Source organism: Juglans microcarpa x Juglans regia, chromosome 6S, assembly GCF_004785595.1.
Source record: "Juglans microcarpa x Juglans regia isolate MS1-56 chromosome 6S, Jm3101_v1.0, whole genome shotgun sequence".
NCBI lineage: Eukaryota > Viridiplantae > Streptophyta > Magnoliopsida > Fagales > Juglandaceae > Juglans > Juglans microcarpa x Juglans regia.
Window position 1 is genome coordinate 10,543,943 of NC_054605.1, and position 144,179 is coordinate 10,688,121.

Below are 144,179 nucleotides of genomic sequence, written 5' to 3' on the forward strand. Positions count from 1 at the left end.
ATGCGAGGCCGTGTGAACTATTTGAGATGAGAGGAATTATATGTAGCTACATTCTTGCAATTTTCGCGGCAAGGGATGTCCAAGTGTTGTCAGAAAAGTACATTATGGATAGGTGGATGAAGGACATTAAACATAGATATGCTCTCATTCGATGCAGTTACGATGACTTGAGTGGTAAATCAGCGGCTGGTAGGTACTCTAGCTTGATAAAAAAATATGTTACGAAGTAGCTACAAATGCAGTAGAAAGTGAAGATAATTCCTTAGACATGACACAGAAGTTACAAGCAATAAATTTGATTTACACTAAATCAAAATCACAGGCCACAGTTGCAAGTACTCATACATCCATGGATGCCGAAACTAGAAGTTCAAAAAAAGTGTTGAGTCCTCGCATTCTTAGAGGCAAAGGGAGGTCCCAATCGAAGAGGAGACAGCCTACAATAAAGAAGTTGCAAACCAAAAACAAAAAGCCCAGTGGCAAGCAACAGAGGAAAATTAAAATTGTGAAAAGATTTAAATAATGTGATTTTGATATATGCAAACATTTATTTTTAAGTTATTTAATTTGTTTATTCATTCAAATGTAGGCAACCGCACCTCCGAAAGATGTATTAAACCTAATAGATTCGGTAATACTATCTGGCACACAATAAAATGTTGTTTCGCAAGTGCCTGGTACACAACAAAGTGTTATTTTGTAGGTAAATTTTGTTACTATTCCCCTTGCTTCTATGTTGAACAAGTAATTAGCAGTTTTGCATGATTTGTACACAATGTTTCAAACTACTTGCAAGTAGACTTCCAATATCATGGCACTCTCGAGGATTGATGAGAAGATATTATAGACTGTTGCATTTTGACTATTTTAAGAGATGAGAAGACGTTGTAGACTGTTGCATTTTAACTATATTAAAAAGAATTGGTTCATGTATTTCATAACTTCATTCGTGTAATTCTATTTTGGCATGATGGGACATTCAGTGTATTCTTGTAACTCGGTGTATTGTTGATGACGTTGGATATTTTAACCATTTTATGAGTATGAATTTGTATAAATTTTGGTGGACATGAGATTTGCATCATATTTTCAAATTATTATAGGATTGATCATGTTCATGAGTTTGGTGGAGATGCGATTGGTCGTTATAATTTTCTAACTCCTGGTGGTATATGCTGCCATTTTCCTCATGTTCAATTTTCCATCATTGATATTTTGAGTATTGAAAACATAGCAATCCAAATTGTCTGAAACATAACAATACTTATAATATATTTTAAATATCACAAGTTCTAAGAGTTTCATACACAACTGTTAGGTTTGAATATTACAATAATGATAAAGTGTCTAAACCTATTACAACCTATCCAACAACATTACACAATTTGGTAAAGTCAACAACATTACACAATTTGGTAAACAATTACTTAATCTGTAATTATTCTTGATCCTATCCAACAACATGATATTAGAATTAAAAGTCTCCAATACACGCAAAGTAGCATTGATGCATGGCTACTATCTTTCATTTGACCATGAAGCTCATCCCAATCATTTTGGATGTCCTCCTCCCTTTTTTGAATATCTTCCCTTGCACATTGGAGTTCTTCCTCTGACTTTCGGAGTTCTTCCTCTCTCTTTTAGAGGTGACATTCTCTTTTTTAGACAACTTTTCCTTCATTTCCTACTTGAATATCTGCTCTTAAAAAGTACTCGTAATATGGCCTTCCCTGCAGCAAATAGCTTGTACAAATCATTGTGGGAAATTACAATTAATACAACAATATCTGAAAATAAAAGTACACAGACAAGAGTAATTAGTGTTGGCCTCCTTATTAAAATTTCTACAGGAATAAAAAGGTCGCCTTGGATTTCTTGGGGTGTTTGAGAATTTTAGACGTACCATTTCTCAGCATAAACATTTTGGAGCATAAATCGAAGAATGATCAACCAAACAAGATGAAGAATGTGATGAAGACATTGCTGATATGGAACACAAACACCTTTGAAACAAGTAGAGAGGTTGCTGCAACATAAAAAGGAATTGTTGGATTATATAATTCATGAATTCATGGATTATATAGTGACAAAGGGTATCAACTTTGAAGTGGAAATGTTTATGCTAATTTTTGAAGTGGAAAGAATTTTCACTATTTTGAGAGAACTAATTTTGACCTGAGCCTTTCAAACCTATTCAGTCCCAATTCCAATACCTTTATGCATCAAAGTCTAATGTTATAGACATGAGTAAGCCTAATCCTTTTTCTATAAGTAATGTGATTAAGCCTAATTTTGACCTGAGCCTTTCCCCTAGATTACTTGATAGGGGGTCCAAGGGACCAAGAGACTACCTTGGTGAGATTCCACATCAACCAAAAAAAAAAAAAAATCTTAAGAATATTTGGATCAAGACCTGATCATCAAGGGGAATAACTCTTATTCGTGAATTTTCCACAGCACCTAAATGCTTCTGGAGACATCCACAAAAGAAAATCATCAAGCCATGAAGCAGCTAGCTTAGCAATGTAATTTGAGTCTAGTGTTAAGGATTCTCTAGCAATCTACAGAAGCAAAAAGACAAATAGTCCAAATTAAGATAATGAACTAAGTGGATAACTAAAGATAAACACATTGAACAATAATACATTAATCCCATACTTTCATGGTCCTAGCAGATAATGAATGAATTAAAATGAGTAATATACAACCGTATTAACATGTTATATCCAATACCATAGGCCCTTAATATCATTTTCTAAAAAATGGCTATCAAACTTTTGTTAATTAGCTAGATAAATATAATATATACTCACATATATTTTTTGTAGGCAAACTTTAATATATATTTAATACGACCTAATTAGCTAGATAAACTATATGTGTGTGTTGTCTTCATCACTCAATAAGTCTGCAATGTGGAGAACAAAAACAATGAAAGTATAGCTGCCAAAGAAGCGCCCCATAGCAGCACAATAAAATTGCTTTACTTCATTCATAATTCTTTTGGTTCCAAGTAAGGTTTTGGTGATATTCAGTTTTGGAGGTTGTTATAAAGCCTAGATCTAGACAAGCTCATAAAGCCAAAGAAGGCTGCTTCATTTGTAATTTATCCAAACAAAATTGCAGTATCACCAAAAAGCAAACAATGTCGCTGCTACCAAAAAGAAAATTGAAGTATCCAAACAATGTCACTACTTCATTTATGCAATTTATCTTTATTTATTTGGGGTGGGGGGAGCAGAACAGCAAATGAAAAAAAGGGAAGCAAAATAGCAAATGAAAGGGAAAAAATAATCAATGCAAAAGGTGCAAGAAATTACCTCAGTAACTTTATTCAACTTCTCCCTCACATTCGGCAATAGTTGAGAAAGGTCACCATCCCATTTGTACAAATTCAATTCCTTCTTGTTCAGAATCATTTCTGCTACCTGAATCATATTCTCGGTATTCAAAGAACATCAAGATGAGCCATATTACCATAACAAAGAAAACATAAATCGTGAGAGTGGTGTTTTACCTTGTTGAATTAGGGCTGAGGCAGGGAACGACTTCCTCGAGACGACGAAGGGAACGACGAACACTAGCTAATGAAGGGGACGACAAACTCAAGCAGGGGACAAAGGTTAGGGCTGAGGAAGGGGATGGACTCTAGGGCAGAGATGTTAGACTGGGTTTGGCGATAACAAACTATATCTGACTCCGGGACAGTGGATCCTCTCTTAAGGAATGGGACGGCTACGACGACGACGGTGATAGCAATGCTGAACTTGATTTGAGAAGGCGACAGCGACTAAGGAAGGGGTCGGATGTTCTAAGGAAATGAATGAAAACACTCGAGGACTCATTCTTGAGGTTGGGGCTTTTTCACTTAAATAAAACGATTCGTTTAATTTAAATGAACAAGCCACCTAAAATAATATCCATAAGTGACGTCAATATCACATTAAAAAATATTACAAACTATATGTGTGTTCATCGCCTAACTCAAACGAGCATCAGAATACTCCAATACAATAGTAACTTAGATCAAGGATAGACCCACATACTAGTCCTCGGGCTACACTGGTTCCTTTTGTTTTCTACATCTACAACAAAATTTTAGTGGGAATACGATAGTGAGATTTCGAGGAAACTTCAGTAAGTTATAACACAAGACAACAACTAATAATGCAAGTAATGATGATGAGTAAAATAATATGAACTTCAAAGGAAATAGAAGGAAGATCAAACATATCAAGGCGCTAGCCTCCAAGCAAATAAAGTATTCATAAACCATATAAATGTTACCAAGCATCCAATGCCCAAGTTGTCACATAATATATTTAATAGTATGAAAAGCATCTTACCAACCACTTTTGTTTACCAAGCATCTTACGACCGCGCGTATAACTTCGTAACTAGTAGCGTCTGGCTTTGCACCTCATCCTTGACCACTGTGTCCACTAGCCTCTGTCAGTCGAGAGGTCACGGCTTCGACCCGAGAGAGTTTCTATCTCGTTGAAGCCCATTTTAACCCAACGACAACCCAGGAGCCATCACTCAATTCTTAGACGCTCTCAAGTAACCAGAAAAGTTCCACCAAGATAATGGTCCATCTTGGCTTAGGGCCGTGATTCACTCACCCAACCATATACTCCTCCCAAAACAGAAAAGAATGTACTTTTTACGAAATAACATCAACCCTTTATCAAAGACAAACAATAAATCATAGTGGGGTATTATGCATGCAAAAAATCTCAAAAGAATGGGAACGAAGATGTAGTATATTGCAACACAACATACTTAAATTCATTAACCAACATTGCTAGTGTTGTCGTAAAGAAGAACCTACCTTAGCAATGAATTCTCACTAAGTCGATCATAGATGGTTTTAGCCTCCCTTGGTTCATTGAAGACTTCGATGTCTGAGTCCATGAATGTGTGAGCTCTATTAGGGAGTTATGGTCTCGCCTTTTCTTTTGAGACTGGAACGCGCGAGAGAGAGAGAGAGAGAGTTTGCTAGATTTTCAAAGATCTCAATGTGCAAGAATGAAGATTGAGATATATGTTGTCCATACAAAGAGTTCCGTCTCTCACGAGCCTCACAGTTCTCGACATAGGTTGGTTGATGCCTCCATTGTCTAGGTGTACGTTAGATGGAATGTGTGATAGAGATGGAAGTGATGTTCTCTGCACGTTTCAGAAATTTCGCCAAGGAAATGGTAAAATTAACCTGCCTTTTGTGAATGTCACCCGCGTGGTGGAAAGCTTCTGGCTTGGTCGGGTATATTGAGTCTATGATCCTCTTTTCCCACTCATGCTTCTTGTAGAAGCGTCGTCATTTGAGTATGATCTTTTGTTGGTTTAGCCACTACTCTCTGAGCACTTTTATGTTGTCTTTGGGCACTCCAGTTTTCTAGACGCCCGACTAACCTCACACTGCGTTGTCTATTGCTCACCTGCGTATCGCCCGTCTATTCTTGATTCACCCAGTGTTAATTTCACATACCCTTTGGTTGCCTCACCTTTTGCTCGCCCAATGTGACGCTTTACTTCATTCGTTTGTTACTCCTTTTCCTGATCCATTGCCCACCTAGGGTCGTACTTGCATGGGTCTCTCTTGCATTAGGCTTTTTGCTTGCCTTGCTCACTCAACAAGGCCTTCCCTTGCTCCCATGATGATGAATCTTTCACTTAGTCTCGTCTTGCCCACACGTGGGGAATTTCTTCATTTGAAGGGCGCGGTCCTCACATCCTCCCCCTTTAAGAGGAAATTTCATCCGCGAAATTGGGTGTTGCTACTTATTGTTGTAAATTCTATACTATAGTGATTCAAAATCATACCTTAGATGTTTGCTCCATCGTTGTTGTTGGCCAGTTTGGCAAACCAAAGTGGGTGAACATTTGATCCCTCAGACGTGGTTCATTGTGAGTAGTAATGAAACTGCTTGTCATCAAAATCAAAATAGACACTAACAAATGCATCCAAATTCAATATTTCATCTGATGGGTTCGGAGGCCCTTCTACCAAAGTTTTTCTCCTTGTATTCTCCACCTCCTATTAGCTCATCCCATTTTGGCTTTGGCTGCTCTACTAGATTCTACTTCCTATTAATTAGCCTCTCATACATGCCTTAACTTACAAGTCTTAGCTCATGTGGCCTGGCTGGTTGGGTAAACACGACTTCATTGTATTAGTCTAGAGCTTTACAGTGTTGTCTTGTAATCCTGGCCATGGCTCATTGATGTTCTTCCTCAACTTATTGTCGTTCCTTCCATAGCCTTGCCCCTTCACACCTTTCCTGGATTAATTGGTTGATCCCCTCTAGTGGGGGACAAATTTATGTGCAGTTTGCTTGGCTCTCGCCATGATGACTGCAATTCTTCAATGGCTTTACCACTTAGAATTCTTAAATAGGCGTATCACAAGAATAGACAAATTCATCAAGAATAAAAGATCGCATTTACCAATGAATCAAAATTGCAATAATGATCTTATTTATTACATAATGACCATTTGAGTTATTGGAATCCAAACAAGTAAGGAAATTGTTTCCTTATAACATTTTCGCTTTCCCAAGTGATCTCTTGGGCTTTCGGATTTCCCCACAACACCTTTACTAAGGGTATTGTCTTGGACCTTAACTTCTGCTCCTTCCAATCCAGAGTTTTTACCAACATTTCTTCATACATAAGATTTGGCTGAACTTGAATCTTGCCCAGTTTGACCATTCAATGCTTCTCGAAACTCTTCCTCAAGGTGGAGATGTGGAATATGTCGTGCACATCTCTAAATTCAAATGGTAGTGAAACTCTATAGGCCATTAGGCCTATCTTTTCCCCCACTTGGTAAGGCCTGACATACCTTGGACTCAACTTCCCCTTCTTTCCAAATCATCTTATGTCCTTCAAGAGTGACACCTTGATGTACACCCAATCTCTTTCCTTGAAGGTTAAGTTTCTTCTTCGCATGTCAACATACCTCTTCTGCCGACTTTGTGTAGCCATCTTTTCTAGTATGATCTTGACTTGATCTTTCATTTCTTGGATTTGCTCTAGCCTAATGAGCCTGCCTTCTCTAACTTCATCCCAACACAAGGGCGACCTACACTTTCTTCCTACAGGGCGTCATATGGTTCCATTTGTATAGTCTCCTGGTAACTATTGTTGTAGGTGAACTCAATGAAGGGTATGTGATTATTGTAAGTACCACTGAATTCTAGAGCACATGCCCTTAACATGTCTTCCAATGTTTGAATGGTCCATTCGACCATCAGTTTGTGGGTTATAGGCGCTACTAAACCTCAATTGGGTGTCCATAGCTGCTTGCAAACTCTTATAGAAATGGAAAGTGAAACTTAGCTCCCAATCTAACACGATAGTCATAGACACCCTATGTAGTCTGGCTATCTCCTCAACATATAATCGAGTTAACTTCCCTAGAATATCAGTGTTAAGTAACTGGAAGACAATTGGCACTCTTGTTCAATCTATCCATGATCATCCACTTGGAGCCCTTGGCAACCAGACCATAAAGCCCATTGTTATATCGTCCAATTTTCATTCTAGGATCAATAAGGACTGCAAGTTCCCGACAGGTCTTTGGTGTTCTGTTTTAACTTGTCTACACGTGGGACACCTCTCAACAAAATGAGTTATGTCCCACTTCATACCTTTCCACCAAAAGTCTTTCTTTAGATCTCGGTAGATCTTCATGCTCCCAAGATGTACGGAGTAAGGTGTTACATGGGCTTTGATGAGTATCTTCTCTTTGATGCCTTTATTCGTAGGGTTACTCTTTGGTCCTTATATAGCAAGTTACCGTCCTTGCTAAGGCTGAAATGCGTGGGCCTTTTCTCTTTTCTAACCCTTCTAGGTAAATCCAATAAACTTGGATTCCTTCTCTATTGCACCTTCAACTCATCATAGTATACCGCCTTTGTCTCCTGCATTGAGGCGATGACTTCTTCTTGCCGAGAGCATTCCAACAGTAGTCTCCTCATTCCACTAAGGAGGGAATCTATCTCTAAAGACTCTACTATATCTTCTATCCGAGATTTACGACTCAGTGCATCGACAACCAAGTTGGCCATTCGTAAATGATACTTCGTCTCGCACTAGTAGTCGCTAGTTCTTTCCAACTTCCTCCTCCTCTGCCTCATGTTGAAGTTCTTCTGGGTGAAGAGACATTTCAAACTCTTGTGCTTCGTATATATCTCACAGGCCTTACCATAGAGATAACGTCGCCAATTTCTTAAAACAAGCACCACAGCTATTAAGTCCAAATCGAGGGTGGAGTAGTTCTTTATGTGGTCCTTCAATTGACACAATGCATATGCCACTAATCGTCCCTCTTGCATCAAAATGCATACAAGGCCATATTTGGATGCATCATTGAAAAGCATCATTGGCTTGTGAGGCTCTATTAAGGCTAGTACATAAGTCGTGGTTAATGTGGCGCCCCCAATCCCCCTTATATAAATACACAGGGATCGAGACGCCAGGATGGTGACAACACGGTCACACATCCCAACGAAGTGCCAGTGTGTGTACATGCAACAGTGTACAAATAAAATAACGCAGCGGATAGTCAACTAAGTACCAGAATTTATTTACAATCAAACATCAGTAAAGATTTAAATAGCAGTTATACAGTCATCCATAAAATAATTTACAATAGTTTTAGATATACAAACGAGTGATCCTAGATCACTCCTCAGGCGGAGCCGTCTCCTCAGGCTCGCCCTCCTCCTCCTCATCAGCATCAAAATCTGCGTTACCACAAATTGGTATCGCAGGTAAGTATAACCCAAACAACAACGTAATATAAAATGCATTAAATGTAACTAACATGCATGCACATGAAAAATATGCATTTTCCACAAAACATCATTTTCCCCGAAAATGATAATTTTCCAACACACACCAAAATCCCATTTTGGCCCAAAATTATCCGTAAAACATTTTCCCAGAAAATGATTTATCCAAAAATCAACTCGCACTATTTTCCCAGAAAATAGTGCATTAATTCCAAATGCACCATGCATTATTTCCATATGCACCATGGCCTCCCCTATGGACCATCCGCACGTCCTGGCTTCGCAGCGGTGCTCAGTTCCGCGCCCAGCGTGTACATGGCCAAGCACCCACACTACGCAACGAGCGATGCCCAGTTCTGCGCCCAGCGCGTACGTGGCCAGACATCCTCTAGTCCCCGCCAGCAGAAGGACCACGGAGTCGGCACGAGACCGTCTCGTCCGATCCCATTGTCGCCCGGCGACAATCCAGGAGACGTTACTCAGTATATTCCGCTCCCGAGTAACCAGAGGAGCTCCACCGAGTTAATACCCCATCTCGGCTTGGGGTCGTGATACACACGCACCAAAAATATTATCACATAAAAATCATAGCTTTTTAAATCACATGAACATGAATGCAATACACGAAAACCCAATTTTCTTTTAAAAACATGATCATGCATGAAATAATGAAATGCACATGTACCAACACAATATCTAAACCAACAATGACCAATCCAATCAAATCCAACCAACCCATCAACAACCAATATCCAATTCAACCAAATCAACCAAACAACTCCAATCACAAATCCATCCGACCCCCGAACTCCTCGGACTCAGTCCGGCATGCCAAAAACACAGTGAAATGGGTTAGTACAAAAATACATTTAAATTACGAAAGTTCTTTGGAGAAATACTTACAGTGCAATATAATAATTTTCCGAGGACCACGAAGTTGAAAAATGCGACGTTTGAGCAACACCACAGTGTAAAATACACTGTGGCCGTGGGTCACAAATACCAACTTTTCAACGAGGACAAACGAAGACCCAAGATTGATAGGGTAGGGCCTAGGGAGGTCGGTGAAGCTAGTGGTGGTGGTGGTTTGCCGTGGGTGGCGGCGCAAGGGGTGGTTTTAGGCCAAAAATGCGCAAATCGGAGATGGACTTGGTGGGGCTTCACCGGTGACGGATCGGAACTGGGGTTGGGTCCAATGGGTTGCCAAGAGGTCGGGGATGAAGTGGTAGGAAGATGGTGGCCAATGGCGGTGCGACGGCGGCGCAACGGCGGAAAGTGTGCCGCGGCTTCGTGGGTTTCGTGGGCTTCGTGGGGGCTAACGGCGGCACGAATGGAGGTGATATTGGTGGGGTGAGGTCGCCGGCGGCTGGGGAATCTAGTGGGCTGGGCGGTGTCGACCACCTCCGACGGACGGCGGCGCTGCTGGTGGGGAAGAAACGGACGCGGGGAGAGAGAGAAGGAGAGAGAGATCGTGTGCACGGGGGAGAAAAAAATAAGGAAGAAGAAAAAGAAAAGAAAGAAAAGAAAAGAAGAAAAGGAAAAGAAAAGGAAAAGAAAAATAGAGGGAAAAGAAATGAGGTCCAATCCTCATAACTTGGGTCACAAAATGATCCAACGGAAACGATTTCAAAACCTCAAGTTAAATAAAATAATTTAAACGTAATGGTAAAGTCAAATTGAAATAATTAAAAATCCCACGGTAATTAATTTAAATATCAAAAGCAATTTAAATGCATAACAATAAATAAATATTAAGAAAGCACATAAAAATAATTTTCACCAAGTTAAAATCATAGAAATAATCTCACTAAAAATTCAACCAATTTTAAAATAAGAGAATAAATTTTGATCACATAAAAATAATTCCTTCAGTAAAAATACACTAAAATACGGGGTGTTACAGTTAACCTCTGTAACACCCTGCCAAAAAAACTCCTTAGGCCTTGGCCTTAGTAGCGTTAATCCTAGTTAATTAGGAGTTGAACTATTTGAGAATAAGAACAAGTTTGGATATTTGATTTGGTTAGAGACCATATACTTTGAGTTTAGAAGAATTATTAGAAAATTCTAGTGCAATATTGATTTTTGAGGAAAAATGAAATTTTTGAAACTTGATTGGCTAGTAATATTATTTTGGAGAATTTTTAGTGCTTTATTAATTTTGAGAATAAGAAGCCAAGAGACCCATAAGGGAATGACATATGGCATATTGATGGTTATCACATTAATGGGATAAGCAATTTGGGTTAAATATTTTATGGAATTGGAGAAGATCCAAAGAGTGGTTTACGAAGAGTCCAAGCCTTTTGGGTATAAAGGCTTAAGAGGGGCAATAAGACTTTTGGGCCTTAATGCACTAAGGATGTGATAGGCTAAGGTTAAGATGGTAAAAAAGCCTTAGGCCAAATTTGGGAGATATTAAGCTTTAAACCTTTCATGGAGGACACTAGAAAATAGGCCCAATGAAAAGGATATAAGGCCATTGGGCCTAATTTAGTAAGAGTGAAGGTCTTAGGCCTAACTTGGAAGACATAAGAATTTATGCCTCACTTATTGGACACAAGACTATGGGCCTAACTATTTAGACCCAAGGTATTAGGCTCAACTTAGTAAGCATAAGGCCTTTTAGGCCAAACATGGTATAGGTTTGACCAATAGCCCAATTAGGGCAAGGTAAGCCTTTCAAGCCCCATTCTTGTGGATCTTGAGGTCTCTCTTAATCCTTCAAAATCTGGAAACAAGGCCCCCATTCACTCAAGCCCAAAAGCCCATGAACCTAAACCCACACTCATGGCTCTTTTAAGCCCACAAGTCCCAAAGCCTTGTTTTGCTTCTATTTCACTCTTCAATTTGAAAGCCCACACCATATCATGGGTTTCCTCAAGCCCATGTCATACCCTAAGTACCCAAATTAAGTTTTGAAATTTAGTTAAAACCATTAATAAACTTACCCAAGATTAGTGATCTTTAAACCATGTTTTAGAACTTAATTTTCTTTCTTAATCTTTTTAGCCTTTTGGATCTAAAATTTTCTTTTTTTATTATTCAATTACATCATTCTTAGATCATATTAGGACCCTAGATAAACCTCCACACATGTCATTAGAAGAAATGACATATCAAACCCCAAACTACGTGCCCTTTGTGTGCAACAGACTGTTTTACCCTTAAGCCCAATCTTTTTGTGCCTTTTTCTCATGGGCACTATGGTCTTTAGACACCTCTTATGATCCCTTTAAACCAAGACCAAGTCTTGGGCAAAATTGGTTTAAAAAACCAAACTAAAACCCTAAACTGATTGCACCAAAAAGGCTAGTTGGATGGGACCAAATTGGTTGAGCTTCAACCACCCATCTGCCCATGGCTGAGCCACCACCCCACGCCACCTCCAACACCACCCAATCCCCAAGAGGCCCTCATGGTCATCATAACCCTTTGACCAGATTTTTCCACCCAAAGAAGGCACCAAACCGAATGGCTTTTGTGCACCACTCTAATTCAGCAACCACCCACCCTTGCATCATCTTCTCTGAGCTGCACCTTCATGATCACTTGGCAGCCAACCTTCACCATCTAACACCTGAAAAAGTTTTCAAGAAGTGACCTTGCACCTACACAAATCAGCCATGATAATGAGTCAAGATAATGAACAAAATTGTCCAAAGAAACCACTTTGAACCCATCAACCCCATGGATGGTTTTTCATGATTTTCTCCTCTTCCTTCTACACCACGACTTGACCAACCCCCTAGGTTCATTGTAGCATCTGAAGTGATGAAATCATGGTGATTTAGGGCACTATTTCGTTCTGCACAAGTGACACAAGGTGATGGAATGTAATTTGAAAATTCAGCCCCTTACGCCACCACCTATCTCATCCAATCACCATGGACTTAGCGTCTCCACCCTTTTGGCTACCTATAAAAGGCCCTTTCGCCCCCTCATTTCCTCCACACCTCATCTCCAGCTCCCCCTTAGTTTTGAGAGAAACCGAAAAGGTGTGAGAGTTTTAGTATTCTTGGAAGTTCTTGTGAGTTCTTGTGCTAGGAGCTTAAGTGGGTTACGAAATTTGTTAGTATTATTTCCCTAGATCTTAGTTCACATGTCAAGTCGTGATTCTAAGTGTTAGAGCGATTTTTGGATGAATTTAGAAAAGGTTACTATGCTTGATTCAAAATCGGGTTCCTTAAGGATGTTTAAAAGTGTTTAAATTGTTTTAAGTGGAAATTTTAGTTATGGAATGCCTTAGCATAATTTGATATGATTTATTAATGTCTTAGAATGATCATGGAAGATTTGATTTTTGATTAGAAGCATGCCATGATAAGTTTTGATTCTATCTTGTTTTGATCATCAAAATATGCATAGGTTTTAAGTAAATTTCTGATTAAGGCATGAAGTTTGATTTATTCCACCTAAGCTTGATGATTAAGCATTTAGAAACCTTCTGATTGGGATAAGAACAAAGATACATATTTTGGGTGAATTTTGAAAGCATGCCTTTGTGATTTACACTAGGAACACTAAGCTTGATTAATGAATATTAAGATTTTTTAGCCTTGATTAAGTGTTGGGATGAACTTGCTTATCAAATAATTAACATTTATCATATCATTAAGGACTATAGTTATTTTTTGTGACTAAAGTGAATTTCATATGCATGCATTCATAGGAATTAATAGTTGAAAACGCACTAAAACATCAACTAGAGTGCACGCCACGGGTTTGGAGTGTTTGAGCTAATTCCACTTTGAATTTTACAATTCTAAGAGTATAGATGGTTTTATAATATCAAAAATATGAGGGACATGAAGTTTGGTTGAATTTTAGATTTGTTTGCAAATAGTGAAAATTTAGGGCCTTAGTGGCAATTTTTGAAAGTTTAGGGGTATTTTTTGTTAATACCCATTTTTGAAGCCTTGGATTTTAAACATCTTCCATAGAGGTTCAATTCCTAACTTAGTATGAATTTGATTTCAGACGCTATGACTTTTTCAAACTCAAGAAGTTTGTAAGTTGGCCTCTAACTTACACCTTGATAAGTTATTCATGATTTATTGATAAATGCCACATTTATGTTTTAATTGTCATTTTGAGCATAAAATATCATGTTATATGATAAATTGAGTGCATACTTATATGACATGTGAAAATTTTACCATTTTTAGCATATTGCATCTACAAATGTCATTTTCACATGAAAACTTGCTACATATGCACATATCATGAAATACTTTTTTCAACATAGCATGAAATTAATTTTTGTCACGACCACAAAGGCTAGGCTGGGGAATTATCCTAGTGAAACTTCTATGTCCACTCTAAAGTGTTTAAAAATAGAGTGGTAACCCCCTAGGTTGATGAAAAATAATCAACGGACTTCGAATAGGTTCTTTTTAAAGAACGCCGGAGCAAAATCAAATGTTATGACATCTAATGTTGGTGGGTGTATATGTTATAATGATGTTATGTTATATTACCAATGCATTGAGAACGAGTCTGCAGACAACGTAGTTTCAACGTGAGTTGTACTATGGTCACTGGCAGGTACTCATAGTGCATATGGGGAACTATGACGATACCACACATTATGATGTTATGATTAAATATAAATTGCTAATAATGATGAAATGTTATGATGAAATTATGTTTTCAACGATGGAAGTGAAAAATGTTCTCTGAAAAAAAAAACGTGTCTCTATTTTTCTAAAAATATTAAGGAATTTGGATGGGAGACACACACACTGATTTTCTGCATTCCATGCATTTCATATTTATCATTTTTTATGCTTAATTTATCTTTGTGCACGTTGGTTATTTAACTTACTGAGATTTCAAGTAAATCTCACCACTTGTGGACCCACTATCATTCCACTCGGAAAGATAGAAGTTGTGTCAGGATTCGAGGAGGACGAGCTAGATGGAGCACTGGATCTCATCCTTATGCTTATAGCACTAGTCCTTCATGGTCTAGAATGCATGAAGTGGTTGATTTAACTTGGCAGACTTTTATGTTTAGCTTATGGTCTTGAAACTATGATGGTCATTAATGGATTGGGATATTTTTAGTCATTTTGGCATAAGTTATATTTTCACCCTTAATTTGCTGCGAATATTGCATTCTACTAGTTGCACTTATAGGATGCATTGTATATTAACTGTCATGTACGGGGGTATGTAACCTTGTGTTACATGTTCTGACGCTTTAAGTCTTTGTTCCATTCCAAGCAGAGGTTGGGGCGTCACAACCTCCACATCAACTCCTGAAAACTCCGCTCACATTTCTCCTTACACACAAACTTAGCATTCTTCTTGGTCAAGTTGTGAGTGGACTTGGGAGTTTGGAGAAACCTTCTACGAATCTCATTGTGGTATTCTACAAGCCCCAGGAAACTTCTAACGTCGTGAACTATCGTGGGACTCTGCCAATCTACCACTACTTCAATAGTGCTAGGGTCCACTACAACTCCATCCTTGGAAATCACATGCCCCAAGTGTGACCAACCGCTCATTTTCCTCTCAGGCTAATCGTTTTAAATCTCAAATTTTTATTTTAAATATAGAGAATGATTTTTAAATCGAGCCAAGCGTTTTAAAATCTTCTAAATATTTTAAAACCCAAAATTATTTTAAAAGAGATATTTTTAGTGTTATTGAACCAAATATAATTTTAAAGCTAACCTTTTTATATTTGAACCCCGAAAATAATGTAATTTGATTGATTGCATGTATTGGACAGCTTTGTATACCTTGAATGTATTATGGATGGATGGAGCTTGTAAGAACAAGTGGATACTTAAATGGATTGTATGTTCATCTTAGGTGATAAAGGGGCATGGTACATGTGTGTGTTTGGTGGATTGTATATGGACACTTGTTTTAGATTGTGTTATATGTTTGTATGTGAGAAAGTGAATGAGAACTTGAGTTGATGTTGGATTGGATTGTATGTGTATGGAGGATGGGTATTGTGTTTGTAGTTTGGATCTCATAGTGAAGTGGGACTACTTTGTAAGGCATGTTGAGTGATGGTTTGGAGATTTAAGTGAAGCATAGGAGCTCACTTTATTAGTTAGAAATGAAGTTAGGTTTTTAGGTTCATACTTTAGGTGTAGGATTTATGAAAATAGTTATGCTTCAAGGATTAAATGGTGACTCATTCAAGTGTAATGAAGAGGATGTTATGAAGACCTAGAGGTGTAAGTTTGCACAATTAGGAATATTATGAGGAAGTATGCAAGTAAATAATTTAAAGAGGTTAATTGGATAATGATATGTAAGTGTAGGAAGTTTGAGTAAATGATAGTTGTATGCAGTTCTAAGTTAAGTTTCATATGTAAATGAAAAGAAAATGACATAAGGTTGTGTATGAATGTAGGTTGCCATTTGACACGCACATTAATAGAATGTCTGAAATGAAAATAGCAACCTACATTCATATATGTGAGTGTGGTTAAATGACATTAAAATAGTAACTCCAAACCATCATTTTCATACTCTTCTAGAGTTTTCTAAATGCTATGAAAATGAAAATGAAATGTTTTTCTTTAGAAAATTGAAATGAAATGCTTTTATAAGAAAAATGTTCTCTTTATGCAATGAAAGAAAAAGAAAATATTTTCTTAGAAATTAAACAATGCTTTATAAAAATATGCTAATGTATTAATGTTCTAACGTATATATATGTAATGACCTTTTTTGGCAATCCCTTTTCATAAATCCCAAGAATAGTTGTATGCATGTGAATATATGTTATATTTAGTACTTATTGTCTTTATGTTCCATGAAATGAAATGATGATGTTTATGTTTTATGTTATAAAATGATGTTTTATGAAATGAAATGAAATGGACTAATGAATGAAAAAAATGAAAATGAAAGGATTGAAAGGAATGAATGAAAGGAAAGGAAACGAATGAATGTTTTAATGTATGAAGCTATGTAACGACCATGACTGAATGAATGATGTTACCAAATGAGAGGCAGATTGCAAAGCAGGGTAATTAGTACTGGTAGTGCACCCAATGCTATCCCTTGACTGAGGGATTCCCAACCCGCAGCCACAAGCAGAATTGGGTTCAAAAGATCGCTAATTTCAATTCACAAGGTGTAACAGTGTGTACCGGCTAGAGGGAATATGATAAGAGTACTTGGATGCATGTAACAGTTTAGTTCTTTATGAAGGAATGTACAAGGTGGGAAATTTTTCTTTGAAAAATGAAAACCTTTTTAAAGAAAAATCCACATTGTAATGTTTTAAAAAAAGTTTATATAAAGTATGTTGATGAATGATAAACGCATGAATGAAAACCTATGTTAGTATATTTTTACAGTTGAAGTAATGTTTCCTGAGTATTCGATTCATTTTCACCTAAGAATGAAATGAGAACAAAGAAGAGTCAGAACGGACATGGCCCAAGGAGAATGTGGCAGAAGCCTAGGCATTTTATGTCATATATGAAATCATTTTGTAAAATGACTTTGTGATTTAATTAAATGAATTCAAAAGGAATTTGTAATTTAATTAAATGAATTCTGCTGCAAAACTCTCTTTTAGCTTTGTAAATGCAAGTTTTAAATTTTAACTATAAAATCTTTTATATCCTGGGAAGGGAATGAAAAGTTTTAAAGAGTTCAGTAATTCCCGTCTCGTTTTCGTAAAACTATTTTTTAAAGTCTCACCACAAGCGTTATAGGGACTTCACTTCCTCTAAACAAAACTCATACATACTGAGCTTTGCGTATAGTTGATGCTCCTGCAGTTTCCCTAATAATATTAGGAGGTGGTTCATATGGTCTCCAAAATCTTGTGAGCAGACCAAAACATCGTCAATGGAAACCACCTTGAAAACGTCCAAGAAAGGTCTAAACATCCGGTTCATGATATCCATGAACGTAGGGCCATTGGCCAATTCGAAAGGCATCATCATGAACTTGTAGTGCTCGTACCTTATCCTAAAAACAATCTTAGGCACGTCATTCTTCTTGATCCTTAGCTGGTGGTACCCCGACCTAAGGTCAACTTTGGAGAATACTGCTACTCCTTGTAGTTGATCGAGCAAGTCGTCGATCCTAGGCAAATGGTACTTATTCTTTATTGTCATTTTATTCAACTCCCGGTAATGTATGCACATTAGAAGGATTCCATCCTTCTTCTTGACAAACAGTACTGGTACTCCCCATAGTTAAGAGCTTGGTCCATTAAGCCTATTATCCAGAAGTTCTTGCAAATGTGACTTCAATTCTTTCAGCTTCAGTGGTGCCATTCTTTATACGGTGCCTTATGCACTGGACCTACTAACGGTTCCAAATCAATTGGAAACTCAAATCTCTCGGATTAGAGGCAATCCATGGAGATCATTGGTGAATACCTCTGGGACTTCCTAGACAACAGGAATCCCTCTTACCGGTTCCTTCTCTGTTGGTTTAACCACTATTTGAACCAGATATGTTTGTGCTCCATTGGCCAAATCTCTCTTTAGTTTGCAGGGTCAACATCATCTTCGGCAGCGTCCTAAGCCTGCTACCCATGAACTCCATTACTTCTCCTCTGGGTAGTTGAAAGCTTACTAGCGGACTACAATTTATATTGGCATAGTGCTAAAACAACCAGTCCATTCCTAAAATGATTTCAAACCCCAACGAGTTGACCACTATGAGGTCTGCTTCCAACACTTTTCCCTCGAACTCCAAAGGATATCCCAAAGCAATGCTCATGCATACTACCTCCCCTATTGGCAAAGCCACTACCACACTATATTGCACGATGTCCGTTCATAAACTACACATCCTAGTGAAGGCTGTAGATACAAATCACTAGGATGAGATTGAGTCAAATAAGGTACACTCATAGTATCCAAACAACTTGACTCTTCCTGATACAATCAAACCCTCTAACTTTTATGACCAAAATTCACCATCTAATACATACTTAACATTAATCGAGAAGGTCCATACCTGTAATGATGCCAACCTCTTGGGCCTCTAGGGCTTCCTCATCGATCTCCTAAGGTGTCAAGGTATACACCTGTGCCTACATTGACTATCTCTGACCCTTCATTCCTCCAGCTGGGCCGGTCCTACCTCACTAGGCTTCTCTGGGGCACTCCATAGTGAAATGTCTGGTCTGACCGCTTCTGAAACACATGCTAGCAGTTTGATATTTCATGGAAATCACCTTCATACGACCTCTTGCACCAACTGCACACAGGTTTTTGGCCTCCCATGCGCACTCCCAGAATTGCTTGCAGACATGTCCCTGATCTAGACACAAACATTTGAAGGAATCGAATATGCTTCCTTCCCCAACATGTGTCCTTCGCTTCTTGCCTATTATTATGGTTGTTAATTTGAGATTCTCTCATTCAACAATTGAGGCTACTTCCATTAGCCTAGAAGTCTTGAATCCATAGACAAACCACTTAGGAATGTATTTGCGACTGCAACCCATCTTGAAAAAGCTTCAAGCCATTTCCTCCAAGGAGATGTGGGGCGAACCTACCCAGCTCCATGAATTTAATGGCACCTTGTTCAACTATCATACGACCCTGAATCAAGCTGGCAAATTCTCTAACTTTCTACTACCTTACAATGGTAGGGAAGAAATGATCGTCAAACTCCTTGAGTCTTTGCCAAGTTACAGCCTCCATCGATGCCAACTCCATGATTAACAGTTGCCTCTTTGTATCCCACCAGACAGAAGCCTCTCCTTGCAATAAATAATTGGTGTAAAGTACCTTCTGGTCTTTCGTGCACCCACATATCTCGAAAGTCGTTTCAGATCCTTGATCCACTTCCCTTTTTTCATGGGCCCTTCATTGTCAAAAAAATCCTGAATATTGGTAAGCTAAAAATAACTTTTAAGAGCAGCCTCTCTACTCAACATGTTAGTGGTGAACTTATTGTTGTTGTAGTTGTTGTTGGAAAAGCTCCAGTTTTCGTTGCAACATCTTCGCCATGCGAATAATCGCCTGGACCATAGCGTAATTCCCATCGTTACGAGCCTGATCCTCCTCAGGTACATCTTCTACTCGCTCGTTGCGAGAAAGTCTTGGTCGCACCATAATGCCTTTTCTGCAACAAATCTAAGCCTCATCACTTCTACCCATTCTCAAAACCACCAAGATTCAAATCTACCATACTAAAGTTAAAACCTAGCTTAGGTACTATACCTAGGTGACTTATGGATTTACCTAGAGCCATAAAAGCTCTGATACTACTCCAATCTACGACACCCCACCCCCCATTTGGGATTTGACAGAAGGCTGCAATGTCAGGATGCACACGACACAAGCGACACCCCTGATGTTCCATGGAACATTGTGTGCTCTTATGCCCAACATACGTGTATATAAATGCAGAGAAAGGTTTAGAATACAAATTGAAACTAAAGAAAGCATCAATACCAGAGAAATGTACTTAATTCTCCAAAAATAATATCCATGTTAAAAAATAATATTACAGACCATATGTGTGTTCATCACCCAACTCAAGCGAACATTATACTACTGCAATACAATAGTAACTTAAATCGGGGACAAGGCCCCATACTAGTCCTCAGGCTACACTTGTTCCTCTTCCTCGTAACCTACCTTATTTCCTACATCTACATCAAAACTTAGGGTTTTAAAGCAAAATCGTAATGGGACTACCATAGTGAGATTTTGAGAAAATCTCAGTAAGTTATAAAATCAAGATAGCAACTAATAATACAAGTAATGGAGATGAATTTAATAATATGAACTTCAAAGTAAATAAAAGGAAGATCAAACTTGTCGAGGCGCTAGGCTCCGATCAAATAAAGTATTCATATACCACAGAAAGCTCACCGAGCATCCAATGCCCAAATCATCATATAATATGTTTATCCCAGACCCCAGGTCCATTCAACAACATGACAACCATCTTACCAACCACTTATGTTTATTAATGTGTGCACCATAGTCTCCTCTTTGAGTGGTCGTGCACACATCCTAACTCCCTTTGCCACTATGTGGGTAACAACCGTGCATACGACTTTGTAACGAGCGACGCTTGGATTTGCTCCCCCATCCTTGACCATGACGTCCTCTAGCCTTTGTCATCTGAGAGGCCATGGCTTCAACCCAAGAGCGTTACCATCTTAACCGAGTCCATTGTCGCTCAGTGACAACCCATGAGGCACCACTCAATTCTTAGATGCACCCTATTAACAAAAGGACACCAAGATAATGCCTCACCCCAGCTTAAGGTCTTGATCCACTCATACACCCATTTACTCCTCTGAAAATAAGAAAGTATGTACTTTTTACATAATAACATCAACCTTTTTAATGAAGACAACCAGTAAACCATGGTGAGGTATTATGCATGTAGAAAATATCAAAAGAATGGGAACAAAGTAGTAGATCGTAACACGACATACTCATAGTCATTAATAAACATTGCTAGCCTACCTTAGCAGTGAGTTCATTAAAAAGAATAACCTACCTTAGCAGTGAGTTCTCACTAAGTCAACCGTAGATGGTTCTAGCCTCCCATGGTTCAATGAAAACTTCAACAGCCAAGTTCATGTTCTAACTCTACTACAGAGAGAGTGAATGAATGAGACAAGAGCGAGAGAGAGAGAGAGAGAGAGAGAGAGAGAGTTTACTAGATTTTTGGAGATCTCAATGAGCAAGAATAAAGATTGATGATAGATGCTACTTATACAGAGATTTTTACCTCTCACGGGCCTCACAGTTTTCAACGTAGGTTGGTTGGTAAATCGATGATCCTCCATTGTCCAAGCGTACATCGGATGGAAGGGGTGACAGAGACGGAAGGGATGTTCTTTGCGTGTTTGAGAAATTCGGCCAAAGAAATGGTAACTTAGTATCCCGCTTGTGAATGTCACCCAAGTGGTGGAAAGCTCCTGCGCATGGTCAAGCGTATTCGAGTTCATGAACTTCCTTTAAGAATAGACGTGCATTTTGTAGAAACATCTTCGTTTGAGTCTGATCTTTTGTGAGGTTACCCGCTACTCTTTGAGCACTCTTATGTTGTCTATGGGCACTCCAGTTTTCTAGACAACCGACTAACCTTGCACCACGTTGTCTATTGCTCGCCTTGAAATGCGTTCACGCTACATGTTGCTCACACATTGCATTCCGATTGCCCATATAGTATTGTGCTCATTTATCTTGCACACCTGCATATCGCCCATCCAATCTTTAATCTCTTGGTGTTAATTTTGCATATCCTTTGGTTGCCTAGCCTTTTGCTCGCCCAATGTGATGCTTTACTTCATTCACTTGTTACTCCTTTCCTAGTCCATTGCCTGCCGAGGGCCTTGCTTGACTAGGTCTCACTCGCATTAGGTTTTTTGCTCTCCCTTCCAGCTCAATAGAGCCTTCCCTTGCTCTCGAGACAAATCTTTTACTTAGCCTCGCTTTGCCCTCACATGGAGAGTTTCTTCCTTCGAAAGGTGCGGTCCTCGTAATAATTAACAGTAAAAATTCTCAGTAGTTCTAGTTTTCTTCATGAAATGGGTTGTATTGTACTAATCATTTCTCAATCAGTTGTATGCCCTTCTAATCCGTGCCATAACTAGAGGCCAATGTTTGGATCCTTTGCAAACCTGAGTTGCTTGTACTTTAAGTGTTGGCCACTCACTTCAAACTGTCAGCTGATAAGAGAAACTATGAACATCTTTGAGAAAAAAATATATATGTTTCAGGGTGTGACATATCTGCTTACATCCACTATTAGAAACCAATAATATGTCAATTTGGTTTATATATAATGAAGTTTCACTATTGTGCAAAATATTCAGAGCGTAGTAACCATATATCTCATCCAGTTAAAAACACAAAATGTATTATATTCTTTGCATTGGAAGTTGAAGTTTCTCCATCTTTGTGCTCAAATAGCCAATAATTAAAAGAAGCCCTTGAATATGACTTTCAAGTCATTTTTGGCTCACATAGGGGTGCGGGGGCACCCTCTCCCCACCCTGCACCATGTGGGGGGAGGGTTTCCAACCCCGCCCCATTACTAGGGGTGGGGTTGAAACTGCACCCCGCCCCGCCCCCTACTCAACCCAATGACCCATTGGGTCTATAAATTTTTTAGGTCTAAAAATTTTTTTAGACCCAAATTATAATATAATCTAAATTATAAATTAAAATTTATACATTCAAAATGAATATAAATTCAATAGAGTTGTATTTTGGATTGTCTTGGTCTCCTAGACCAACCTTTATATATCTATATACAATATATTTATATAAATTTTTTATATAAATATTAAAAATATATTTTTTATATTAAATATGATACGGGTGTGGGGCGGGGCCCCGCTGGGGTCAGCCCGCCCCCGCTAGGGGTCCTCCATACTGGGCGGCGTAGCGGGGGGCGGGCCCCAGCTGCCCACCCCTAGTCTCACAAAGTCATCCTTTTGAGCAACTTTTTTAAGGAGAAAACATATAAACACTCCTTAAACTATACTAATAGTTAGTTTGTGAGCAACTTTATGATCTATTGATCTTTAATCTTCATGCATGCATCTGAACAATTGTCTCTCAAGGTTTGGATCGAGCTCTTGAATTATTCTATTCCCATTCAGTGTGTAGAGCACACCGTTTACATCTAATATTTGATTTGTATGATTCAAATTTTAAAATTTATTTTCAAAATCAAATTATGTCACATAAAAAGTGTTTGGTATTTCAGGTTTAGAATAATAATAGTCTCAAAGTCTTACTACATATTACCTAGCTATTTTCTTTCTTTTTGCATGTGGATCATGTGCAATCGAGTACCAACCTATCGTGATCATAGCGTGCAGTTGTTGTAGTTCTTTGTGCTGATAATATAGGCAAGCCCTTGCACGTTTAGAGTACTGTCTCGTTTCCATCTCTAAATTTGGCTGAAGGTGAGGAAAAAGTTTGCTTTTCAACAATAATGGAAGCTCAAAACCTACGATGTCCAATATTATTATAGAAAACGACTCACAGCTAGTGCGATTGAGACTACTTATGGGATCTATTAGGACTTCGTTTTATAATCATGGCAATAAAAAGTACTGATATGATGTAATGGCAATCAAAGTTCTCATTCTCTGGATGGATGTAATTGCTCTCTCCAAATGAGTTTCCTCCTCCCCTATGTAGCTTTCATCACCGACCCTCACTGAAACTGACTCTCAAAAAACCCTAACCCTACCACCTAACTTTCAAACATCCAAAATATAACCTTCACCTACCTGAACTTTTAACCCTTTCACTTTACTCCATTTCATCCGTAACCTTATCCCACTTTGACTTCCTTTCAACATACTTGCACACCTACCCCACCATACCAACCCCACAACCATGAAAGAACCAACTCCAAACATTGATTGCCTCATCACGCAAACAGAAGCCTTATCCTGGGACCATATAATCCTTATACCAGCAACAGAAGTAGTTGAAGACATCACAAATCACATATTGGTGGGAAAGCTTATCTCCTCAAAACCTCTAAACAAGTACACTTTCCACACCACCATCAAAGCAATATGGAGTTTTATCTCCGGAGTTGGGGTAGAGGATCTTGAACAAAATAACTTCCTCTTCACTTTCCCTACCTTGCAAGACAAAAACAAAATCTTCAATCAAAGACCATGGAACTTCAAAGGGTATCAAATGCTACTAAAGGAATGGCTACCAAGTCAAAGTCTGCAAGAGGTTGATCCAAGGTTCTCTACTTTTTGGATTCAAATTCACTGACTGCCCTTAGAACTAATGACCCAAGAAAATGCTGAAAATTTTGGGAAAGTTCTAGGCAATTTCCATGGGAGAAATGCAGACTTTTAGTACGGGCCAGGTTTGTGGGCGGAAGGACAAGATCAGAAAAGGCCCGCCAGGACTGAAGAACCAGTGACTGAAGCTCTCCCCCCGGAACTACAAGCTCCCATCATACATCTAGCGCCGTTCAAAATTAAGGAGCCAACTAGTAGCATCAGTATTTCGATGAACAACCAACCTGTCATCAAGCAATTTCAACACCAACCGAGTTTTGAAGGGAAGGCAAACAAACTCTGGATAATAAAGAAGAGGCAACAAAAAATTCAAAAATCCACCAGAGAACAATTTTCAAGGGTAATAGTAGTGCTTTTTCTGAGTTTGGCACCGTTCTTCTTCTTCCTCCGAACCAACAATACGGTGAACTGGAAAACCCATGCAAAATCTCGTCCTTGACACGTGGAGCCATCCCAGACTAGCAGATAGGATTTTCGAAAGGAATTAAAGAATGATGCGGAAGTCAGACGCAGATTCAGTCCACCTCAGCTACAAGCCAATCTGTCACCCTACAGTTTGGTCATCTCAAATTGCCTTTCCCAGGTGAATACATAAATTTCTCTAACCACGTGGCCTCATTTGATTCACAAATAGAACCCACATATACAGTCAACCCGCTGGCAAATACAAAAAAAAAAAAAAAAAAAAAAAAAAAAAAAAAAAAAAAAAAAAAACAACCTAGTCTTTATTCCAACCAATTGACTTTCTGAACCAAAACATAAACCCAAAACCATCGGTTTTTCAGCAGGTAATTGCACAATTTCAAAACACACAAAGCCTGCATGCAAATAAAGCCCAAAAATATCACTATTGCTCAGTCCCTCAGGCCGTGCATGTCTCGCCTTCAACCCACAACAAGCCAACCCAAATTCCTTTCCAACCCAGGCCCTCCCATGATCCAGTAGCTCCACAATTAACCAGATTTTTACCCCAATGGTCCAACACACCTTTAATGGCCCAACAGCCTTTCGAATAGACCAACAATGGTCAAGTGGAACCAACTTTGCTAACACAACCCAACGTTCATTCACCTTCACCGAATTCCCAAACAAAAAAACCCTAGCCAACCCTCACCTCACCAAGCCAAAAGCTCCAAAGAAGAGGAAGGAAACCCCATCAGGCACCAGAGCACGTCCTCTTCCATCCAAACAAAGTAGCATTCAACCGACCACTCAAGCGGACACCGTTGGAGAAGATGAAATTTCAAGTAATAGCCCAACTCTCCCAAACTCTGGAAATCAGCTACTGGGTGATGGCACTGAAGCCTCCTTGGTTTCAGCCAAGCAAGAAAATTGGTGCAAACATGTGGGTATCTCAAATGGTCTCAAAGAAGCACAGATTCTCCCCTTACAAGCTAAAAGACGTGGAATAGTAGGGTAACTTCTTCAACTCTCCAGTCATGAATCTCCTCCCTTTAAATCTAATGATCGAAGAGGCAGGGTCAAAACTACCCTCAGAACAAACATGAGGATTTTCACTTGGAATTGCAGGGGTATTGGTTGACCCTATGCAATTAGAAATCTAAAGGCCAATATCAAGACCCATAACTTGATGCAATATTTCTGTCTAAAACCCTTTTGCATGATGTAAATACTACTGATGTTGTTAATAGATTAGGATTTTCCCATTTTGTTTATAATCCCCCTACTGGGAAATGTGGTGGGCTTTTGTTTATATGGCATGATGGTGTGGATGTTGAAACTGTTTTTATTTCCAATAATGTAATAGCTATGTTAGTCTACTTTGACCCTTCTCATAGTCCATGGTTACTCTAGTTTACTGCCCAGCTCAAAAAAGCATAAACCAAACTTCTAGAACATCTTGAATACTCTCTCTAGAAACTATCCTAGACCTTTGCTTTCCATTGGAGATTTTAACTCAATCCTCAAACAATCTGAAAAGTCTAGAGGAAGGCCTTTCACAACAACTTCGTCTCTCAATGATCTGGCTTTATACATAGAACAACAAGGCATGGTTGACTTAGGTCACACAGGTCCCCTTTACTCTTGGACCAATAATAGACATGGCCTTAATAACATTAGAGAAAGACTTGATCGTGGTGTTGCTAATATTCTTTGGAATAATCTCTTCCCTGGTGCAAACATCAAAACTCTTCCTAGGATTTCCTCTGATCATTCCCCTATTTTACTGGACACATCAAATAGCCATCAAGGGAAAAAATCTTTCGAATTTGAAGAGTTTTGGATTAGAGACCATTCCAATTTTGAAGTGGTAAAATCAGCTTGGTCGACACATGTGACTAGTTCTCCTACTTTCATTCTTACCAAAAAAACTCAAAGCCACGAAACTTGCACTGAAAAATTGGAACACTAATTGCTTTGGTCACATCCAAACTGCCAACAAGATTCTCACATTAAAACTTAATGATCTTCAAAATGTGCAACCAACTCTTGATAATATCATCATGGAAGAGGTTACCAAAGAGAACCTTAATGAGCAACTTAGAAGAGAAGAATCCCTTTGGCGCCAAAAATAAGAAACACTTGGTTAACAACTTCTGACCTCAACACCAAGTATTTCCATGATTCCACTATAATTTGGCGAAGAAAGAATAATATCAATTTTCTGAAAATAGAAGACATTCATTGGACCTCAGACCCCGGCGAAGAAAGAATAATATCAATTGTTTGAAAATAGAAGTCAATCATTCGACCTCAGACCCCTCCATTATTAGGGAAAAATCCTGCAATCATTTTCAAGGAATTTATAGCCACACTATCCTAATATTTTGGATGACCTTGAAATCCTCTTCCCTAGCAAAATCACTGAAACAAAAAATGAATTTCTTTGCAAAATACCTACTGACAAGGAAATTTTAACCACAATCAAACAAATTGCTTCCACAAAGGCCCCTGGTCCCGATGGTTTTACTGGTCTCTTCTATAAGCATTATTGGACCATTATAAAGGATGATCTTCAAGATGTCATTAAGAACTTCTTCATTCATGGTAAAATTCTAAAAGAAATGAACCACACGAATAATGCTCTTGTTCCCAAAATTGAAAATCCGAATGCGGTTCATCACTTTTGACCCATCAGTCTTTCTAATGTTAGCTATAAGATCATTGCACATATCACCTTACCAAACGGATTTCGTCCCTGGTAGGCTCATTCAGGAAAATACCATTCTAGCTCAAGAAATCTTCCACCATTTGAAAAAAAAAAAAAGGCAAAATGGGTAATATGGCAATAAAGATTGATATGGAAAAAGCCTTTGACTTTATGGAGTGGTCTTTCATACTCTATATTTTTAAATCTCTAGGCTTTAGTCAAACATGGATCATGTGGATTAAGGAGTGCATCTCTACCGTTTCCTATTCAATCATCCTCAATGGTACTCCAACTAGTTTAATCCATCCTGGTAAAGGTCTTAGGCAAGGAGATCCCCTATCTCCTTTTCTGTTTATTTTAGGTAGTGAGGTGCTCTCAGGATTGATTCTCAGAGAATAAACCAACCAAAACTTGAAAGGGATCAATATCTCAAGAAGAGGTCCCACCCTCTCCCATCTTCTTTTTGCTGATGACCCAATACTTTTTGGTGTTACTACTGTTAAATCTGCTCAAGCATTTGCAAGATGTCTTGAAATCTACTCTTCTTGGTCTGGTCAAAAAATAACTTTTGGAAAATCATCCATTCATTTAAGTAACAATACTCATAATAGAATCAAATGAGAGATCAAAGAAATCCTTAACTTCAAATCCTCTCCACCAAAGTTACGATACGTTGGCCTTCCCCTTCTCATCCAAGCCTCAAAAGAAGGTTTTTTCAAAGATATTCAATAAAAGATCCAAAGCAAGCTGCAAGGTTGGAAAACAAAGATTCTATCTCAAGCTGGTAGAACAACTCTCATTATGACTGTTGCCAGTACCATTCCCTCATATTTCATGTCTACTATGTGAGTATCAAAGTCTTCCACTAAAAAAAAATGGATGCTTCCTTCAGAAGATTCTGGTGGGAAACTGAAAATAAAAAAGCTTACACACGCAAATCTTGGAAATCCATTTGTCAACCCAAATCTTTAGGAGGATTAGGCCTTCAAAACATCTCTCTTTTCAATAGAGCCCTAATTTCAAAATTTGCTTGGAACCTTATCAACAACTCTAGTGGTCTCTAGAAAACTTTTTTGGTTAACAAATATATGAGAAATACTCCTTTTTTTTTAAGTGAACTCCAAACCTACTAACTCTTGGTTTTGGAAAGGACTCCTAAAACAAAGAGACTTCATCAAATCAAGTTGTTGCTTCCAAATTAATAATGGCATCACAGCCAGAGCATGGTTTGACTAGTGGATCCCTTCTTCGCAAAATTTCTTACCACAACCGAACCAAAACATCCCTCCCATTGACCCCACTCTAAAAGTCTCGGAACTAATGTTGGAAGAACCAAAGAGATGGAACATTATTCTCCTCCAAGCCCTCTTTATTGCTGATACTGTCAATGAAATTCAGAAAATCCCTCTTTCTCAATACAACTACTCATCTATGGAGAATAAATGGGTTCATCATTCATCTAGGAATTTCTCAATCAAATTAGCTTATGCAACTTTGATAAATACTTTTCATAATGATCTCAGTTCTCAACCTAATGAAATCTGGAAAAAACTTTGGAAGTTAAAGATGCAAGATAGACTAAAACTCCTTCTCTGGAAAATACTTCATAAAATGTTTCCAACTAGATCTCTTCTAGAAAGAATTTTTTCTTTGGAAGATGAACAAATTCTCTGTCCTCTGTGCAATGTAGGGGAGGAAAGCCTCACACATCTCTTTCTGAGTTGCCCTTTCTCTATGATTCTTTTGAGAAACTCAAAATGGACCATAAACATTGTCCAAATTGCTACATCTGAAATCTCTTGTTGGATCAAAATAATTCTCAACCCAGAAACAGAACTAGCCATTCCAGAAAATGAAGTTCAAGAATTCTAACTCTTTGTTATATTGGGCATGGACATCCTTTGGTTCACCAGGAACCAAGTCATTCATAACTCCTTTTCCCCAACCATTGATCAATACATTTCAAATGTCTTAAAGTCCTATAAAGAACACAAGCAAGCATGGATTTTGAAACAACAACATGAAGAGACAATCTCCCTACATGGATGGCCTCCCGAAGGTTTCTTTTTGCTGTCCTTTGATGCTGCAGTCAAAAGCTATGGTAGTGTTGCAGTAGCAATCTGCCAAACTGAAACAAGAACCCCCACTATTTGTAAACACTACATTTCTGCACAACACAAACCCAAATGTAGGTGACGCCGCAACAGCCCTGTTAGCAATTTAAGAAGCACATGACAGAGATCTAGGGAAAATCTTCATTCAAGGAGACTCAAAGCAGGTTGTTCAAGCCACAAACAATGAAAAGGAACCTACAGATTGGAAAATGCAATCCATTATCAGGGACATCAAGCACCTTCTGAGCAGTTTTGAAGATTGGAAAATAGTGAAAATACATCAATTTCAAAATCGATGTACGCATAACATTGCGCAATGGGCTGCTTCCAACCATCTGTATGGAAGTATACCCCTTATTTGTATTCCTTAATGTCTTTTAAGTTTTCATAGTGAAAATGACCCTCATTCCTTATTTGTCTAATTACCAAGAACCTATTGTATTTCAGGTTGTTATAATATCAATGAATGAATCTTGCTTAGCAGGAAACAAAAAAAAAAAAAAAGCCATGTCCAATGATCTTTAGGGCCAAAGCCTAAGATAGGGGCCACCTTGAGTAATGGTTGGGCCAATAGACCAAGAAATGGACTGCTTGGAATAGTGGTGCGTCTGTCTTACATTCATTGCCATTGGCAAGTTGAAAACATCCACCAGTAATATAGTGTTGTGATAGAGTTATAGAGAAATTATATTTTCAAGTCGTTGTGTAGAGTATTATTAGTAGAATATTTATATGACATAATTTGATTTGAAAAATAAATTTTAAAATTTAAATCTTACAAATTAAATCTTACAAATTAAATCTTACCATTTAAGTGATGTAGGTAGTGTTCTGATCTACATACCGACTTAATAATAAAATAATTTATTGTTATAACAATGTTGTTATATATTGCCAAAGGTGGATCGATCGTGGTGTTCTTCCACTCCCTTGGATGGTACTGAAGTATGAGAACTCTTGGTTTTAGGAAAAACAAATAATATAAAAGAATAGATCATAGCAAAAGATTCAAGCTATTTTGGGCAAAAGTGGTGTGCATGCGCATGGCTTTACCAATACATAATAAGATCCGCGTGCGGCTTTAAATGCAGATTTTGAAGCAGGGACTGATAACAAGTCTAAGAGAATGGCATGGTGGCTGGAATGAAAAATTTTGGAAGAGGGGGATTCAAAGGGAGAGAGAGAGAGAGAGAGAGAGAGATTGGGGAGAGGGAGAGATTGTTTCTGTTATATATATGAGGAGTTTGAGGGCATGGGAGCTTGATTCTGAATATCCAACATGAGAGTGTGGCAAATGCCGAGAGAGAGAGAGAGAGAGAGAGCTACATTCTGAAAACGACATTGTTGGTAATCAATAGGCTTAATTTGCAACCTCTCGAGCAACCAAAAGTTGCAGGGAAATGTACAACTTGGAGGGCATTCGGGGAGTTCCAATATTGAAGAATGGATTAGAGATGGACATGGGAAAACGATGATGCTGGAGTGGACAACTGGGGTCGGTGTAAGACGGGCTAATCATCCTTGTTTTTTCCAAGCTTTGACTATTTTCTTTGGTTTTTTCTAAATCAAATATTTTTTTTTATTTAATTTTAAAAAGATAAATATTTAGTCTATAAATAGATATTATAAAAATAAGCTTACAAATAAATATAGTTTGATGTAATACAATAGATTGTAAATCACCTAATGATATAAAGAAGTTTCACATCAAATAACGTCAATTAGTGAGTCCATTTTTTTAAAATCTCTTTATAGACCTAATATTTTTAGTATATAAATTGATATTTGCCAAAAAAGAAAAAAGCTTCATTGAATAAACTTTTAACAAAAAATGTTGTGTATCATCTTTTAAATTAATTTTTTATAATTTTTTTATATAATATTAAGGGTAATGTTACACATACTCAGTGGTTGAACCACTTATCGCTTGGGGAGCATGGACCCCCCAAAAATCTCTATTTTTTCATCAAAATTTTATTATATAAAAATGACCCCCCAAAAAAAGTTATAAACCTTACATACTCTAGAATTTTCTAAAATCTGTATATACATAGAAATATCTCTTTAATTTTGTTATATGCCCAAAATTTTATTTAATTTCTATATATCATGTACTAATTATTATGTGGTCTCTTCAAAATTAATTTCTCTGCCCTTAACAATTCTTTCAATTTGATAGGTAAATTCTAAAAGAACATAAAACTAAAATTAAATATGTGAGAATAATAAATTTACTAATGTGGACCACAAACTTCTTGATTATACAATATTAAGCTTTTTAACACAGAACCCAAACTAAAATAAACACTAGAAGAATCATTTTAGGTTGATATCTTGTATAAAAAATAGTTGAGAACTTTTATCTTATAGAATTCATTAAGTAAGAAAATATTTATTTCAGATCTCAACTGTAACATCATATACTCAATGTAGCACCAAAATATACAGATTTGACATGAAACCTATATAAACTAACTTACGTATTAAAATGAAAGATGATGAGTTTATAAAACTTTATCTGTTAGTTTTTATTGAGAAAAAAAATTCTAAAAATATCGTTACAAAAAAAGATAATAGATTAATATTATTCCATAAAAGACTGTCATAAGAAATCTAAAGATGATAAGTTGTGCTTTTTAAAAGTTTATTTTTGCATGCATATGACAAATTATATATTTTTTCTTTGAAATAAAATATCTCTTAAATTAGATAATTTTATCGATATGTAACTTCTATATATAGTTATTATATTACAATTTACCATGGAACTAAACATAAGACTTATTTCTTTTTATCTTTACATAAACATTACACATTATAAAAATTGCCCCCATCCCCACAAAAATTTCTAGTTCCACTATTGCATGTACGCACAATTTTACGCATTATATTATACATACTGAGTAGTAGTCCCATTTTATAGGTGTTTTCTTTTTTAATTTTAAATTTTAAGAATTTCACCATTTTTAATAACTGACACGTCAGCACGTATGATTATATATGTAACTCTGAAGGATCAAGTCTACATTTATTTACCTAAAATGAGTTTTAGAAAATTGGTCCTCTCTTTCTATGAGGGGTGAGGTTTTTTCTCTTTGCTTAGGCAAAGATGTGGGAAGGCTTTAGTCTCACTAATCAAGAGAGGCAAAAAATAGTCCTACCATCATCAGCATTGCACAAGTCAATCACAAAGGGAAAATCTTGTCTTCTAGCGTTGATAATTAATGACAAAGTTGTTAATAGGGAGGCATTTAGGACAACCATGTCAAAAATATGGAGACCAAGGGGTAGATACAATTCAAAGAGGTTGGTGAAAATAAATCCTGCTAGAGTTTCAATATGAACAAGACAAGGATAGAGTGATCTTGGGGAGACCTGATCTTTTGATAGGATGCTTGTTTGTCTCCAAGATTTTGATGGAAACACACCACTAGAAAACATTCCTTTCACATAAATCTTTTGGATTGATATCCATAACATGCCTCTAGCAATCATGGCAAAAGAGGCTGGAGTTCAAATAGGATATGGTGCAGGGAAAGCAATGGATGTTGAGGTTGGCAAAAGCTTTGGATGGGGGGAATTCTTACGTATCAAAGTGGAGATTGACATTACTAAACCATCAGCGAGGGGTAAATTTCTGGCTAATGATAACAAGCAATTGTAGGTTCTCTTCAAGTATGAACGACTTCCTACTTTCTATTTTCGATGTGGTGTCATAAATCATATCAAGAGGACATGTTCAAACCTTAGTCAAGGAAGGAACACAATAAAAAAGTTGCAATCCCAGTATGGCCCATGATTACGAGCAAATCCTACTAAATCCAATGGCAGTGCAACCAAGAAGTATGGTGGAGACACTGCACATCAACCACAGAATAATCAGCAACAAGGGAACACCAGGGAGGATCGAGTTTAGTAAGAAAAGTGGAAATGCAAGCACTAGAATTCAGGCTCAGTCCAAGGAGAAGTTGGAAGAAACCCCTATAAGGCAAGAAAATCAGGAGAATATGGGAAGGTTGAAAATCCAAGAAAGATTTCAAATAAAAAGAGAAAGGGAGATGAGTTGGCAGTTCCTTTACCATTCACTCCGAATCCCTCTCATTATAGAAATGAAACATATAAGGAAAGGAAGTCCATATTGGGTGACCTTGATTCTCTGAAGGAGGAAGTAATGGAAGATATAGAAGATAAGGGCCAGAAGAAAGTAGTCAACACAGCTGTCAGCAATCAACCAAACTTATCTATTGTGACTCAAGTAAGTTCTTTGGACCAGCTCCTTTATAATCAGATCCAAGTACTTGCTAATACCAAACAACAAGCTAGCTAGAAAAGAAGAGCAAGGGACAAGATTTTTCTTAATCATGTTTCTTCTAATGAGACAAAAGAACAAACTGGTAAAACTGGCTCTAAAAAAGGGAGTGCAATATTTCAGTGGCGGGTGAATTAGATGGAGTGACAATTAAAAACTTGCTCTAAAAAGATGTTGTTGCCGTGCATACTATGAATAATAGATTGTTAAAGAAATCTGGTTATATAGCCCTGAAACTTGAGATAAGTAAGGCATATGACTGAATAGAATGAGAGTTTCTTTGAGCAGTCATGAGGAAGTTGGGTTTTGCTAAAAGATGCATCGATCTAGTGATGAAACATGTTGAATTTGTATCATATTCTATCCTAATTAATGGTTTTCCTCAAAGTGGTTCCAAGCCAACAAAAGGGATTAGGCAAGGTGATACATTATCGTCCTACCTATTCATTTTATGTGTTGAAGCATTGAGTTCTCTTCTAAACTGTGCAGAATAGTCAGGATCCATCACAACCACTTGCTAGAGGCAAGAATCATATTAATTACCTCTTTTTTGCAGATCTTACTATTTTGCAAAGCTAATTCTCTAAAATGGAGCAGATTGATTAATATTCTAAGCATAATGAGAGGGTTTGTAAAGGTTGAATAAGGAGAAAACATCCATTTAGTTCATGTAACACCCCGCACCCCACAGTTAATAATAAGGTCACTTTTAGAAATTCTCGGGGAAGTCAGAGTTCTACTACTGAACTTTGACTTAAAAATATTTTCTTTTATTCTTAAGGAAACACCAAGTACAAAGATTCTATAAATAAAATAATTATTTATTAAAATATTGAGATCATAAAAGAAAGTGTGTGGAGATATTTATTAAAATTTGTCAAAAATTGTGCCATTAAAATCATAACTTAAACTCTATGTACATGATCTAGGCCATTGTCACTCCTCCTTGGACTAAGTCTCATCCTGTAGCTCTACCTTCATAAATATTCTGACCTAGATGATTTAAAAACATAAAAATAAACTAAAATGAGCCGATGACTCAGTAAGAAACTCATCATAACGTAAACATACTTAATATAAGTTTTTTTATAAAATATCTCATGCGGTGTAACAACCTGCCCCTTTTTCTCTCGGTTGGTCACTAGTCTTGCCTTTGTATTTTAAATATTGAAATTGTGTTTTTAAATATAACATGTGATTTTTAAAGCAAGCCCAGTATTTTAAAGCTCTCAAAATATTTTAAATGTCCAAGAAATATTTAAATGGGATATTTTTAGTATTATTGAACCAAACCAAATTTTAAAGTGAGCCTTTTATAATTTGAAACTCCAAGTATAATATATAGTTTTAGAAAATCATTTTATTTAAATGATTTTAGTTTTATAAAAGTATTATTGAATATTCTTTATTTTAGTTTATGTTAAAATTCTATTTAATTAGATGATTTTTTTCTCTTAAAAATATTTAGCAAACTTCATCATTTTAATGAATGATGTAAGAATAGTATTTTATAATATAAAGTTGATTTTAATTTATGATATTGTATTTATATTTTATCTAGATACTTTAGTTAGTTTAAATTAGTGTTTAAATTTTTACCGTTGGATCAGATTTAGAATCCCTAGATAAATGGCCTAGATTAAAACCCTAGCTCCCTCCCTTTTCCCCTCACTTTCCCTTTCTCCCACTCTCTCTTCCACTTCAGCAGCCGCACACCGCTCCCTCGATCCCCTCTCTTCGCTTGCATGGCCCACTGTTGCCCGCCGCAGCCCAACCAAGCCACCATCATCGACACCACCACACCCTCACCGGCAACCTTCCCCACACCAATCTCCTCCCCCAGCCCCAACATAAGTCCCCTCAGCTCCTCCCTCCCTCACACGCTCTCTCTATCTCTTGGGATCTCGAATCCACCACCGTAGGGCCACCGTACGCCTCCCCATCCACCCCGACGACACCATAGCCCCACCAAAGCTCTTCCTCTGCTCCTCCATGCCCAGGCCAAGGGTTTCCTCCCTCTTTTCTCTGTTTCCTCACCCACGGGCTCAGCCCCTTCTCTTCCTAGCACCGCCGCGACGCCACCAACCCTGCGAGCCACGAGCCACCATGCCCCACTGTAGGCCACCTCCTCTCCCTAAATCCACCGTCGTGCTCCCTAGCTGCACATCTCCCTTTCTCCCTCACTGGTTTCACCCAATCCAATGCCTCGCCGCCATGCATAGCCTCCAGCCACAGCTATCGCCACCCATGGCCACCTGAGGTCAATCCCATTACCCAGCCTCCACACCGTCGTACCCCAGCCAACTGGCCTCCCTCTCTTTTCCACTTTGGCCTCAAGCACCCACGCACACCCCCACCACTGTACAAGGCCTTAGCCGCCACCTATGGCCTTTCCATTGCCACCCACAAAACTCCCTACTATGTTGGCCACCCTCCACAGCCTAGATCTAACCGCCAAACTCTAGATATAGCCGAGAAATCCTAGATCCAATCTCCCGAGATAGTCCCATTGTAAGGTCACAGCAATGACCACCAAGGAGTGGCCACCGCCCAAGCTAGTGGTTTCCGACGCCACTGGGCCTTGCCGGACAGTGAGCAAAGCAACGAGTCATCCTGACCCATGGTATAAACGCTCTTCCTTTTCCTCGTTAGTTTAATTATTGTGAAGTTGGATATCGTGGGGACTGTGCTGTGTTATGGAGTTTGTTGTGTTGGGTTATGTGAACGGAGTAGTTGTGGTGGTTTGTAAGGTTGTGTATTGTGAAGTGTGTTGTGTCGTGTTGTGGACAGTGATGTGTGAAGTATAGTGTGAAGTGAAGGGAATACACGTGAAGTGTATTCTGTGTAGTAAAGTTGTGTTGCGTCGTATGGCATGTCACGAAGTGTTAGATGGTTGCATAGTTGAGAATTGTGGAACGTGATGTGAAGTGTCGGGAACTGTGAAACAGTATTCTAAGTAGTTGTAATGTAACCGTGTGGTCGAAGTGATGGATGTCACTATGTAGTAGTGTTGTGGCTGGAAGTATGTGTGGAGTGACAAAGTGGTGTAATAGTGACATAGAGGGAGAATGACGGGATGTCATGAAGTGATGGGGAATGCGTGTGGAGTCGTGCACGTGATGAGTGAGGAGATGGTGCATAAGTGAAGTGGCAGGATGCCAGGTGAAGTGATGGATAATGGTGTAGCTTGGAAGTAGTTTTGAGCTACGTGATGTGGTGGGAGGTGTAGTTGTAAATGTGGTTATGTCATGTTAAGCGTTAGGATGAACTGTAAAGTTAGACGGGTAGCATGAAGGGTCATGCTAGTCAGGTTTAAGTGAATGTTAATATCGGAGTATGGAGTTTGTTTACACAAGCGAGCGTTCAATGGAATATATGTTGCTCTTAGGTGAAAAAAGGGGCAGGGTAAATGTGTAATGTGGTTGGACACATGTGCTGGACGGATTCATCATATGTAATGGATAATCTGTCTTAAGTATGAGTACATGATGTTTATGCCTCAAGGTTGCCTTAAAGTTGTGTATTATGCATGGTTAAGATTACAGTGAAATGTTGGTTATGTTGTACATGAATAAAGGAAGAGATGTATATATTGACTAGGATAGGGTTGTATAACTTGGTTGGTCCAAGTTATGCATGAGGATGGATGGTTTAGTAAGAATAGAATGATGGAGGTAACTGTGTGTCTTAACCTTTAAGGTGAATCAAGGAGGTTCACCTTGAAGGATAAGAACGTGAAGTAGGAAGCATGTGAGGAAGTGTTAGTGTGTATTAACTTTAAGGTGAATAATGGAGGTTCACTTTAAAGGATAAACACTCGAAGTAGTTTGGAAAACGTCACCTCAAGAGGATTCCAAAAAGAGGAAACGTGATAAAGGAAAACATAGAAGATAGGGATAAAAGGAGTGTGTCTAAGTGAGGAAAGTCCAAGTGAAGTGTAGTGTATATCTTCTAAGTTTAATTGCATATGCACTAGAAAGGAAATGACGTTAAGGTTATGTATGCATGTAGGTTGTCATCTGACACACACATGAATGGACTGCATGAAATGAGTATGGCATGGAGTTCAAATAAGTACTATATTCATACTCTTCTAGAAAAAGGAAGTAAAATGCTTTTATGAGAAAATGTTATTTTATGAAATGAAAGAAAAGGAAAATGTTTCTTAGAATGAAATGACGTTTTATGAATCTATGCTAAGGTATTAATGTTTAAGTATATGTATATATTAGTCTTTCTTGGCAGCCCCTTTTTATGCACCCTAAAGAATAGTTGTATGCATGTGAATGAATGCTATACGTAGTAATTATTATATGTATGTTCCATGAAATGAATGATGAGGTTTTATGCTTTATATTATGAAAAGATGTTTTATGAAATGGACTGATGAATGAAATGAATGAAAAGGAAATGACTAAAAAGAAATGAATGTTTTAATGTATGAAACTACGTAATGGCGATGACTGATAAATAAATGATAGTATCAAAGGACTGGGCAGATTGCAATGCCCGGTAAGTAATACTGGCGGTGCACCCAGTGCAACCCCCTAACTAAGGGATACCTAACCCGCGAACACAGGCGGAACTAGGTCCAAAAGACCTCTAATCCCAACACAATAGGCGTAACAGTGTTTACAGGCCAAAGGAAAGTGATAGGATTAATTGTATGCATGAAAGGTTTTAGTTTTATGAAGGAAAGTAAAAGGTGGGAAATGTTTTGATGAAAGAAAATATTTTTAAAAGAAAAACCCTACCTTGTAATGTTTTAAAGAAAATAAAACTTTTTATATAAATGCTCCTTTTGTATTTTTGTGTGCCCCACCCAATAATAAAATGAGGACGAAGTATCAAGACAGACACAGCCCAAGGAAAAGGTGATGGAAGCCTAGGGATTTTGTGTAACGTATGAAATTCTATTTTGTAAAAAGACTATATTTTATTTAAAGGAATTCCACTGCAAAACTCTCTTCTAGATTTACAAATGCAAGCTTTAAATTCTAACTGTAGAATCTTCTATATCCTGGGAAGGGAAGAAAAAAGTTTTAAAATGATCAGTAATTCTCGTCTCCTTTTTTTAAAAACTATTTTCTAAAGTCCTACCACGAGGACGGGCGTTACATGCAGAGAACTTAAAATCATGACTGATCATACTGATGCTTATGTTGTGCATGACTAATTTATCTTAATTAACTGACTGATCTGATTTATCTGACTGGTTAACACACTTAACTCTGTGTGCAAAATTGTGCTCTAAAATCCCCTGTTGCAACAAAGGAAGTCGATTTTACAGAACTTTGGCATACTACGGTGGACCACGCTTGAGTCTGTGGCTTGCACACCCACCTTCAAATTGTATTGGTACCATGTATCTGAATGGCCATCTGATTAACTGTTATGAGCTTATCTTACACTTGATTTTATGAAAACTTACATGTCGTATCCAACGTGAGATGCATGAGATATATAATACATACATAACTATAATATGCAAAATGAAAAATATGATGAATGACGTGCTTCCAATTATCATGACATGTGTGGTTCGTAAACATTGCTTTCGAAAGAATTAACTTTAATAATAATATATATAACTAGCTAAGATATGCTCCTAATTTATGATCAATCTACTTACCTTGTAGTGTTGCTTCCTAAAATTTTCGACACAAAATCGATCACGATACTAGAGTGAGAGGTTTATGATTTTTTCCAAATAACACGCAGAAATAAGATATTTATAGAGAGATTTAGGAGAGGGTGACTACCAGTTCGAGTAGGACTCGATCACGATCATTCAAGAAGAGAGTTTTAATTTAAAAACATAATCTAGTAGTTCATTCAATGTAGGATTGGCAGTGACTGAGATTGCGTAAGGGCCTTTATTCAGTGATGATTTTAAATTAAAATAAATTTCTAATAGCCGATCTTTAAACTCTAAAATGAGTCTAACTCATTCAATAAATAATAAATGAGATTTAACTTAATTATTGAGCCTAATTAAAACTCTTAGTCAACCTCAATAATTTATCGCTCGTGTGTTTATCCAATATGGCCCATTAAATATAGTTTATGCCTAATAAAAATTATTAATATCTCGACCTTAAAATTATTGGGCCGGGTCGTTACAAACTCCCATCCTTACAAAAATTTTGTCTTCGAAATTTGCTAGACCTCCAACAACCTACATTCTTTATTTGTCTATTTTACTCCTCAATAGTTTAGTCGAACTTAATATTTCAACAATTAAAATCATTCCTTATTTTGGTCCGATGCTTTATTAAACCTTTAAGCATACACATTGGCACGCTACGTGTCAACTATCGTACACTCCAAATTCAACTCAAACCTAAGCAAGTATCTGCCTTAACAATAGTATCGATTAAAAACCTAATAATAAATTCACCTAACAATTATCTTTACTACACATACAATAGTAACTAACGATATCCACATAAATAAAACTCTCAGCATGAAATAATAATAAAATTCTCCACCTAAAATAATGGAGCGGTGTTACTCTGCCGCTTGAGTAGCACCGCTCCAATTGACCGCTAGGCCAAGTTGGCCTTCTTATTTTTGTTCAACTTTTTTATTCATATTTTTTATCATTTTAAAAAAATTTAAAAATATATAAAAAAAAATATCAATACACTAATAGTCACTTCCTTAACTATTAAGTAAAGAAAAATATTAAAAAAAAATTAAAATACATGAGGTGTCAAAATGAGGGGGCAAATTGAGTGTGCAAAGTAGAATTTTTCAAAATAATAACCACAATAAATTGTAGCCTAAAACTTTTCAAAGTTTTGATCCTAAATCTTACACCTTGTTTTTTGTAATTGAATCGTGTTACCTATTTTCTCATAAACAAGATGCTTCATCAATCTTAAAACCAAAGGTTCCTAACATCCTATTTAGAAACTTCCTCACCTTATGCGCCAAAACCTTTTTACGTAGTAGATGCACTTTGACATGCATGTATATAGAAATGTTTCATTCATAATTTTCATTAAAACAATAAAATAGTAAAAGTTAAAAATACCTAGTGTATAGCAAGACATGCCTTGAGGAGACCATGGCTTAGATTTTTTTTTTTCACTTTCAACTTTCAAAATTCCTTTTGTCCTTGTAAAAATTTTTTTTTTTTTAGAAAAGTCTACAGAATCTTCAACCTGAACTCTGAGACCAACTGTAACACCCCGCACCCCCAATTAATAATAAGGTCACTTTTAGAAATTCTCAGGGAAGCCAGAGTATTATTACTGAACCTTGACTTAAAAGTATTTTCTTTAATTCTAAAGGAAACGCCAAGCACAAAGATTCTATAAATAAAATAATTCTCTATTAAAATACTGAGAGCATAAAAGATAGTGCGCGGAATCATTTATTAAAATTTCTAAAAAACTGTGCCATAAAACTCATAACTTAAACTCTCTATACATGATCTAGGCCACTGTCATGCCTCCCTGGACTAAGTCTCGTCCTACAGCTCTACCTTCATAAATATTCTGACATAGGTGGTTTAAAAACATTAAAAAAAACTAAAATGAGTTGATGATTCAGTAAAAAACTCATCATAACGTAAACATACTCAAGATAAGATTTTTCATAAAATATTTCATGCCAAACTTAAAATCATGACTGATCATGCTAATGCTTATGCTATGCATGACTGACTTATCTAAATTAAGCGACTGATCTGATTTATCTAACTGATCTGACTTATCTGGTTAGCCAACACACTTAGTCATGTGTGCAAGGTTGTGCACTAAGGGGATTCCCCTGTTGCAGCAAAGGAAGCCGACTATGCAGTACTTTGGCGTACTACAGTGGACCACGCTTGAGTCTATGGCTTGCACGCCCACCCTAAAACTGCATTGGTACCATGCATCCGAATGGCCATCTGATTAATTGTTATGAGCTTATCTTATACTTGATTTTATGAAAGCTTACATGTCTTATGCAACGTGAGATGCATAAGATGCATAATACATACATAACTATAATATCAAGAATAAAACATGATGAATGACGTACTTGCAAATATCATGACATGCATGGTACGTAAGCACTAGTTTCGAAAAAATTGACTTTAATAATAATATATATAACTAATTAACGTATGTCAATCCTAATTTATGATCAAACTACTTACATTGTAGTGTTGCTTGCTAAAATGTTCGATACAAAATCGATCACGGTGCTAGATTGGGAGGTTTATGGTTTTTTTCCAAATAATACAAAGAATGGAGATATTTATAGAGAGATTTGGGAGAGGGTGACGACCAATTTGAGTTGGACTCGGTTAAAGAGTTTTAACGTGAGATGACTTGTAGAGTTGTATCCTTGTTAGAATAGGATGCCGACAAGTTCGAGTTCGAGTTGGATTTGGTCGCGATCATTCAAGAATAGAGTTTGAATTTAAAAACATGATATAGCAGTTCATTCAATGTAGAATTGGTAGTGACTGAGACTGCGTAAGGGACTTTAATCCGTGATGATTTTAAATTAAAATAAATTTCTAATGGCCGATTTTTAAATTCTAAAATGAGTCTGACTCATTTAATAAATAATAAATGGGATTTAACATAGTTATTGAGCCTAATTAAAACTCTTAATCAACCTCAATAATTTATCTCTTGTGGGCTTATCCAATATGACCCATTAAATATAATTTAGACCCAATAAAAATTATTAATATCTCATCCTTAAAATTATTGGGTCGGATCATTACAATTCAACAAGAATACCTCGAAAAGTATCGTTATAAGCATTGTTGGAGTTAGATCTACAATGTCTTATGAAAAGTATCGTGGTTTGCCAGCTGTTGTTGGAAGATCTTGATCAAACTCCTTTAGAAGCATCTAGACAAAGTAAGGCACAAGATCCACAATCACAAAGTGAAGACCCTGTCTCAAGCAGGTAAAGAAATTTGTCTTAAATCAGTAGTGCAAGCCATACCTACATATAGCATTGGAGAACTCCCATGTAGTCTCCTCAAAGACATCAATAGGGTTATGCAAAACTATTGGTGGAGACAACAAGAAAATGAGAGGAAAATACACTGAATTTCTTGGTGCACAATTGGAAAGGCCAAGTCAATTGGGGGATTGGGATTTAGAGACTTGAAAAGTTTTAACCTTACTATGCCAGCAAAGCAAGGTTGGCAATTGATCTAATGTCATCATTTTTTAGCTTCTCAAGTTTTAAAGCTGAAATAATTTCCAAAGGTTATTTTTTTTTTCAAGCAAAGCTTGGCAGCAAACCATCCTTTATTTGGAGAAGCATTCTAGCAGTGAGATCTTTACTAGATAAAGGCACAATTTGGAGAATAGAAAATGGAAAAAACGTTCATATTTGGAAAGACAAGTGGATTCCAAAACCCACTACTTTCATAATCCAACGTTCAGTAAAGCTCTTAGATGAAAATGCAAAAGTATAAGAACTCAGTGATTCTGATACTAAGAACTGGAGAACATCTCTTACTGAAGGAATCTTCTCAAGTGATGAAGCTGAAATCATTACAAAGATACCAATAAGCCACTTCAATAGTCCAGATAAGTTAATTTGGACAGGATCTTCTAATGGTTAGTTTGCAGTAAGGAGTGCATATCATTTGCGTAAAGAAATGCAAGCATAAACCAAGGGATAGACTTCATGCACTAGTAATCAAAGGAAAGTTTGGTAAGATATTTGGAAGTTGAAAATCTCCCCAGCAGATAAAATATTCTTGTGGAGAGCATATCTAGAAAGCCTTCCACAATTTGAATTTATTTAAAAAGAAGGTTGTGGAGAGTCCAAAATGTCCAACTTGTTTAAGGAGAAAGAATCAGTGGTTCATGCATTATGGAAATGTACTGCAGCATAAGATATTTGGTGCCAATGTTCCAAAAGAATCCAAAAAAGTTATTTCAGTAAGAAGACTTTTATGGAACTTATAGAAGTTGTGTGTACTGTATTTGAGAATAAAGAGCTAGAGGAGATGACAGTAGTTGCAAGAAGAGTTTGGCAGAGAAGGAATAATGCCACGTCAAAAGAGTTAAACAATCACATCTCTCACTCAGATTGTAAAGGTCTGCTGCACTCCTCCGTCATTAGATCCGTCAGAAGCTCCCCACTCGTCGACGTCGTCTTTGGTTGGTAGGAACATTTCCCCCACTAATGTTTTTGGTTGTCCAGATTGTTTGGTTTTATTGGGTTATACAAAGGAAAACTCTAGGTTCATTGTTCTTAAAAGAGTTACAAACCGGGTAAATTTCACTTTGTTCTTGAAAAAGTTAACAAGTTATTTTTGATTTAATGCTTTGCCTCGTGAGTCTCTGTCTTCGAAACTTGTAGCAACGAGGCATGCTCTGTAACCCTGCTCTATTTTTCCCATGCTGCAACAATATCCTTGTTTCTTTCAAATGGCTAATAGAACTTTGTGTCTCTGCTCCCTGGCTAGAGCATGTGTTTTGCTTTTTTATTTTTCAATTTATTAAAAAAGGTATAAGGTGGAAAACTTCTAGGGCTCCTTACCTCATATTTGCTTGAATTCTATCTTTATATTGATTAATTGGCTCAAAATATAATTGCTCAATCAATGGAAAGCAGAGACTGTATACAATATGGTTCAAGCTTTGATTATGCCCAAACTAGTACGCGGTGTTAAGTATAGTTCAGGGAGTCGATCCACAGGGAGTCGAAAGAAACACAACAATACGCAAGCTTAAAAGAAAATATCAAATTATAATATGACAAGAATCTAAAAATTCTACCTAAAGCACGTAATTAAAATGAGATTAGGGTATAGATAAGAAGGCAAGTAAAACTTTGAACTTCCATCAACCGAATCCAATACTCTAATTTTTTCAATCCAAACGATATACACAATTAAGAATTATAACATCAAATTCTTAATTGGAAGATATGACATTATATTCATCTACTTCCTCAAATTTAATTCTAGAATCTATTATCCCATTATAAATCACGGTTTTCACAAATAAAAATGAATATCAAATCTAAAGACAACCCTATGTTCATAAATAATAATGTAGTAGAAGATCACATCAATGGTATGAAAAGTTTGTTTAAGTCTCAATCATATATTCATAATCCTATAGTTCAACAAAATCAAACCATAGCAAGATTTAATATAATTGTCTCAAACTTATAATATCCAAAACAAATGGAGAATTGAATCCTAAAATCTTAAATAATAAAGCTTAACATCTGAATTGAAATAAATTCAAAATATTTTCACTAAACAATTTCCACCCTAGGTTGTACCCAAGATTTAGTTCTCCATAGAAGAACTAAAAAAAAAAAAATAGTATTTTTCTCTTCTCTAGATCTGTGCCTCCTCCCTTCAAAAATTTCCAATTCCGTGCTTATGATCAAAGAAACCCTAATGTTTTCATATTTCCGCATAAAAACTCGCCTCAATTTTAGAACTCAACTTGACAGCCACGTATGTGTTTCATGAGTTTGAATTTAAAAATCCTTATTAGATACACATTTGTACCCCTTTAAAATATCTTTCCAACGCATTAAGAATCATATCAATCCGATATATGAGTGGAAAGTTACAATCAAAATACTAAAGTCTATCTAGGCTGTCTCCTAGCTCGTTTTGGATTCCGACTTTTTCTCTTGATCCGAATTACTTTAAGACTCCATTATTATCCTTATTTGAAGAGTCCTACACTCCTTGAAAGTTTTTAGATTGTTCCAATATCTTACCCACTTGAAAGTCCTTGAATTTGACTATGTTTTGATTTGCTCTTTTATAGACCCTAAAATTAAACGTCAAAAGCTGCTTAAGAATATCTCAAAGTAAATAGAAACTCAATTCAATAATACACATTAATTACTATAATTTCTATTCATATTTTAGCATTTTCATTCAATAATAGGGCATTTAGAGTACACTTTCATACACTTATCACACCCTCAACTTGTTTATTGCTAGTCCCTAGCAATTTCTATGCTAAAGAGATGAGAATCACTAAAATTGGCCACCAATTCATATTTTCCAGATTCACATATCAAAACAAACTAAGGAATCCAATAAACCATTAAGATCAATACACCTGTAGCAATTCACAAAGTGTGTGTGTGTGTTCTCCAAGCAATAACCATCTTACCACAACCCTTGATACATACAACATTGAGAACATCTCAAGCAAAAGGTTCAACTCCATAACTCATGGGTATAATAATGTTTTGTGTAAGGGCTCTCTCTATGGAGTTGACAAGTGGTGTACACACAATCACATGAAGATTTAGGTAATTATGAACAAGCAACAAGTAAACATTGATCTTATGATAGGAACACTAACAAATAAGAATTCAATCATTCTTTCCACATTTTTGCTTGGGATCAGAACGGTCAAAACAAAAAGTTGTAATGTGGCTTAAGTTAGGCTATATGACAAGAAAATGAAAATGATTCAAAAACTTCCAAGTATATGCCTAAGGAATCTTATTGAACATCTCAATAAAGCACATATATCACTTGATGTACTCTTCAACCTTTCAAATTACCGAATAATGCCTTTTTTTCATTTGTTACTTTTTTATTTTCAGCTCAACAATTTGGTGAACAAGTATATATCATCCTGATATTCTGCTATTTCTACCCAGCTTTGGTGTTTTTGCCTTTGAAGCTTACTCACTTGAATACCTTGTAACTTCTGTTCTTCCTTTTTTTCTCTCTTTTTTTTTTATTCCTTAAAATAATTACATATCTAGTACACATTTAGAAGTAACAAGAGTAGGGAAAATCAATGTATAGGTTATATTCTAATGTGGAGAGGTATGGATAATGTAAGTATATGAAGAAAAAAGGTTATATATGTTTCTTGGCTCAAAGTTGGCTACTAGGGATCTATAATTCAAAGAGTTGGCTTGAAAGGCTCAAATGTTAATCCTAAATTGACATTCATCATATCCCAAGTATATCCACCATCATACCACAAGTCATACAATGATATTCTCAAAAGAAGTGCCCAATTCAAAAAAAAATCAATAAACGCTTATCAAAATTTCCAGCGTTTGTTGGCTCTCAATCCTCTCCAAAACTCACAAATAAAGACTTAAGCAAAAGAGTTCTCTAGATACATGTGTCAAACCACCATCTTACCATAAAACTTGGATGAGTGAATTAGAAATCCTGTGAATACCTCGGCATAATGATCAAATTGGGTTCGTTTAATTCACTAAGATGGCGATTCATGAGAATAAGTACACATGTAAAGGGATGTACGTGTGATGCTAAACGAAAATCTGACACATAATTCTGACACATGTAAACGTGCCACAGAGTTCCAACAAGCATTTGTAAATGCATAATTTGCACCACCCCCCAACTTAAATGAGACATTGTCCAAAATGTTTAAGAATCAAAACTGAATGGAGAGTAATTGAAGAGAGTAGAATACACCTGTTGTGTGACGTGGGCAGCCCGGTAAGTATAAGAGATGACAAACTGAAATGGCAAAATGATACTAACCTGAAAACAGAAAACAAATAAAACAGCAACAAACAAAAAGAAAGAAAATGAATGAAATGAAAACAAAACAAAACAAATTAAAAAAAAATATACATGCATGGTGTGGTCAAGGTTGATAGACCGGATCCACAAGTGGAATGTCTTTCACTTCTGGAACTTGCCTATCAATTAATACGTTAAAGTGTTGACCATTTACTTTAAAGATTCAACCATCCTTAAAATCCTCTATTCTACCGGCCCATTTGTAAAAATATTTTTCACTACAAAAGGGCCAGTCCACCTAAACTGAAGTTTTCATGGGTACTTGTGAAGTCTAGATTCATATAAGTGTACTAGGTCATTAGGCTTAAACGTCTTCCTACTGATATTTTTATCATGAAATGCTTTCGTTTTAGCTACATAGATTTTAAAGTTCTCATAAGCATCATTTCACAACTCTTTCAACTCGATCAACTGAAATTTCCTAAGCTAGCATTCAATTTTGAAGTAATACTAATAGGAAAAGTGTCACCTCGGCTGAGAAATGCATGCTTAAGGGAATTTCAGTTTGGGACTATCCATGCTTAAAGGAATTTGCTTTTCACTTTTCTTAGACAGCTCTTCAAATTTTGGTTACCAAATATGTGGGCCATAATCTTGAGGTTCATCAAAAATAGCACAAAGATCAATAACATCAGATGAATCATTCATAATATCAAACTCAGAATTAACAAGAAAATATTCAAGGGAATCAGAATCATGAGTTGTGTGAACTACCTTATCTATGAGTGTGTCAATCATGTATGTTCGGTGGCGCTCGTCATCTTCTATTGGTTGTTTATCAATATGGAAAATATTCACCTCAAAAGTCATATTCTTAAAATAGATCTTCATTAGATCATTCCTGCAATTAATAAGAGTAGTAGCAGTAGCAAGGAAAAGTCTACATAAAATTAAGGGGATTTTAGAATTAGAGTCAACAACATAACTAGTATCAAGGATTAAGAAATCAACAGGGTAGTAAAACTTGTCAATTTGGATCAAAACATCATCAACTATTCCTCTCGATTTCTTAACTGAACAGTCTGCCAATTGAAACACAACAGAAGTGGCTTAATTTCACCCAAACCAAGCTGCAAATAAATGGAATAAGGCATCAAATTTACACTAGCTCTTAAATTTAGCAACGCTTGCCCATATTCATGATTCTCAATATTACATGCAATGGTTGGACAACCAGGATCATTATACTTTGGAGAAATTCGCTACTCAATTAAAGCACTAACTTGCTCTGTCAAGAATGTTGTCTTCTTAACATGGTGCTTCCTCTTAACTGTACACAAATCTTTGAGAACTTTTGCATAAGTAGAAACTTGTTTAATAACATGCAAAAGAGGAAATTTGATCTTTACCTGTCTGGGGTTCTCCAAGATTTCATTGCTAGAATCCAAAATTCGCATACTAGATTTTAAAGCTTGAGGAAATTGTACCTTAACTGGCCTCTTAATTACCTCAGCTTTCTTGGGCAACTCGGCACTATCATTGCTTTGTTCCTCTTCAACATCTTCTGACTTATCAGTTGTTGGGATGTGTAAGGACTTACAACTTCGTGTCACAATGGCATTGACCTCTTTCCAATTTTCTTAAGTCATATGTTGACCTTAGGGTGTGGATTGAGTTTGAGAATGGAACTTGCCACTCTCATTCACACTGAAAGAGTTCATCAACTTGGATACATGGTTTTTTATCTCCTTATTTTCTTCAATAACCTGCATAATCAAAGATTTACACTTTTGATTATTTTTATTATGTGTCTCAATAAAAGCATGTAAAGTATCTTCTAAGGGATTCCTAGAAGAAGATTATGCATGATTCGGTGTATGATAAGCTCTAGGTGGATGTGCAGGCTGCTGGTTTTCATATTTCCAGCTAAAATTTGGGTGATGACGCCACCCCGGATTATAAGTATCAAAGAAAGGTGTAAAAGGCTTCTTGTACATACCTAAGGCGTTACATTGTTCCTCATACATCCCTCTATTAGCCACGTGTGTTAGCTTTAAGTCCTTAGTCTTTAACACCTCTAGCTCTCTAATGAGCACCTCAATCTTAGCCATTAGGTTATCATCTTCCTAGAGATGGTAAATTCCACCACCATTGGATTTCCTGCAGGTCGTGACCTATCTGTGCTCTCAATAGCACTAGGTCCAGTCCAAGTGTGAGTTTTTTTAGCAAGCTCATTGAAGTATTCTATGGCCTCATCAAGATCTTTCTGTAAGAACTCGCCATTACATATCATCTCCACAAATTAGTGCTCTCTAGGTGTAAGTCCCTCATAGAAATAACTAACTAAGCGCCAGTTCTCATACCCATGGTGAGGACACATACTCAACAACTCCTTAAATCTCTCCCAAGACTGATATAAAGTCTCACTGTCCTTTTGTGTAAATGTGGAGATTTGGCTTTTTAAAGCGTTGGTCTTATGTTGGGGAAATTATTTATTAAATAAGATTTGAGTCATCTCATTTCATGACCCAATAGATCGTGGCCTTAACGAGTATAGCCCCAACTCTTAGCTCTATCCTTCAAAGAGAAAGGAAAGAACTTAAGTCTCACAACGTTATCAGTTGCATTTTAACTATGAAAAGTCGCAACTACTTCCTCAAACTCCCTAATATGCACATATGAATTTTCATTTTTCAAGCCATGAAAAATAGGGAGTAACTGTATCATTCATGTTTTAAAATCCAATTGGCGAGTATTAGCTGGAAACATGATGCATGATGGTGTGGCTGTGCATGTAAGGTGGAGGTAATCCTGAAGAGTCGTAAGCGAGGCTGCTATAGCTCCATACTCTTGAACAAACTTGCGATAATACCCTGTGAGGCCTAAGAAACCTCTTAAGGCATTGATAGTTTTTGGAATAGGCCAATTTTGCATCGCTATCAATTTCTGAGGATCTGCTCTTACTCCCTCTTTTGAAATCAAGTGTCACAAATACTCTACCTCCTTACTACCAAAAATACACTTGGATTTCTTAGCAAAAAATCTTTTAGACTGTAAAATTTCCAGCACCATAGTAAGATGTTGTACATGTTCCTGCAAAGATTTGTTGTAGACTAGGATATCATCGAAGAAAACCAGCACAGATTTCCTTAAATATGGTCTAAAAACTTCATTCATAACCCCTTGAAATGTCGAAGGGGCATTTGTAAGCACAATGGCATCACCAAAAATTCATAATAACTCTTGTGGGTCCTAAAGGCAGTCTTAGGGACATCATCAAGACTCATTCTAACTTGGTGGTACCCCGAACGTAAATCAAGTTTAGAAAAAATCCCAACACCTCCCAACTCATCTAATAATTCATCAATATTAGGAATTGGATACTTATCTTTTATGGTGTCCTTGTTGAGAGCACGATGGTCTACGCACATTCTCCAACTTCTATCTGCTTTCCTTATTTATAGGATCGAGGAAGAGTAAGGACTTTGGCTGCTTCTTATGCTTCCATTTCTCAACAACTCAGCCACCAACTTCTCTGTTTCTTCTTTCTGATAATAAGGATACCTATAGGGTCTTACACAAGTCGGTTTAACCCCATCTTGTAGCTCTATTTTGTGATCACAGCTCCTGGGAGGAGGTAAACCAGAAGGTTCATCAAAGACTCCATGAAATTTCTTCAATATTTGCTTTAACTCAGGTAGCTCCTCACTCAGTTCACTTCCCTTATCACCAACCAGTACCTGCAATCACAACTCTTTAGTAGCCCCTTCAATGTCTTCATATGGTCCTCCTCTACAATACTTCTGGTGGGTATTTGGATTCCCTGTAACTTGACACAATTGTCACCCAAATGGAACTGCATGGTTAAATCAGAAAAATTCCACAAAATTGAACCCAAACTTCTTAGCCAATCAACACCTAATACCACATCACACCCACCAAGTGTTAATAAATAAAGATGAGCAAAAAAAATTAAATTCTTGCAACAAAATGGGGACTGCCTTACAGTGACCATTGCAAGGAAAAGTGGCTCAATTTGCTACCTTCACTGTCAAATGGCTATCTACCATTGACAGTTTAGCTTTCCTTGCTATATATGGATCAATAAAACTATGAGTATTCCCTGTATCTATCAAAACCAACAACCTTCTGTTGGTTAATTTCCCCTTGCAATCTCATAGTCTTTGGGGTTAAAGAGCTCTAGCATGGAATGAAATTCCTAACAGTTCTCCCACTTCATTTTTCCCTATTTCTTCTGACTGCACCACAGCTAAGGACCCCTCCTCTTTTTCCACTTCTTCTTTTTCCTCCTCTTCCGCTCCCATACCTTCTAACAAAAAAATTCTAGGTTTACTACATCTATGCCCAATGTGAAATTTCTCATCACAGTAGTAACATAACCCCTTCTCCCTTCGTTCTTGCATTTGAGTGGGAGAAATTCTTCTGATTGGCAAGTTGTTTTTTTTTTTTTTAGAAAATTGGACTGTGTGAATCTCGGTCTATATGTTAGGGCTGGAAGTTTAGGGTTTGGATTAGGTGCAAGTAATTTAAGTGGCATGTTAGGGTGGAAAGTGTTTTGGTTATGGGATCTGGGCAGCATACCATGTGTCCTCCGTAGCACCTCTTCCTCCTGTAATCTTGCTAAACCAAAGGTAGCAGACAATGTGGAGGGTTTAAACATACTAACCATGATTCTCAGATCATCTCTTAATCCACTCAAGAATGTACTAATACGAAATTATTCTATTATTCCCTTTATCTTATTAGATAATGCTTCAAATTGAGTTTGATACTCCTCTACTGTATTAGTTTGCCTTAACTTAGTAAATTTCTCAATTGGATCCTCAAAAGCTGAGGGCCCAAATCTTACCTTCAAGGCTAATATGAACTCATCTCAAATATGGACTGGACTTGAGTCCATGAGCCAACAGTACTAAGAAAGGGTCTTACCTTTCATGTGAAATAAGGCAATTTGTAGCCTTTGGTCATCAGGTGTATTATAATAGGCAAATAATTGTTGAGCCTTAAGAATCCATTACGTTGGCTCTCCCCCATCAAACTTAGAAAAATCCAACCTAAGTGATCTAGCTTGTATACTTCCATTACCCTCAAACAAAGGATTATTACTCACCTTAGCATTCAAATTTGAGGAACCTTCACCTGAATTTTGGTTTCCAGCTATTACTGCCAAATGTTCATAGCTAGAAGCCAGATTGTTAATTTGTTGTAGCACTGCCTCTAACATGCATCTTTGCTTTTCTTGTTCTTCTTGCAAATGCAGATTTTCTCTTTTTAATGATGCCAATGCTTCAGCTAACTGGGACTGTCGAGTGCTTCTGCCATGTCGCAGGAATGCGGCTATGAGACTACTGTATTGTGATATGTAGAGAAATTAAAATTGTAAATTTTCTTTGGCTATTCAAGGTGCCAAAGGACTCCTTACTCAGTAATTTGAGACTGGAATAATAATCTTCATAAAAACAAACTGCAGAATTACAGGGCCTTAAATGAGATATAAATAACAACCCACGGCATGACCCACGTCCCACTAACTGACCACTTGAGAAAGCCACGTGAAGGATAAACTAAACAATTGGACTTGGTCAAAAGCTAAAACCCACTGCACTACTCCAATGAAAAGCAACAAATATTAAATAGACTAAAATACCCAACTTAATAACAGCAATTACAAAGAAACCCTTTACTTCCTTAAAGCACTTCGGTAAACAGCCGCCACATTACAGGGTTAGGATTAGAGTTAGGATTCAGAACAAAAAGTGGGAGTGACATAGAGGAGATGGAGGAGAGAAGGAGAATCGACGGGAATAGAAGGAAATGCACAGTTTCAATTGTCTGTTATGCACCATTTCACGCATTCCATAACGCACCGTTTCATTTTCCTCTTCCATTCAGTGTTTCATTTTTTTTAAATCATGCACAAAACGCTTTGTTTTTCCTCTCTCGCCCATCACCCCAAAACTCCACTTTTCTCTTTGACAAAAATGCCCCGTTTCAATTTTCAAATTCGTGTGTAAGGAGTACGCAAAATCAATTGCCTATAGATTTTTCCTTAAAAATAATAATTAAAACTATTATTAAAAAAATAATACTTAAAAATATTTTTTTTAATCCACCCAATAAATATATTGATTTAGGGGTATCAAATCGTGTTAACGTATCGTGTCAAGATATATATATTATACTATATGGATTAATCTAAACACGATCCGTTAAACTTATCGTGTCAAATCTCAAACCTTAACACGATCCATTAACATAACGGGTTGACACGACACGACCCATTTTAACTCATTAGTGAATACTATGAAATAGGTTAACACGACCCGACCCGATCCGTTTTAACCCGTTTATGTAAATGGATTGAACAGATCCGAAATTAACCCGTTTGACTTGGTTAAGTTTAGTATAATTTTATATAAATATTAAAGTTGCAATATATATATATAATATAAAACTAACTACAAATCTAAAATTACAATCTAAATGATAAAAATATCGAAATTAAAATTCCAACAATTTTACTTTTAAATTTAAAGGTATAATTGTAATTTTAACTTTCTTAACATGTCATAACGGGTCAAAACGGATTGATCCGTTATCAATTCATTAAGTAATCATGTCTTAACGAATTAATCTGTTTTGACCCAAATTCGTTAAGATTAATCTCAAATCCATTATTATCGTATAGTATAGTATTTGTGTTGGACTAACCGTTCGTGTCAAGTACTGTCAGCCTACGTGAATCCCGCGTTCCTGCTTTGTAATGTATTATGTAGTCGATCAACCTGGAGGCTTCAATAGGCTCCAGGCCACCACTTCGAAACAGTCGGACATTGAGCGACATACAGAGAGAGATGGCGGTGGGTAATGCAATCCCAATACCCCAATTGAGACCTCCGTTCTCCTACAGTTGCTCGGATTTCCCTTCCAAGAAATCCAAAGCCAGTCTCTGTTTCGTTCTGCGTTTGGGCTGTTGCTCCCTCCTGACCAACGACGCTATTTCTTCGAGTAAGAGCCACAAGAACTCCGGTCTCGTTGCCGTTGATCCAGTAACAGTAGCAGCAACAGCAGTTCCTCCTTGGAATGGGATTGGAACCGCCTTTTCTCTGAGATTGAACAAGGTGAGAACTTTGCCTCTGTTCTCGAGGTACCGCCCTTGAGATTATCTTTTCCCTTTTTCTCCCTTAATTTTTCTGAATTATTTTTTCTGTTCTCTATGTGGGTTCATCATGTGGTGCCCCCATTTAGATGATTTACGGAAAATTTGATGCATAAGATTTTTTGTAAGTTCATATAAATATGACTAGTGAGATATGGGGTAGGAAAATTTGAAGGGTAATGATAAATGAGAAAATTTAACATATTTGGTTCTTGGTTTCCTGTAAATTACGGTAACTGAAAAATGCATGCTTCTGAAAGCGAAAAGAGACAGACTTCAGACTAGTCTTCAGTGTTATTAAAGTGACTGCAAATTGTAATATTGCACAAAAGTTGCTAATTCTCATCTCTCTTCTTCATATTTTATTTTATTTATTTTTTTGGCGGTGAAAAGTGGGAGGAAATGTTGCAAGTTTTACGCCGTCTACTTTTTTCTGTGACCCAAAAGGATTAAAAAAATTTATTAACCCGGGAACCAATAGCCTGGAAATTATTGGAGTCGTGTTCTATCCTATCAATTTTAGAAATATCCGGGCAGCTGGGTTCCCCCGGCCCCAAACGAAACTTTTGTGGAACTGTGATTATATTGTATATTTAAGTTGTTTGCCTCACTTCTGCTTTATGAAGTTGTTGAATAATAAACTTAAATAAAGTTGTTTTTTAGTATATTCATGAACTAAAGTCTTGGTTCATCTTGAAAGAAGTAATTCATATATTTGGAGATTCATGTATTTAGAGATTCATGTATTTGAGATATTCATGTACTTGGGTATTTGTGTACTAGAGAAGTTCATGTATTAGAGTAAATGCTAGATGAATCTACAAGCCTATAAATACCCATGTACGCATTGGCACAAAGCAAGCCACTTGAGAAGTAATTCACTTAGAGAAATTTCAGAAATAGTCTCTCCTTTCTCCCTTTAGAATAGAATATCAGTTTTTCTCCTCCAACAAACTGGTATCAGAGCGCCAGTCTTTTCTAGATCCTGAAGATGGCCAACTCAACGTTTCCGTTTCAATTTCCGCATTTGACAAAGGAGAATTATGAGAATTGGTGCATTCGAATGAGGGCTTTGCTTGGATCTCAAGATGCATAGGAGATCGTAGAGAAAGGCTATGAGGAGCCTAGAGATGAAGCTTCGTTGAGTCCTAATCAAAAGGAGGCTCTGCAAAAGTTGCGGAAGAAGGACCAACAAGCTCTCACGCTCATCCATCAATGTTTGGATGAAGCAATGTTCGAGAAAGTAGCCAATGCCACTACTTCCAAGCAAGCATGGGAGATCTTACAAAACTCCTATCAAGGAGTTGATAAAGTGAAGAAGGTACGGCTCCAAACGCTACGAGGTGAGTTCGAAGTCCTCCGTATGCAAGAATCTGAGACGATTGCAGATTATTTTTCAAAATTGTTGGCCATTGTGAATCAAATGAGGAGATATGGAGAAAAGCTGGAGGATGTCCGGGTGGTTGAGAAGATTCTTCGCTCGTTGCATTCAAAGTTCGATTATATTGTGGTGGCTATCGAAGAGTCAAAAGACTTGGAGACGATGACGGTTGATCAACTCATGGGATCTCTTCAAGCTCATGAAGAGAGACTCAAGAAGAAGAATGAAGAACCTATTGAGCAGGTTCTCGCCACAAAGCTCTCTGTAAAGGAGAAGGAAGGAGAGCGTGATAGAAGTCAACGAGGAAGAGGACGCGGATATGGACCAGGAAGAGCAAGAAGAGGACGAGGACGAGGACGAGGAAGAGGCAGACAAAGCAATCAAAACGCCAACCATGAAGAAAGAGGTCAATCCTCAAGAGGTCGTGGAAGAGGAAATTACTCACGGCAGAATGGGAGACAATATGATAACTCTAAAATCAAATGCTACAATTGTCAAAAGTATGGCCACTATGCTTCAGAATGCTGGAGTTCTCCTAGCAATGCTGAAGAAAAGGCGAATCACGTTGAAAATGAAGAAGCGGAGCCCACTTTTCTACTAGCTTACAAAGGAGAAGAAACTAACAAATCGAATTTGTGGTATCTTGATAATGCTGCAAGCAATCATATGTGTGGAGACAAAAGCAAGTTTGTAGAGCTTGACGAATCGGTGAGCGGGAATGTCACTTTTGGATATATGTCAAAAGTTCCCATCAAAGGGAAAGGTACGATTCTAATTCGGTTAAAAAATGGGAGCCATCAATTTATGTCAAATGTTTATTATGTTCCAAGTATGAAAAGTAACATTTTGAGTTTGGGGCAACTCTTGGAAAAGGACTATGAGATTGAAATGAAAAATCGTAGTCTTTTTCTAAGAGATAACAAGAAGAATTTGATTGCTAAAGTGTCCATGACAAGCAACAGGATGTTTTTGCTTGATATTCAAACTGATGTGGCTAAGTGCCTCAAAGCTTGTGTGAAAGATACGTCTTGGCTTTGGCATTTGAGGCTTGGGCATGTGAATTTTGGTGGATTGAAGTTGTTGGCTCAAAAGGAGATGGTGAAAGGCTTGCCACCTATTGATCAATCTGATCAACTTTGCGAAGGGTGTCTTGTTGGCAAACAATTCTGAAAGAGCTTTACAAAAGAATCATTTACAAGAGCAAGTAAGCCGCTCCAACTTGTTCATACGGATGTTTGTGGACCGATCAAGCCTTCTTCATTTGGTAAAAATCGATACTTCCTCCTCTTTATTGATGACTTTAGTAGAAAAACATGGGTATATTTTTTGAAAGAAAAATCTGAAGTGTTTGGTGTTTTCAAAAAATTCAAAACACTTGTTGAGAAACAAAGTGGCTATGAGATTAAGGCTTTGAGATCAGATAGAGGGGGTGAATTTACATCTAATGAATTTAATGAGTTTTGTGAAGCACATGGGATTCGTCGGGCTTTGACGGTTCCGAGATCACCTCAACAAAATGGGGTGGTTGAAAGAAAGAACAGAACGATTCTCAATATGGCTCGAAGCATGTTGAAGACGAAGATGATGCCTAAAGAGTTATGGGCGGAAGCGGTTGATTGTGCTGTTTACTTATCAAACCGTTGTCCTACAAGAAGTGTAGAGAACTCAACTCCCCAAGAAGCGTGGAGTGGAAGAAAGCCAAGTGTTTCCCATTTGAAAGTTTTCGGAAGTATTGGCTGTGCATATGCCCGATGAAGAAAGATCCAAGCTTGATGATAAAAGCAAGAAGCACATCTTCATCGGTTATGATCAAAGATCCAAAGGCTACAAGCTTTATAATCCAAGCACTAAGAAGATGGTCATTAGTAAAGATGTGAAATTTGACGAAGAAGGTTCGTGGGATTGGAGTGATCAAGAAAATGAAAGATATGATTTCTTTCCCTTCCCTGAAGATGAAGATCAAGGAAATGATGTACAAGAACTCACGACACCTCCTCAATCACCAACAATTCCTAGTACTCCTTCATCATCTTCTTATGAAGGAAGTTCTAGTGAAAGGCAATCCCGAATGAGAAGTCTTCAAGATCTTTATGAGGTAACGGAGAATTTAAGTGATGATCTAACTCTTTTTTGTCACTTTGCCGATTGTGAACCAATACGTTTTGAAGAAGCAGTACAAGAGAAAATGTGAAGAATTGCCATGGATGAGGAGATCAAATCAATCAAGAAGAATGATACTTGGGAATTGGCGACTTTACCAGAGGGACAAAAGCCCATTGGTGTGAAGTGGGTTTTCAAAGTAAAGAAGAATGCAAAAGGAGAAGTAGAAAGATTCAAGGCGAGATTGGTGGCCAAGGGATATAGCCAACGTCCCGGTATTGATTATGGAGAAGTCTTTGCCCCCGTTGCACGATTAGAGACGATTCGGATGATTATTTCTCTTGCAGCTCAAAAGAAGTGGAGGATTTATCAAATGGATGTCAAATCGGCTTTCCTAAATGGAATCCTTGAGGAAGAAGTTTATGTAGAGCAACCTATGGGTTATGTGGTCAAAGGGCAAGAAGATAAAGTGCTAAAGTTAAAGAAAGCCTTGTATGGCTTAAAACAAGCGCCAAGGGCATGGAATAGTCGAATTGACAAATATTTTCAGGAGAATGGATTCGCCAAGTGCCCGCATGAATATGCACTCTATGCTAAGGTGCATGAAAATGGAGACATTTTGCTTGTTTGCATATATGTTGATGATTTAGTTTTTACTGGAAGCAATTCAAGCATGTTTCGAGAATTTAAGAAAGCTATGACGAGAGAATTTGAAATGACCGATATTGGTCTTATGTCTTATTATCTTGGCATTGAGATCAAACAAATGGAGGATGGAATTTTTATCTCTCAAGAAGGTTTTGCAAAGGAAATTCTCAAAAGATTCAAGATGGAAGATAGTCAATCCGTGAACACCCCAGTTGAATGTGGAGCGAAATTGTCCAAGCATGAAGAAGGAGAGAAGGTAGACCCCACAATATTCAAGAGTCTTGTTGGAAGTTTGAGATACTTGACTTGCACAAGACCCGATATACTTTATGGAGTTGGTCTTGTTAGCCGATATATGGAGTCACCAAGCACAATGCATTTCAAAGCGGCTAAGAGGATTCTACGTTATCTAAAAGGTACTATTGATTATGGACTTCTTTATTCATTTTCTAATGAATTTAAGCTTGTGGGGTATAGTGATAGTGATTGGGCCGGAGATTTGGATGATCGGAAGAGCACTACTGGTTTTGTGTTTTATTTGGGAAATGCGGCATTTACTTGGAGTTCTAAGAAACAACCAATTGTAACGCTCTCCACATGTGAAGCTGAAATGTTGCTGCGACATCTTGTGTTTGTCATGCAATTTGGTTGAGAAGGTTATTGAAGGAACTACGCATGCCACAAGAGGAAGCCACAGAGATTTTTGTTGATAACAAGTCGGCACTTGCATTGGCGAAAAATCCGGTCTTTCATGATAGAAGCAAGCATATTGATACAAGATTTCATTTTCTTCGAGAATGCATTGTCAAGAATGAAGTACAAGTCAAATTTGTGAAGACTCATGATCAAGTTGCAGATATTTTTACGAAGCCTCTCAAGTATGATACTTTCAACAAGTTGCGGATGCTACTCGGAGTTACCAAGAATTAAGTTTAAAGGCGGGTGTTGAATAATAAACTTAAATAAAGTTGTTTTTTAGTATATTCATGAACTAAAGTCTTGGTTCATCTTGAAAGAAGTAATTCATGTATTTGGAGATTCATGTATTTAGAGATTCATGTATTTGAGATATTCATGTACTTGGGTATTTGTGTACTAGGGAAGTTCATGTATTAGAGTAAATGCTAGATGAATCTACAAGCCTATAAATACCCATGTATGCATTGGCACAAAGCAAGCCACTTGAGAAGTAATTCACTTAGAGAAATTTCAGAAATAGTCTCTCCTTTCTCCCTCTAGAATAGAATATCAGTTTTTCTCCTCCAACAGAAGTATAACTATAATGACTGTTTGTTTAGCGATTTTAGAGTAATGTAGTTGATTGTTTGTATTAAAATAAATTGAAGTAAACTTCATTTACAGCTGTTGAAGTGATTCTATGTCCCTTTATTGTTTCCAGAGGAAAAGAAAGAGAAAAAAAAAATGGAGGGGAGGGGGAGGAACCAGAAATCAACATCCCACCATTTGGAAGCTTAAAATCAAGAATAGATTGCTTTCTGATTTATTTTTTGGGTATTAGAGATAGTTTTGCCTCTTAATGACCTTTAGACTATGTATCCCTAATGGTCTTCAGATTCATCTTTTAGAGAACTACAGAGCCTGTATTTCATGTCTTTGGTGTCGAAAAGGCTCTTAATACCAATCCGTTTTGCTAGTTGAAACTTTAGATTTACATGTTATATTAAAGAACAATATTAGAACTGATACACCTAGGAAGATGGAAATACATTGGTTGCGGGAAGTTTAGGCCTTAGTTTGAAATCTTGCCATAAAAATTAAAAAAAAAAAAATACTAAATGTCCGACTGGCACTTGTACTGTGTTTGTTTAGTTCTGAGAAGTTTCCCTGCTGTGCAGTTCCAACCTGAAGTGTCCGTCGTTGGTCTCTAAACCGTTGTCGCTATATATGTAGGTAGGGTGGTGGGTGGGCTACTCAAAAGACTTAGATGATCCCTTCGGTAGATTAGTACACATAATAACTCCTGGTGTGGGCAGATTTGTTGGCAGGAGTTACAGTCCAAGATAAGGTTTTCTTTCCTTCTTTTTCTTCGTCTTCTTCTTCTCCTTTATTTATTTACATTATTTTTGTTAATATCTTGTCTATTATTTGTTGCAGGCTGTTGGTAAATGCAGCTCTGGGAACTCCATTATTTGAAATTTTTGTGGTCAAAAACACTGATGAGACATATGTCATGCAGGTGACTTATCGATGCTCCTTCTAGATTATTGCTTATTTATAGATCGCCTGAGATGACTAAATTATGTTTTATAGTTTGCTTTGACTTCAATGGTTCGAGTTTTGACCTGGACCAGGTAGTTCAAGTAACATTGCATTGTTTGAATACCGTTAAATGATGAATTATCATATGGAGGAACTATATGTAGCATCTGGACTTCATCCTACCCTTTTCTGTTAGTCTCTTGACGTGGCTTAAGTGGGGATCTTTTCCTTTGGAGAGTCAGGTTCCCCAAGTTTTATTGCAGATTATATGAAATATTCATGGTATGCTGTCTATTTACAGGTTGTATACTTGCAAAGAGCCAAATGGAAATTCAACAGATTCAGTTCACCATCTAAATTCACAAAAAAACCACCCTTCTTTTGTGCTGCATTCCTGTGAGAACTGAGAAGCTTAGATCACGATACTGGAGAAAGTAGATTGTGTAGAGTCAAAGCGGCAGCTCTTGCAGCTCAAAGTGTCTGAGCTTATGCCTCCTGATATTGCCAAGGCCTTTGGAGTGCTGACAATGTTTCTTTAAAGGGGAAATTAGATTTAAACTATTGCATTTGAGATGTGGGCAGTATATGTACTTTATCACTCTTCTTCTTTTTTTACTTATCAAAAAAATAATTTCCTGTTTTGCTACTCATAAATATGGGATAGACTCATTTTGATGCTTTCTCATTTTACTTAAACTTCCCCCGATGGTCATAATAATCGAAATCACTACTCAAAACAATTAATTTAATAGGAATTGCTGATTTTTCTTTTTAGAGTTTTGATATTATATGTCAGTTTTTAGTATTTAGAGCTGAATAATTTTTTTTCAGTATTTAAATTTTGGATTGCATCACCCTTTCTTGTTTGTTTCTCTCCATTAATTTTAGTTGCAACGATATGCCTTTTTTTGACAAAGAAATATGTTCCAACTCAATTCTTAGGTTTCCAGAAACATGCGTGAAATTGTCGAGGTTGCTGCTAGTCCAGCACAGCAGATTATCTGAGTATACAACTTTTAGTCGGATTACCACTTCCAGAGGAGATTTAGATCCTTTTTCCAGTGAGCTTGCTTGTATATCCATTTCCTTTTGTTATTAGTACTCATCCCTTAAAATCCAATATAAGCATGTCGTTTTGATGGTGTAACCTGCTGTTGAAACATAGGCCTGTATGTTGGCGTATTTGGTCCTTAATTATGGCACTGAGGTGGTACAATTGCGGCGTAAGTGTGGTGACTGGAATGCTGGGGATGGTGAGAAAAGTCTTCTGATATGGAGTTTTTTTAATATGTAGAGGCAGTCAAGCTGACTGGGGATCTAAACATTCCTGCTGGCCAGGTTTTTTTTGTTTTGGTTTTTAAATTTTTTTATGGTTATGCTGGTTTACACTACTTGCATCACTTAGGGAATTATAACACTAAATCATGTAGGTTCGTGCTAAAATTGGGTGATGAAATCGCTTGTCCAGCCGTGCAACGTACCCAAATGAATTAGGAGAGGTAATTGTGTTTGAAATTCCTCTCTCTCTCTCAAAGCCTCAACCACGTATTTGGTTATTTGGAACAAGTAGGCCGGAGTAAATCTGTTTCACAACTATTACCCATACCACTGTTAATCTGCTTGTAAGAAATCCGTGGCATACCTCATTACTCGTACCCTCATTATGGCTACCTCAAATTTGGTCAACTTGGAACTTTTCAGACATTATTTTCTCCATACCTTAACCATTCATTCTGGAATGTCTTCTCTCTACAAGCCTGTTTACTAATTACATCTCAAATTATTAAGCAGTACTTTTCTTCATGGTTTTTTTGTGGGCAGGGAATCGGTCTGTATGTCAAAGGCGCAGAAGATCTTGGTTTCCTCTACACTGTCCCTGAGTAGAGTTTCCATTTTGTACCATGTTTGAGCAAAGAAGACGGTTTTACCTTTTCTTGCATTCCTTTTTTTTTTTGTTTTTGGAAAATTTTCTCATTAAGACTTGTTTTGTTTTGGCTTCTCTTTTGAGCTGTATATTAATTTTGCTGACCAACCAATTGGTTCTAGTGGAAGATTTCTTCAGAATGCCAAAAGTTGTGTGAGCATTTGCCTATTGTTAGCTATGGAAACCCTTTTTTTTTCATTATAATTATCTTTAAGTGGTCCAGCCAAAATAGTATAAATTGATCTTTTGTTGTGTAGCACATAATTACTTTAGTCACAAATTCACAGCTGTGGTTGCAAGTCTATATGGAAAAGTAGATTATGGGATATCATGTTAGTCCTTAAAAGTAAAGAGAAAAGTGTGTGATGGGGGGTTTTCTTTTTGGTAATTGATATTTATAAAGGCATTTCAGAGTTTTGTAGAGGAAGTGATGCTTTACTTGTTCCTTTCAGGTATATCCTGGTGAGATCTATACTATAGGGAGCTAGCAGTGTTGAAAGTAGTGTCTTTGTGGGCAAAAGGTAAAGTCCATTAATTTTTTTTTTTTAAGGCTTCCTGTGATTGCTCTTCTAGAGTGGGAGGAGGACCTTTGTTTTTCTTTTTTCTTTCCACTATTCTCTTGGCCACTGACACAATTATTGGAAGGTTTCAGACTTTGAACCTATCCTATATGAATTGTTGATCAAAGCTCTGCTTGTCATTTGAACTCTCTCTTCAGATTTATCATGTTTGGTTTGGTGTTTTTTTCAAATTTTTTTTTAAAAAATTCAACTTATACCCAAAAACATCTTTTCATTAACAAAAAATTTATATTTCAAACTTTTGATCCAATCATTTGTCTAGAGCTCATTGAAAAGGGGAAAAAAAAAAAAGATAAAAATAAATTATTCAAATTTTCCTATTTACTTTCACAAAACTCAATAAACAATATATCTTTAAAAAAATTCAAAAAATCCTCACATTCTCAAAGCTTTTCACAACCAAGGATACCTTAGTGGGAGAATCTGTCAATTAGAAGGAGATAAAGGAGAAAGAGATTGGGAAGGAAATTGTACTCTTTTAAGGATTTTATTTATTTAGAACACAAAAGAATAGCCCACTCCTAAAGCAACCCAAAAGATTAAAACAACTTTAAATAACTTTTTTGGCCTTTGTGTCATAACTTCACTAAGAGCTTCAAGTCCCAACAATGCTAACTTTGATACCTCTTTTCCTTTTCTTTCTCTCTCTGTGCATATCTGTTCTTGTACAAATAGATCAATCATTTGTCCAAAACCCTACTTTATTTTTAATTGTCCGTTGGTGAACTTTCATAATTTTCTTACTTTCATAGGATACTGCAATTCATGTGAGGATGTGGAACTATATAGTCTCATCTCTAGAAAATAAAAATAAAAAATAAAAATAAAATCGAATAAAGAGTAAATATAAATAGGGAAATTATTTTTTTTTTTTTTTATTATTGATAAATTTATTTGATTTTTAATCACTTTATAAAAATAATGAGAATTATTAAAGTTGAATATCAAATATTATATCATGCGATTGCGGATATAATACGTATATTATAAGGGTTTGTTATTAAATCATAATAATTGTCAAGTTCAAAATTTGGATAAAAGTTGAGATTTTGACTAAAACCAAAGTCATTGAAGAAACTAGTCTATTTTAGACTATCACTCACAAAGTCAAAATAATAATATAATATTATGTATTTTAATAATAATTTTTTTAGTAAATTTTTTTTATATTTTGAAAATATACTCGATATATGAATTCAAAATTTAATTTTTACTTAAAATTATTGTTTCTTAACTATTTTTTTTCCTCAACTTAATTATCTAACATAATATAACCTTGTTTACAAAAAAAAAAAACACTTTCTAGAGATAATCCGGACATAAATTTGGACGATATCTATCCATTGTCAATAATTTCAACTTGTGGATAAAATTTGTGAATAAGAAGGAAAAATACCATTGTTGATTATTTGTGAATAAAATATAGATTTGATGAGTGAATAATAATTCTCCAACTTTGAAAATTCTTTTAGAATTACTGTAACTCAAAATCTAAGCTAAAGGTTTTTAGCTAGTCCAATGCAAATTATTTATATAAAATTTAACTATATTTTAGATTTTACTTACATTTGTCGAGTCCTTATTTATAAAAAATTTAACTATATTTTAGATTTTATTGACATTTAGATAGTCCAATACTAGTGCTTAGGATCATGATTCTCTAAAATTCTTGGAGTCTTTTAAGTTAAGCAAATTTTAAGTAGTATTTCCAACTAAAATGATTAAGCATCATCATTGTTGATGCATAAAAGTTTAATTTTTAAATTTGGGGAAAAATAATTAAAATTTGAAAAATAATATATCCTCGAAAATTTTGGAAGTAAGAAAAGAAAGTAAAGTATTTTGGATTTGTTATATCAATTTCTTCTATCCATTTTTAATTTGAGCAAAAAACTAGCACTCCAAAATTAAAAATTGCAACAAATAAGTGTACTGTTATTTATAATTTTAATTTTTATCATCATTTTAATTTTTTATAATATAATATTAAATAATTAAAAATTATTTATTATATTTTATTTATAAGTCTATCATAAATTGATATGAATAATAAATTTTTTTCTTGTCGAAAACATTTACGCACAGCATTTAGATATTGTAAGAAAAAATCTATTTTTGATTATATGGCGACACTCCATTGGTTGACGTGGTTAGAAGTTTTGCATCTTTAGTTGACACGTGGACTGAGTTCCACACGGAAAACGAGAAACTGGTCCCTACGGCGGTGCATAAAAGTTTGTTACATCTTTCTTTTCCGAGTCACCAAACACAGCTCTTTTTCTGTGTCGTTGAAACCCCGGGAAAGCGAAAGAAAATAAAAATAAAAATGGAAGCTCATACCCAGAGCCCGCAGCAGCAATACAAAGCAACCATGAAGAAGTCGTCTTCTAGGAACTCCGATTCGTCTTCGAGGAACATGGAGTCGCCCCACTCGCCACTCCGCTTCCACTCACCGCAACTATCCGAGCTCGGTGACCTGCCGGAGACCCCGCCCTACGTGTCACCGGAGAACTTCCCGGATAAACCGACGGAAAAATCCAAGGCGATGGTTTCCTTTGACAGGTTCACGCAGTACTCGCCGCTACCGTCACCCTTGGGCGGCCAGAAACAGCAACAGCCGGAGAACGAGGGAAAGAACAGAAGTGCGCAGGCGGCGGATTCTCCGTCTCCAGTGATGGTGTTCAACCGAGCGATGAGGGAGGAGCCACCGCCGTCGGTTTCGAAGGTGGGACCGGGCAGTGGTAGGAGATCGGGGACGGTAGCGTCGATACCGCGGACGTCGAAGAGGGAGGAGATAGAGGAGAGGGCTGCGCTAGTATTTCGGGTGAGCGAGATTGTGCTCTGCTTGATTTCCTTTTCGGTTATGGCCGCCGATAAAACTCAGGGTTGGAGCGGCGACTCCTTTGACCGCTACAAGGAATACAGGTCTCTTTCTCTCAACTCTCTCAACGTTTTTGTGTTATTTATATTTACATATAGTTCCTCTTTATGTTATTTTTTCTGTGAATTTGATGATAAATTATACTGAATAAGCACTGTTTATAGGTTTCTCTTAATGTTACTACTTTAAATTTGAAGACTTTGATCTAATGAGTATTATTAGCAATCTCAGCATATATGATAGATTTCATCAAATTACTTTTTTTTTCAATTTTCTGGGTTAGTTTACTCTCTCTCTCTCTCTCTCTCTCTCTCTCTCTGTGAAGGAGTCTCAAAAGCATCCTTAGAATCGGTTGGTCTGTTCATCGGCTTAGCAAAGGCTCTAGCATCCTCCTTCACTTCCTCTGACCATGTGAAATCCTTTTCATTTGGTTTGTGTTGTAGTAAACATTCCCTTAGCTTAAGGAGTTAATTACATGATGTTCTTAACTTATCTTCAATCAGTTGTGTGTGTGCGCGCGCTCGCAGTTGACTGATTAGCGAGACATAACTCCTCTGTATTATTTTACTCTGCTTAGACATTGCTTGAAGTTTTCTACTTTTTCTTTTCTTTTTTAATCTATATAGAAAATATTGAGAATATTTGCAGTGCTTTTTTTTCCTTTTCCGCCGATTCCTCTTCTTATTTTCTTCTTTTGAGGTATTTGATGTGATGGTAAAGTTCATTCATTGGCAGGTATTGTTTATCTGTGAATGTCATTGCATTTGTATATTCCGGGTTTCAAGCATCTGATTTAACCTACCATATGTTCACTGGGAAACATGCGATCCGCCACCACTTACGCCGCCACTTTGATTTCTTCATGGATCAGGCAAGTTGTGCAGCTTCCGAATCCATTCTTCATCTTACTTTTATCATACTGAAATTGCTGATGATTTTCATCTCAGTTCTGCATGTTTTATGCATAATGGAAACCCCTCAAGTATTTGGATTTAGTTTAAACTGTTCAATCCACTTCACTGGCATGTATAGTATTTGGATTTTCATCTCAGTTCTGCATGTTTTTTGCATACTTCACTTCACATCTTCCAGCTCAATCCACTTCACTGTGTAACAGCATGTCACAATGGACTATAGGTTAGCAAGTTATTCCATAAATCTACTTTATTTTATATGGGTTAGACAGCATGATTGATTTGTTGGAGGTTGTTTGCTGTTAGCCATGCATGTAACGTTTTAGCTTGTCTAAGAAGGCATTTTCATGAGTTATAAGTTGGTGTAGATAGTTGGTGAGAGTGCATATTAAATCAACGTTTGAAACCATTAGGAAATATTACAGGTGTTCAAACAGAAAATAGTGTGAATTTGGTGGATATATGGCTCTCTCTTTCTCAGAAATGCAACTTAGCTAGGGGCCTCTCTTTGTTAATTTCCAAATGTTCCCATCTTTTGGGCATGCCAGTTATGATTAATCTTTAGGGCCTTAATCGATCATTGTTATTATCTTGACAACCTTTTATGTTGTTGTGCACTAAAAGCTACCATTTGCTTTGTTAATATATATTATTAGCAGATACTGGCATATCTTCTTATATCATCATCCTCGTCGGCAGCCACCCGGGTTGATGATTGGCAATCAAACTGGGGTAAAGATGAATTCACAGAGATGGCTAGCGCGTCTGTCGGGATGGCCTTCCTGGCTTTTGCTGCCTTCGCCTTTAGTTCCCTCATATCTGGTTACAGCCTTTGCACCCGTCAATTTACATGATCTTGGGAACCATTCTCATGTTTCTTAATTTCATCTCTATGTTGTGGATGATTGAAGAGTATATTTTCATGTTGTACAGAGAGATAATAGATTCAATAAAAATAAATAAACAAATAGTTGGATAAATAAAAAAATTATTGATTTTTGTAATAATTATGACTCAGCCAGCCACTTGACTCGAGCACCCTGTTTCTTTATAAGAAAAGAAAGGATTCACAAAGGGAAACCAAACACCGGAAATTTCAAGGCCCAGTCCTCTAATTTGCTTGTTAATTTTCAACTTGTGACTAGCAGAATGGGCCTAGTCCAAGAGCTTTAGTGAAACATGGATGAGCTTACTGTTTATAAAATAACTCCTTAATTTTTATTTTTTGGTATGTTATATTCTTGGGTTTTGGGAAATTCTCAATCTAGTCACTATTCCATTAAAAAAAAGCCCTAAAATTTTTTTTTTAAAAAAAAAAAAAAAAACTTCAAAAAGAAGTTAAAATTGTAATTTTTAAAATTTTTAGGACTAATTTGTACTTTTTTAAAAGGAAAAGGGTATTGCAATTTTATTGATAGTTTGCATGAGGGGTGATTGCAAATGGTGTGGTAATTTGCATTACTCATTTGGGAGGGTTGTGTATTTTCTCTAAAAAAAATATTTGCATCTCACATGCTCAAAAATAGAAACATGAAAACTAAATAGAGGCTCACTTCAAGTCTTTTTAATTACAAGTAACAACTATGATGTTCATCGGGACTAGATTTATCGTTGGTTTGATGCCACAACATGCTGTCACAAACCTAATGAATAATAATCAATAGAGATTGAGGTGTCTTTTGCATTGTCTAAATATTTGCGTAAATTAAGGAAAAGTATCTTCCATTTAAACAAAGACTTAAAAAAGAGGTTAAATTCAATCGATTCAAATTAAATCGGTAAAAAATCGAACCGAGTTTAGTGAAATTTTTTAATCGTTCACTAAACTGCTTTAATCAATCGATTCTAGCCAATTTGAATCAATTCAAAACTGTATTTATTTTTAAGTTATATAAAATTTATAAACCTAATTTCACAGATGAATGCCGCAAGCCAATTCTCCCCAGCATAACTATATTAGTTACTTGACTTTATGCATTCCTAGAATACCTGGTAAGAGCAAGTCTGATCCAATTGATGTCACTGACGAGTTTTCTTTATTTTTTTAATTTCTTATACAAAATATGATAAAGTTAAATATATATTAACTTTTTCATCAGAATCTCATAGAAGTTGAAAGATAAAACATGTAGTTCTTTATTTTTGAACAACAAAATTAGGAGATAAATAAATATTTTATATTAAATTTGTAGTTGGACATAAAGAAGTACATTTTTCATGTACTTCTTAATAATCTATATATTCTTCGTATTAAGACAAAAAATTGTCGATGATTGAAATTAAATATATAAATTACATATTTATTAAAACTATTTAGATTCATATAATATTTTTATTAAAACTAATCAATGAGTTTATATATTATACTCTTTATACATGATATAAAATGTTTGAATTCCATTACATATGATTTTTAATATTTTTATCAATATTAAAATAACCGATTCAAAATTTTTATGAATTGGGCGATTTAATTTGTTGAATTGCCCAATTCATTGAATCAGTCCTTATCTGATTTTGAACTCCATTTCGATTTTTCAAGCTCTCATTTGGATGTTAAGATGAGATTATATGAAAAATTTATGGATGGTAGTAAAATAGTTTGTGAATAGTAGTGTAATGGTAAGTTAAGATGTTTTATGGAGTTTTGGGAAAAGAGAAAAAAAAAAGTTGGTTAAAAAATTATAAAATTAAAATATTATTAAAATATAATTTTTTAATATAATTTTTATTTTAGAATTTGAAAAAGTTGAACTACTTTTTATGTTTTGTTTGGAAGTTTGAAAAAGTTGTAATGATTAAATGAAAAAATTAAATATTAAAAATTAAAAAGTGTTTGTATTTTTTATATTTAGATAGTGAGATGAGATAAGAGGAGATGAGAGTATGAAACTATCTTGTAACCCAAACGGGCCTTAATTATATTATTTTCCTATGAACAATCTATTATTCATTGTCTATCATCTGCTTGACCTTCGTGTATCTATCTCTCATTTTAAGCTCTAATATTCGGTCTAGAACTCAAAAAATTCAAATCCCTATACTTTAATTCAATACTCGATATTTTTCTCAGCTAACTCTCCATCAATATTATCACTAGCTAACTTTAATATAATTACATATAGAAACACCTTTATTGTTAAAACTAAGGTGCAGTTTAGATGGTAAGATAAGATGAGATGGTTTATAATGAAAATTAAAAGTTGAATAAAATATTGTTAGAATATTATTTTTTAATATTATTATTATTTTAGAATTTAAAAAAGTTAAATTATTTATTATATTTTATGTAAAAATTTTAAAAAAACTATAATAATAAGTGAAATGAGATGAAATACTTTCACTGTTCAAAAGAAGCCTAAACCGGTTAGGTTTGGATACACAAAACATCTAATCTCATCTCATCTCATCTAATCATTACAACTTATCTAAATTTTTATACAAAAATATAATAAATAATTTAATTTTTTTAAATTTTAAAATAAAAATAATACTAAAAAATTATATTTTAATAATATTTTATTTAACTTTTAATAAAATATCTCATTTTATCGTAATGTCTATCCAAATCCAACCTTAAATTGGGGAATTGACAAGGACTGTGATCTATCTTGATGTACAATGTTTTGATTTTACAGAATCTCTTTTTGATTTGTTTTTTTTGGTCCTACTTTCCACTAATTAATGTCAAGATTGAAATGATATAATTAAATATATGGGGGTGCAGGATATTGATGTAGATGCCAGCTTTATTTCTTTTCAATATATAAATTATTTATTTCTTCTTTTTCTTCTTCCATTTTCTTCATGGTTGTACCAAGAACTTCGTCAAAATCATCTGAAAAAGACATCCATTTTTATACCAATAAACAAAAATAAAAAAAGGTTCACGTGGGCGTCCTCCATTACCCATGTTCATGTGTACAAACGTGGACTACCTGACAAATATTCTCAATCAGATCAGATGCACTTTTAGAATTGGTTTAGTTACACAAATTTTTTAAAAATTTTTAAATTTTTAAATAAAAATTATATTATAATAATATTTTATTTAAATTTTAATAAAACATCTCATCTCATTAATTTTTAATCTTTTTATTTTATTTTTTTTTTTCTCCTCGCTTTCTGTTACTAATTAGATAAATGTTTTAGCCGTTCGATTAAAATAAAACATATTTTCCAAACCGTTTGATCTACTTCATGATTATCCATACCCCCAAGAGTAAAAGTTATATATTAATATCTTACTTTTTTTTCTCCTAATAAGAATATTCGAGGTTTTTTTTTTTTTAGTACTATTCTTTATCTTGAATTTATCATATAATTAATAAATTGCATTAAAATCTCAATTGATCTAAAAAATAAACATAGAAAAAATAAAAATATTTTTAAAATTGTAAATATTATTTGAAAGTGCTTATCAAGACACTTCACCATCGAAATGGTCTTTATTAGCACATTGCTTTGCAACTAAAGAAAAGCTATTTTGTTTTAAGCATAAAGTATTCACCAACCAATATTATTAGAGGTACGGTTGAGTTATGATTTATGCTTCTCTCCTAAAAGGTTAGGCTAAGGCTTTGTTTGGAAGTTGAGCTCATTTCAATTTATCTCAACTTATTATTATAATTTTTTTAAATCTCAATATAAAATATAATAAATAATTCAATTTTTTTAAATCTTAAAATAATAATAATAATAAATAATAATATTTTATCATCTCAACTCAACTCACTTCAATATCCAAATCCATCCTAAATTATTGAGCCTTAGATCAGGACATAAAGACGTCGTACGTATTTTTTTCATAAGATTACGTACACTTACATATAATGTGCATGGCCCCCAAATAATTTTTGCTTTTCTTTTTTTCTTTTTGGGATTTTATAAAATCAGAAGAATAACTTTACAGAATAACTCAATTAATTTAATAAAAATAAAATAAAATTTAAATTAAAACAAATGTGGTGTGTGGTGTAGGCAACTGGGTAGCCGTCCTCAAATAAGAAGAATTGAACTTCATTTCAGGATTTAAATTTTTTTTATTTTTTCATTTTTTTTTACAAAAAAATTAATACAAGAAGTTAATTAAATTAGGAAAATTAAAATTAAGTGATGTTTTTAATATTTTATATATGGTTAATGAATATTAAATAATTTTATTATATATATGGTCATTAGTGATCATTTAGATGAAAATTACATAATTAATTTATATAACTACTATATAAAAAAATATATTATATATATATAAAAAAATATTTAATATATATACATTTGGTACTTCTCGGTCCAATAAAACAAAAATCAAACCCCAAGATTTGACCAATAAAACTATCGGTCCGGCTTAGTCGTTTTTTTCGATCCGGACTTATAGTCTTACATCCTAGATCTACTTTACCGTAAAAGTAAATTTACAATCTAATATATCAAATTAATTTATAAATTTATTCTTATAAAATATTTTTATAGCTAAAGTATCCCTCAAAAAACTTATTTGGTCACGTGTATACTTATACAAAGAAAGATGTTAATAGAAGATAAAGAAAAAATTGAAAGAGAGTCATGCATAGAAAAGATAAAAATATAGAAACGAAAAATATATGGTAAAGAGGACTCCGAAAAGAATACAAAGAGAATACACTCTATGAGTTTTAAATTTTTAATAAAGATTTATTGATTTTTGTTGCATTTGGGATTGGATTGTAACAAAAACCTATAGCATGTAGTTAATTAATTATAACGTGAATGAGTGAGTAAGCACTAAGCATGCATGTACGGAGGACATTAAGAAATGACAAAATGGTGTACCTTTCCTCAAAGTGGTTGGGGGTACAAAGAGGGACACTCTACTTTTTGGCACATCTTTTGTCTGTGTCATTACAGCCTGTTTTTGGCTTAATAATTAATAACGTTTTTTTTTTTTCCTCCCAGTCAAACTCAATAAGTTTCAAGTGACCACTTTTTAATTAGAAAATTATTAAGGACACACAATAATTTGGGATAGTAGTTAAAATAATAGAAATATTTTAAATACAAAAAAAATTACTTAAAAAAATTAATTTCATAAATTGAGTGTCTTCGATTATTTGTTAGATTATAAATTTATTTTTATTATAAAATATTTTTAACAGATTATATAAAATCACGCCAATTTATAACATCCCGCCAATTTATTTTTAACCTGTTAAGAAATTTATCCACAAATTGTATTATTAGTCTGTTATCGAAAGTCATATATTATTGAAGATAAGATATAAAGTAAGAAAAGTCTACTATGCGGTCCCATGTGACCACTCAAGTGTACCGCTTAGAAAAAAAAATTTATTTATTTTTATTTAATGATTAAAAAAATAATTTTAAATGTATTGATGTATTTTTTTATTTTTTAAAAATATTTAATATATTAAAAAAATGTGAAAAGAAAAAATAAAAACTCAAAAACAGCTGTGCGGTAAGAACGAGCGGGCTACTCTGGGCGGCAGAGTTGCCCAACTCTATAAAGTATATAGAAAGCTAAGTGACACTTTTAATAATCTAAAGATTAAACAGACAATTTAAGAGAATTATGTATAATGTTCTCTAATTTTCTTTTATCATAACTTATCGAATAATCTAATAAATTAAGAACATCTTCACCCATTTCATACCACCTAGGCCTACTCCTGCCCTATACGAGCAGGTAGCAGCCCTTCCCATACCCTACCCCACGCATGGGCGGGGGGCCATATCCTGTCTTTGCCTCAATGTTTGGTCCGTTCGTCCCTATTGATTGGGTGAGCGGATTATTTTATCTGTGTTATAATCCTGAGAATTAAAAATTTAACCAAATAAGTATCCAATAATCGTAGGGCTTTTAGATCAATGGTTGGATCTTTAACAATTGGTATCAGAGTAGGGACCACGTCATGGGTTTCTTTTAAGATTCACAAGAGCTACTGTGTAGCACATGACAATCCCCTCTGCCTGTAGATCTAGCCAAGATATCTCCTTTGCTTTTAAATTTGGCCAAAATCAACACCAAAGCAAATATCTAACTAAAATCTACATCAAAAAAATGAAAATCAAACCACAAAACATAGATCTAGCTTAAAAATGTAGATATAGGTCAAGAACACTAAAAAAAAAAAAAAAAAGGTAGATCTGGCTTGACATGGTCACTGGTTTCTGGATCTAGGTCAAGAACATAAAAATAAATCAACACCATCAACTCCCACGGTTGCCAGTCTATGGATCGAGTGACCCGCGACTATGGTCATGGGTCTCTAACTTGACAGGACTACAAGTGAAGCCTATACAACAACAAGAAGAAGACGGAGGAGGAGGAGGAGGAGAACAAGAAGACTAGATATTGAGAGGAAGAGGAAGAGTCTAGAGAAGTTGAGAGGGGAGGAGAAAAGAGAAGGGGAAGAAGAGTTTGAAAACATGAAAGTGAGAAGAGAGGAAAGAGAAAGGAAAAAAATAAAAATGGGGATGAGTGAGGGTTTTTTTTTTTTTTTTTTTGCCTTATATATTAAAAATAATATATATAATTGTAATTAAAAGAGATGCGTGCAAGTGAGTGAATTATGGGCGGGTGGGGCTCCCCACTCGTCACTTGCCTCTACATATCTATAAGTTTAGATACAGAAAATGTTTCATCTCATTTCATTTTATTATTATAATTTTTTTAAATTATCACACAAAATATAATAAGTAATTCAATTTTTTCAAATCTTAAAATAATAATAATATTAAAAAATAATATTTTATTCAACTTTTGACTTTTATCTAAAACCATCTCATCTCATCTTATTATTCAAACAGGGCCGAACCTGCTCATGACCAATAGGGAGCAAGCGGGGGTGCCAAACGGGCCAGATACCGGTTCCCACTCAGCACCCCTAATACCATCAAGAAATACTAGATGAATATACTAATTTCTTACGTATATTAATTATTATGTATACTAGAAATATATAGTCTATCAAGAAACAGTTCTTTCATATACCACCGAGGGGGAATCGGCTACCATGTCAGCTAATATATTATTAAAAAAAACAAATAGATGAAAGGACATCAGAGAACATGAAGAAGAAGATAGGAACCGTTGAAATCCTTAGGAGATCTCTTTGTAGATAGGAAAAAGTTCAGAAAATTTTCTTCCACTTTACCCCGCTTCAGTATAGAAATCAAATTATCAAGACTATTATCAATCAGATATTCCTTAAAGAAATCTATAATAAATAAAAGAACTAGCCCTTTGGCCACAAGGTTATCCTTAAACAGTGGCTGGAACACAGTCTCTAGTGGAAGACCAAATAGCTTCTGAGAGAAAGCAAATGCTATGAAAATTGCTAGCTTCTTCGTCTTATTCTCCTTAAAAAGCTCCAAGGACTGCAAGAATCTTCGCAAGAAATTTTCAAAGTTTTTTATGAGAAATGGACTCTGCCTTAAAATTTTCTGTATGTAGATTACAAAATGTAAATAGCTTGACATTTAGTATCACAGTTTATTTAAAGAAGATTTCTTCTTTTAGTTTTTTACTCTTTTTATCTGTTCGATGAAAATAAATCTCAACCACGAAACTAGAAACTCGATTCGCATTGTTGCCACTCGGCTCAACATGTTCCCCTTTCCCTTTTCCTCTCCTTCTGTGTTTTTCAATTTTGGATATGTGAGACTCAAAATTGGAATCGAATGCGTTCTTGCCAGTTCTTCGGAATTGCTTTATTTTCGAATTTGAGATATTTCTCAATTTGATTCTTTAAAATTTGTATTTTTTTTGGTGCTTGGGGAAGATGAAGGAACTTCTGTGCTTGGGGCTTGCAGAGCATTTTTGTTTGAAAGTTAGAAATGAGAAGACTAAAGATGCTGAGAAGAAGATGAAGGAACGTTGAACTGTTTTAGAAAAAAAATGGAACGGTACCCTTTTTTTTAGTGCCGCATGGGACACGGTTACCCAGTTGTTTCCCCGACCGGTTACACCCAGCATTTTTCTAAAATTAATGTTTTAAGCTTAAGGTTGTAACTAATTTGGTTTGGACTAGCAAAATCGATCGAACCGACTTTTTCGGTCTTGACTGGGCCAGACCGAATTATGGACCGGTTGGTCTCGGTCCCAAAATATGTGGATTGATGACATTCGTTCCTGTCCTGGGGTCTACAAATTTTGGACCAGACTGGACCAAATCGGACCGAACTCGTATATATATATTTTTAATAATTTAATATATTATTTTTATATAGTAATGATATAAGTTAGTGATGTAATTTTCATCTACTTTATTATCATTGACTATATAAAATACAAAATAATATATGCTAAAATTAATAGTAAATCATAAATCACGTAATAATTTATGTCATTATATGTAAATAGTTAATACATCACACATTCATGCATACTCTATTATTTACACTTCATTAAAATAATTAGGTAATTTTTTTAAAATATCTAAGTTGCAAGCAAACATGAATAATTTATGTACAATAAAATTATTTGATAATCATTAACATTGGCTCGAGCGAGGTATCGAGTTTGGCTCGAGTGAACACTAGGGTTTATGTCTAACTTGAGCCCACTATCGCGCGAGACTCGAGCGAACTCACGAGTTGAGTTTTGCTAAAATTCACTGTCAAGCGCACCTTGAGCGAACACTGAGATTTGTGTCTTGCTCGAGCCCACTATCACGTAAGACTTGAGTGAGCTCACAGGTTGAGCTTTGCTCTAGCGCACCTCGAGCGAGCTCATAGTTAAAGCTTTGCTCGAGCGCTAGGTTGAGCGATAGTCGAGCAAACTCACTGTTTCTCAATTTTTCAACTCCAAAACCATCTTCACACCAACAATTAATAATTATGCATACTAAAGAGTAAACTATAAGTTAGTAAGTAGTAACTATCAACATCATAAATATAATTATAGTAAAATTTCTTTTAATGAGTTAGTTACATAATCCACATTAATAATTCACTTAATTTTAATTTAGTAATTTAAATATTTTTTTTATTAATTTATTTGAAAAAAATGAAAAAATAATAAAATAATTAAACCGGACCGATCGGACTAGATTGATAGCTATTGGTCTAGTTAGGTCCCTATAGATGTCGGGTTTGGTCCAGTCCAAAAAAAATGAAGGACCAAATCAGACCAATTTACAACCCTACCTAAGCTAATGTGGTTTGTTGTTATTAAATTAGGTTATAAAATTATTTTTATAGAAAGGAAATTTAATATACTATATTTAGCTGCATTAATATATAAAATTTGTTTTAAGCAACCTATTTATAAAATTAAAATTTATATTTAAAGAGAAACATATGAATTTAAAGTGAAGACGGTAAGTGAATTGACTTCATAATAAATAAATAATAGTTTTTTGAAGAATAATGTTAGATACAATTTTAAAATTTATACATCTCACGTATTTTCTTTAAAAAGGAATAATGACTCATTTGGTTACGCAGTTAAGATGAGATGCAATGAGATGCTTTATTAAAAGTTGAATAAAATATTATTATAATATAATTTTTAACATTATTTTTGTTTAGAGATTTGAAAAAATTGAATTGTTTATTATAGTTTGAGTGAGAGTTTGAAAAATTTATAATTATTATATGAGATGAGATGAGATATGTTAGTCCAGGTTTACTTTAAAAAAAATGATATCATCATACATATCTCAGATTTTCTCATTTGTTTTAAAAAGAATACACAAGACTTATGTGAGGTTTTGATAGTGAGTAGAGATGAGATAAGATGAGATGAAAGTTAAAAGTTGAATAAAATATTATTAAAATATTAATTTTGTTTTAAGATTTAAAAAAACTGAATTGTTTATTTTATTTTTTGTGTAGGTTTGAAAAAATTATGATAATTAGATGAGTTGAGATGAAATGAGTTGAAAGATTCTCTTAATCCACAAAAGCACTCTAATACTTATGAGTGTGAAAAAAATCGGTGAACCTGTAAACCAGACCAAACTGGTGGTACCGAGTTTGGTTCAGTCCGTTACCGGTTTTATTTTTTTTCAAACAAGTCAAAATCGTTCTGATTTTTCTTTTTCTAAAACCTGATTGAACTGAGCTGGACTGATTCATATATATATTATAATTTTTTTATATTGTATATGATTTTTATATATAAAATAATTTTGTACTATATGATAAATTACTAATTAATATTTTAAAATCTTATATCACTATAGTCTATTGTATTAATAGTTATACTAATACTATATCACTATATATTATATAATATATAATTTAGTGAATTAAAATCGAAAAAACAGATTGAATTAGATTGGAATCGGTAAAACTGAAAGTATCAGTTTAGGAGATAACCAATGTGGAATCGATTCTTAAAAATATAAAACCAATACATATCAATTCCATCTTAATTTTGTACAAAACTAGATCAGGTTAGTAATATTTTAAATATTATTTTTCTTGGAATTACTCTCTCTTTCCGGAAAACAAAGTGAAAATAAACAAATTAAAAAAAAAAACAAAAAAAAGTGTAAAGCAGCATATGGGAAATATAAAATGAGTCTGAGCTCATCGGAAATAGTAAAAAAGAAAGATCGAAGAGAGAGAGAGAGAGAGAGAGAGAGAGAGAGGGGAATCAAAGTTGGAAGGGAGTGACCGTATACGGAAGAGGACCATGCCATACGGCTTGTCCGACACGGCCGTTTTACACCCTCTCTCTCTCTCTCTCTGTGCGCTCGTGGGCCCCACCTGACCTCTGTTCTCTGACCGCCACGGTTACCAAACACAAAACAAAACTACAACGACAAAATGGCCTTTGACCAAACTACCCCTCCCCACTCACTTTATACTCTATAGTCTATACGACAATCGTTTGCCACGGGTCTTACCAAACTAACAGCAGAAAGGAAAATAATAGACATATTTTTTTTTTTATAATTTTTTATATAATTATATTTTAAATAAGAATATTTTATAATAATTTTTAAAATAACATCATTATATATATATATATATCTATTATTTTTAAAACATATTACTAGCCAACTAAGGGTGGACAACCCGTCCCCCATCCGTCCTGCCCCCGCATAGGTGGGGGCCTTCGTCCCTCATTATATAATTAAAAATGACTATTATATTGCATTTTCTTCCTATAAAAAAGTTGGCCTAAGAGACCAAGACAATCCAAAATACAACTCTAATAAATTTTTGAATAAAATTTATAATTATATTATATTATAATTTGAGTCTAAAAAAGATTTAGACTCAAAAAATTATAGACCCAGTGAGTCACTAGATTGAGCGGGGGACAGGGTGGGTGCGATTTCAACCCCACCCCCCGCTACCGGGATGGGGGGCCCTGCCCCCACCTCCAGAGGATGGGGGGCGAGATTGAAACCCTCACCCCCAGTGCGGTGCGAGGAGGGAGTGTCCCCGCCCTGCACCATACGGATAGCACCCCTACATATTACATAAAATAATGAGATCTTTACACCTTCTTTATTATTGTTTTATTATTTAGTTATTTTTTTCCTTTTACTATTTGAATTTAGATTAAAAATATAAGAATATGATATTATTGCATAATCTAAAAGAAAATAAATTTAATCAATCAACATAATCGTGTAAATTAATTAAAAATAAATTTAAATTAAATTTATTTTTAATTAATTTATAAGATTACGTTAATGATTGATTTTTTTAAAATTATATAAGATGATCATATTGATATTTTAAATCTAAATTCAAATAAAAAAAGTTAAATAATAAGACAATAGTAAATAAAATATAAGAAAAGTATACATATATCATTAGTCTCGTAGAAATGACCTTTGCTTTTTTGAAATGAAATGACTTGCTTGCTTTATTGGACCCTATTAACTATCTATATGTAGTCTTTTTTGCTTTGTTGTCACATGCAAACTTGACTCTTGATACTAATCTCACTTATGCATATTTCATGTTTATTTTATTTAAATTCTTATTTATTATCCTTATCTTATCATAATTTAAATAACGTTTTTTATTTATGTAGTTAATTTATAAATTATTTAAAACATATTATGTTATTAAAGTATAACTAAAAGTAATAAAAATTATGTATATCTATCACTCTCCCACCTTCTTGGTGCGATATAAAATACAATACGAGAATCTCCTATTTTTTAAGCTTTGATTATTTATTAAAAAAATTTACCATTTTTTGTCAATTAGAGAGAATATATAGTAAAAACTTAACTTGTAATGGTGGTTTTATTAGAAAATATAAGATGCACTATTTACTGAAAGTTAGTTAATATTATTTTATTTTATTAAAAATGTTTTACACTATTTTTTCGATAAGAATAGAATAAAATGAGAAATTTTATGTATAAGTTACAATTTAAATTTTTTTTATAATATAAGTCACTATTTACTTTTATATTTTACACTGTATATATATATATATATATATATATATTTTTTTTTTTCATTTCATCAAGTGTGAATATTTTTTATAAAATATAAGGTATTTTTTTATAAGATATGGGAACTCTTGTTGAGAAAATTTTCAGTTTGGTAGTGATTTGCTTGCTGAGCAAAGCTCGTAGTTAAAAGTAGGCTGAGGAAGAGCAATTTTGGATAATGGCAATCAACAGAAAGGGCAAACCGGGAAAGAGAAAGGGTCATTATCAAAGGAAGCCCCGGATGTTTGCTCAGAAGAGGATCCTCGCACGTTACAAACGTAGAGTTTGTGTGATCGGTTTTACAGCAAAGCTGAGTGTAGAGACAGACAGACAGACGCCTTCTGCTGCATATGCTTTCGCTGCACACCAGAACCCAGAAACACCAACTTCTACATCTACATCATCCCAAGCCTCGCTCTTCGGCCCTTTCTTTCTCTCTTCTTTGTTTTCGTTCCGATTAGCCCTAGCGAAAGCTTTAGCCTTCTTGTGTATCTGTGTTTGGGTTTGTGTTCCAGTTATCATTTCATAGCTCTGGCTTCGGAAGATCAGAAACCGTACGTTTTGTTTTGAAGTGATGGTTTCTCCGTTCTATATGTCCTTTTTAGTTTGCTTTAGACTCATTGTCTGAACAAGATCACTTATCCTTTCGGTTAGAAACCAGTACTTGTCGTACTTCTAAATGAAAGTTAAATACTCCTACGTATTTTGACCGTAATTTTTCTTTTTTCGTTTCCTTCTTCCAATTTACGGAAAGGTGAGTGTTTTTTTTTCCATTTCTTGTACTTGTTTATTCGAAATAAATTAAGTTTATAGGTTTTCTTAGAGGATGTGATAGCTCGAAATCCGTTTATCAGTACTTGAACGTTGCAATTTCTGAAATGTAGTGGGATAAGGACCCGTTAAGAATAAGATAGCAAGTTCGATTTTTTTTTCCCATTCTGGGTCTTTTTCAAATCAAGTATCTATAAGAGAGCTTTGCTGCGTTTCGGAATGTACATGTAGTTCAAGACGCTAAAGGGAGTGCTGATTTGATGGTTTTGATGAGTTTTGGCTCAGACCCATGAAGAATTTATACTGTTTTAAGCAGATTTCCACGACCAATGGGAAAACTGAGAGGAAGCTTTCCCTCGGAGAGTACAGGCGGGCGGAGTCTTGGTCGAAGTACTTGGTGTCGTCGGGGGCGGAGATAAAGGGGGAGGGAGAGGAGGAATGGAGCGCAGATATGTCACAGTTACTTATTGGTAATAAGTTTGCATCGGGGAGACATAGTAGGATCTATAGGGGAATATATAAGCAAAGGGATGTGGCTATTAAGCTGATTAGCCAGCCGGAGGAGGACGAGAACTTGGCTGCCATGCTTGAGGAGCAGTTCATTTCAGAGGTTGCTTTGCTATTTCGGTTGCGGCATCCGAATATCATCACTGTAAGCTCTGTTTCTGGAATGGGTTTGTATATATACATACTTAACCTGGATTCTAGATTGTATGGAATCAATGAGACTGTGGTCCTGCACTAATCATGTAAATGTAATATGTGATAGGAACTTTTACTGTTTTTGCTATATATTATGCTTTGTTGCCATTCTGCTTGACCTTCGAATTGAATATTATGTTATAAGCCTGGGAAATTTAATGCATGTATTTGTAGTATAGTTGTCATAGTTCCGTTGGACTTCACTTTTAGCTTGAACTAACACGATTGAATTTACACTCTATTTTGGATTGCAAAAGAAAATATTGAATTTTCATCTAATGGCGTGAACACAAATTTCATTTTAATGAGGATGTTGGATATGAAAGAGCTTTCGGAAAGAGCAGGTGGGAAGGAGAAGAACACAAATGCAAGCTTAATTCTATACCCACCTGTTGATGTATTCTTCTTTATATGCTCTATCGTTTATATTTTGTCAGCTCTTTCCTCAGCAGCAGTGAACCATTTTCTCAAACCACTTCAAACTTATGCCTAAATAGGGAAGGAGGTATTACTATAGCTCATAACAGCAAGTGGCAGCATCATGTAATGTATACTTTTGTCTATATCAGTAACTAAGAGGAAAGTAAACAAGGTGGAATTGCTTGCAGTTGTCATAAGCGAGGGCAAGGATTTGAAATGCTGGTGCCTTGTGAAAGAGTTATTCATTATCTAATGAAATATAATAGTGGACCGCGCATGTCTTATTGATTTCTGGGTTCATTTTATTATTGGTGGTGAACCTATTTTTGTCTTTCACCCAGATGGTATAATTGAAAAAGACATTTAACTTTTTTAGATTCTACGTTTTGAGATGAGCTATGAGTTGGTCCTTAAATCTAAACAGCTGACATTAGTAGGACTTTATCCCTCTTTCTGACCACTTTGTATCTTTGCCGTCATGCAGTTTGTTGCAGCATGTAAGAAGCCTCCGGTGTTTTGTATCATCACCGAGTATTTGGCTGGGGGTTCCTTGAGGAAGTACCTCCATCACCAGGAACCACATTCTGTTCCACTCAACCTAGTTCTGAAATTAGCCCTTAGCATTGCACATGGGATGCAATATCTTCATTCTCAGGGGATACTACACAGGGATCTAAAATCTGAAAATCTTCTGCTAGATGAAGATATGTGTGTGAAGGTAGCAGATTTTGGTATTTCATGCTTAGAGTCGCAGTGTGGCAGTGCAAAGGGTTTCACAGGCACTTACCGTTGGATGGCTCCTGAAATGATAAAAGAGAAACACCACACGAAGAAGGTTGATGTTTACAGTTTTGGTATTGTTCTGTGGGAGATTATAACTGCATTGACACCATTTGACAATATGACTCCTGAACAGGCTGCATTTGCGGTCTCCCATAAGGTATGTAAGTGATGAATTCATATAATTATACAAGCCTGATCTTAAATATATCAATGTGGCTTTTCATTTTCTCATATGGAAGACTTTCAAACATGTGCATGCTTGATAAGAACCAAGGTCCTGAAATTTCAGGAAACAACACACGGAGGTTTTTTTTTTAATTGAAAAGTAAATGTGGATGCTGTATCTCACACATGCAGCAAAAGAAATTTGGAGAGAGAGAGGTGGGAGTAAATACCAGCAAGTGAATCCTTTAGCCTGCTCTGCAGTAAATACCAGCAAGTGAATCCTTTAGCCTGCTCTGCAGTTGATGTCCTATACTAATACCAGTGAGTCAATCTGTGTTGCAGGTTTAGTAAATCACACAGGAATTTGTTTTTTTTTTTTTTTTACCCTTAGATCATTAATAGCTTGTCGTTTGGACAACTATATCCACTTCAATCAGCATAAGTTAGATGATGATACTTGATCTCTGAAATTGTGTGCTATTCCTGAGGTTACTAGATAAATACCTTATCAATAGATGGACACAGTACACTCTTGAGATTCCATCATATAGTTTTTTTTTTTTTTTTTTTTTTTTTGTTTACAATATTGTTGTAGTTGATAAAACTAGAATGAATGGCTGGGGGCTGGGGGTTTATGTTACAAATTATTTTAGTGACAACAGAATTATTGCCTGTTGTGTAATTAGTTGAATACCTTAGAAAAAAGGTCAGAAATTGACGTCGGGTATGAGAACGAGTGACTTATTGAGAGTTCGGTTGCACTTGGAGTTCTAGTTCTTGTTTACTCAAAGTGTCTGCAAAAAGGAACCATACTTTCAAGCTGAACATAATAGGATGTTATTTTTTTGATAAGTATGAACATAATAGGATGTTATACTTCCAAATCATTCTAATTATACAATTCTTTTACTCCCTAGAGGTTGGCTCAAGTGGTAAAGGCCTTGGGTTTAATGTATGCTCCCTCCAAATCAACCCCAAGGGATTGGCCCAAGTGGTGACGGCCTTGGTTTTGGGGTATCAATCCCTTCAAGGTCCAAGGTTCAAGGTTCAACACCTCATGGGTGCAAACAATCCTTTGGAGCCACACCCCCTGGTGAAAAGTCAGCAATTTAACCAATTCCGGAAAAACTTCCGAGGGTGTGGTACACTGGACCGAGGTTTACTCTGCAGGGGTGGGTCCGAAGGGCCCTGCCTTGGAGAGGTTTCTCGGCACAAAAAAAAAAAAAAAAAAAAAAAATGCTCCCTCCAAATCTAAGGTTTAAATCCTCTTGGGTGCAAACAATTTTTAGGGGCCATCGGACTAGGGGAACTTCCCCTTGAATTACCGAATGTGCACTTGCGGAAAACTCATTGTTAAGAGCCTGTGCAACTCCGGGATTAGTTGAGACTTTATTCTCGGACATCTAGTGCCAATAAAAAAAAAAAAAGTTATACAATTTTTTTACTGCACTTAAACAATAAAGGAAAGACCATACTCATGAAGTTTTACATAAAAAACCAGTATGTAAAACAACTTGTAGGTTCATTGTGATGGGTTACATCCTTCGTAAGTTTTTACCTTCAAGAAGCATCCGCAAACCGACATCTTCCTCACATGCATGGTGGGGTGTCATATGCTTTCCTTGAGTTTTGTCCAGTTCATGTGGGGCCGTCTGTTTTGTTCATTCTTATCCATGCAGGACATGTCATCTCCTACTTGTTCTAGGACTAGATAATATAATGGAAAAATATCCACATCCTAGAAGAATCACAAAGCATGATTCTTTCAATTTTAATTATGAAGGTCTGAAGGCATCTATTATCTACTTATTTCAAATTTGATATTGTAAATCTCTCTCTCTCTCTCTCACACACACACACACACACATCTAGCAGATGGCAAAGATTAATGTTTATCTTGATACTAACTTGCAATTGGAGGAAATTTCAGCATATTCTAATTATCTTCTGAATCAGAACAGAGACATGATTGTTGGGATTTTCTTACATAGTGAATATCGATTATGACTTCAACAAGCCATAGAAAGTAGAAAAATCTACATTTTGCGGCCAAACCAGCCATATAAATCTGTTGATGGACTATGATTACAACCAGTCTTTCAAAAGCAACGGAGTTTTCTGGATCCGCAGCTGCTCCTTGTCTTGGACCATTGGCCTTGTGGTCCAGGGGTATCTGTGCTGTGTCCCATTAGAAAATGTGGTCATGTTTACCTGAGCCATGACTTTTTGGGGGGCCATGTATAGCCAAGCCAATGCTGGCCTGGGAATAATTACTGATTACAGGAAAATTTTTCATTATTATCTGAAAAAATCTGGTTCTTTACTGGTTTATACTAAATTTCATAGTTGAGATGGAGATAAATACTTTGTCTAGCACCTTATGAAAGTAGAATATTGTATGCAGTTGGTAATTTTAAAGTTAAATTACAGATATTTTGTTTTGACAATGACACCTGTTGGTGTTCAAACTTATTTTGTTTGTAATGCATTGAATATGCTTGGTGTTGTGCAGAATGCAAGACCACCATTGCCACCCACATGTCCCACAGCATTCACTCGTCTCATCAGCAGATGCTGGTCAAGCAATCCAGATAAACGCCCACATTTTGATGAGATAGTTTCAATCTTAGAAAGTTATGGGGAATCACTTGAGCAGGATCCCGGATTTTTCTCATCCTTCAAACCTTCCTCTGATCACACATTTTTCCGGTGCTTTCCAAAATGTATTCCGCGCCATAGATCTGCTTCTTTAAAAGCTTAGAACATCTTCTTTACCTATGAGCTAAAAGTATACCGTATATTTTTCTAGGCTTATATGTTCAGTTATGATTATGAACTTTTTAAAACACTTTGTTTTCTTCTTTCTTATTTTGTGTTATATATATTTTGCAACTTAGAGCAGTTCCTTCCATCAATATTATAGCGCTTTTGTATCCATGCATCACTTCTCACTTTACTCCAAAGATTATGTTGAAAATGTAAAACTTAAATCTCGTTTATTTTTGCAACTCTTTTCAATTCATTTCATTTAATCATTACAATTTTTTCAAATTTTCACGTAAAATAAAATAAATAATTTAATTTTTTCAAATCTCAAAACAAAAATAATATTAAAAAAAATATCTTCTAATAATATTTTATTTAATTTTTAATTTTAATCTCAATTCATCTCATCTGTAAAAATAAACAAGATTTATCCAACTTTCAAAAAATGAATAGACAAAACTTGCATATCCAAGTATCATTTCTCCTTATAATAATGATGGGAATTGAATGGGATTGGGACATGGAGACTCAATGCCTAGTCCTCTCATAATCATTAATTTTAATATTTTTTTTTTTTCAAATTCATCCTAGACTATTGTTTTTAATCTCAGTTTATTGATGTGACATATTTTAAATAATTTTATATATTAACCGCCAAAATAATAATACTTAAAACATGCCACTTAACTTGTTTGATTAAAAATAATAAAATCTAAAATGAAAAAAAGGTCATTTCTCATAAAATATTTAAAGAAAAAGAAAAAGAAAATATCTCTACATTAACCACGTGCTTATCAAACCAATTTAGAGTGGATTCCTTATCAATTCCTCAGTACATTATCTCTATTAATAATTAATCACCTGATTATAAAACTCTACCTATCCCCTTTGTTGACTATGTATATGTATGTGTTGGATATTGAAATTTTATAAGTAAAGAGCAAGTATCAAATAGGAGGATTATTGTGGGACCCAATTGCAAGGATCCTTCTTTATAATTAATTAATTAATTAGGGATAAGTATGATTTTGTAAGTATCAATATCATTAGATCCAATCAGTCCAACCTTCCATCTCATTATTCCAATAATTATTCAAAAAAGTTGGGCATCTTTCACTTTCCAAATCGGCCCTCTACTTTATTCATAAGAGTGGTGCTATTCTGCCGATTGTATGTGTCTATTTTGTGTGTCGTTTAGTACAAATTATACTTTTTTTTTTCTTTTTTTTTTAAACATTTTTTAAACATATTTAAATAATAAAAAAAATATAAATATACTAATAGTCACTTTCTTAATCATTAAAAAAAAATTTAAAAAATAAATTAAATGCATTAAAATGAGGGGCAAATTAAGGAGATACAGTGGCATTATTCTTCAATAATTGAGACCTTTTATGGGCGATGACATGGGTCATTCTTATTTATTTTCATAAGCCACTTTATTAAAGTTTTTGTCCGTATTTCAAAATTGAGAGTAAATTTTATGATATTTATTGAACAAGTAATATTTTACAAAAAATTCAATACACAAATATAAATCTTATTCACAAATTTGTAAAAACTTTTTTTATTTTTAAAAAAATGGCAATTAAGATTGCTTTGCTTTCCCAATTCTCAATTATCATTTTCTTCGTTTATTATTATGTTTTAAAATTAATTTCTTCTTTAATTGTCTAATTGAATTGACAATTAGACATTAATTTATTAAAATGCAAGCAGAGATGATGTAACTTTCAATATCATGCATTTTGAGGCCAATCCCATTTCTTTTCTTATATATATATATATATATATATATATCAAAGCAGGCAAAGGAACAAAGGTATGGAATTCCCATTTAATAGATTTGATGTAACATAAAGGAGTGGCATATCTACATATACTTAATTGCTTCATGTGCTTTTGTAGTGTCCATTGAATGCCTTTTCCCACCGCTCTATATCATGAAAACCAACGGCAACGACTCATCCATAACACAACTCGGTGATACTCTTGTGACCACAAAGCTTTCACCATTGTATTGGGGAGTACAAAATTCACTTTAATATTCAGGCTAGTTTGGATAGCAAAGTACTTCCGGATCATCATATCTCATTTCAATATTCAAACACCACAAACATAAATATTATTTAATTTTAAATTTTCAACTTTTTTATTTAATTATTACAATTTTTTTAAACTTCTAAATTTTTAAATAAAATAAAAAAAATAATTCAAAATTTTCAAATCTAAAAATAAAAATAATATTAAAAAATAATATTATAATAATCTTTTTATTTTATAATATTTTTATTCAATTTTTTTTAAAATCTCATAAAATATATTAACTCTAATATTTTATTATTATTTAAAAATTATTTTATTATTATTTATAAATTATCCCATTTTATCCGGTGATTTGATTTTGAAAATTGAAATTAGGAATTGGAAGTAATTTTGTTCCATACCCACAGACTGAGCTTGTCATGTGTTTGAACAAGAGAAGAAAAATAACTTAATAATGAAGGTTGTCAGAAGGTAGGAAAGTAACTTCATGAGTTGGACCTTTTGTCCATAAAACCTAACAAGGCCATCGAAAGTCGATGTAAAAGTAATCCAAAATTGACAAAGACACCTCAAACAAGACGTCCTTCCTCTAGTCTCATAGATCTTTTATATTATTATTAAATATCTCAAAATATTACTCATCCTTTTTTTTTTTTTTTGGCACTTTGAAATGTCAAATTACATATAAATTTCATATATATATATTTTAAAAATTACACCATATTTTAATTTTTTCAAAAATAACTATTTGGCTTTTCTTTAAGTTTAAACTAAACACCTTAATTTCAAAGATTTTAAGAAAAAATTTTCAGCCACTATTCACTGCCTCACACTCCATACCTTATGAAAAATATGACCACACTCTATAAAAAAAATTATAGATATAGAGTTTAAAAGTAAATAGTAGCTGACGCATAAAATTCCTCTTTGTACAAAAAGTAATGCAATAATCATTAAGACTTGGCTTGGGAACTAGACTAATAAAATATCAACAAATTCTATCTATAATAAGTTAAAAATAAGAGAAATGATATATACAAATTTTAAATATACAAGTCTCGTTCAAATCTTTTATAAAAAAATAAATTTCACTATAAAAAAAAATGAAAAACTTATTTTTTCTTGATAGAGCCAACAAATATTCCACAAATATTATACAGTTATTCCAACCATGCTAGATTCATACTAAACATGTACCCTTTGAAAAAAGTGATCACAAAAAGTACAACTATATTATAAGAGTATTACTCAATCATTTTTTTTTATCATTATTTCATAATAGATAATTTATAAATTAAATATAATAAATATTCTTCAATTATCTAATAAAAGATGAGAATTGAGCCGATAGCATTACAATGCCAGGCGGGCAACTTACAGCGAAAGACAAGGGAAAACAACGGGAATTGGAAGGCAAATGGGGAGTTGCAGTCTGCAGGCTGTAGGGCAGATAGGGTGGGGGCAGGGGGGGGAGAAGTGAGAAGTCGCCTTCTTGTCTCTCCCTTCCCTCTGACATTCCATCTCTGCTAACTGCCCAATTTTCTTTCTTCCCTTTTTTTAATATTCAAGTGTCATTTGTCTATTCACAGAGTTAAAAATTTGTCCCTTTACTTTTCTCAAATTCTCTCCATCCTGTCTTCTTCAACATCCAGGCTGATTATATATCTTTGCTTCTGTATTTACCCAGAAAACACAGCCCCTCTGCTGTGAAATTTGGTGGTTGGTGTTTAAGGTATGACTTTCCCTTTCCTTTTCACGTGTTTCTTCATTTGTGGTTGAACCCATTTTTTTCCCTTCATATTTTTAGTGTGATCCTGTTTTATGCTTGGCGATTTCTTTTATGGCCTTTGTTTTATCATTTTATTTATTGGGTTTCTATAATTGATATGTTTTAATTATTTATGAGTTGACATTTGGGTAACTTGCCGCTGGTTTTTTTTTTTGAAGATCTGATGAGAGAACTTTATTAGAACTCTAGAGATGCAAGTAAAGATTGAGTTTTGTTCCACTTACTTGATTTTTGCTTCTTATATGTTACGATAGACATAGAAGTTTTACCGAAAGTTTATTTAGGACTTGGAAATCTTCGGCGTTATTTTTGTCTTTGTGCTGAGTTCATTTCACTTTTCTAACGTATGCTAAGAGTTAGCTATTGATTTGTGCAGCGAATACGTAATTGGAAAATTTTCTAGCAGTGTGTGTATGAATATGGACAGTCTTATAAATGTATCTGCTTCCTTGGTTCGATCTACTGGGACAGTTGTTTGATATTTATTGCATATCTGCGTTCTTGTTGATTTTGGCACATAAAGATGCCTCGCATTGTTACTGACGAAGTTAGTGAAGAAGGGGTTGTGAATGAACTGAATAGAAATTCTACCCCTATCAAGGAAAATTTAGTTGCAAATAAGTCACCAAAGAGTTCTTTGAGTCCACAACGCCCTCGAAATGCAGGTAATGATCTCCCTGTTAATGTGGTGGTTGAGACCTCGATCGAGCAGCTTTATGAAAATGTATGTGACATGCAAAGTTCTGATGAGTCACCCTCCAGGCGAAGCTTTGGATCTGATGGTGAAGAGTCTAGGATTGATTCGGAGTTGCAACATCTGGTAGGAGGGGAAATGAGGGAGGTGGAGATAATGGAAGAAGAAGTAGTTGATAAGCCAGACTATGATTTGCGTAGTGATTCTTCCTCTAAGAAGGGAAATTTATCCAATTGTAAGAAGCCAGGGACGATGGAGGAGACCCAATCTGCAAGTGTGAATTCTGTTTCTCCAGGGCGTTCGAAGCAACCTTCTCGCTTGCAGTGGGACTCTGAACCATCATCAAAATCTAGTCTCAAGGGCAAAAGTCCCCATGAGAAACCTCACACTGACAGGCGGAACAATAAGAGTTTGAAAAAACAAAACAAAGATGTCACTCTCACGAAGAAGCAGAGAAATTTGCCTATGGGAGTTTCTAAATTGCCAAATGAATCCAAGGATTCGACTGAATCAGAATTAGCCAATCCAGATCTGGGACCCTTTTTGCTCAAGCAAGCTAGGGATTTGATTTCTTCAGGGGATAATCCCCAGAAAGCGCTTGAATTAGCTCTCCGAGCAGCAAAATCATTTGAAATATGTGCAAATGGGAAACCTAGTTTAGAATTGGTCATGTGCTTGCATGTTATAGCAGCAATATACTGCAGCTTAGGCCAGTACAGTGTGGCGATTCCCATTCTTGAGCGTTCCATTGAAATTCCAGCTATTGTGGAAGGTCAAGAGCACGCTCTTGGTAAATTTGCCGGTCACATGCAACTGGGGGATAGTTATGCAATGCTTGGCCAGCTGGAGAATTCGATAATGTGTTACAAAACAGGGTTGGAAGTCCAGAGACAAGTTCTGGGAGAAAGTGACCCAAGAGTCGGAGAGACTTGTAGGTATTTAGCTGAAGCTCATGTTCAAGCATTGCATTTTGATGAGGCTGAGAGGCTTTGTCAAATGGCACTTGACATTCATAGAGAGAATGGTTCACCTGTTTCTCTTGAAGAGGCAGCAGATAGGAGGCTGATGGGTCTTATATGTGAAACAAAAGGAGATCATGAGGCTGCACTTGAGCACCTGGTTTTAGCCAGCTTGGCCATGGTGGCAAATGGCCAGGAGGCGGAAGTGGCTTCTGTTGATTGCAGCATTGGGGATAGCTACTTATCTATGTCTCGGTATGATGAAGCTGCTTTTGCTTATCAGAAAGCACTCACAGTTTTCAAGACCACCAAAGGAGAAAATCATCCTGCTGTTGGTTCAGTCTTTGTCCGTCTAGCTGACTTGTATAACAAGACAGGGAAAATAAAGGAATCAAAATCATACTGTGAAAATGCCCTCCGGATCTATGAAAAGCCCATTCCTGGGGTATCTCCAGAGGAGATTGCAAGTGGGCTCACTGATGTTTCCGCGATCTATGAATCGATGGATGAGCTTGAGCAGGCACTCATATTGTTGCAGAAGGCATTAAACATATATAATGATGCCCTTGGTGAGCAAAGTACAATCGCCAGCATTGAAGCCCAGATGGGGGTCATGTACTTCATGTTGGGGAATTATTCCGATTCTTACAACTCCTTCAAGAATGCTATCTCAAAGCTCCGCCTAAGTGGAGAGAAGAAATCTGCCTTCTTTGGAGTTATTCTCAATCAAATGGGCCTTGCTTGTGTGCAGCGTTATGCTATAAATGAGGCTACAAAATTATTTGAAGAAGCCAGGAGTGTTTTGGAACAAGAGTGTGGACCCTATCACCCTGATACACTAGGGGTGTATAGCAACCTTGCTGGCACGTATGATGCAGGTGGCAGGTATGCACTCCCCATCATTCTTGATTCTTCCATTCCATGTAGTCATTTTGCAAGACTTAGGAAGTTTTCTCCTTTTTGTTTCCCTTTTCACCAAGTGCTGATTTGAAAGCTCATTTGAAATTAAGCTTTTAAGCCGGTGTTTGACTCGGCCATCTTTGGTAGTACCAAAACCAAAGCTGGGGTTTACTTCAATTTCATTGTTCAATGCTAAAATTCATTGCAATAGATGTATCAAGGTTTTGAGGGCTTTAGATATGCATTTTTTTCTTTCCTTGATGTTAGAACACAAGTTTTGAGTGTGTTCAAGAGGTGATTATTAGATTTGAAATGTGAATTCTACTGGTCAGAAAAAGCTGAAATCAGGAGTTGAATTGTCTGAGCTAATCATTTTAGTTAAGAACTTCGTGTTTGTAGTCTTCAATGATGAACAGTAGATTATGTATGTTTACTAGTTGCGCCTTTCGTTATATTACACAGGTTGGATGATGCAATTGAAATTTTGGAACATGTTGTTGGAACGAGGGAGGAAAAACTTGGGACTGCAAATCCTGATGTAAGTGATGAGAAGAAGAGGTTGGCTGAGTTATTAAAAGAAGCAGGCAGAGCTCGGAACAGAAAGGTCAGATCACTAGAGAACCTCCTTGATGCCAACTCTCACGGTATAAACAACAATGGCATCAAGGTATGATGAAGATATTTAATGAAATATGCATAAAGTATTAAAGGGGGCTTATTTATGTGTTTAAAGAAAATGAAAGAACAAGGATATGAAAAGAGAAAGGAGGGGTGTCGCGGTTGAATGTACTAATTGATAATTGTACGGTGCTCGGTTGTATCATTGATTCACAGATTATATTGGTAAAACGTAATATTATTTTTGTAATAAACTATTGAGTAATCATGGGAAATCTCTGTAACAACAATTCGTTGTATTACTTCATAAATTCTTGATGTTCTTACACTTCTATAGCAAAAGCATTCTTGACAGTCTGTAGTCTGTACCCTTTTGTTTTGTTTTTGCCTTTTGGAAATCTGATTAAAGAGCAATTGATTGTTCAACCATCTTATCTCGTGTAATCATTATAATTTTTTCAAACTTTCACGTTCAAAATATAATAAATAATTTATTTTTTTTAAAATTTAAAATAAAAATAATATTAAAAAATAATATTTTATTTAATTTTTAACTGTATAATCAAACGACTTCTCGTTTCAGACATTTTATCACTTGCAAAATTAAAAGGACGAGAGTTATAATATCAGTGTAGTGCATACTTTAATGTTCGATGGTGACTGGTGAGTCGTTCATTATAGCTACCAGGATTTCATTATAGCAATCGTACGACAGTGATCCGAATGGTAGTTGGAGATGAATCAATACTAATAATTTCTCTACCCTGCCTTAATTAGATTCAAGCCAATTGATAATGTCTAGAGACTGAGGGCATAGATAAGATTAGTTGGAGCCCCTCCAAGAAATTTAGATTCACAGTTAGATCATTCTACGAAGTTCAAAATAACCTTGGCATGACCACTTTTTCACATAAGAATATAAAGAAGACGAAAGCTCATCTGAAAGAAATTCTCTCTTTTGTTTGGATAGTCTCTCTAGATAAGATTTTTACTACAGATAATCTAAGAAAATATCGTATAATGGTGTTGGACTAGTATTGTATGTGTAAGAATGAGGAACTAGTAGATCACGTGCTTTTAGGCTAGTGAATTATCATGGGCCATGACTTGTAGGCTAGTGGATTTTCTAGCAAGCTTGAGAAGACTCCAAGGCAATCCACAAGTGGCAACAATATGAAAAATGATCGCTATATGTATGTGTTGGTGCATTCGGTGGGAGAGAAATGATAGAAGTTTCGAAGATTGCGAGATGATAATAAATGAGCTTAAAGTTCTTTTCTTTTAAACCTTGTTCTTATGGGCAGGAGCCATTGATTTTAATGGACACATGATTTTTTGTTTTTGGGGTAAACTCTAGTTAGGTACTTCTTATATATACGTTACATCTTGCATACTTGGGCTATGCATCCTTTTCTTACTATTAAAATTTCTAGATACCTATAAGAAATAATGTCCAGATATTTGAAAACTAAAACCCATTAGGAAAATCTCATCTCATGCCAAATCTAGCTTCCCCTTTTTTGAGGCAACTTTGGTTAGTTTTTTAGAAGAGGAAGGAACCCCGTAATTTATTGAAAATCTATCACTTATAGTAGAGAAATACTATTTAGGAATGTGGATTGCGTTAAAATCTTCTGCTCTCTATAGGTTTGACCTGATCCAATCTGCTATATACATAATGCAAAGTTAGACCCAAAATAATGAGAATTGTACGTGTATGACACCAATTCCATGGCTTGTACTTTTAGGATTCAAATCAGAATACAACTCAGCTTGAGAAAGAAGGCACCAAATGCTTTGAGAAAGCATGCTCACGGCATATGCTTGTGCATTTTTTCCCCTTTATTGATGCTTCAGCTGCTGGGGAACGACCTTAATTCTCTGCATCATAGGCAGCCTTCGTTATATTCTTAACCAGAAACACCTTAGCCTTCTCAATTTTCTTAAGCTATTGTAATTTGCAGAGTGCTAACTGATGTAAATTAATGCATATCAACTACTGAAACACCAGACAGATAATCAACCAATTCTGGGGTCCATATTTTCCCTGTGACCTCAATGAAAATGTTTACAAAGATAACTGACCAACAAAGGTGTTGTGACAAAGCATCCCGACCTTCTGAATTGAGAAAACATCACCAAACATCCCAGAGATGATTGGGTGATGACATGGCCATCACACAACAGCAGAAAATCTGAAAGACTTTCTGATGTCTGTTCGGTAACTTCAGTTAATGCTTGCTGTTTTAGCCATCCTTAAACTGCATTAATAAGCTTAGTTTAAGCTTCTAGCTAAGAAAATCTTCTTCCACCTTACATCCTTAGCCGAATTCCCGACCCTAAATGTGTTCTGAAAACAATCTGGTTTTCCAACCAGAACCACTTCCAAGCCGGGAAAATGGTTCTATCTTTTCTTTTCATTTCTGTTTCAGATTGGAGTTAAAACTAATTACTATTTATATATTGTTAAAAAAGTATTTAATATAAGAGTTTAAATATTTTAATAATTGAGTTAAATATTTAATTCTTTTTTTGTTTTCAATTGGATAATCTATGATTGGTAAAGCCATACGTGATTCTGTTGATGCCTCATGAGTCATGCCCTATTCGCATCATGGTTTCCAAAGTGAAACCAAAGATTACTTTGGATCATGAAAACATTTAAGACAAGGTCATATTTATATATAAGATCCCTTGAAAAAAAGACATATGGTTGACACAGCTCGCATCCATATTGTGGACACAGTTTCATTCTTAACTACTAAAGACATGGTCACTATTCTGCCCTACAAGTAGCAGGAGTGAAGCCTTGCCATTGAGCATCAGTTTAATGCATCTTGTACGGAAAATGCTTGAATTCACCCCATAGTTTTTTGGTAAATACTTGAATTTACACCTTTAGCATTTGGTTCATCAATCCAATAACTTATTGGGTTTTAGGGTTATACCCTGCCCTTTTCATCTCTACTGTTAAACTTTCTATTGCAGCATATATTTCTTCCGACTGATGGTGCGAGTGATCACTTGCAATAAATGTATGAATCTTGTTATCAAGTTCAATCCAACTACATCCAGGCTGCTTTTTGAGTCCCAACTCTTTAATATCCGATCTCACTCTAGCAGCTTCATTCTGTTTTCCAAAGCCTTCATATATGTTTGAAAGGAGGACACGGTAGCCAATGCATGCAGGATCAAGTTTGAAGATATGGTTAGCCACAAGTTCTGCCAGCTTTTCATTGCCGTGAGTTTTGCATGACCCAAGTAATGAACCCCATATACGATCATCTGGGACACAAGGCATGGACATAATCAGATCATAAGCTTGCTTTAGATGACCAGCTCGACCCAGAAGATCAACCATGCAAGTATAGTGTTCAACATGAGGCTCAAGTTTGTGATCTTCAACCATGCCTTTGAAATAGCTCCATCCCATGTCAACCCTCCCAGCATGGCTGCATGCAGAAAGAAGAGCAGTAAAAGTTGCATGGTCAGGCGTCATGCCTGTTTCTTTCATCTTTTCAAATAAAAGAGACATTTCATTGGTCCGGCCATGCATTCCATACCCTAAAATAATTGAATTCCATGATACTATATTTCTTTCTGGCATACTCTCAAATACTGCCCTTGAACTAAGTATGTCCCCACACTTTGCATAGGTTGCAATTAGAGAATTGCTTACAAGACTATTAGACTCATACCCTCGGCGTACTAGGTAACAGTGTAACTCCTTACACAGGATTGCTACAGACAAATAAGCACATACAGAGAGAATACATGCAGCCGTTACACTATTGGGTGCAATTTGTTCAGATTGCATAACATGAAAAGCCTTCAAAGCTTCATCTGCACACTCATTCTGGGCATAACCAGCTATTAAGGAATTCCATATGACTAAATCCCTTATTGGTAATCGATGGAAAACCTTTTCAGCAGATTCAATATCTCTGCATTTTGCATACATATCAACAAGGGCACCACCAACAAAAACATTGTCATCAAACCCTGTCTTTATAGTCAATCCATGGATTTCTGTGCCTCTTGGCTTCAAAGTCAAGGATGAGCATGCTCGCAGTGCAGCCAGAAGTATGATAGAATCAGCAAAACCAAGCTCTGACATGAAGGTATGGAACAACTCTAATGCCTCAGCAGAACTACCATTCTGAGCACAATTTGAGATTACTGCACCCCACATGATCAAATTATGATTTTGAGACCTGATGAATAATTTCAAACCAGTTTCAGGATCACCACATTTGAAGTACATGTCTATGAGAGCTGTTTCAACTCTTACATCGCAATCAAACCCAAAGCTGTAAATGAATTTATGGATTTGCTTTCCTACAGCTAAATCTGACAACTGGGAGGACAAAACTAAAACAGTCACCAGAGTAGAAGAATCTGGTATTATCTCAATTGCCAACATCTCAAGAAACATGTCCAATGCCCGCAACAAAAATCCATTAGAGACATAGCCCAAAGTCATCACATTCCATATCACTGTATTTCCTCTGCTGGACTCGTTATCAAGATTTCCCTTGAAAACATATTCTGCAGTTCTTATATCCCCACATTTCATGTACATTTCAATCAGTCCGCTGACTAAAAAATCATCAACGATCAACCCACTTTTCACAACAAAGCAATGAATTTCCCGCCCATGAATCAAAGACTCAATCGAAGAACATGCAGATAAAGCCGAAAGGCAAGCTACCCGATTAGGGTACAAACCATATTCCGAAATCATCCTGCTTAAAGTAATCAATGAACCCGTGTAATCCCCTGATTGGCAAAACCCAGAGATCATTGCATTCCATGAAACTGAGTCCCTCTCACACATTTTCTCAAACAATTGGACTGCAGCTTTGACCGCACGGCATTTCCAATACGAACTCAAAAGTGAATTTCCAACAAAAACGTCGTTTAAAACTCCCAACTTCAACACGTGCCCATGAACTTGTTTAACCTTGTCTACATCAGAAAGCATACCAAATGCCTTAATTAAAGATGTAAAAAATCTGAATTGCTCAGCTGGAAAACCACCTTCAATCATTCCAAGATAAACCTTTATTGCATTTTCAAATAATCCATCATCTACGAACTCCCTAATCAAAGTACCAGCCGATGGCACACTATCTGAAGGCTGATCATCTACAGATCCAGATTTGATAATCGATTTCTGAGATTGGCTTTCCTGGAACCGTACCAAAGTTTTCCCATTTTGGAACTTGGAACTGTAACATAGTGAAGAAGCTCTATACAAGGCATGGCTACAAGAGTAGCGGGATACCTTCAATGGTCTAGAAAGGTGGTACTGGTCCCCCCAGTAACCGTTAGCTGAGCCCAGTGGTCTCACAATCGCCATTCTTGCTGAGCCTGAGTTTTGTTTTGATATCACAAAAACCAATTTAAGTTTTGGTTCGTCAATTGCCTAAAGAACACTTTCCAGAGAAACAAACCAAGCAACCAGAAGAAGACCTTGCATACACTGCAAAATCCCCTTAACTACATCAATAACATACACAACATTCTCATTATCCATGGCTACATTGTACTGCCTATGGAAGAAGACATTTCTGAACAGGCCCCTCAGTTGATCTAAACCAAATCAAAATAACAATGATATATAACCCCAAGACACAAAAGATATAAGCTGATCACGCCTTTGCCTTCGGTGGCCATCTTTCCTATTCTGAAGCTCAAGAATCTTCTACAACTCGTCCTCTTTCTTACGAGTAATGATATCTTTCTTACGAGTAATTATAGATACACAATGATGTATTGTCCAGTATCGTAATTTTTTTTTTTTGGGAGAGGAGTGAGATGAATTATTAAAAAATTAATTTTTTAATATAAATATTATATTTATTTAATTTTTTCAAAATGAGTGCGTGGTCTTTTTGCACTTCGTTACTCTCTCTTATAGATACTATGTAGTTTACTTTATATCTTTGTTTGTGAGGACCGTGCTAGTGTAAGGAAACAGACCACCAATCGAGTTTGAGTGAAAGACAAAGATGAGAGCCACTCTATTGGTTTGGTGAAAAATAGTTATAGGTGCTGCAAAGTGCTGCTAGTTTAGCATATGAGTGAGTAACACTGTGTAGAAAGCTTAACAGATACATTCGGGTGCAAGGTTATAAAGTACTTTTCACCTTATAGTAGGTGAGCTAGAAAAGCCGCCCAACGCGCTTAGGTGAGAACGAGGGGTTGAAGAGGATCGTAGTTTTGGAAAAAAGGTGTCATTCGTACGAAGGCAGGCAAGCAATGGTCAAGAATAAGACCTTTGCAGACGTATGAAGTTTCCTGGATAACACGAAAATACTCAAATGATGGCAATAGCATACCTAGAAATCTACACTCCATATTAGAGTCACATCCAGAGTGGGTCTACAAAAAAAATTACGACTCAACCATATCATTTGAACCAAGATGTATGGTCCAACGCCACCGATGGATGTTTGTGTGATGGATATCAATGTGATAAATGTGAATATCTATGTGATGAATATGATGAGTTACATGTTAGAGAAGATGATGATTTCTCGTCTCGGCAATATGTATATGTATATATATAAATACTGAGTTTTGCATAGAGGGTAGCTCCTTAGAGTAAGATTCCTCGTCATGCTTAGGGGTGAGCACCAACCTCGGAGTTCAAATCCGAACTCCGACTCCGACTCCGACTTATGTAGGCTCCGATCTGACTCTGACTTGTCAGAGCTGAGTTGGATTTTAGCTTTTAGGTTTGGGCCTTTTTTATTTTAGCTTTATATTTAGCCTATTAAAAAAAAAAAATTGTGGGCTTTTAAATTTCAAATTTTAAAAAAAATTAAAAGCTAAACTAAATCATTCATTGCTAATTTACTTCTATATTAATATCTAACTTATTTTTATACTAGACTTATACTATAGTGTCTAATTACATGTTATCATAATATAATATTACATATTATTTTTAGTGTATAATTACATGTTATTATACTATAATATTATATGTTATTATATTATACTAGTCTCCAACTTATTTATACCTTATTTCTACACTAGACTTATTTCCAGTATCTAATTATTTGTTATTATACTTTAGTAAATTAGTATTATGTGTTATTAATTTATTATAATAGACTTATTAGTGATTTTTATACTAGTGTCTAATTTATTTCTATACAAGATTTATATTATAGTGTCTAATTACATGTTATTATGTATTAGTATTACATGTTATTATAATAATGTCTAACTTATTTCTAACTTAATTATATACTAGACTTTCTAGAGTCTAATTACATATTATTATATTTTAGTAAATTAATATATGTGTTATTAATTTATTATACTAGGATTATTTAAATACTAGTGTCTAACTTATTTTTATGCTTGATTATGTATGGTAGTAATACTATAATGTTTACATATACTAAACTATCATTAGTATACTTATATTATAGTATAAGTATATTATTTTATAATAATTAACTCATACTAGCATATTATTGAATTGGATCGTGCTAGACCTATCGAGGGTGTAGCCCGAGAGATTCTTCCTTAACATTTTTCATACATTTTTTTTATATCCTTTAACATTTTTTTTAAAATTACAACATCATTAAAAATACTTCCTTGATCACTAAGTAAAAAAAAAAAAAAAATTGGGATCCACTGTCAGTAGAATTCATTGGGATGCATAGCATTATTTTATTGAATTTAACTACATAAGCTCTAGTTATATAGCTATAAAACTATACTAGTAAATATGATAAATATGTAGATAAATATATATTTTTATAATATATGTAATATTGGAGTCGGAGTCATTCCAGCGACACCTTTGCCTCAGACTGAAAAAATTTAAAAAAAAATCAGACTCCGACTTCGTTTTAGCGGAGCCAGATTCAGAGTCAGATTTTCATATTTTTGCTCAGTTCCAACCATGCTTATATAATTGTGTTTTACTAAGAGGGTGATTCTTTGACATGCACTAATATATGTGTTCACCCATTTTGTTACATGAAACTGTTCATTGCATATTAACAAGCATTGCCTCTCATTAGTGGTCTTGTCATAGCTGCCTAACCTACTGCCATAGATTTTGATGCAGATGTACCTGAGGAGGAAGTTCCAACCTAGCCCAAGGAGGAAGCTCCAGCCCGAGGAGGATGTAGGCTTGTTTCTGTTGTAGAACATGTTCACTTTTAGGAGTTGTATTTTATATTTGGTCAGGAGACCACATGAGTTCGGTTGGCCTTATTTTTGGTGTACAAACAACTGGATATGTGTATAATTATTTAAGGAATGAAATGACTTGTTGATATTGTAAGAACATGTATATATAATTTTTAGATTGTTGATACTATAATGTTTAGTCTTTAGACTAAATCTTTACTTTTTTGTTGCAAAATTAGATATCTATTTCCTTATGCGTACACATCCTAATAAACATTGCACACATAACCCGATTTGAACATTGGGTGTTGCCGATCGACTGGCACCTTTAACATAAAGGATTCTCACCAGGTCCTTTACGAAAAAAATGAGGCGCCACACTATCACTCTATTAATCCAGACCCTAATATTAGAATAAGATTTTTAAGGTATTTGAGTCTACTTTAGCTCTACTTCATTATTACCTTCTCTTGAAATGGGCTTAGGACTAGTTGTAGGACTGGACTTAAAACTAGTTCATGTTTCATGGGCTATATTCCTTGAAGACACTTTCCTACTTATGCTATCTTGGATTGCAGGTTAATGCTACCTCTCAGTCATCTTTGTTTCTAGAGAAAAACTTAGGGTTGGATGGGTTTAAAAATGATTTTCGCACCAGCCATTGATAGTGTGCCACGTAAGCCCTTTAGGAAAAAAAATTGATGGAGTTGCATCCACCCGATCCCGCATCTTTTCTCTGATTCTCCCTCCCTCCCATGCCTCAGTTCACTGCACGTAAGCCTCATTTTCGGAAAAACCCACTTTCTCTCCATCTCCCTCCCTCCCTCCCGATCTTGCTCCCACGACGACGACGAAAAGAGGGACGGCACCGACCACGACTCATGCTGGCCATCGGAAAGCTGAGGTATTTTTTTATCTGTGTTTTCTTCTTTGCATTCGGAAGAGATTTATCATATTTTTACTAACTTGAAGTTTTTGGAAGGATAAACAATCGGGTTTCTGCATAGAAGCCCACTCATAATGTTCCATGGTGCATGTCAGAATCCTTCAATTGTTTACTTAATGGTTCTTATATTTTCACTTTTCAGAAGAGAATTAATTATTGGGTAGCCAACTTATATTTTTTGTAGACTTGATATTTTGTAGCCATTATACTTTTGTTGGCTGTAATGGGGCTGTATGTTGGTTGTAATGCAGAATTAGCATTTGAATGAAGAAATGGCTATATATATTTGCAACAGCGAGGACTGTTTGAAGAATGGAGAATTCTAGAATTTTACCTCAACATGATTAGAATCATTTTCCGCAGGACTGTTTGAAGAAGTTTGTATGTAAGTGAAAAATGAAAAAGAAAAATGAAAAATCAATGAGTTTCTTCAGGGATGATACTAGGCAAGTTGAAGGGCTATGCCATTTTCAGTCTAGAGTTTCGTCAGGGTTCCGAGTAAAAACTGCATGGATATGATGATTTACACTGAACATATATAATACAATTTGCAAGATCAGTTATAAGCTGCTTTCTTACACGATTTTTTGTGTTTTATTTTTTCGCATTATTTAATATGTTACCTCTCTGTTCTGAATATTTGGCTATATATACACACACATGCATTTGAATGAAGAAATGATACCTTCCTATGTTCTTTTAATCTTTTCTTACAACCCTGTTCAATCAGGAAAAATTTCTCGTTGTATTGTAAGTTATGCAGTTTCTCTACAACTCATACATGCATTTGTAAGTTATTGCAAAAACTGATCAGAAAAATAATCTATTAATTTGCATGGTGATCTCACCATTTCAATAACCCATATTCACTGATCCCATAAAATGGTCTTTTACAAAAATTGATCCAAAAAATAAATACAACTTCTCCGTTAAATACTATCCTTTCATTTCTTCGATTTGTTAATTTCAAGGTTCATTTACAACAATCCGGTTGTTCCATTACAAGATCAACTCATTCGAAAAAGCCACACTATTGTTTATTCTTATAATTTAGACAATTGAAAAATCGTCAACCAAAACCTTTTGGATTGCCCGACGCCCGCATTTTGGAAGGAATGCCGCAATAACATATCGGTCTTTGTCCTAATATCACATCCTCTCCTGCCCTCATAGACCATAAGCTAGACATGGTGACTCCTCCACTACCTTTCATATTGTTGCAAATGAAAAAAGAGAAATAAAACCACTCCAACTTATGGTTGCATCCATAGGCACTCAAATTCCATTGAAAAGAAGTTCCCCATTGAAAAGGATATGGAACTCATATCCTGCAAACCAAATTCCAAACACTTCTCTTTCACCCATGTCCAGATTACAAAAATACCATATGCATGCCAGATTATAGTTCACTCCAATAGCTTTTGTACAATGTAATAAAAGTTAAAGATGATAACACAACTAAAACTACTCCATACCAATGGCTTGGGTTGTAGGAATCCTTGTAAACTAACCAGGGTTGGCAACTTAAAAGCAAAAATTGCTCAAAGTAATTCTGACCCCATCAAACGAGTGACCCCTCATCGACACAAATTGAAGGATTTTGTCCTGCACCATGGAACATTATGAGTGGGCTTCTATGCAGTAACCCGATTATTTATCCTTCCAAAAACTTAAAGTTAGTAAAAATATGATATATCTCTTCCGGATGCAGAGAAGAAAACGCAGATAAAAAAATACCTCAACCTTCCACTGGCCAGGGTGAGTCATGGTTGGTGCCGTCACTCCTATTGTCGTCATGGTGGGAGCAGGATCGGGCGGGAGGGAGATGGAGAGAAAGTGGATTTTTCCAGAAATGAGGCATGCGTGCAGTGAACTGAGGCAGGGGAGGGTGAGAGAATCGGAGAAAAGATGCGGGATCGAGTGGACGCGGCTCCATCAATTTTTTTTCTTGAAATGGCTACGTGGCACATTATTATTGACTAGTGCAAAAATCACTTTTCAATCCATCCGACCTCAAATTTTTCTCTTATGGTGGATAAATTATTACTTCATAACTTAAAGTTATATCATCAATACTATACATTTATGATTCCAACCTCCGTATCTATACATGAAAAATGATTAGTACAGTCATTGGTATGTAAATCCCGCATATTTTCTCTAAAAAGTATAAAATTTGAAATCCACATAAAGAACCTCACTTTTTAAAGACGATTCCCATTATTTTTTAAAGGGAGTGCAAGAATTTGAACACCTCTATCTAATAGGAAAATCATAGTTGAACTGAGAAAGCTTACAGACAAAATCGATTGATTGTGTATTTTTTTTTACTTAATTATTAATGAAATGATTATTAATGAATTTATATATATATTTTTAAATTTTTAAAAACATTTAAAGATGTATAAAAAAAATTATTAAAAAATAAAAAAAATACATTTGCGCTTGTCTATACAAATCATTGGTTGGAACTGTAGGTTCAGCAGCGTCATATCTAATAGAGCAGTGCTACGGCTACCGAAAGAGTAGCCTGAATAAGTCTACCGAATAGTGCATTTCATTTTTTTTTCCTTTTTTTTCATGTATTTTTTTAATCATCATAAAAATTAAAAAATAAAAAATTCACGATATCATTAAAAAACACTTCTTTAATCACTAAGTAAAAAAAAAAAAACCATTCGGGACATTATTTGGATCTCGAATTCATTTTTGTATCTAATATTACCCTTCAAGACATAATTGAGATTCTCTAATTAATTTATTAATTAGATAATTGAATTATCAGAAATAGATATATTATGCTATCTCTCAGAGATAATTGAATTATCTCTCGAAGTGGAGAGTTACAAGGCATAAACTTAATTAAGGGTGATACCTGCATGGTGCGGGGCGGGGGTACCCTACCCCGCACCCCGCCCCGCACCATGCAGGGGTTGGGGGTTTTTCCCCTGCTCTCCGCCCCCCGCTAGGCCCTCTCCATGCAGGACGAGGTCTCGCTACCCACCCCTAAACTTAATGCTATACAGTTTAGTTTATTTTTGTGTTTTTTATTTATGTCATTGATGTTTTTCTTTTTTTTTATTAACGAATTTGCTTGTTATTAAGAGTAGGTATTGTACTTTCATAGCAGGTATTTTATTAATGATTTTTTCGCATAATATACGCGATCATTGAAAATATTATCATTGGGAGGAGACAAAACCTTTTAAAATATGATAAATTTTTTAAAATGTTATGCTTAGTAAGAGATTAAGGGCTTGTTAAGACACATATTTCAAAATATCTGTGAATAATAGTAAAATAGTTTGAATAAAAATATTTTATTGAATTTTGAAATATAAAAGAAAAAAAGTTGAATAAAATTTTATTAAGTTATTTTTTAATAATATTTTTGTTTTGAAATTTAAAAAAATTATATTATTTTTTGTGTTTTATTTGAGAATTTGAAAATTTTGTATTGAGTTAATTTGTGTTTAGATAATAATTAGACAATAATTAGATGAAAAAATTTAAAATTTAAAATCGAATAAAGTTTCATGTTTGAGTAAAGTTTAACACAGTTAAGATGAAATGTTTTGTTGAAAGTTGAATAAAGTATTATTATAATATAATTTTTATTTTAAAAATTAAAAAAATTTGAATTGTTTATTATATTTTTGTAAAAATTTAAAAAAATAATAATAATTATATAAAATGAGATGAGATAAAATAGTATAACTTTATGTAACTAAACCGGTCCTTTATAATCCTAAAAAAAGAACGTTGTTAGGAGAAAGAGTATTAAAGAGGTAAAGAGACAAATAATTCTTAAAATATAGCTTAAGAAATGAATGGTTGAAAATACAATTAAATTCATAAAAACAACAAAATAATTAATCAAATAATTTCTAAAAAAGTAAAGATATGAAAACTCAGGAGGGGTGTAACCGGTCCGGTTCGGTTTTACTGGTCTCTGGTCCGTTTCAATTCGGTTTTTTAATTTTTTTAAAATGTAAGTTTGACAGCTTGTCATAAAATTTTTTTTATATATATAAAAAGAAAAAACTAATTTAAAAAAAAAATCTGTTTTATACTTCTATTAAGAAAATTTGATTTACTAAAAAAATCTGCTTTACTAAAAACTACTTAAATAAAAAATCTGTTTTACTAAAAAAAATTGATTTATTAAAATCTGTTTTACTAAGAACTGCTTTCCAAAAAGCTGATTTACTAAAAATAATATGCTACAAGCTTATAAATATAACTACTACAAAAACTAAAAAAAAAAATATCTGCACTAGAAAGAAAAATATACTATGAGCCTATGGAATAAAATAAGTTTAAAAGTCTAAATTAGAAATCCAAAAGTCCTACAAATTATAAGTCCAAAAGTCTAAAAAATTACAAGTCCAAACCCTAAAAGTCTAAATTACAAGTCTAAAAGTCCAACAAATTTTTTTTTCTAAGTGGAGACTTCTTACATATTTTTTCTAAGTGTCCCAACATATTTTTTTATGCCATTTGTATTAGAATCACAAGCATAAGTCATCCCACAAAGGTTACATACAGCCGTAGGTTTCGACTTATCCTCAGTATTAATCTTTGTAAAATAATCCCAAGCTACAAATCTTTTCCTATCACTCTCAAGACCAGTAGATGACTTACTTGCATTAGATTTGGAAGAAAACGGATCACTAGTCGCTGTTAATTCTATGGTCATTTGACTCTTTTTCATTGAAGGTTGAACATCTGTAGTAACAAAAATAAAATTAATAAAAGAAGCTATAACTATAACTATAACTATAACTATATATATATATATATATATACATATATGGGGTAAGCACTTGATCAATTAAATGATTGAGTTGCCATTGCCAATCAGTATTTTGTAATTAAGCAAGATAATAGTGAATTATGGGTTGTTTTATTAATGATCACACTGGCCACCATTCCAAAGCCAAACCTTTAATATTTTTGTTCTTGGAGAAGCAGAAAACGTAAGGCAAACTAGATGCAATTATCTCATTTTCTTAAAGTTATAAACTCAATTATAAAACCCTAATAACACAAACACAATCACAAAAGTCTTAAATTTTGGATTAAAAAATCCTAATAAAACAAATACTATCTACCAGATTTGAGATTTCAAAGTAATTTAAAAAATACAAAAATAAATTATCGTGAGGAATCGAAGGCAGAGCGAGTGAGGTGAGGTCGAGGGTCTGTGTGTGGTAGCACTAATAGGCTATGGCTAAGTTATGTGTGATGGAGAGTGAGGTTGAGGGACAAGAGAGTGAGGCTGAGGAGGAGAGATGAGAGAGTGAGGTCGATTGTAGAGAGATAGAGACGAGAGAGTGAGGCGTCAAAGATGAGAGAGTGGGGCAGATTGCAAAGAGACAGAGAAGAGAGAGTGAGGCAGAGACGAGAGAGTAAGGCGGCAGAGACGAGAGAGAGGCAAAGATGTTTGCTATTGGAGACTTTTAAGACTTCAGGGTTTATTTGAGAGGAAACAGAGTGTTGTAGACTGGAGAGGAAACGACATCATTTTCCTAATGTGGTTCTGTTTTTCTTTTTTAAATGATAATTAAATTTTTTTTGATGGTTTGGGAAATTGATAATTATAATTTATATATATTTGTAATACATTTAATAGACTAGTCTTTTTTATTATTATTATTTTATTATTTTTTATGGAAATAGACTTCATTTTATTCAATGAAACCGAAGTTCCAGTTATGACTTATCAATATAGGAAAAATCCAGACTACAAGCCAAACTACCCATCTGCTTTGGACACCCCCACACAAAAATTTTTTTTATGACGGATATTGTCTTAACTTCTATATAGTCTCTCTTAACGGAGAAGAGCATTATGTAAAAACAGAACTAAACAACCCATCATCTAAATGAAGAGAAGTACTATCAACCTTCATCCTCCCAAAGAGAAAGATTACTATCTCTCTGACTCCAACCAAAGGAGGAACGAGACTCTATTGTTTTGGACACCAAATCTAATAGCCTATTTCTTTTATTAATCAACACAAATAGCGAAACAAATTACAAACACTAAGGAAACACTGTAGAACAAGAGAAAAACATTGAACAAAGAGGTTGCGGGAGCGCATGCATGACACGTGCTAGTCAAGGAAAAAACCGAGTAAACGATCATAGAGGTGCCGAAGGCGTTGGATCCAGCGGTGCCGTGCGTGGCACCATAAAAAGAAACTGCATAGAGATGTGTGGCGGCCATGCGCGGACTTCTTCTATTGGCGCTTGTAGGAGACGCGTCGCTCCTTTGGGCGCCGCATTTGATAGGCTGAAAGATCGGCAGCCTCTGAATCCCCCTGTGGGGTGCGTGATGTCTTTCGACCACCAGAAGATCTCGAACTAGCACTCATCCCTTATTTGACCTAAAAAACCCAAAAAAGCAAAAAAACAACAAGAAATAAGAAAAAATACTTGGCTGAGAGGGCTGAGAGGAGGAGAGGGAGGGGGGAAGGGGAGGAGCCAAAGCTCCCACCCCTTAGAGGTGTTTTGGTTTTTTTTTTTTTTTTTTTTTTCTTTTTTGGCGAGTTTTCTCAGAGAGCTCAGTTTCTCTCTTTGCCGAAATGGGAACTAGGTTTTCACTTTTTTTTTTTTTACTATAGTGATTTAGTTATAGTGATTAGTATTAGTATAACTATATTAGTATAAGTATAACTATAGTCTATATTAAACTATTAGTATTAGTTATAAACTTATATATTAGTATAACTATATAATATATTGACTGTATAATAGTATTAATATTATACTATTAGTATTAGTTATAAACTTATAGTAATTTAATTTAGCTATATAATATATTAGACTATATAATAGTATTAATATTATACTATTAGTATAGTTATAAACTTATATATTAGTATTAGTTATAAATTTATATATTACTATATTAGCATAGCTATATATTATATTAGACTATATATAATATAATATAATATATATTTTTATGTTTAAAGCATATGATCAATTAAATTTTCATCTTTAAGATTAAACTTTTATTTTATAAATTATATAACATTATCTTATATATAATTATAATTTATATTAATAACTTATGATCAAATAAATTACAAATGTTTATATTTAAGATTAACATTTTATATTATAATTTATAAATTATAATATGAAATTATTTCATATATGATATATAATTAATTATATATACAACTTTCACATATAATTATATATTATATACAAAACTATGTATAAAAAAATATTTTGTATAATATTAATTTTGTATAAAATTTATACATAAAATATTAATTTTTATATATATATTTTTTCAATCAGTTCAGTTTGATATGAAAAATTAGACCTGTTTAAAATCGAATCAACCGGTCCAATCCGATTTGATTTTTCGATTTCTCCATTTAAATTTACGTCCCATTGAAAACGAATATTTAAATAAAATAGAAAAATATAGGTTGCTTTGAAAAGGCAAAATAGCTAAAGTAGATCAACTCAATTCCTTAACTACAGTTTGGCTTGATTTACATAATTCCTAATATCTAAGAGCATTAGTATGGGTATATGTATATACATATATAAAATTATATTTATATAATATGATTTTAAAATATTTTACATTCACTTATATATATCTAAATATTTAACTACTTATGAACAGTATTTATCTAAATTTAGATAATTACTATTTACTTTACAAATTATATTTTAATCATTATTTCTCTCTCCTCCCACTCTCTCTCACAATCTTTTCATTTTCTCCCTCCTTCAACAACACAACAAATCTTCACTTGTACATTTATTTTATTATTATAATATATTATATATATATGTTATTTTATTATATTTTTAATATAATATATAAAAAACTTATATTTTTTATTATTGTATTTTTATTATTAATATCAAATATATATAGTAGATTCTAATCGTAAAATATATATAAAAAATTGATTTTAGGAAAAAATCAATAATAATAAAATAATAATATTTGGAAATTTTATCTTAAATATGTATAAGCAGAATTTTTTTTAAATGTTAAAATAGATATATAAAAAAGATAATTTTGTATATGTATATGGATAAACTAACGTTAATGCTCCTTTAAATTCGAAACTTCACCACTCACTAAAAATAAAAATAAAAAAGGAAAAGAAGAGGATAAATGCTCAAAAATATAGGTTGTCGCCTTTTGATGTGCTTTGGAATTTGGATTCAGCTCTGCTGAAACATGTATTTATTGGCCAGCAGCATTAAAGAGAGCCATTAAAGCTGTAAGCTATAAAGTATGAGTTTGTTGACTTTTCACTTTTCTGTAGCCATTTCTGCCATAGTTGTACGGATGATAACATGATAATTAATACACACGTTCAGGAGTTCAACCATTTGGCCATTTTACTTGGCCCCTGAATCAACGATATTTTATAGGGAGGAGAGATGATAAATAATTTAGAGTTATGAAAATGCAATAAAAATGGAGAATGAATTTCTTGTGATTTATTGTCTATATTGAAATAATTAAAAAAAATGTCTATATTGAAAGAATAACTTTGATTTAACACGTGATAAAATGAGATAAATTAAAATAAAAATTAAAAAATTAAAGAAAATATTATTAGAATATTTTTTTAAATATTATTTTTATTTTAAAATTAAAAAAATTAAATTATTTATTTTATTTTATATAAAAATTTAAAACAATTATAATAATTAGATGAAATAAAATAAAATGAATTGAAATAAAACATTTTATGAAAATAAATGAAGAAATTCAATACTTGATGTTTATTTCTTTAAAGAACGTAAAGTATATTCAATAAAGGGTATCGCGCATGGAAGCGTTACAAAGGACTTACATGTACTGTTTCACACGAACAATGTGTGTAAGCAATAACACATGGTTTACGCACCGTCTCATATGAACAATATATTTGTAAAAGAGTAGTGCTACATCTCCCGAGAGATGTAGCCCGAGTCCACCGAACAGATAAAAAGTATTTTTTTATTTATTTTATTATATATATTTTTTTAATTATAATAAATATTTATAAAAAGATAAATAATTTATAATATCATTAAAAAATATTTCTTTAATCATTAAGTAAAAAAAAAAAAAAAAAAGCTTTCGGGACACATCTTCAGGCTACATCTTTTGGACATTTAGCATTTCTGTTTGTAAAAAGTCAGGCTTACTTATATTACGTAATTCAGATGAGATGAGATGAAATGAGATATTTTATTGAAAATTAAATTAAATATTATTATAATATTATTTATATTTTAAAATTTGAAATAATTGAATTATTTATTATATTTTATATAAGAGTTTGAAAAAATTATAATAATTATATAAGATGAGATGAGATGTGTTGGGATCAAATCAACAACTTATAATTTAGCCTCTAGATAAGGCTGAAAATCAAGTTAAGAGATAAATCTATATCGAATCATGTAAATTTTTGTATCTTTTTTTATTTATTTTTATTCACTTATTTATTATTTATCATATGAATGAATACAAATAGTATTGTATCGAAACCCAAATCATTATCATGAGTAAAGATGATTCTTTTCTCTTTTTTGATCTATTGTGCAAATTAAGATATTAATAATAAGATAGTTTCGATTTTGTATAGCGAAACCAATCCTCATTTATGTTATATTGTGAGTAATTCCTCGTGTCTTTATCATTTATGTTCAAGAAAATACAGAACATATTAGACTTATATTTTAAAAAAATAAATTAGTATTATATATGTTTTATATACTTTATAATTATTAATGTGAAACTCGATTCACCATGCATGTGGAGTATTTCGGTCATGTCACGTTATAATCCTTTCAAATCAATCGGTCATTTTCAAGAAAATTCATCAGTACTGTATCGTTGGCGACGGCCTTATTATATAGATAGAAGAGTCGGCTAGTCTGCCGCTTACTTTTACGATCTTTTTTATTTTTTTATATTTTTATTCACTTTCTTTTAATATATTTAAAAAATAAAAAATAAAACAATATACTTAAAATTACTTTATTAATGATTAAGTTAAAAAAAATTATTATTTTTTTCGAACGATTAAGCAGAATGATATGAATTAATAGATAAAGTAATTGTTTGAAATTAAGAAAGGTAAGTAGGACGTACGAGTCCTTTCTCCGGGAAGAGAAAACTTTCCGGCATCTTCATTTTCAGACCAAACTTGTTTCCTCTGCGATTTTTCTTTACAGCCGACTTCCCTCCCTCTTTGCTCCCTCTATACTCTTCATGAGAATCTTCTTTCTTTGTCCCCTCGAAGCTCATGTTAAATTAAAAAAAAAAAAACATAGAAGAAGAAAAGAAGCTTGCCAAAAACGGAAATAAGAAAAAAAGTACAAAAAAAAAAAAAAAAGAAACAGAAAAAGAAAGAAAAAAGAGAAACAGAGATCGGCATCGTCTGCATCTTCGTCTTCCCGCTCGTCTGGTTTTCGATGATGACGGAAGCACAAACGAGTCTCAGAGTGAATTGTTCCTTTCACTAACAACGAGTCATGATGAGTTCACCAAAAAAAGGAAAACAAAACCCAAGAAATCGGGCCAGCCTACAAAGTCGATTTCTCGTATATATTACTTTCCTACTTGTTTTCTTTTTGGGTCCAGAAACGAATGCAATTTAGATTTTTGTGGGAAGTAGGAATTTTAGAGAATCTACTTCACATTCCTTGGAGAAAAAGAATGATAGAGAAAGGAAGCACTGTGATAGAGAAAAGAATTTTAATGGCGACATTTTCTTCTAGTTTTTTTTTTCACTTTCTTTCAACAATCAAAACAAGTTGAATGTGAAAGTTTTTTCCTTTTCCGCAGAGCTCACAATATTTTGGAAGAAAGAGAAACTTGAAGAAGAAGTCAACAGTACATCCTTTCTGCATTTTTGTTCTTTGATTATTTTTTAATTGACGTAACAATTAAAAAATATTATTGAACTGGGCGACTGCGCACCGTTTACCAGGACCGATTGCCCCAAGAATTGTATTATTAAAAAGTTCCGCAACCACCTACTTTTTATTCAATCTCTGCACTTCAGCCGATGTGATATTTTTCTTTTTTAAAGAAAACATGCGTACGTTTTGGCGCGTTTTTTCTAATAGTGCGACTATATATCAACTATATATCAGTCGCACTTTCTTCACACTTCAAATTATATATATATATATATATATATTTTAATCTCATCACATAGTGTGCTGTGGTTATAAGCTGATATAAATAATTACACTTTTTTCAAAAGGTGTATTTCAATCCTCTATATGTTCTTCTTCACATCTCTTTTAGAAATTCGCCTTCTCCCTCCTTCCGCCACATACTCTCATTCCCTCCACTCCTCCAAAGGGCGAGCATTACCGCAAATACATAGAATGTTGATGAAGAATTTTTGGGAACTCTGACAATTAGTCTTAGTCAAAAAATAATCCTCCCCTTTCTTCGACTGAGCCGCATGCCCATATCTCACAGTGGGTTCTCCATCTTCTCACTCTTCATCTCTCTGCCGATCAGTGTAGCAAAAGGCACTAGATTGTGGCGATGGCACCTCCCTTCGTCTGACGCCATACTTTCATACAACAAAGTCTTTGTCCATGGCCTTCAAGCTAGTGCTCTTTGACTCAAGAGCATACTAAACTCTAAAAGCTTAAATATGATCAGCCTCAAGATTTTCGACCTGCTGATCTGCATTTATAATTGGCAAAACACTGAAAGATATTAATCTAAGATCCAAAAGTAAACAAACCAACCCATATATCTACAACGAAGAAAACTAGACAGAATAAATAAGCAAGTGCAAATACATAAATAATATAATTTGATCGGTCCAACAATAATAATCCTCAAGGCTAAGCCTTGTTACTAATAATTTTTGTTTTGAAAATGGAAACTTTCACTCTTAAAATTCAAGAGTTAAGTAAGAGTCTTCAGATTTTCTAAGAAAACAATGAAGCATTCTCTTCTTGTTTTTCTTTTGTAATACTTATCTAAGTTTTCCCAACAATCAAACAGTGAATAAGAATGCAACGGACAAGGAGAAAAGAGGGAGAGAGAGAATGTGAAGACAATTACCCACGATAATGTCCAAATGTGCTTATAGACCAAACGCAAACTCAGATATGACTGTGACACAAAGAAACAAGAGCAAAACGAAGAAGAAGATTTAAGAACTTTATATACTTTCAAGAAAATCAACACGGAGAGGCAACGCGTACTGATGACAAGATATGAACTGTAAGACCGCACTGCCCCCAAAATGCTTCAATATAAAAAAGGTAACACTTTTAGAGACAGAGAAGAAGAGAATAAAAAAGGCATTGAATTCAAAGGTTAGCTTCACAACATTTTCCTCCAACAAACACCGCTAACAAGAAAACAAATTCTCTTATAAACTTTTCTTAAGTAAAAAAAATAAAGAAAGAGAAGTTCTTAGAAAATTGGTGTAGCAAACGATATTTTAAATTCAAGGAAGGAAAGGAAGCAGAGAAAGTGGCCTCCTTGTTGAAAGTCGGTTCCCAACGCCTTTACTTTTGGAGAAGAGAAAAAAAACACAGATTCTTGAACTTTTAGAGGAAAGAAAATTTACAGTCCCAGAAAGCTTGCTAAAGATTTTAATCCAATACTAACAACAAGGGTGAGAGGACTGAGGGAGATAGGTCAAGTGAGATGTACGAGGGAGGAGAGGGAGAATAAACCGTGATGTGGGGAAGAATCGGGTTCGGTTCCCCACGTCAGGAGTGTGGCGTGCGGTTAGGAAATCGGAGGTTGAGTAGATTAATTGATTATTGAATTGTCTTTATCATTAAGTTCAAACTTTATAATTAGTCTATACCTACTCAAGAGGGTACCTACGTCAGTAAACACAAAAAAGAAAAAAAAAAAGACAGGGTTTATGACTTCTGAGAGGATCAATCCCATGCTGGTTTTTATTTTTTTGGGAGCAAGTTACTACAAGTTATATTAAAACTAAAAACCAGAGTACATCGGCAAGAGTTTAGATCACAGTACCATAATTATACAAATGAGAGGAGAGGGTCTTTTCTGCTGTGAAAAGATAATAAGGAGGGAGAAATTTGGATTAGAGGAATATTTTCATAGGCTTGCGTTGCCGCTGCCCATTGCGCCAGATCGTGCGTGTATCGATTTTTTAACTGATGAATTTTCCTAACTTTCCAAGTTTCAAAAGAGAGGAGGTGATGCTTTATATCCTTGATGATTGGGCTTGTGGTCCAGTCATTTTCATCTGCGGAATTAGTAATTGCTTCTATTGTGGTACTTGAGTCGCCTTCTAGAATAATTTTTTTTATCCTTAATCTTTTTGCTTCGAATACTGCCATCAAGGCTGCCATTGCTTCACCGAGATTTGGACTCACACTGGGAATGTGGTCTGTGAGTGCAAATATGGTTTCACCAGAATCATTCCAACATAAAGATGCAATACTGTTGCCTTGATCTCTAACTGCCACATCGAATTTAATGAGAAAAAAAAAACAGATGGATGATTATCAACCTTCATTGACTTTTGGTTGTCAACATCTGCCCAAGCTACAAGTGTTGATGAAATGATATGTTGTCAGCAAATTCAACGGGGGAAGGGGAAATGAAAACCAGATTGTGGACTTTTTTGTTTCTTAGGAACCAAAGATTATCCATTGCAATAGTAGCAAAGATTTGAAAAGAATGGGTGTCTTCCTCTAGGAGTTTTAGGAACTCTGATGGATTGAAGATGGTTTTTATCTAGATATTGAGGGGCTACCTTGCAAAGGAGGATATGTCAATCGGCCATTTTGAGTGCCTCCATAAAATTCTAGAATAAATGTAATTGAGGAAGAGGTGGGGAATATCTTCAGTTTCAGTGGTACAAAGGGGACAACCAATTTGCTCTTCATTAAGAGGAATTACATTATTAATCTTGGCTTTGGTAGGCATGATATTATGGCTAACTTTCCAAAGAAATAATTTCAGCCTGTCTTGCAATTTTAATTTCCAAAGACTCTTCTAGTTTAAAGGCTGCTTGTTTGGATAGGGAGGATTATCCTCATTAACCAGAGTAGCATATGCAAACTTAACCGAAAATTTTCCTGAAGAGTGGTGATGAAGGCATTTTATTTTGTCCTGAACAAGATGGAAGTCGTAATTGGCTAGTGAAATTTTTTGGATTTCTCTTGAGGAGGATTCCAACAAGAGTGTGTTCAGAAGAAGGATATTCCAATGTCTTGGTTCTTATAAGATGAGTTCAGAGACAGTCATGTTATGATCAGGATCAAAAGGAATGTTTGGATTCTGATGGGAAATATGGCCAGAAATAGAAGGAATCTAAGGAACTAATCAAACTTTTGTGGAAGAGTCATTATTTATTTGAAAACAGATTCCAGACTTCAGAAAATTTCTCTGTTTTAGAAAACTCTTCCAAAACTATGAATCAGAGGGTTTAGAAGATATTTCTAGAGATTGGATGACCCATTGATAAGGGACTAGGCATGCTTGGTGACAAGTGCAGAATTAAAAAGGGATATGTTCTTTAATCCAATGCCTCCCATAGATTTGGGAAGACAAATGGATTTCCTGGCTTTGGGAGTAAATTTCTTTTTGTCATTGTCCTCATATCCCTACCAGAATCTGCGAAAGAGAGTATCTATTTTTTTGGTTGTTTCTTTTGGTAATAGGGCTGAAGACATGACATAGGAAGGGATAAAACTTGCCACTGCTCTTATGAAGCCAATTTTTGCAACTTGAGAAAGGATTTTTGATTTCCAACCTTGAAGCTTAATATGAATTCTCTCCATTAAATCAGTATGAAAATTCTTCCTATCAGGACCATTTGAGAGAGGTAACTCCAGATATTTGGAATTTGGAGGTGAGATTCTAAATTCGAAAATATTTTGAATTTCTTGAATAGAGGCCTGAGTGGTGTTTCTATTGAAATGGAGAGAGGATTTACTCTCATTGATACATTGACCAGACCAACTGTTGTAATACTCAAGACATTCAGAAAGATGTTGAGCATTATAAGCAGTGGCCGTTCCAAAAAGGAATAGATCATCTGCAAAAAGGAGATGAGAGATAGGGGCGCACCTCTAGAAAGTTTGATTCTCTTGATACAATCAAGCTGTTCATTTTTAGCTAAGAGTCTTGACAGGACCTCAATTCCTAAGATAAAAAGAAAGGGGGAAAGCAGGTCTCATTCATGAAGACCCCTTGTTGGGAGAAAATGACCATGAGGAGAGCCATTGATGAAGATAGAATAAGAGACAGTTGAGATGCATTCTTGAATCCAAGAGATCCATCATCCATTGATGGCAAAAACCTGCATGTTTTAAGATTTCCAAGAGGAATGACCATTCCATTAAGTCAAAGGCTTTAGCCATATCAATCTTGATGGCCATATGACCAAGTCTACCTATTCTTTTTTTCATTTTATGGAAAATCTCCTGGGCCAAGATGGTATTGTCGTGGATTAGGCGTGGTCAGGAATGAAGGCAGCTTGACAATGAGAGATGATGTTAGGGAGAACAGCTTTGAGCCTGTTGACAAGGATTTTTGCTATTATTTTTTAGCAAATATTAGACAAACTAATTGGCCTGAACTGATTAATCTCATTGGGATTGTCAACTTTAGGGATCAAGACCATATTTGTATGATTGAGTTCTTTTAGCAATTTCCCTTGAGTGAAAAAACTTTTGACAGCCGCTATGAAATCAACTTTGATGACCTCCCAGAAAGTTTTATAAAACAGACCCATAAAGCCATCAGGGCCAGGAGCTTTGGTGGAAGGAAGATTTTTACAATGTTGAAAATTTCCTCCTCATTAGGAATCTTGCAAAGAAAGTCATTTTTGGAAGTTGAAATTTTACTAGGGAAAAGATTTTCAAGCTCATTCGATTGGATGGGATTAGAAGAGGAAAAAAATTTTTGGAAGTGCTCCTGAATTTTTGAGGAGATCATGGAGGGGTCAACTGTCCAATTATTCTTACCTAGCTTATGGCAATCAATGGTATTTCTTCTACGTCTAATGGAAATGGTGGCATGAAAGATTTTTGTGTTGAGATCAGTTGTGGTGAGCCAGGTTAATCTTGACTTTTGCCTCCAAAGAGATTCCCCTCTTAAGAGCAGCTCATTAATGTTTTCTTTCAATTTAGCTTCCAAATTGTAGATGATGGTTGGGCTTCTTGTTCTTGTAAGGATTGAAGTTTAGACATCAGGGCTTTAATATTGGATTAAATGTGACCAAAGCTATTGTCGTTCCATTCCCTGAGGGCTTTTTTGGTGGCTTTGAGTTTTTTTGAGAGGATGAATGATAGGGTACCATTAAAGGGAGAATTCCAAGCTTCCTTGATGATGTAAAAAACAGATGGATCTCGAATCCAAAATTCTTCAAACTTGAATGATTTTGGGAAGCTCTTCTTATTAGAGGTGTCAAGAAGAATTAGAGTGTTGTCAGAAGTGATTCTCGAAAGGGTGGTGAGTGTAGCCTGAAGGAATAAATCTAACCAAGGGATGTTAGTAATGCCTCTATCAAGATGCTCCCAGATCTAATGGTGGCCAAATCTATTATTGGACCAAGTAAATTTTGGTCCTAAGGATCCTAGATCCACAAAACCTAATTTTTCCATGAAAAGGTTGAGATCCTTTGGTTTTGAAGAGTGTCCGAGACATTTGCCTCTTGACTTTATAGATTGAGAGAGGATGGAATTGAAATCTCCCATGGCTAGGTTGGGACCCGAAAAAGTGAAAGTGATACCAGATAGGAGTTCCAAGAATGATTTCTTTTTTCTGTAGGAAGCAGGACAGTAAATCAGATTTAACAGCGAAGGGAGATGACTAGGATCAGAGTACACAAAAACAGAGATAATATTACTGAAAATAAGAACAATTTCTATATCAACACCCGGTTGATATAGAAGCAAAAGCCTCCCCCCCCCCCCCCCCCAATTACCAAAGGGGGAAAACACATAGGAAGCATAACCTAATCTATTCACAATATTAGCACAATCATTAGAAACTAACAAACATTCTGAAAGGAAAATAACATCTGGATTAAGAGACCTAATATTAGCCCTAAGTGTTCTGATTGCTCGAGGTCGGACTATTCCTCTGCAATTCCAAGCTAGAATTCTCATGGATCTTTGGGTGGCAGTGAGGACCCTGCCACATCAGTTATTGGATTCAAAGGGAAAATATTCATAATTTGTGACTGGACTTTGTTACCTGTAGCTTTTAGATTCTGGTTTTGATAAGGCGCGTACCGGAAAATTGTTGGGTTCCTCTTCTGGTACTTTCCTTGATTCATTCCTTTCTTTGGTTTCAGATTGGCTTTCTTTGGGACAGGTGGATCTCGCATGTTTGCTGCATCCACGTCTTGTTTCCCAAATGCTTCTTCATCTTGAATGAACACTGGGACAGGTGGATCTCCCATGTTGGAACTTAGCAGACATTTTTTTTAGGGTTGAGGGGAAAGCTCTTCTCTTCCAATGGGCTCTTTCTCTTCTTCATGGTCTCTTGTTGGGGGATGGTTGGGCGAAACGGCTCTGATTGGGAAGGGTTTATGTCGAGTAACTCAGAGGAGCCATCTGTGTTTTTGGAAGGATTTGAGTCGAGGATAGAGGAAGGTCAATTAGGGAATCTAAATGGGGAGGATGTATCTGGTGAGTTGGGGAAAAAATATGGGTTGGGCTCAACTGAATGGTATTGAAGGCAAAACATGCCTTACTCGAAGGGCTAACAAGTAGCGAGACATTGTGACTTGGGTTTTGGAATTCTGACGGGCTTTTGAGATCTTTGAGGTGGGAGATGAGTTGTTTAATGAAAGATGTTTTGGGCTTGGGTTTAGTAGGTAGAGTCTCAATGGGCTCGATGTGCTCGTTAAAGGGGCTCAGGAGTGTATATTTCATGGGATTGGGAAAGAAGCCCGAGGGAGTTGGTAATGATTTTCTATTTCGAGGGATGATTGTTCTGGCATTAGATTGGACACGTGGGTGAGATAGGGCATTTCAGTAGGCAAGATTGGGGGGGTGGGGTGGGGTGGGGGCATAAAGCATTTGTTTAACATTTAAGGAATTGCTGCTTACCTTAATTGGTTCTGACTTATTTTTCTGGGTACTTGGATTGCTGCCACATGGAATCAAGATCTGGCTGCTTGGTTCCTTGCTCAAGGCTTGCAACTGAACAGTATCTCCTTTAGGACTTTTGCTATTGCAACTTGACTTTGTGGAGAAGAGATTTTTTATACAAAATTCCTTTTGCTGCCCTACTTCTGTATTGATGATGATGGCTTTACCTTCTCCTAAGTCTTCAACTTGGTTCCTTTTTTTTGCTAGCTCAGTAATTATCGGACCTCCATGGGAAATGGTTTTAGAAGGCTCTTGGATGCGAACTAGTGGGAGTGATGCTGGTATGCGGTTCATTTGGTCTAGTAACGATAGAGCTTGAAAATTTGGGTATTGCATGTCTCTTTGGATTTCTTCAAGCCGAGGTTGTCTTCTAGGATCTTGAGATTCCACTCTCATCCGGGTCTAAATAAAGGCTCTTCAGAGGAACTAGTGTAAATATGGCAAGCTTGTTGGAGATGCCCAAGTCTCCCACATCCATAACAAATTTCAAATAGCCTTTTATATTTGAAGCTGATCTTTGAAGTTTATTTGTTGGTATGGGGCAGAATAAAACCTTCGAAAAGTGGCTTTTCTGTGTCAATTTCAACTCTGATCTAAATACATTGTTTGATCCCATTTCTTAGAAGAAAATTGTGGTCTATTTCAAGTAAATTCCCCAGGACTTTTCCTATTTTTGTAGCATTGCCTTCCGTCATCATTTCTAAGGGTAACCCATAAATATGAATCCAAAAGGCCAAGTGTGAGAGATCAATTTCTTGAATGTTAAGACTAGGTGGCCATTCTTTCAACACCATATGGAAACCCATAAAATTCCATGGCCTTTGAGTGTAGACTCTGTGTTTATCAACTGGAGAGGGAAAGGTGAATAGGAAAAGATTTGTTGCTAGATCCTCAATGGTGAGACCCTTTATGAAGCTCCAAACAGCACGGATAGTGGAATGAAAAGTGTATTTGTTCAGGTGTTTGGAGGAAACCAACTTACCAATCAAAGCCTTGTTGGAGATTTCTTCGGCTATTTCTTGTTCGGGCTCTAGAATGATGTCATCCCATGAGAGGGCTTTATTTTGCTCAATGAGTGACTCCACGTTTGCTTTTTCTTTCTCTTTTGTCATTTGCGAAAAAGGAAAATTAGTTGAAAACGATTACAAGAGGAATGGTTGGTGAAAAGTGGGGTATGGATGGTGATGAGAAGGGGATGAAAAAGGTGAGACTAAGGAGAGTAGAGAGAAACTCATCTTCGGAAAGAGAGTGGAATGATCAATAATCCCATGCAGTTACAATTAATATTGCTCCCAAATAGATCAAGAGATCAACTTCAAGGGATGGTTATGGCTTTCAATGTCTCATTCCTCTCAAAGAATGAATATTAGTTGGAGTATGCATCTTGGCAATCCCTACACTTCATTATAAGAAAAAAAAAAGGAATATTTTGTGACGAGTTATTTAATTATGACGGAAATGATTATTTATTATTAAAATAAATTTATTTTAATAAAAAAAATTATTTCAACAAATAATATATCAAAATTAACCTATCTTTAAGGGCTTTTCCAAATGTTGGTCCATTTTTGTCTCATGCCTATTAATTAGTTCACAAGTGTCTGCCTTCTAGACAAAGTCTACAGTCTATGGGCAAAGTCCTTTCCTTTTTAGGGTAAGGTGCAATTCTTTCCTTTTTTGGGTGAGGCGGTGGAGGAAGTTTACTAAAATCTCAGAGAAGAAGACGAGTGTTGCACATAGTGAAGGAATGGTAGAGGAATTAACAAAGCTTTGGGAATGATTTAAACTCATAAATATTGAGAAAGAAGAGGTGGAAATCATAACAGAAGAAACCAAACAAGTTGATGTTAGAGCTCAGAATTGCCTACTTCTACTAATTTTGATGGACAAAAACTTCAACAAAGAGGCCTTTAAAGCAACTATGACTAAAGTATGCCTTGAGGGATCAATCAGATTTAGTGAAGTTGGACATCACAGGTTCTTGGTTGAATTTCAAAGAAGGATAGATATTGAATGTGTCATGAAGGGAAGATCTTGGACTTTTGATAAATACTTAATTTGTATCCAAACAATTGACAGAAGCACTCCTTCTACTAAGGTGAATTTCTATCAAGAACCATTTTGGGTTCAATTACATGGGTTACCTTTAGTAGCAATGACCTATAAAGGAGGAGAGAAAATTGGATCCAAGATGGGGGAAGTAATAACTGTAGAAGTGGATGGGGAAGGAATGGAGAAAATTTCTCAGAATTAGGGTCAACATGGATATCACTAAACCTATCCTTTGAGGAACAATAGTTAATATTGACGACAAATAGATTTGGGTGGAATTCAAATATGAAATGTTGCCTCTATTTTAAGTTTTACTTGTGGGGTTATCAAACATGGTTGCAGAGTTTGTGGAGAGGGGAAATCTAAAGTTTACAACTCAGGAACTGAACAATCTCAATATGATTAATGGTTAAGGGCCACTGCTTTCAACTTATTTAACAATGGAAACAAGAAACAACGGGGGAGAGGAACCAAGACTTAGATAAGTAATCAAGGCCATGGGGAGGGTCCTAGCAAAAAAGAAGCACTTAATATCCAGGGTACCTTTGCAAACCAGGAAAAGGATCCATCAGAAGATAATCAAAAGCAGCAGCTTGGTAATAATAAGGTATCTGGAGGAGATTTTGATAAAGGAAAACAAATAGTTGAATGAGATGATCATAGTGAAAAACATATAGATAAATCTTCAATAGAGGAAATTCAAAACATTGAGGCCTAGGAAGAGAAACAGTTCATATATAGTAATACTAACCTCAGTCTCTCTGAAACTCAGAATGTAGCTAATACAATTCATATGCAGTTAGTGGGAGAGGTATTAGATACATTACCAGTGCATATTATAGAGGTGATACAGAAGCCAATGTGATGGAAAAGAAGGGTCAGAAGCATAAATTCACCAATGACAGTTGACATGGAAGATGAAATCACCCATAGAGTTGAAACAAGAGGAAGGAAAAGAGACAAGGAATTGATAGGGAGGGATAAACAGAAAATATCTTACAAAAAAATGAAAAAAGGGCTCAATCATGCAAGGAGCAAAAATCAGGAATCAAAAGTGGAGGCTGCTCACCCACCAACCTCAATGAAATGTATAATATGGAACTGTCGAGGGCTTGGGAACCCTCAAACAGTTCGAGAGCTTCATTTTTTAGTGAAGCAGTACCCATAAATTCTCTTCTTCATGGAAACAAAGTGCTCAGGAGATGATTGAAAAAATATGAAATAGAATTGGTTATGACAGGGTTAATGCCAAAGGGAGTAGTGGATGGTTGGCAATGATGTGGAAATTAGACAATGACATAGTAGTTGAAACCTATACTAATTTTCACATCTCTGTTAAAGGGGTTGATGGTAAAACTGGGAAGACTTGGACTCTAACAGGTTATTATGGCAATCCACTTATAGCAAAAAGAGAGGGCAGCTGGCAATTACTTAAAATTTTGCAACCTTAAGATCACAGGCCTTGGTTATGTTTCAATGAGATACTCCACCAAAATGAAAAATGGGGAGGCTCGCAAAGACTTTTTAATCAAATGCATGGTTTTAAACAAGTTCTACATGATACTGATTTGAGTGATATGGGGTATAGTGGCCTAAAATATACTTGGTCTAATAGAAGAGCAGGTCAAGATTTCACCGAGGAAAGATTAGATAGAGTTTGTGCTAACATAGAATGCATGAATATGTTTCCAAGATATTTCAGTCAATGTTTGGCAACATGCTCCTCATATCACAATCTTATCCTAGCTACAATGAGTAATCAACAACAACAACCTATAAGAAGAAGAGAGATTATTCAGATATGAATATAGCTAGGGCCTAAACAATGAATGTAAGAATTGATTCTAACTAAGTGGAAGGGTCCGGACATAAATGATATTTCAGTAGCTGGTTTCTCTAACAAATTGGAAGTCTGCAAAGCACCGTTACTAAGTTGGAACAATAAGCAAAAGGAAGAAACAAATGAAGCAATTACAAGAATGATGGAACAAGTATCACAGCTACAAGACAGGAACCAAGGTCTAGATCAGCATCTTATCAATAGCTTCAGAGGCAAATCAATTTTACTATGGAACAAGAGGAAGTGAGATGGAAGCAAAGATCAAAACAAAGATGGCTTAAAGGACATAAATACAACTTATTTTCACAAATGTGCTAATTAGAGGCGCAAGAAAAACACAATTCACAGAATTAGTATTGAAGAAGGTCATATTCTTACCTCACCAGAAGAAATAGAGCAAACGTTTCAGAGGTTCTTCACAGATTTGTATACTGCTTCTAATCCATTGGGACAATCTCACTGTCTTGAATCTATGCCAAAGTTGGTCACAGAGGAAATGAATCATAATTTGATCAGAAAGTTTAAATACACAGAAATACAAGAGGTTGTCTTGTGCATGCATCCTATGAGTTCCCCCAGGACTAGATGGATTTTTAGCTGGCTTCTTTCAACAATGTTGGGAAACATTAGGAAAAGATTTATGTGAAGCAGTCATGAATGCTCTCAATACCAACAACTGGGACAGCCACCAATGAAACTCACATAGTCTTAACCCCAAAGGTAAAAAATCCCTTAATAGTTTCTGAATTAAGATCAATAAGCCTGTGCAATGTGATGTATAAGGTCATGGCAAAGGTCTTAGCTAACAGATTGAAGAAAACATTGCCAACCATCATCTCACCAAATCAAAGTGCTTTTGTACAAGGAAGACTTATAGCAGAGATAATGTGATTGTTGCATTTGAAGCATTGCACCCAATGAAATGTAGAATGAAAGGGTCTAAATGTTATATGGCTCTAAAGATGGATATGAGTAAGGCATATGATAAATTGAAATGATCTTTTATAAAAAGTACAATGGAAAAGATGGGTCAACATAAGATGGATTGAGCTTATCATCAAGTGTGTATCCACAATATCATACTCACTGTTAATTAATGGAACCCCACAACCAGCTTTCATATCATTGAGAGGAATTAGACAAGGTGATCATCTATCACCCTATCTATTCATCATATGCTCAGAGGCATTAACTCAAATGCTCAACAAAACCGAAAGAACAAAGCATCTTAATAGTCTTCCAATAGGCAGAAGGAAAATATATATCAGTCATTTGTTCTTTACAGATGATTGTTTAATTTTCTGCCAAGCTATAGACAAGGAATGGAGGAGAATGATGGATCTTATAGGTCATTATGAGGCATCATAGGTCAGAAATTGAACATAGGTCAGAAATTGAACAAAGGCAAATCTACTATATTTTTTAGTCAAAACACCAATTAAGCATTGAGGGATGGCATAACAAGCATAGCAGGGGTCAGCGCAACAGATTCTTGTGAGAAATACCTGAGACTTCTAACATGGATAGGGAGATCAAGGAATAAAGAGTTATTCTCGACAAAATTAGTGCAAAAATGGAAATCTGGAAACATAAATTTCTATCACAAGCAGGGAGAGAAATTATGTTGAAAGCTATTATTCAAGCCATTCCCTCGTATGTTATGAGAGTGCTTAAACTTCCTAAAGATTTATTGAGATAAATGAATAAGATGATGAGAGGATATTTGTGGGGACAAACAAACCAAGAAAAGAAAATGAATTGGTTAAGCTGAGATCAAATGGGGAAATCCAAAGGTAAAGGAGGGCTTGGCTTCAGAGAATTTGAAAACTTCAATATTGTTTTGCTAGCTAAGCAAGGCTGGAGGATACTAACATATCCAAATTCTCTTGTTTCTTGAGTTCTACAGCGCAAATACTTTCCTAGATCTGAATTCCTAGTTGCAAAGATGGGAAGTAATCTATCATTCATATGGAGAAGTATACAGCTGCTAGAGATTTACTTAAATAAGGGATCAGTTGGAGAATAGGAAATGGGAAATCAGTAAGAATCTGGCAGGACTCATGGTTGCATCAACCTTCATCCTACAAACCTCAAACTGGCAGAAGTATATTGGGGACTGAGGCCAAGGTGGAGTTAGACAAATTCCAAGGAATAGAATAATCTAATCCTTTAATTTAAGTAGTAGTGTTCAACAAAGAGGAAATAGGGCTCATTAGACAGATTCCAATCAGTCAAACCGATCAGCAAGATAGAATGATACATAGATGTAATGCATATGAGAATTTCATAGTAAGAAGTGCATATTATTTATTAGGGGAGATGCAAGATAGAGATAAAGGACAAAACTCCAACAGCATTGAACGCAAAGAATGTTGGACCAAAATATGAGAACTTAACATACCTCTAGCAGCAAATAATTTTCTTTGGAGAGCATGTAGAAACATTTTGCCCATCAAATTCAACTTGCACAAAAGAAAAATCTTGGATGTTCCCAATTGCCCTATGTGTTTCAAGGAGCCAAAAACTATAGAACATATCCTTTGGGAATGTATATCAGTTGATGATGTTCCAGAAAAATTCAGAAAAGCATGTGTTGCTACAAGAATGTGAAGGAGTTGGTGCAAGATATGTTCAACAAACTCGAAATGGAAGAAATGCAGGAATTGTCATTAATTCTCTAGAATATATGACGGAGAAGGAATGAGCTTGTGTTCAAGAATACTGTCATAGACCATAAGTCAGTGCTTTTCAGAGTAAATCAGATGAGGTTGGATATATATTCTATACAAATGACACAAAATCAGAACAATGTAGCAGACAATAGAATGTCAGTAAGATGGCAGTCTCCTCCTCAAAGTTTTTGTAAAATCAATTGGGATGTAGTAGTTGATAAAAGACAGTGTATAATAGGAATATGTGTTGTTGTGAAAGATGAAGAAGGCAATTTTTTGCCAACCTTGAGGAAAAAACAGACATCAATACCTGACCCTCTATTAGCAGAAGCAATTGCAGCCTATACAACAATCAGTTTTGGACTCGAACAGGTTTGAGGAAATTGATCCTACAAGAGGACTCAAAGATAGTTGTTGATGATCTCAAATTGAACAAGAAGAAAGGGTCTTAATTTGGGATGATTATTTCTGTTACTCAGGACAAAATGAACAACTTTGAAGCATGCACAGTTTGTCATGTTAATCGAGAATGTATTTTATAGCTTATGATCTAGGAAAAAATATATTATATGTATATGACTGTATTGTAGAATTGGAGGAAACTTCAACTTTTTTAGAAACCATGTAACAAGAAATGGCATCAATGAAGGAAGATGTTTATAAAAAAAAAGTTCTGCAGTCTGCACAAAAACTAATTAATTCATTGGCCTGATTGTGGACCTAGCTGTTTCAATCAACAGCAGCAGCTGCAATTATAATATCGGTGACATGACCAAGCCATGCATAGTTATATGGATGGATGGATGCACTACAACATAATTGACCATTTTTTACGAGTTCTTTTTTCAAGATCTAAGATCTATTATGATGGCAAATATATAATTGACACACAGAATTTGTCCGTGAAAAAAAAAAAGAGCCTTCTATAACGAGATCATGTTCGGCGACAAAAATCCATTAGTAAAAACAACATTTTTTGACTATTTTTTTTTGTCGCCAACAATAATTTTGTCAGATTAAACATTAAAACCGCGTTTGAATGTTAAAATAAATTGATTTGAAATAATAAAATATTATTTTTTAATATTATTATTATTTTAAAATTTTAAAAAATTAAATTATTTATTATATTTTATATTAAAATTTAAAAAATTTATAATGATAAGTTGAGAACGAAACTAATCTAAAACCACAATCTTATTAGATTTTACGGTGATAAAAAACCGCCGCGAATAGTTTGAAGATTAAAAAATTTGCATTTTCCCCCTTACTTCATTCTTCCCCAGCCCGATTCTCTCCCTGTGTTCATTCTCTCGAGGTTTGTGCTGGCCGTGCCGTCGCCACTGAGGGAATCCGGTGAGTCTTTCAATCATCTCTCTCTCTCTCTCTCTTCCAATCACACCCTTTCTCAACTAAACTAACCCACGGCGTGAAGGTCCAAGGCTCGAAGGACATGGTGATGGGTCTCGATGATATTCGAAGGCCATATCTACAATGCCATGGCAAATCACCATGCCGGTGGGTCTCAAAACTCCAAGGCCAGAGACCAAAGGTTCTCAAAAGCCATGGTCGTGGATCTTAAGGCTTTAACCCAGTGTTAGATGATTTAATGAAGCTTTAGACATCATGGCCCTGAAAGAAGACCCGCGACCAGCCGTTCCTCTCATTTCAGCTCCAATCTCGTCTATCGTTTACAACGTGGGTTTCCAGTTGCGGACCCAGCCGTGGCTCTTGAGCTTTTATTGTTTTACAATTTTTTTTGTAAATAAATGTAATTCTTTTGGTTTTCCTTTCTATAGGACTAATGGAATTGACGGAAAGGGGGGGTATTAATGGGTCAAAATCTCTCCGTGGTTTCTCTTAAAGAATTAAAAAAAATTTGTTTCTTGAGATGAGATATGACTGAGAGACAGATGTGGAGTGTTAGGTTGAAACCCATAAGCTAAAATGGTCAAGAACGAGCTTTCTAGCACCATGGAGAACCTAAAGGTAAAACAAAAATTTAAACTCTCTTTAATTTCCTTTATAGATAGTTCATGCAATCCTGTCTTTGAAAATTTTGGCTAAACTGAATTTAGATTTGATATGTGCATGCTTAAATTTCTATGGGAATTGATTGATTTTTGAAACGATACCTTGTGTGTGTGAGAAAGAGGGATTCGTCTTTTCCTTTTCCTAGAGTGGGATATGACATACGAATTGGATTGTGATGCTAAGATTGATTTTTATCTATGTTTGATTCAAATAGGTTTGCTTATTTTTAGGCATTCGTGCTTCCTTTTGCGCTGAAAATGGGTTTGCTTATCACCTCACCTCCTGTAACTCCTTTTCTAGCTTATTTTGGTTTTTCTTTATAATGTAATTGCTGGTTCTAAGTGCTTGGTTTTGCTCAAGTTGGTAGAACTTGAAGTGGGTTGCTGATAATTAATCCTTATAGTATAGCTTAATTTTTTTGTGGGGTTTATTAATCCAATGGAAGGGTTATTTGTGGGGAGCAGTGGAGGAATCAGAAGCTCCCAATGTAAGTACCTTAAACAGAGAGAAGTGCTCCTCATAGAAAGGACGTGTAGTTCGTCCTATAATGCCTAAGATTCTAAGAACCTATCTTGCTTTGGTTGGAATATGTTATTTAATGTGGCGCTTCTTGTCAAAGTCTGGGTGTTTCTTGTTGTATCAACTATATGCGTATATATAGTTGATACGATGTGAATGCTCATTATCAATTTATAGAAGCCTTATAGCAGAATGCTGCTTGCGTGTAAGAACTCTAACAACTAGGAAAAGGATAATATGTTTACCTCATGACAAGTCGGCTGCTTTAGCACTCTTCATTTAGTAGTTTTTTGTTTGTGCAAGCAAGCATGCTCTGCTCTGCATATATAGGTGATGTGTGGGCATTGGTGATGATGTTGGCATGCTAAGCCCCTTTACATCTAACACTTCTGTGAGTTATAACAGTAGTTATAAGGGACTGCTGTTTCTAGGAAAAAGAAAGAAATTGCCAGTAGCCCACCAAGTGTTCAAGTAAATTCAACAGATATATATATCTCTCATGTCTGCATTTTTTATTGCAAGAGCAATTTTTAGTTTCTGTCTACTACTGATTCGGCTTATTATTTTAAAAGGTTTGGGCTAGTCTATTGCTGCACTGATGGTCCTTGATATCCTCCTGGATTCTGTAGACAACCTATTAAGCAATTTTATAAGTGGTTGTTATTTATAGATGCATTAGTTACGATGTGTAGTTACATTGTGTTTTTTTTTTTTTTTTAAATAATTTGGAAGCTATAATTCGATTGTTTTTGGTTGGATTAACTTTATGAATGAAGAATCATGATTATGGAACATTAAATGGATTCTTAGAATTGTGAGATTGTTATTTTATGCACATGGAGTCCTTTGGCTCCCTCAAATGTTAAACTTTGTAGAGTACTTTATTGTTAACTTCAATGATCTTGCTCAACTCTATTTTTCCCTTTCAACAAGTCTTGGATTAGTGTTGGTGCAGTTCTTAGTGTAGTTTATTCATGTTTTAATACAAGTATACTTGTGTTCTTTTATCTTCACAAACTATGTACCCTAACTACAAAAAGAAGTCACCTTGGTCCCTTCACAAGAAATTAAGGGCTTAGTATGGTTTTTTTTTTTTTTTTTTTTTTTTTTTTTTTTTTTTTTATTTTTTTATCAATTCTAGGGAACATCATGTATATTCAAAATCTTGTGAAGGGACCAAAGTGACTTCTTTTTGTAGTTAGGGTAGATCTTATATACTTTTTATTTTTTATTTTTTATAATTCATTCAATTTAAAAGCTGATTTTCCAGTTATTCTCTCTTTAACCTGGAATATTTTTTTGTTGATTAGCATATAAATATGCTTACCTTGCTTTATTTCAATATCTTTCTTTGTTCGCAACTGCATCAACTGTTTATTCTTTTATGGTGCCGGCGTTGCATTTGGAGGTATGGTTATTCCCCTTCTTTCACTAGCTTTAAAGTGGATTGATTAAATAAATAGTTTTAGTTATTTTCACTTTAAGTTGCTTATAAGAAGACCAAGCTGAAATAGATGCCCTACGTTGTTCTATTACAAAGATATAATGGGTTTGATGGAGCCATTATTGGCAGGGGCTTCTATATAATATAAGCTAGAATTTTGGTAATATTTTGATGGTTATTACGATGTACATAGCAACCAGGTGGTTTCATGCAAGTGGCAGGCGAAGCATGGGCAAGAATTGGTATATGAATCTCTTCTCCTATAGATACCTAGTATGTTTGCATTATAGAACCATCTTATACGTACTTGCTGCTTTTGACATACAATATGTGATGTAATGCTGGATATTTGCAATGCATGTAGTGGTTGAGTGGCAAGGGATTTGACATGGTTAAATAAGAGAAGCTCGGACATGTGTCTTCACCAACTAGAAACTATTGGCATACGGCATACAGCAACAGTCAACAACCATCCTTATGCATACTTTATTTTTCGGTAAGCAAAATATCTCCTTATTAGTCAAAAGCATATTGTTGTGGTTAAACATGGCAAAATTACTTCCGTTTGGATACAGAAATACTTTTAACTCATCTCATTTCACCATTACAACTTTTCCAAATTTTCATACAAAATATAATAAATAATTTAATTTTTTTAAATCTCAAAACAATAATAATATTAAAAAATAATATTCTAACTATATTTTATTTAACTCATCTAAAATTATCTCATCTTATCTAGAAAGTAAGTGTTTGTTAGTGAAGTTGATTTTAAAAACAATTATGTAATTATAAAGTGGTAAAGTCTAAGGGTTCAATTGATGTTAGATCTTGCAGTTAGTTCTTTTTGCAGTTAGTTATTACCATAGGGATGTCTGTCTACTTGTAAGATATTATATGTATATATATAGTGAAAAGCATATATATGCTATGTTGAAGATCTTGGATCTGGAATGACAATTTATTGGTATATGTGAAATGGATGTACTCCCAACATCCACTAAAGTATGTGTCCTTGATGATGCCAAAGTTTTGGAATTTTTTTGTTTTTAATAAAATATTTAATTAATAAAACTGTTAGTACAGTTTTTATTTTTTAAAAGAAAAATTTTAGATATAAGTCTCATATTTTTGCTTACCACTTAAAATTTTATTTTTTTATCTTCATATTTAAGAAATATAAAATATGAAGCATGGAAATAAAAAAATAAAATTATATATTTTTAAGTAATGTGTAAAAATGTGAGACTTCTTCATATCACGTTACTTTGCAGCTTCTGCAACCATAGTACTGTCAATATTTTCATCGTGCAGATGACCCAAATGATGGAGGAAATTACTGTCCTAGAAACTCAGTTAATTTCATCTTTCTTCGTTCTTTCTCTTTTCGCTTAAAAGCGTACGTGCATGATTTAGAGCCATATATACAACTTTTGGTTAAAAAATTCACACGTAAGTGCATGACTTTCGGTGAAGGGTTAAAAGATTCACATGCATGCAGTAAATATGTAATGCTTTATTTATTTTAAAAATGCTACTCTTATCGAGAGTTGGTTCTCGATTGAGTTCCGATCATTTCATTTTCATTTTCATTTTTATTTTTTTATTTTTTAATTTAATGATTAAAAAATTATTTTTTAATGATATTGTAAATTTTTTTATTTAAAAAAATATTTAAAAGTATAAAAAAATAAATGATTTTGTTTTGTTTTTTTTTTTTTACTCTTATCGGATCCGTCTGGTGCGGGTGTAGCACTGCGTTTAAGTTTTCACTGGCTCATCTACCTACTGGTCATGATCAGTACCAGCAGGCTTGAAATTTACTCACAAACTTCCAAACTGCGATTTGATCTTTTTTACAATTTCAGCTACTGCAAGAGTCCAACGCCACTCACATTCATTGGCTTGCTTTGAGATCTGTGCATAACACTCACATGCATGCACAGAACGTAGCTATAGGGTAGTAAGCAACCGCATTAACCCTAAGAGATCCCATGGATGGAGCTAGCTAGGGCAACTATTGCTGCACCTTTCTGAGGAAAACAACAGTGTATAGTCACTGAGCGTATAATAATCGGGGGGGATCGAAACAATGCACGTATGAGACTGTATGCATGCAGCATGCAGACTTTACACAAGGAATTTCATGTTTACCATTGTCTGCCACATTCGTTAGTGCAACTTCCATGCACGTCTCGCTCTAGATCTCTCTCTCTCTCTCTCTCTCTCTCTCTCTCTCTAAATTTTCTTAATTTTTGGCTTAGTAGGAAAAAGAAGTGAAAATACCAAATTTCACTAAACACCTAATTAAATGAAGAAAGACTTGTGCCCTTTTATAAAACTTGAGGCATTTTTAAGGTTAATATTTAGTTTAATCCATATATTCAATCAAACATGCACAAGAAATAATTAAGAATGTTTTTTTTCCCCGAAACGTTTCACTCAAAACATGAAATACGACAGTCTATCCTTGACCTTTCTCTCGCTTAACCTCAAATTATATCCTCTTAACAAAGACAGCCGCTAATTCGATCACCATCATGCAGGTACCATCTTGCCAAATAATTCATCCACGTCTCGTTTTTTGTGTTTTGTTTTTATATATATCTTGCTAGCTAGCCAGCCAGCTTCCGGTCCTTGACTCGATCAGAAGCATGTGGATGTCATTCATGTCGTGTCGCATTGCATGATGGATCGTTCATGTCCTTAGATTACGTATGTGCGGCCTTCTAGCTACTAGCTAGGAGTTACGTACGTACCTCCATTAATAATCATGTATATATGCTCCCCAATCCAACGCTGTGGAAATAGAGATTACACTCGATTAATAGTACTACTGTTACTGTCCATTAAGATCTGATGTTACTATATTTTGTCATGATCTCCATATTAATTGGAGTGTAATTATTTACATCAGCTTATAATCGTTGCACATCTTATGTGTTGAGTTAAAAAAAAAAAAAATCATGTAAAGTGTGCGAAGAGTGCGCCGCACTCTTAATTGGATGATCTATATATGCTACCTACTACTTTAGTGGTTCTCGAGAATCCTTTCACAAAACTACCAACCCATGCATATATGGCTTACTTTTTGCTCAAAGTGGCACTGATCCATTGGCCAACATCAAAATATAAGATCAGATCGTTTTATTAATTCTAATTCTCCCATGATCTATATGTCATTTCTATCTTTTTCTCTTAATTAATTATTTAGCTCTTTGATAGTATGCTCTAGGTGATTATACAAGTCACCAACCTCCACTTCTTTTTACCAGCTAGCTTACAATGTCCCAAAATTATATTATCGTACTTTTAAAAGGAAAGAAAGAATTCAAGCCCACATATCTATACATATATTGTATATCAGTTGTAATGAACCGAGTTGAGTTGAATTCAAGTAAGGATACTCAATCTTGATTAGCATATTTATTCATTCAAACTCGGCTCGAATTTGAATAAGACTCGTATATCCTAATTTGAACTCGGCTCGCTAACTATTAATATTGTTCAAATTTGGCTTGATCAGTTCAATTAAAAATAAATGAACGCATCAAGCTCAAACTCGATTTCTTTCTTGAAAATTTTGATTCTTATCTTTTCATTAATATATATATATATATATTCACCCAAATAGTTTTGATTAAAAAATTCTTATGAAATAAATTTTTATAAAATAAATCAACTTATAGTTATAAATTAAAAAGTAATATATAAGCTTAAGATAAATGCAATAAATTGAACCAATTAATATATATATAGATAAATAATAAGTCGAAATTAAGTTCTAGTTGTATAATATATTATTATTAAATATGAGTTATGAATATATTATAGCATACGTTATTGTACATAAGTTATATGTATTACACTACAAAATATAATAATATACACCTATAAGTCATGAGTAATAGTTATAAATTACAATGTTTTATTATTTGCGATCTAGTATAATGAAAACTATATTGCGTATAAGGTTATTGATATGAGTCCATAATTAAAAAAAAATCCTATCAGCTTATGTTTATTTATTTTTATATGAATTATAGTTACTTAATCAGTTAAAATGAATTTGGTAACTATTTCAAGCAAATGTGTATTCACTCTTTCATTTATAACTATATTAATAGACTAAAATCTATATAATAAATAGAAAATCGATATATAACACTAATGCTATATCCTGAATAACAAACATAAAATAGCTTGATATATTATATAAACACAACTAAATATAGATAACTAATTACATAAAATAAACTTTAGAAAAGAAATTATACAAAATATCCCTACACACTTTGAGAACATAATAAACATATTAATTATGGTAAACTATAAATAAAGTAATAGTATGTTTTAATTAAGTATATGAAATACAATTAACATGTAATAAATATAATACATACAGATATAACACATATTAATTACGAGCTTCAAAACAAGTTAAATTGAGTTTATACGAGTTTTGTTCACTAACCTAAATTGAGTTGAGTCGAGCTTATATGACTTTTACTTGTTTAATATTTGAACTAGTATTAATGTTTACAAATTGGAACCGAGTATATACTAGCTGAATTTATCCACGAGCTTCTCTATTCATTGCATTCCCATGTACGTGGGTATACATATACATATACATGCATGTATATATATATATATGTGTATATATATATATATATATATATGCGTGTATGAAATTTATGAATGGTAAGTAATTGTCCCACCAACCATTGTTGATAAAGGAGCTGCCATTCACACACGTGCTCTTCGAACCCCACAGTATCACTATAACTATATTATATATACACACTCTACGATAGGTGAGTGGATTTTCCAAAGACCCAAGTCCAACTGTAGAACTTGAACCTCTCTCTCTCTCTCTCCCCCAAAATTCTTCTTCTCTGCAACAAGAATGGAAGGTAGGAATGAATACAAAAAAGGGTTGTGGACAGAGGAGGAGGATCGAATTTTAATGGATTACATAAGGGTGCATGGAAAAGGCAAGTGGAATCGAATCGCGAAAATGTCAGGTTTGTAGTTTATCTAATCTTTCTTCTATTTCCCCTGTTACCAGGGAAATCTTAAACTTGAAGATCGATCATGCCGGTCGTCTATTTGTTACACAGATCTGATGCTATTGCCAAAAAAAAAAAAAACTCAAAAATTTTTGGTTCATATGCAGGTTTGAAGAGGGGTGGCAAAAGTTGCAGATTAAGGTGGATAAATTATCTAAGTCCTAGTGTAAAGCGGGGTGGCTTTTCAGAGGAAGAAGAGGACCTCATAATTCGGCTCCATAACCTTCTGGGAAACAGGTCTGCTTCTTTGATCATTTATGATCTTTATACGTTTTTTCTAATTCCTGCATGTTTTCCAGTGTCAGTGCTATCGATCATTAGCCTCTTGAAAATCTGAACTTTCCTTGCTGCAACTATGATTGTCTCCATTAATATATTTCATAAAACAAAGAATCCAAGAGTTCAAATACAAACGATTTGCCGGTTTTTTCATTCTTTCAAGATGCCAACCTCGGTTTTCACTTTTCTATTGTGAATAGCAGCTTTATCAATCCAGCTCGTAATGATTGTGACTGGTCTTTATAACCACTGGTCTCTCTCTCTCTCTCTCTCTCTCTCTCTCTCTCTCTCTCTCTCTCTCTCTCTATATATATAGAGGACATATGTGTATATGTATATATGTATATATACGTCGTATACCACATTATTTGGTTGTTTTTTTTTTCTCAGTTTGTTGTTATTTCAATTATAACTCTCCAGCCATTGACATTCATCATTATTATCAGCATTAATTTTGCAATTACTATTATATAACAAGGTAATACAGTAACATGAGGCCTTTTATCGCAAATATAATGCTATTTGTACCAAAACCTACTAAAATGTTGGTGAATTTCTAACACAGGTGGTCTTTGATAGCTGGGCGGGTACCTGGGAGAACTGATAATCAAGTCAAGAACCATTGGAACACTCATTTGAGCAAAAAGCTCGGGATCAAAAATGGAAAAACCAAAGTTTCTGTTTCTACACAGTCATTTTCTAGAGAATCAGTGGCAAATTGTATTGTCCATTCAGAATCAAATCCTGAGGTACTAGCTTCCGGTTGTAATAGGGAATCTACAGTTGAGACTATAATAGAAGACAAATCTCATGCCGTCTTCAGCTTTACTAGCACACAAGAAGTCACAATGGACGACAATAACAGTTCCTATTGGTTTTCTAATGATGATCTAAGTTTATATGCTCCTTATTTGGTTGAGCCTGTAGATGAATTTGCTCTTGATTTTGTTTGGGATAGTTTGTAGGCTTTTCCTTACTAGCTAAGTGGTTTTGTATGAACTTGATCTTTCCTTCATGTTGTCTCAATAGATCGTTTTTAAGTGATTTTTCAGTACCTTTTCTTTTCCCCTGACTAATTTCTACACCTATATATTCATATGAATGTATAACTATTAATGGTAAATCATGAGGAGGCTATGAAGAAATGACCATATATAGAAGAACTCTTTGAGCGTAAACAACCTATAACATTTGACGTTATATATTCATGCGACAGCCACTCAAGTAGTAAAAAATGATTCCAAGCTTAATGCAGTCATTTTCAAAAAACACTTCCATCCACGCGAAAATTTTTATTTCTTTTAGTCTATCTCATTTTTCTTAAAAGATTGCACTAGACTTGGACGCCACTTACATCAAAATATTTAAGTGATATTAGTTTGTGACGATCAATGTTCACGAAGAACTAATTTAAGGTTAATAACATAGAGAATTTAATGCAAATACATAAATGAAATACGAGGTTCTATATATTAAAAGTCTACATATAATATATATATCTATATATATTGTCCGAAATGAAGTTTCCAAAAATAAAATTAATAAATTCAATTTGCAATCTACTTTGCCACAAGAAAGATGAAAAAAAAAAAAAAACAACTATAGTATATCCTGAAAATAATATATTAATAAATCTTGGATGAACATTTAATTTGATAATTATTTTTTGCATCTTAAAAAGTTGAAGGATGATTTTTTTAATTAATTCTTCGTATATTATATTTAATATTAGAATCTATTATAACTTGATATATAAATTAAAAATTTATATATAATATCAGGTAACATTATATTTAATATCAGATAACATTATATAACATTATCAGATAACATTATATTTAATATCAGACACTACAATAAAAAGGCTCTTCAGGGACGAATTTTTTCGTCCCAAATTATAGTAATTTTGTCTCAAAATATTTTTTGGGACGAAAAAAAATTGTCCCAAGCTTGTTCCAACTACACTGTCCCAAAAGATATATTGGGACAAAAATCACCATTTTGTTTCAAAAAATATCTTTTGAAACGAATTTGAAGGAAACCGTTCGAACGCATTCAAATGGGAATTTCTTTTATTACGATTGAAATTCATCCCAGAATATCGTTCGAACATGATTAATTTGTTTGAACGATTGCAAAATACGTTCAACAAAAATAAATTATACACACATTCGAACGGTATAAATTTAGCTTTCCATTTGAACGTTAAAGGGTCAGATCGAACGGTATAAGCGTTCGAATGGTAGAACTTATGTTTGAACACTACGAAAATAAATGGCGTTCGAACGTTATGTGATAGCTCGAACGCTACGATAATAAATTACATTCGAACGTTATGTGACCGTTTGAACGCTACAAAAATAAATTGCGTTTGAACGTTATGTGGTCGTTCAAATGATAACTATTTTATTTAAACTCAATAATAAAAAACCAAATAGACATTCATAATATTTGAAAAAATACATTAGAAACTGTTTAATACTCACAAAAGTTTTATAATAAGTGCGAACTAAATAAATAACCATGAGACTGGCATTGTTTGTACATAAATAGATAATCCCAAAATTTGTACGCAAAAAACCATCAGTTGCTTGGAGGCCTGTATTGTTGCATAAGCTGCTGTATTTGGAGTTACATCTGTCTTCTAAAATCTTCTTGTTGTTCTTCATATTGTTTGAGGCGTATCTCCTTGTCTGCTTGTTTTGCCAATTAAGCCTATAACTCATGCTGTCTTGCAGTCAATTCTTCAATTTTAGAATTCACATTCTCTAGCGCTATAAAAGTCATAGATGCAAACCCGGAAGAAGAAGAAGAGGGAGAAGGCTTTACACAGCGACCCAAACCCCTCAAATATCCTGAACGTAGACCTAGGACTTGTGTAAAAATATCAATATCACTTGTTGATGAATTTTGATCTGACACAGATTCAGCACGTAGGACAACCATTTTATCCTAGCCATATATAAGATAAAAAATTAATATCGTCATAAATATTCTAATATATTTAATTAAAACAAGTTATAATACTTACATAATTTTCACGGGCATTAGGAGGAGTCTACTCTCCATTACGATTAGTGTGAGATGCAATATATAATTTTGTTAGATCATAATTGGTATATGAATTTTGCTACAATAAATATGTGTTAAAATATAAAGTCATTATGATTCATCCAAATAATTAACTATATCCAATAAAAAAAAATAGCAATACTAATTTCTTAGAGAAGTGATGGAAAGATCTTGAGTCTGCATGATGATTAATCTTCAATTTTGATTTATTTGTTTTGTTTATAGAACTTCGCTCCTGCAAAGAAATTAAAAATATTATGAAGCAAAATGACAAATAGAACAAGTTAAATAATTAAATTTAATTATAGTTGATATGATAGATCTTCAAATATGTCACAAAATTTTTCCCACTCAGGAGGTCGGACATCCTGAAAAGGATGTTGGCGTGCATCTTCCTTCTTCTCAAACTTATTATAATGCTCATGACACATTGCCTTATATTTGATGAATGCATTACCCGTAAGCTCTTCCACAGTCTTACGCTTCTCTTTCCGACCAAAATTTAATTTAAAATCATCATTTTCCAGACCCGGTTGATCCTTAGAGAGATGCACAGCTGGGAGATCATGGAGTATCGACCGCTGAGACATCTAGACAGGCCAAGGCATCAATACACAACGCTACTCATGAGGACATGGCCGAGATTGTGGGTGCAGCAATCAGCAGACAGACATCAGCGGTGATCGATGCAGTGCGTATTGAGGTCCGTTCTGCTGTGTCTGAGTTTCGTGTAAAGATTACTGCTACCATCTATGAGTTACGTATGAAGTTTGATACTATGTCTGCGACTCAGGTTACCATCAGTTCTTGATGACAAAAATAGAGGAACGTTTAGCTGCAGTCGAGGAAGTGTACAAAGAGTTGGGGTCTTAGTACTTTCTATCTTTTATTTTTGTTTTTTGTTTTTAGAATGAACAATATTTAGTGTTTTGTAAATTCAGTATTTAATTATGAATTAGTATTATTTTATATTTTCTAAACTAATTATTGATTTATATTATTCCTATTATTTAATTGATAAATTTCTTATAATTACTAGTTAATATAAATATAATTCTCTAAAGAAAAACATATGATTACCTTTCGAACCATATAAATAGCGTTCGAATAGTGTTGGTTTATCATTCGAACGATGAAATTGTACGTTCAAACGGTAGAAAATTTTTCACTATAATAATGTTATTTAACGTCCCAAAATATACGTTCGAACAGTGCTGATTCATCATTCGAACGGTGAAATTGTACATTCGAATGGTAGAGCAGTTTTTCGCAATAATAATTTTACTTAATGCGCCAAAATGTACGTTTGAACAGATCTAATTCATCATTCGAATAGTGAAAATTGTACGTTCGAACGGTAGAGCAATTTTCTGCTATAATAATTTTACTTAACGCGCTAAAATGTACGTTTGAACTGTTAAATTTAACCGTCTGAATGTTAAAACATTACATTCGAATGATTTCATTATTAGGAAAAAAAATATTTCATTCCTAATTATACCGTTCGAATGCGTTCAAATGGTATTGTTCTTCTGTCATTTTTTGATACAAAATTTGAAATTCGTCCCTAAATCTCATTTTTAGGATAATTTTTATTTTGTTCAAAAATAAAATTATCACAAAAAGTCTTTTTTATTGTAGGGAGATAACAATATCAGATAACATTATATAGAATTTATATATAACGTTTTTTGAATCTGATATTATATTTCATATCAGCATCTATTATTATATTTTCACATTGAAATTTTTGGAAATGAATTATTTTTTAAAAGTTGTTCATTAGTTTGTGTAGAGTTCTGTACATGTATGGACAAAAGAAATTATGCCATTCCACGTGAGTCTCTCTCTCTCTCTATCCTTAGGCTAATTATGATCGAGAAAATAGTTTAGGAGGCCAAACTATCAATTTTGGCTACAAATTAAATATTATAAGACTTAAAAACCAGTAATCATTGTTATGGAGAAATGGCTGCATGCATTTTAAAATGCCAAAAAGAGGAAACAGTAATATTATAAGGCTGCAAAATATGGTACTTTTTCCGTGGTTACTGTAATCATGATTGCTATAGGTAAAATGACTTTAGATTATTCTCTCATCATATTCACACCATAATGTACAGATAAATAAAAAAATTTTATGTATCAATTACTATTTATTTTTATATTTTATATTTATAATTTTTTTATAAGATTATTTATTTTTATATTTTATATTTATAATTTTTTTATAAAATATGAGAGTATTTTTTATAGAATAGGAAATATATGATAATAAATAGTAACTGAAAAAATTTTTCAATTAGCATTTACCAAAAGATATTTTTATGAACCAAGTAGGGAAGCTTATTTCATGCAAGAAGGAAGCAGAACCTGCAACTAGGGAATAATATTGCAGTAATTTGGCAGTTCGATTTTTTTTATCGTCCTTGAATTTTGATCCATACTTTATTACCTAAAGTCTCCAATATACTGGAAAGTATTGCTGGAAAAAAAAGAGGAAAAAACAGGCCAATCATGTCTCTTTTGCCATGTTTGCCATAAAGCTTGAAAACTATCCATTTGGTTTAGAGAAAAGGAATCTGGAAAGTTTTAGAAATAATTCAAGTAATAATTGGAGAGTTTGAACTTTGTGTATATGTAAGGGATGTAGATCAGTTGCAGCCAAGCATTACAGCTGTACCAGCTGCAATGTGCCTCATGCTGTGAGGCTCCAGTACGGCCTCATCAATCATTTATTTATATATTTTGAAATAGTGCTAGTGTATTGTTCAGTTTTAACTATTAGACATGCCACCGATATAAATTATTTTATTTTTTTTATTATATTTTTTAACATATTTAAATATTTTTTAAAAATAAAAAAAATATATCAATACATTAATAGGTACTTTCTTAACTAGTAAATAAAAAAAAATTAAATACATAAATAGTTAAAATAAAAAAATAACATGATACGGTATAGTAATATTATTTTTTATTTTTAATGAGCAATTTTCACGTGAATCCTATTTTTCAGAATTTTTTTTGAGAGAATATATATTAATAGAGTACAAAAGTACTGGGAACTTTCGTGACACAAGTACAAGATATATATATCAGCATGATCATCGTGACTATATTTGCCATGACATGAAAGAAAACTTGAAAGTTTGTTATGTTGAAGTAATATCAGAACCACAGCAGTACTGGCCCAGAGTTTCTAATATATAATAGCATTTTTTTGGGTTTTTTTTTTTTTTGGTGAAACCAAAGCAGATTACTTTTTCATTGTTTTGATGATGTGATTATATCGTCAATATCAAACAGATCATAAACAAATGACAGAAAAGTAGGTGAGGTGGGAAAAAAGAGAGAAAATCTTATGAGGGTGAATCTCTGCTCTTAAATGATCATTAATTCCCAAATGCATGCAGCATGAAAACAAAGATAAGAGTACTGGCCTACCAAGGTGATCATGCCGAAAAAAAGGGGCATGGGCCTCTCTCTGTGTGTGTACTGTGTACCAAAAGAAGCAAAAGGATTTCATGGGTTTGACCTTGTCCTGATTGATGAGAGCAATGAGTCGTATCAGAGAGGGAACCTGATCAGTATATGGGAAACTAGTCATATTTTGCACTGCGCTATTTAGAAATTTGCCCTTGGATTGTAGTGAATGTTCCTCACAAATAATTGCCTTTTTGAATGCTATATATAAAGTTGCTCTTTTGTTTTGTTTTGCCAGTCTCCCACGTGATCTATCTTCTTGAATCTGGTTGGTTTTCTTTAATTTCAAAGACAAACTCAATTAAGTTAGAGAAATGTAGGATGGAAAAGAAGATAGCTAGCTTTGTTTCTTGACGCATATATATGTTTCAGTTCACTGCATGTGGGCTTGGTTCATCTCTATCTGTACGTCTCATTATAATTCTTTCTTACAGCTTTAACTGTTTGGTACGTACGTACGTAGGAAATATTCCATTTAGGGATCAGCTTTTTGTCACACGAGGTTAATATAAAAATCAATTATAAATTCATTTTTTTTTATTGGCACAAAAAATTTGAGAAATTACCGGAACAATATACAATAAATTGATAGGATTACATTCGAACGTCTTTTTGAGATGAAAAATTTTCGTCTTAGAAAAAAAAGACCCGTTCGAACAGGTTCAATTGGTTTCGTCCAATTTTGTATCTAAAAATCATTTTTTGATTTTCGTCTCTAAAAATATTTTGTGACAGGCTTTTTGAGACAAAATAGAGACGAAATTTTTTTCATCTCCAAAAACATTTTGGGACAAAAATCGAGTTTTTTGAGACAAAATTGTTTGTTTCTAAAAACCCTATCTCTTGTAGTGATAGTATGTAAAAATTCTTATGAACAATTTAAAACTTTATTTAAAATGAATCATGTCTAAAGCTAAAATATGAAAGCATATAGTATTTATATTATCTAGTATATATAAAGGAAATTTCTCGAAGTAAGAAATTTTGCTCCTATATATCTTTTTTTTTTTTTAAAAGGAAACAATAATCTTTATTGAAATAATCAGCAAATGAAAGGAA

At 34.7% G+C, this 144,179-nt stretch overlaps 5 protein-coding genes, 2 long non-coding RNA genes and 1 other non-coding gene across 9 annotated transcripts; 7 read left to right on the forward strand and 1 right to left on the reverse strand.

The window, feature by feature from the left end:
* Window positions 1-49,927: 49,927 nt before the first annotated feature.
* LOC121237999 lies at window positions 49,928-50,035 on the forward strand. The gene has a single exon (XR_005935045.1). It is a non-coding gene; the product is annotated as a small nucleolar RNA R71 (small nucleolar RNA).
* Window positions 50,036-61,079: 11,044 nt separating this feature from the next.
* LOC121237319 lies at window positions 61,080-61,458 on the forward strand. The gene is made up of 2 exons (XR_005934904.1): window positions 61,080-61,287; window positions 61,398-61,458. It is a non-coding gene; the product is annotated as an uncharacterized LOC121237319 (long non-coding RNA).
* Window positions 61,459-63,397: 1,939 nt separating this feature from the next.
* LOC121237318 (CASP-like protein 4A3) lies at window positions 63,398-68,366 on the forward strand. The gene is made up of 4 exons (XM_041134010.1): window positions 63,398-63,541; window positions 65,773-66,526; window positions 67,218-67,353; window positions 68,056-68,366. The coding sequence occupies exons 2-4, from the start codon at window positions 65,928-65,930 to the stop codon at window positions 68,248-68,250; spliced, it is 930 nt and encodes a 309-aa protein (XP_040989944.1). The 5' UTR covers window positions 63,398-63,541; window positions 65,773-65,927; the 3' UTR covers window positions 68,251-68,366.
* Window positions 68,367-80,933: 12,567 nt separating this feature from the next.
* On the forward strand, window positions 80,934-86,495 carry LOC121237317 (serine/threonine/tyrosine-protein kinase HT1-like). Of its 2 annotated transcripts, XM_041134009.1 has the most exons (5): window positions 80,934-82,231; window positions 83,186-83,641; window positions 83,842-83,875; window positions 83,914-83,970; window positions 86,162-86,275. In XM_041134009.1, the coding sequence occupies exons 1-4, from the start codon at window positions 81,869-81,871 to the stop codon at window positions 83,925-83,927; spliced, it is 867 nt and encodes a 288-aa protein (XP_040989943.1). In that variant the 5' UTR covers window positions 80,934-81,868; the 3' UTR covers window positions 83,928-83,970; window positions 86,162-86,275. The 2 variants fall into 2 exon arrangements, with proteins under 2 accessions (XP_040989943.1, XP_040989942.1); XM_041134008.1 differs by lacking the exons at window positions 83,842-83,875; window positions 83,914-83,970 and having other exon boundaries at window positions 80,942-82,231; window positions 86,162-86,495.
* A 3,343-nt stretch (window positions 86,496-89,838) lies between these two features.
* On the forward strand, window positions 89,839-93,708 carry LOC121237316 (protein KINESIN LIGHT CHAIN-RELATED 3-like). Its single transcript, XM_041134006.1, has 3 exons — window positions 89,839-90,193; window positions 90,627-92,788; window positions 93,266-93,708. The coding sequence occupies exons 2-3, from the start codon at window positions 90,774-90,776 to the stop codon at window positions 93,474-93,476; spliced, it is 2,226 nt and encodes a 741-aa protein (XP_040989940.1). The 5' UTR covers window positions 89,839-90,193; window positions 90,627-90,773; the 3' UTR covers window positions 93,477-93,708.
* Window positions 93,709-95,935: 2,227 nt separating this feature from the next.
* On the reverse strand, window positions 95,936-99,035 carry LOC121237315 (pentatricopeptide repeat-containing protein At2g03380, mitochondrial-like). Its single transcript, XM_041134005.1, has one exon. It carries the CDS (start codon window positions 98,781-98,783, stop codon window positions 96,348-96,350), a length of 2,436 nt encoding a protein of 811 aa, XP_040989939.1. The 5' UTR covers window positions 98,784-99,035; the 3' UTR covers window positions 95,936-96,347.
* Window positions 99,036-128,482: 29,447 nt separating this feature from the next.
* LOC121237891 lies at window positions 128,483-130,462 on the forward strand. Its single transcript, XR_005935010.1, has 3 exons — window positions 128,483-129,203; window positions 129,463-129,532; window positions 130,173-130,462. It is a non-coding gene; the product is annotated as an uncharacterized LOC121237891 (long non-coding RNA).
* A 5,635-nt stretch (window positions 130,463-136,097) lies between these two features.
* Window positions 136,098-137,613, forward strand: LOC121237892 (transcription factor WER-like). Its single transcript, XM_041134815.1, has 3 exons — window positions 136,098-136,238; window positions 136,391-136,520; window positions 137,128-137,613. The coding sequence occupies exons 1-3, from the start codon at window positions 136,121-136,123 to the stop codon at window positions 137,525-137,527; spliced, it is 648 nt and encodes a 215-aa protein (XP_040990749.1). The 5' UTR covers window positions 136,098-136,120; the 3' UTR covers window positions 137,528-137,613.
* Window positions 137,614-144,179: the final 6,566 nt, after the last annotated feature.

Bases quoted from the DNA above. Each gene is read 5' to 3' on its own strand.
- LOC121237318 (XM_041134010.1), top strand. From the start codon at position 65,928: ATGGAAGCTCATACCCAGAGCCCGCAGCAGCAATACAAAGCAACCATG. The intron at 66,527-67,217 runs GTCTCTTTCTCT...ATTCATTGGCAG, and splicing joins GACCGCTACAAGGAATACAG to GTATTGTTTATCTGTGAATG. The intron at 67,354-68,055 runs GCAAGTTGTGCA...TATTATTAGCAG, and splicing joins TTGATTTCTTCATGGATCAG to ATACTGGCATATCTTCTTAT.
- LOC121237317 (XM_041134008.1), top strand. From the start codon at position 81,869: ATGAAGAATTTATACTGTTTTAAGCAGATTTCCACGACCAATGGGAAA. The intron at 82,232-83,185 runs GTAAGCTCTGTT...GCCGTCATGCAG, and splicing joins GGCATCCGAATATCATCACT to TTTGTTGCAGCATGTAAGAA. The intron at 83,642-86,161 runs GTATGTAAGTGA...GGTGTTGTGCAG, and splicing joins CATTTGCGGTCTCCCATAAG to AATGCAAGACCACCATTGCC.
- LOC121237316 (XM_041134006.1), top strand. From the start codon at position 90,774: ATGCCTCGCATTGTTACTGACGAAGTTAGTGAAGAAGGGGTTGTGAAT. The intron at 92,789-93,265 runs GTATGCACTCCC...TATATTACACAG, and splicing joins ACGTATGATGCAGGTGGCAG to GTTGGATGATGCAATTGAAA.
- LOC121237315 (XM_041134005.1), bottom strand. From the start codon at position 98,783: ATGGCGATTGTGAGACCACTGGGCTCAGCTAACGGTTACTGGGGGGAC.
- LOC121237892 (XM_041134815.1), top strand. From the start codon at position 136,121: ATGGAAGGTAGGAATGAATACAAAAAAGGGTTGTGGACAGAGGAGGAG. The intron at 136,239-136,390 runs GTTTGTAGTTTA...GTTCATATGCAG, and splicing joins TCGAATCGCGAAAATGTCAG to GTTTGAAGAGGGGTGGCAAA. The intron at 136,521-137,127 runs GTCTGCTTCTTT...TTTCTAACACAG, and splicing joins CATAACCTTCTGGGAAACAG to GTGGTCTTTGATAGCTGGGC.